The following is a 142,362-nucleotide window of genomic DNA, read 5'->3' as shown; positions in this document are numbered from 1 at the left end:
TTTGCCCTTAAACACGACGGGGCTTGTTGTTAGTTTGCCTGTTTCATCCTATGAGATGCGCTTATTAGCTTGGTTGGGTCTTTTTTTTTTTTTTTATCTTTTAGCTTAGCCCTTTGCTTGGTGTGTGATTATGAATTGGCTTAGCATGGAGTGGCTTGTTTTGTTGTTTTTTTTTTTTGCGTTATGCTCATTATGCGTGGAGTCTTGCAATGGAGCGTGCTGTGGCCTGGTATTGCATAATTTAGTTTATTATATAGATTGTACCTGTTAGCTTGGATTGAATGCATTGGCTTTGCGTCTTTCATTTTATTTTTTTTTACTTGGCCTCCTACTTGACATGTTATAGTCAGTTGATTCCAAACCGATTACTTGCGAATAGCATGCCGTGATTCGATGGCCTATACTTTCTTTCTCTTGTTAAGAAACACCTTGTCACATGCGCAGGTCCCTGTATTAATCTCATCATGGCTCCCGAGGTGTGTAGTTTAGTTGATCACCATTTCGTGCTTGAGGATGGTCTTAAGAAGGATTTTAGAGGCAATTATGAAACTTCCAGAGACGTCAGTCTTGAGCAGATTTCAAGGCTACTGATTGAGAGAGGGGATTATCCGGCTGTTCCCATAAACTTTGAGTATCCCTGTGGTTTAGTTACGGGATGGCCACAATGGGTTGACTATGAAGTAGGAGATGAGGCTGCGAGAATCAGACTTTCAGAAGCTGCTGTTCTTTCTTCCGTATTCATCTCTGCCCGTTGTGATATCAACAGGGATGTAGAGTCTCTCCGTCATGTAGTTCGAAGGTGGAATCCTCATACGCATACCTTTGTTTGCGAGTGGGGAGAGTTTACCCCTACCTTGGAGGATGTCTTGAACATTATGAGGCTTCCCATTACTGGTTCCGTCAACCCTCTTGGCTTTGATTTTGACTCAGAGAAGTTGCAAGTTCTTATAGAAGGGGCTTCCAGTATTAAAGGAAGTAAGCGCCGTTTCTCGAATTGGGTGAAGCATTTTTGGGGTGTTACCGAAAATGGGGTATTTGTCCCAGGTAAAGGCTTTGATTCTGGCTGCCGTCTGGAAGCGATGCTATCCCTGTGGCTGACGAAGTTTGTCTTTATTGAGTTCTCTTATGAGTATGTTGAAGAGCGCTTATTTCCCTTGGCAATTGCAATAGCATCCGGCAGTAGGTTTCCTCTGGGACCAATGTTCCTTGGTCACGTTTATCGTATGCTTGACCATATTGTTGCTGACGAATTGGAGAGCGTTGGTCGGTGTGGAGTCACTACATTGGTTTCTACCACCTTTCTGCAGGTATTCATCTGGGAACGGTTTAAAGGATTAAAGATGGAGCCTCTGACCATGAGTCTTTCTTTGGAATTGTATAATAATGACAAGGAAGGCAGCAAGCGAGCACAGACTGAGTATTTGCCGCCGGTACTTCCTCTGCTGTGCCGTTGGTTCAAAAGGAGACAAGACAAGATTGTGTTTGCTCCGAGCATGTTAGATAACGTGAATAATTTCATCTGGCAGCCCTATCTCCAGCCTTCTGAGTTTGAGACTTTTTCGTTTTCTGGTAAAGAAGAGCAGTGTACTACAGCTCTAGGTCGGGTTGAACTGTACATGACTGTTTGCCCAAACTTCATTCCGTCCATCAGTGAGGATAAGGAAGACTTGGATATCTTCCCTGTTGTTTATTCTCCTGACAGAGTGATGCGGCAACTTGGCTGCCTTCAAGACATTCCCTCACCTCCACCTCGCTCTCTTAACTCTAAGATCACAAGCTTTTCTCATATGGAGCGCAGATGCGTACTTGACTTTTCTGGCAGAATTGCGGACTTCCCATCTCAGCTGCCAGGGAATGCCTCGAATGCTAACGCCTCCCCTGCTTATAGTTGTTATTGGAGGGGAGTGTTGTGCCGGTTCAGGCTTTTTGTGGAAGCCGGTGGTCCTCAGCTACAGTTGGGACCTATTACCAGCAGCAGATTGGCTAGCCCCAAGGCCGTACTGACTTATGCCAAAAAGCATAACCTTACGTATACCGAAGTGTACAGTGATGGCACCAGAAAGGTTGTCGGCTATTTGAAGGGCTTTGAAGCTAAGAGGGTAAAGGGAGAGGGAAAGAAGTGCGATAAGAAAATAGGTGATAAAGGTGATGCAAGGGAGCATGACACTCAGAAGCCTGTTCGGCGTTTCAAGCCCAAGGTGGATTTTGACAAGTTTATGCATACGACCCAACACGGAGTCAAACTGATGATCCCCCCAAGCATACCGCTTCAAAAGAACAAGGAGGTCAAGAAGAAAAGGTCTTCAACACCCCGAGCAGGTGGTACTTCCCAAACAAAGCAAGCGAATGCTACCAATTTCGAAGTGAAGAAAAGGGTGAAGAGGGAGGTCAGTGCAGATTTTGATGTCCCTCTTCGTCGAAGCAACCGTGTGAAATCCAAGAGTTCTCCTTTGCCTCGTGGTCCTCCAGCTTATCTTGAGTTATCTGATTCTGATCATGGAGGGGGTTCTCAAGGGGGTCCAGCTGATTCTTCTAAAGAGGATCATGCTACTCCTTCAAAAGGGGCTTCTGATCATCCGCCTGAAGTGCTTCCCATGGTTAGCCAAGATGGTGACAACCAGGTTGTTTCTTTTTCTTCCTTTCCCCTCTTTTTTTTTTTTGACAACTTCTCCCTTATTATTATTATTATATATATATATATAGATATATATATATATTTTTTTGGAGCTAAAATTGCTTCTTTTCTGTAGGTTATCGAAGATGGAGGCATGAGTGACGGTGATAAGGCCGTCACAGATGATGGCACGAGCGATGGTGACAAGATGACCGAAGATGAAGGCATGAGTGATGGTGACAAGGTGGCCGAAGATGAAGGCATGAGTGATGATGACAAGATGACCGAAGATGAAGGCATGAGTGATGGTGACAAGGTGGCCGAAGATGAAGGCACGAGTGATAAGCAAGTGCGCAACATCCCCCTTTTGCTCATCTATCGCTCCCCTCCTCTTTTTTTTATTGCCAAGACTGTCTTCTCTCTTCTCTTTTTTTTTTTTTTTTGATGATGTTGCTTTCCCGCAGGCTTTGGAAAACGACAGTGTGAGCAATGATAATCAGGTATGTCCCAGTTATTTCTTTTCCTCTTTATTGTATTTGTCACACGCATGGAGATTCTTTGGCTCACAAAGTACATTCTTCTTAGGTTGATGCAGGATTTGAGCCTTTGCAACATATTCCGGGTGAGAGCGAGGATAATGATCAGGTAGCTCGTTTACTTAAAACTGAAAGCTTGGATTGAAATTTTTTTTTTTTTTGCCTTTCGCCTGCCTGCTGCCACTTTCATGCATGTTCATTGAATCTTTGGCTTAAGATAATAGTATGAAAGAGTAGATAAATGTGTAATGCAGACATGGAGATTGGATGATTAAATGAGTTTATGTGCGTGTATCCGTATTGTAGTATGAGTGTATTTACTGAAAAAAGGGTATTTAAAAGGAATGAAATACTCGGTGATTCCAAATCGCCATGTATTTTGCTATTGTAAAAGTATCGTGTTTGTTTGCTAGATTATTCATGAAATAAGGAGATTATGCAGTCACATAATTAACAGTGGTAAAACTAAATGAAACATAATATACGAGTTGATAACGTGTGTATTAGTTATATGAAGTGTGTGTCATGTAGTGCAGTAAGCATGACTTTTATGTTAAGAATGATGATAAAATGCCTGCAGCTTTTGTGTGGAAAATGACATAAGAGTGATGAGAAGAGTAGGAGAAAAGTATAATTTAAAGATCAGAGAAGTTATTTGCTGCCAGCAACAGCAGTAAGAGTAGTATTCACGAGAAAGTAAAAGTGTGGTATGAAGAGTCATGAGTATTAAATAAATTTGCAAGTAGGATGAGTAAGTTTTTTAGGTAGAACACTGCATAAGTAATAAAATAGAACAGAAAGAGAGCAAAATTGGAATGAGATGCACCTTTTGCTATGATTCTGATTATTTGCTTGTAGTGACAGGTCGGGAGATCACTTATGGTAGGTTTTTTTTTATAATCATGCAGCATGATACTGAAGCGTTTATGTTCTTTTTTTTTTTTTTTTTCAGTCGCTGTAGTTAGTAATGATACTGCTTTGATACTGCTGCTGTTACATGAGTTTTGCCCCTTTGATGATGTGAAATGTGAAAGGCGTGTAATATTTTGCAGAATCAGATATTTTTCTTTTCTTACGACTTCCCCCCCCCTTTTTTTTTTTTAGGAGCAGGGGCATCCTTCAGAAGTTGATAAGAGTACTGACGGGGTTGGTCATGACACGGCGGTACACGCCTTAGTTGAGTCTGATAAGCACATTCCAGGGATTGATAAGGTGACTGTTATCCACGCTCAAAGCCTTGGCCCAAGCTTGCCTGCCAAAGGGTCAACTAGTGAGTGGGCGACCCATATGGACAATTTCATGGTTCGATTTGCTTCTAAAGAGGAGTCCGCTTTAAGCATGGCTGATGTTACACCAGTGTTGAGCGGAGACATCGCTGTTTTTGCTGGTATGCAAATTCCTTCAGAGTTGGTGAGCCCCTTGACTAGATTTGCTGAGAGATATAGCGGTGGAGACATCTTTAGTTTGATTGATCGAGATTACACTTCAAGGAAGAAGTGTGAGTTGATTAAGGAACTTGGCATGATGTTGTTCAGCATGGAAGTTTGCCAGATAAAAGATGGAGAAGTATTCCTCATTTGGAGAGACACCTGTCGTGATTTCGTGGGGGCAGGTCTTAACATTGGCTTCCTGTTAGATTCCTTAAAACAAGGTGCAAAGAATTTCTTTGGTTACATGATGAGGTCTGAAGGATCAGAGAACCAGTATGTTAAAGTTCAAGGCCTGCAGGAGATGGTTTCGCAAACCAAGAAGGAGCTTGCACGTCTTGAGGGAGAGTTGCGTAAGGCTCAAGATGATCTGAGTTCCAGTCTGCGTGACATTTCTGTTCCTGCCATGGAGTGCGTACTAGAATCTTCTTGGAAGGATGGCAGTTGCTTTTCTTATTATTTGTATTAGGATCTGGGTTTATGCTGTTTGTGAAATATGAACGCAACTTTTGCTTTTAGTCGAGCGTTCGAGTATGAAGCTCACTTAGTAGGACTAAACTTTTGCAGCATGTATGGATGCTTATCCTTATTTATCGTCTTGGTTTGCATGTTCTTCGCTTGTTACCCTCTTTTTTTTTTTGAGAAGGTTGGAGCTAAATGAGTAGCACTTCGTTTACTGCCGGAATCGCCTTACTGCTGGGATTCCAGGCTAGCGTTGACCCCTCCTTTCTTTTAGGCTCATGCTAGCCCCCTTGTATAGATTCACGAAGCCTTCAATTAGAGTATCTTAGTTTTGGCAAACAAGGTAAGGCAATATATTTGGAAACACCCCTTCATTTCTCATTGCAAGCTTCTTAATACAAATTTAGGCATCATCGCCATGGTGACGTGCCTTACAAAAGCTTCTACCAAAACAGAAGATGTGCCTTGCAAGTGATTACAGAGGTTGATAGAGGCATATATATATTTTTTTTTTGAAAGGAAACTAGACTATAAGATAGAGACCTTCGTGTATTAAGGTCTAGCAGTAGTAAGGCTTGAGCCATTTGCCATTGATAGGATCGGTCAGCCTACCGCTGTTGGTATGAATGAGGCGATAATAACCGCTGCTGTGAGACTCCTTAACGACAAATGGTCCTTCCCACTGAGCTGCAAATTTAGAAGGGCCAGGCATCTGTCTTCTTACCCAGTCAACGGTTCTAAGAACTAAGTCTCCTTCTTTGAAGCTTCTCTCCTTGACTGTTCTATTGTAAGCTTTAGTCACCCTTTGTCGATATGCTTCTGCCCTTGCTTCTGCTTGTCTTCGCCTTTCATCTGCAGCTTCAAGGTCCATTGTTCTCCACTTAGTACAGGACTCATCATCCCACTCCAGATCATTAACAGCTAACACTCTAGCCGTCGGGATCATGAGCTCCACTGGTAAGACTGCCTCGGATCCATAGACTAGAGAATATGGGGAAAACCCAGTAGCACTCCTAGGTGAAGTACGATAAGCCCATAAGGCATCCGGTAGATGAGTGCTCCATCCTCCCTTGTATTCATGTACCATCTTACTTAGGATCCTGACGAGCGTCTTGTTTGTAGCTTCAGCTTGGCCGTTTCCTTGAGGATAATAAGGTGTTGACCTTCTGTGCTTGATTCCATATCCCTTGAGTGTCTTGCCTACTTCTTGATTGACAAAGGGTGTTCCATTGTCAGACACAATTTTGTAAGGAATACCAAATCTGCAAACAATGTTCTCCCTTATGAAGTTCGAAATAGCAGCTCCCGTGGCCTTACGAAGTGGAACTGCCTCTACCCACTTGGTGAAAGACTCAGTTGCTGTGAGAATCCATATGAAGCCCCCAGAAGGTGGGTGAATGGTTCCTACTAAGTCCAACCACCAAGTGTGAAATGGCCAAGGTGTTTTCATGTCTTGTAACAATGTTGAGGGCTTGTGACTCAAGTTTCCATGTGCTTGGCATGTGTGACACTTCTTGACCGTGTTATAGGCATCCTCACGCATGTTGGGCCAGTAATATCCCAAGTCTAATAGCTGCCGGTAAAGTTTCTTTCTTCCTTGATGCTCCCCACATTCCCCAGCATGTACTTCTTGTAGAACCTGTTGATATTCAGTAGCTCCGAGGCATCTTAATGGCTCACCATTGAATCCTTTTCTATACAGCATGCTTCCATCCACAAAATACCTTTTCACCGTCTTCTTGACCTTGTATGCGTGCTTACGGTCTTCCGGCAGCGTTTCACTTATGAGGTATTCCAAGTATGGTGACCTCCAGTCTTCAGTAATTGCTGCTGTGAATCCTTCCTGCTCTGACAAAGTTGGGGAGCACTTAGAACATGAGAGTTGCGTATCTGCTGCTTGTTTCTTCATGTTTGGCCAATAATAACCCCTACGTTGCAGTCTCCGGTATAAGCTGACCACCTGCTCAACCCCACAAATGGCCTCATGTACTTCTTGCAATCTCCTTCGAGCTTCTTCTTCATCTACACAGCGGGCTAAAACTCCTCCAGGAAGACGCTTGTATAATTCCCCAAATATCAGACTATAATCTCCCAGCGTTCTGAGTCTATCTTCTTTGTCCAACTGAGCCATCTCGTCCTTGACACATTCCCGCCAGTCTTTCTCACTTGACGGGCTTGAGAAAATCATAGCTTCTACACATGGCTTGTTATTTTGGATTACAGTGATGTTGGGTTGCTCCCTTGTGAATGAAAGCTTGGAACCAAGGGTAGCCAAAGCGTCTGCATATCTGTTAGTGCTGCCGGGAATGTGCTCCAGAGTTATCTGCTCAAACTTCTTGATTAACTTTTCTGCCAAAGTTCTATAGGGTGCCAAGGTTACTTCTTTCACCGCAAAATCTCCCTTTAATTGGCTGATGACTAGGTTTGAATCCCCGATCACTCTGATTTTCTTGACCTTCAATTCATGTGCAGTTGCAAGCCCAGCAATAAAAGCTTCATATTCTGCCACATTATTAGTGCAGGAGAAGTTTAGCTTGAACGAAAGGGGTTTAGCATGCCCCTTAGGGTCCACGAGTACAACTCCAGCTCCTCCTCCATTAGCCGTGGCTGACCCGTCGAAGTGAAGGGTCCAAGGCTCCTCTTCTTCAACTACAACTGTCATCCCAGGCAACTCTCCAAGTATGTCCTGAGAAACATCAAATCCTTCTTCTTCTGGAAAGAGGGTGATCATGTCGATCACGGCCTGCCCCTTAATAGCCCTCGGTGTCGTACATACAATGTCGAACTCAGACAACTGGAGTAGCCATCTTGCTAACCTCCCTGACAGCACTGGTTTCGTCAGCAAATATCTGACCAAATCAGTCTTCACCATTAGTTGAAGCTTGTGGGCCAAAAAATAGTGACGTAACCTTTGTGCTGTATAGACAAGTTCTAAACAAAGTCTTTCTGCTTTAGGGTAGCGTGTTTCAGCCCCTCTCAAAAGCTTGCTCACATTGTAAATGGGAAATTCTTCCCCGGCTTCACTGTCTTGTGCTAATAATGCCCCCACTGCTGCATTGGTGGAGGCCAAATACAATTTTAAGGGGATGCCTGGAATTGGCGCTCTCATGGTTGGGAGCTTGGTGATAAGCTGTTGAACCTTCAAGTAAGCCTCCTTGCATTCAGCGTCCCACATAAATTTGTTCCCCTTTTTCAACAGAGGTGTGAACGCTTGGATTACAGCAGCTAAACCAGGTATGAAGCGTCTTATGTAAGACAATCTTCCCAAGAAACTCTTCAATTCCTTCTGACTTGAGGGTGGTGAATGAGATGCAATGGCCCGGATCTTGCTGGGATCAACATCAATGCCTCTACTATGCACCACAAAACCGAGAAATTTCGCCGAAGACACCCCAAATCCACATTTTTTTGGGTTCATTTTCAGCTTATATTCCCTGCACCTTTGTAGTACCTTTCTCAAGGTACCCCAATGCTCACTCCTAGTCTTAGATTTCACCACCAGATCATCGACGTAATCCTCCACCTCTTTTCCCATCATGTCATGGAACACTGCCGTCATTGCCCTTTGATAGGTAGCACCAGCGTTCTTCAAGCCAAATGGCATGACAGTCTAGTAAAAATTTCCATATGGTGTACGAAAAGCCGTCTTTTCGGCATCTCTGGTGGCCATTTTAATTTGGTTATAGTCGCTGAAACCATCCATGAATGATAGCATCCCATGGCCTGAGGTTGAATCTATGAGGACATCCATGTTTGGCAACGGGAATTCATCTTTTGGACATGCTTTATTCAAATCCCTGAAGTCAACACAAACTCGTATCTGACCATTCTTTTTCTTCACTGGAACAATATTTGCCAACCAAGTAGGGTGCTTAATTGGCCTGATGAAACCAGAGGCTAAGAGTTTCTCAACTTCTTGCTTGATTTGTTGCTCATCATCGGGATGGTAATTTCTTCTTGATTGCACTACTGGTTTCGCTCCTAGTTGCACATTCAAAGTGTGACACACCAGATTCGGGTCTAATCCCGGCATCTCCTCATAACTCCAAGCAAAGACATCCTTATATTCTCTTAATAAAGAGATGAGGCAACCTCTTTCTTCAGGTGACAGATAGGTGGAGATGGAGATATTTTTTTGAACAGTGGGATCATCGCTCAGGTTGACTTCTTCCATTTCTTCTGTCACAGCAGCACTTCCGTCCTGCATATACTTTGGTGCTGGCATTGCTTTTTGAAGGGGAAATCTTTCAGGTACCACGGAAGCCCCTTTTGCCTCTTGAACTAGATCACACTCCATGGCACCTGCTGATTTGGGGCCCTCCCATAATGAACGGTTAGGCCCCGCATCCCGTCATAAGCGATATATTGTGCGGCCACCCGGCAGCACCACCCGAGAGCATTGAGGCTGCTGTGCTTGAGCATAGACACTTTGTTGCCTCACCATCATTGCGAGCTCATCGTTGCTGAGATCCTGAATATCAAGCCATGAGGGTAAAGGAGTGCCTGTGGCCCTGGATGGATTGCCTCCTTCTCCGTCAGTGAATTCATCATAGAATTGTGCCTCGGCGTGATGACTTTCTGACTGGTGGAACGATACTTGATTTCCTGGCAACCTGACAGGTTTAAGTCCAATCCTCCCCTTAACACACTGGTGGTAGGTGGAAGGCACGAGCTTATGCTTGTTCAACCAAGGGCGTCCCAGCAGCGCATGGTAACTAGTGTCAGCATCGACAACATAGAATTTGGTAAGGGACTGAATTGGTCCAACCTTGAGGTTTAGTAGTATGTATCCTACAGCTTGCTCACTTCCATTTGCGAATCCAGTAATTGCCATATTTGCCTTCACAATTTTAGTCAGGGAAACTCCGGCGGCATTGAGCACTTGAAGAGATATAATGTTCAAGGAAGATCCCGTGTCTACCAAGGCTCTCCTTACGAATACACCATTGACTTGTGCTTCCAAATAGAGTGGCCCATAAGAAACCTCCATATCTTTATCGGTAAACACAATGGCATTGTCTCCTTCCAGTAAGCTCCTGCCCCTTTGTGTCTCAGTCCCAGCAGCAAAACATTGAGGGCCAAATGTCTCGGATACGTCCATCAGAGCTTCAGCAGCAGCTTGCCTGGCTTGGGGCCCATACTCCAGCTGATCAAAGAGTGACTTGAACTTGGGGTTTTGCTGAAGAACCTGTGCAGCAGTAGGCTTGGTACATTGCATCACGTCAGCTTCTACAACGTCCTCTTCTACTTCAGTAACATGATAGGCCCGATCCATTGTGCTCATAAAAGCCTGACCATCGTTAGTTCCCCTTCGGCCTTCCACAGGGCTGCATTCATCATAAGAGAACCATGGATTGTCATAGCCATATGCCTTGAAATACTGCTTCCAAGAAGCTTGGTCAATGGGGCCTAGATATTTGCTCAATGTCCAAGACCCATTATCGTGATGCACGGCATCGTCTCCTACGCTAGTGATAACAGAGCATGTCCCTTTTCCATGCCGTTTTGGCAACAGATCATCATCAATAGCTTGCTTCTTTGACGGGAGCTCTAGAGTACCTTCATCAATCTTTGCATGAAGGATCCTTCGCAAGGTTTGACAGGCGGGGGTAGGATGTCCCACTATTTGGTGATAACGGCAGTAACGCGGATTCTTCTTGTCTTCCCTAGTGGGGGGCTTTTCTCGCTGCACAGGCTTGATTACTCCGTCAGCAAACAATGTATCAAGAATAGCATGAAGTTCCTCATCAGTACAAGGGACTGCCGGGACTGTTCCGGACCGTTCCTTCCTCTTCAAGTATCTTTCATCTACCATTAGAGCTTGATGTGCATCCCTCTGAGTCGTATCTTTTTTGTCTCTCCAACTCCTCTGATTTGAGGTGGTCTTAACAGACATGCTCGTCTTTCTCACTGCTTCAATCAACCTGGAAAATTGAGTAATGCCGATATTTTCCAAATAGACCCTGTATTCAGGCAGGATATTGCTGATGCAGATCTCCACCAATGATTCTTCATCTTTTTCATCATAGCAATCCAAAGCTAAATCACGAAAGTGACGAACAAAATCCACCAGGTTTTCTCCGGCCCTTTGACGAGTGTTGTTTAGTTGTGCAATGGTCACCCTTTCCTCATATTGGAAGTATTTTCTACAGAACTTGCCCGCCATTTCGTCCCAGTTTCTAACAGAACCAGGAGCCAGGGTGGTGTACCAAGTATATGCACGATCAGTGAGGGTTTTGGAGAATTCTCTCAGCCTGAGATTGTGATTGCTAGCATGAGGGCCAAGAGCGTCGATAAATCGACTAATATGCTCTTTTGGGCTGCCTTTTCTCCCATCGAAAAGAGTAAAAGTGGGTGTTTCATAATTTTTTGGGTAAGACAAATGCATTATGCTTGAAGGATAAGGAGGTTGAGGAGCATACTTCCAATCTTCAGAGCCGCAACGCAATTCTTTTTCTAGCATGGCAACAACATCGTCTTGGGTGACAAAAGAAGGTGCCTTTTGATTGTCTGATGCTCTTGCCGCAGAGTCCTCATGGGAAACCTTCCGTGGTTGCTCTTCATCATTTGGTTGCTTTGTTGCTGAGATTGTGTCGACCAATTGTTTCATAGTGTCGACCATCTCCTTTTGAGCCCTACCGAAGGCGCTGAGAATGTGTGCCAAGCCTGCAGGAGTGATTTCCTCCTCCTCTTGCCTCTCTTCCTGATCTTGTTGCTCTTCATGCCTGGAAATAGAATCAACGTGCTCTTCTTCCTCTTGGGAAGGAATGCTGCTGTTATTCTTCTTTCTTCGCGGTGGAGCCATTTCACAGGTCACAGCCTAGTCCCCAGTGAAGTCGCCAAAAATGTGAGGGTGATTTTGTGACTTTGACTTTTGCAGCAAGACCCTCCTAGTTGTGCGAGACTAGGCCCAAAGTCGTTCAATGGTTGTCCCAAGAACAACTTCGTTGTGACCTATAAAGCGTAACAGCAGCTATTTGGCTTGACGATAACGGCAGCTACTTAGCTTGATGATAACAGCGGCTACTTAGCTTGATGATTACAGCAGCTACTTAGCTTGATTTAAACTTGAGTTTATAGGAACAGGACTCATAGGCAAGAAAGGTGTGGGAGCTGGGGGCATGAGAGTTTAGCAGAGAGAGAGAGAGTTCCGGCAACAACATCATTCTGGGTTTCGGGTTAAAGCTATTTGAATGTTGGTGGCTAGATTATCAGAGATGAAGCTTGATCTCTTGCTTGTATTTCTGGGCTGTTGTGGCTTGGTTTTCTACGGCAACAAACCCGCCCTTTATAGCGGCGATCGAGAGGAAGGGTTTGCACCAAGGACCAGAGGCTGTGAAAGGGTATTCTTGATTTTGGTGGGATCATTCTAAGGCCTTCAGTTCTTGTTTTCCCTATGAAATCAAAAGAGTGAAAACCTGCTTTGGTCATGTGGGTAAAGACCGGTGGTGCAGGTACAGGGTGGCGATGGAAATCCCAGATTTCACGCTGCCGTGATTTCTGAGAGGCCATAATCCCTTGATTTGTGGTATTGTAAACTGTGATCGCAAATGCCTAAGTATTATCGGAAATTGGGGCAGGATTTTGGAAGATGAGAATTGGTGAGCTTTTGTATAGACTTGGAGTTCTTACCCGAAAAGGATGGAGCTGTAATCCCAGCAGCAATTTAATGGAACCATATTCCTAATCTGGAGAAGGCGACTCCGATCCTCTTTTGGGCCACGGGTCCTAATGTAGTGGATTTTGGGTAAGACTCCTAGTGGGCTCTAAGTCTTGTTGGGCTTGCTTTCATCTCTCTACTAGCCCACGTTAAGATATTGGCCCTCGAAGCGTGAATTTTGGTTCCCAAGTCCAAAATTACCGGTGGGCCTTATCGTATCGATGGGCCTCGCATGATCCGTTACCTTCCACACCATATCCCGCCGTATGAGCCCCAAACGTAGCTTGGGCCTACGTGTATCGCGTGATAAATAAGCATGTTGGTCGATTTAGAAATCCTTGTCGATCGTTTGAATGTTTAGGCATCTCGTATCGCTTGTTGAATAAAGAATTCTTTTACCGAAGAATGGGCTTGCTTGAAGATCCAATGAGGTTGATGACTCGTTCCTTTTGCCTGTCACTTAGTCAAATTCGAACTTGTGGAAATTTGGGTATCAACAGTAATCATTACATTTTAGGTTGTAACTATTGCATGTTTAAATCCCTAATTTCTAGAGCTCTACGCCTTTAGTTCATGTTTTGGTAGCCCTAGTAAGGTACTAACTCATGAATTAGAGAGTTCATATTTGTCCTAACCGAAAATGTGAATACCCTTAAGGAAATTCGGCTTAGTGGCCTTGACCGGTATTAAGTACGGGATTTGGTTCTCATGAAGATATGTTTGTTTACTTGAAATGTGTTCGTTGCATTGAAATTGCTAGAGAGTGATTCCTAGCACCCAAAATCTATCTCTCTTTTATTTTTCTTCATTTTTAATTGTTGTTAATTTAGTTTTTGACGTAGTCTTTTAGATGAATTAACCTCACAATTTTGAATGACAATTTCTACCTCATTCAAAATTGTCATTCCGATCCTAATTTTTCGTCATTCCTCTTCTCTCTGTAGGGATAAAATAGGCCCATATCAATCGTACCTTTTAAGTATCGAAGGATTGTCTTTACACCAATCCAATGGTGGCGTGTTGGCACAAAACTATGTCGAGCTAACAAGTTCACTGCGAATGAGATGTTTGGTCTTGTGCATTGAGCTAAGTATAATAATGCGCCTATTGCACTTAAATAGGGCACTTCCGCCTTTAATAACTCTTCATCCTCATCCCTTGGATGAAATGGATCTTTTCCGAGCTCAAGACTACAGCCAATCATGGGAGTACTCACATGTTTTGTTTTATCTTCATTAAAGAGTCTTAGAATTTTTTGAATATATGCAGACTGATTGATCAAAATTCCATCATCACGGTGCTCGAGTTCTAACCCAAGACAAAACCTTATTTTCCTAAGATCTTTCATCTCAAATTCGGATTTCAAATACTTAGCAGTTTCCTTTAACTCATCTAGAGTTCCAATTAAGTTCATGTCATCTACATAAACTGCCACGATTGCAAATTCAAAACTTGTTCTTTTAATGAACACGCATGGGCATATTTCATTGTTAATATATCCCTTCCCAATCAAGTAGTCACTTAGATGGTTATACCACATCTGTCCGGATTGTTTTAATCCGTATAGTGAGCGTTTTAGTCTTATTGAAAAAGCGCTCCGTGGTTTAGAACCACTTGATTTGGGTAATTGAAGTCCATATGGAACCTTCATATATATCTCTGAATCTTGATCCCCAGAGAGATATGCTGTAACCACATCCATATGTTTCTTGTCAAATTTTTCAAAAACTACCAAACTGACAAGGTAGCGAAATGTTATAATGTTCATTATGGGAGAATATATCTCCTCGTAGTCGATTCCAGGGCGTTGTGAGAAACCTTGCACCACAAGGCGGGCTTTATATCTAACCACCTCATTTTTCTCATTATGCTTTCTAACAAAGACCCATTTATGACCAACAGGTTTTACACTTTGGGGTGTCTGCGTTATAAGCCCAAATACCTGTCACTTTGCTAGTGAATCTAATTCATAACTTGATTCCTTTCTCAAAAGATATGTGAAGATTGGAATTGCATATGAGAAATGTGGTATAACCGTATAAGCAATTGCGCCACTCAATACGAACCTGCCAAGGCACCAAATCAAGGGACCGGAAAAAAATTAATTAGAACTAGCGAGGAGTCAAACTCTAGCCATATATGCTTCCAATGCCTTACCCAAACTAGCTCGATAGCATTAATAACAACCATTACCTCCACTGCTACTGAACTAGAAATGTTATGATTAGAAGCGAAGACACCAAACAGTTCTCCTCTATCTATATATAATCACTAAAAACAGCTCCATAACCACAAGGGCCTGAATCTTGCAAGCACCATTAATATTTATTTTGAACTCCGAAACAAGTAGACTTGAAGATCAAGAACAGTGATATTCATGTAGCTAGCCAGAAGCAATGCGACTTGCAATTTTTAGTTAAATTTTCTTAACAAGGACATGTCACATGTTTGGTTGGAAAAAATAATGTAGTCAAAGTACATTTTAGAGATGAGTGGTTCTAGTTAGACCTCCAAATTTGCTATTTGGACCTCACATACTTAGTACACCTCTAATTTACTTTTTAGAATACTTGAAAAGCTAAGTATACCTCCTTATTTTTACCAAAACGCCCTTGAACATGAGATATAAGAATTTGTTACTCTATTTTTTTTTATCTCTCTTCAACCACGAGAATAAGAATGAATCAAAATCACATTATATTGCTCTCTTATGAGTAAGTCTCTCCTCCACAAAAATTAATCAGAGGGTTGGTTCTCAATCTTCATATGTTGTTGGAATCTCTTTGAATTTGCTAAAAGAATGATTTCAAGTGTTTTTGGGTTAGAACATAGAGTAATAACTATATCATAATATTCAATTAATTTAGTTTAAAAAAATTCCAAATCAGATTATTTTGAATTAATTTTTGTATTAAATGATGGGCCATGTATAGAAATTATTATTTTTTCTTAATTATTTTAGGTAAATTGTAAAACTACATAGGCAATATAAGGAAATTTTGAAGAAAAAAAAATAATTAATTGAATGTTATATTTGATTGGAGGAGTTAAGAAGAGTATTTATTTTTTTTTTTTTTTCATTTTTCTTTCTTTGTCCTTATTTGTCTTTTCATATAACTTGACAAAGTCTATTAATAATTAAAAAAAATTGGAGGTCCAAGTATCAAATTTGGAGGTCCAACTAGAAATACCCTTTAGAGATTTCTCAAAAAAAAAAAAAAGGAAGAAGTAAATTTTAGAGAAAACAAAATTGGTAACTATAGCAGTGTCCCTACTCCCTTCTGAACATAATTAGATAATTTTGTTTCACCCTAGTTTAAGACATGATAATGAGTTTTATCTAATAGAAAGAATAACCATAGAAATTCGTCATCTAATGAAAGTTTTGAGGAACTCTATGATTTTGAATATTTGACATGCAAATAATTGATGAAAAGTCATGGAATCAATGTTGCTATAAATTAATGAAGCATGTGAAGTGTGGGATCCCATATTTAAGTCATTACCTTTCGATCAAGACCATTGAGTCTGTGGTACGAAAGGGCCCCTCTTTTTCTCATTTTCTAATGAGAAACTAAATCAGTACTGGGAAAGGTAGCATGTGTTGCTGCTCTCTTTCTCTGAATGTAGAATCGACTCTGACTCCCTAATATTATTTGAACTTTCACATGCTAATTTGATATGTCAGTGAACATAGAATTTTCACATGCTAATATTATTTGAACTTTTTTTGAACGTATAATCTGAATCTGACTCCCTAATATTATTTGAACGTGGTTCAGTGAACATAGATTTGCCATAGTAAAGTAGTAAATAGCTTAATTGCAAATCCTGTAGGGCCAACTTATATATGTTTTTAAACTAAGCAGTTTGATCAGTTAGTTTTTTTTTTTTTTTTTTTTTTTTAAGGTTTTCATAAATCAATTACTACTGAAGTCACTTACTTTGAGGTTTTTGTTGAAGGAATATCGATTTAGTGTGCCTTATCAAACTAGGAGTAGCAATAAGAGAGAAGGTTCTAGATTTCTCAATCCTACACGGATTGGTATTCCTTGTAACATTAGAACTAGTACTTTGTAATCCCTATATATAGGGCTCCTATTCTCAATAATATGATTACAATTCTCTGTACAATTCTCTCTCGAATCTCTTTTACTTAAACACGTTATCAGCACGAGCCCTAACCATGAGAATAAAATCCAAATCAGAAAATCCTTCAAAACCACCGCTGCCACCTTCAAGCCTTATTGCCGCAACTCCTAGCCCACGCTAGCCTCCCCTGCGCGCTTGCCCCTGCAGCACCTACGCACCCCTGCGCACGCACATCTGCTTCCCCTACAGCACCGACGCATACCCACTGCATCCTTTTTCCGTTCCTGTGCACATCCGTCGGCTTGAAAGCCCCGAAACATCTAGATAGGAACCTCAGATCAAAATCTTTTCCTCATCAAAGTTGTTCACCTCTGTCTCTTCTATCTGACCTCCAAATTTTAGCCCAATTGGAGTTGTTTTGTGCTCTGTGCACCAATCGAAGTGGAAGCTGTTCAGAAGAGAATCTGTTCCGAATTTCAACAAGTATTTACATTAAAGTTCCCGCATTCTGAATTTAATTCCTCCTCCTTTTCTCGGGAACTTGAAAACCTCCCTTCTTCTACATCCCACATTTCTTATAACGTGGGTTCGATTCTTGAAAAGCGAAATCGTGGGGATTCACGCAATTAACGAACTAAGAGCGTTCGTAAGACTTCGGACAAAGAGCGTCCGCAAGCATCGATTAACGACCTTATAAACATCATTGTTTCGGTCTAATCCAATTATTCTTGGAAATCTATTTCTTGGTAGCATAGCTCGGAAATCTTCATATTTAGTTGTCGTGGAAGCATTGTCTCCGAAACTAACTTGTTCTTGTTTCATCTCTCAAGTTTTCAAACACGAACAAGCTCGATTTTGTTCCATTGGATTATGCAGGCAAAAGATATTTATACTGGGCCATTGACATTGCGACCCATCTTACTGCCCAAGATTTATTGCATACAATCTAAGAGCTTTGTCTTATACAAACAGCTCTAAACCCTCAAACTGAGAAAGATAATTCCAAGGCACTTGCCTTCATGAAACGTCACATGGATAGTGACTTCCAGTTTGAGTTCATAAATGAGGATAGCGCTATAAAACTTTGGCAAGCGCTTTGCGAACAATATGGCAATGTTCGTGACTCCATCCTTCTGAATACAGAAGCAGAATGGAACGATCTTCGCTTCTCTGGATTTGACACTGTCATGCAATTTTATTCGGAAGCTCTCAGCATCAAAGCAATGATGCGTCCTTGTGAAAAAACAATCACAGAAGACCAATTGATTGAGAAAACCCTCAATACCTTTCCCGTCTATGCTATGAGGTCCTCTGACTTATTTCGGACTCATGTAAATGCAAGACGAATCACAAGTTTCCAACAACTTATTGAAGCTATGGCCACTGCTGAAAGACATGGCAATGAACTTGTGAAAAGAGAAATTGATAGGCTTCAAGATAGCCATCAAGAGCATCGTACTATGGCTAGAGAAAGTCGCCATCGACGTCATGATCCATACGATCGAAATGCTCAAGAAGGTAATCGCTCAAGGCGACAATCACACGACCGTAGGAGGCATGATTTTGAGGGACGTAGGGTTGGAAACCATGGAGCCAATGTTGGCCATGGTCACCACTTTCCAACGCCACCAGTCCTAGGGACTATGCATATTGCACAAATGTGCCTCAATCAAGGGAGAATCCTCTTTATGGTGTCTATTTCTGATATGGAACGTCTGATCAATGGACCTGAATTTGCAATGTACCTATGAAGGTAGCCACATCATGGTGATCAAGACATCGAGTTCACAAAGACTTTAAATCTGGCGATGAAGACAAAATGCCGCAGATTTTTATTTCTAGAATAGTCTTTATTATTTCCAAGAATTATGTAATGGCAATTATGCCTTAGTCAATAAATGACAATTTGTATTAACTCTTTCTTATGTGGCGCATCCAATGAAATATGATGTCTAGGAAAGTAATTGAGAATAGTGGTACTTAAGAGGGCATCGCTCCACCGACATCCCTCTCTACTTCCCTGGTCATATTTGATTGGAGTTACCAACCGGATAGAGCGACTATGATTTGTCTAAATTTGATTTTTATTTTAGATTAGATAACTGGTCACGAAACTTTGATGTAATCATTGGCTATTATTAATAAAGTATCAGTTTATTTTATCTCATGTCGTTGACATATTTTTTAAACTTTATTACTTCAAAGATATAAGAGCCAATGATTTTCATGTGGAAACACATTGTGAGAATGGACAAGAGTTCCTTTACATCACCTCTAATGACTACGGACATAAACGAGTATTAGAGAAACTTATGTGTCGCTCTAGTGGGTTGTATGCAACCACTATTCGAGTTATTGAATCTAACCATGCATGTTATGAGAGATGATTTATGGGATTCTGACACATATAGGCTTTGGCACGACCGTTTGCCCATCATTCGTTCTGCAAAGCCTGCTCTTTAGCAAAATTAGGATCGAGACCTTCCTATGCAAAGGAAACCAAAGAAAATATACCATTCTTGCAAAGAATCCAAGTTGATATTTGTGGACCTATTCAACCACCATGCGGACCATTTAGATATTTTATGGTGTTGGTTGATGCATCGACACGCTGATCACATGTCATGCTATTGTCCACAAGGAACGCTGCATTTGCTAAACTCCTAGCACAAATACTTAAGTTAAGGGTGATAGGAGCATTTTAATGTGATATTTTAATAGTTAATTCCTCACATTTTGCTTAGTTAATTCCTTAACTGAATCGATTTTTAATTCAATTTCTATTTTTAGGTACATTGGAGTAGATGAAGGTGAAATGAGCGTTAGGTCCATAATTACCTGGAAATGATGGAGAAAAATGGAAATGTACTAAAAGATCAATTTTACACATATTCCTACTCCGGCTAGGAGAAACCAAGCCAAGCAAAGAAGAAGGAGCGGCCGCCTGACCAAATGAACTTCAAATGAGCTGAAACCTTCCAGATCCATTCTAGACACCCAAAGGATCATTTCTTATGAAGAGTGCCAGAGCAAAATATGAGTGGAAGGCCTTCAAACAATCAGCCCAATTTTCTACAGAAGCAAAACCGGAAAACTGGACCTGTAAGAGGTCCAGCAGCATTTCCGGCCCAACCACATGGTAATAAATTCTGAAATTTTACCACAGTAATTTACACTCATGGTGGATAATTTCATATGAAGAAGTCGAAGGCATATAATGAAGTCTTGTTGGAGAAATAATTGAAGGAATAAAGGGGCAGAAACTGACTTGAAAACAGCTCAACACCACATATTCATGTTTCCCACCCACATGAAGAAAGCATTTCTTTTTCCTTGGATACATTTTTCTACTCTAAAAGATCATCATCACTTCCACATTTCTTCACCTTCATGCTTTGCTTTCATCATTACCTCATCTTTTACATATTTTACAAACCACTCTCATACTCCACTTTCATTATTTTTCTTCATCTCATCATTTCACTCTTCTTTTTCCTCCCTATTTAAACACCTTCTCCTCTCACTCTCAATCACCAATTTCTGAATCCATAACACATTCCTTCATCCATTCCATCTTCTTTGTCTCTCCATTTCCTTTCCATTTTCCTTTCCATCCTCTAGTCATCTCCACGAGTTCAAGCAAGGCCAAAGGAAGAAGAAGAGAAGCCGTGAGCATCACCATCCATATCCATCCTTGAAGCTTGCTTTCGAGATTCAAGAGCCCACAACGTTTATCATCCATCTCATCTCCATCTCACAGTGTAATCCGATTCTCCTTTGTAACCTTTGCTTTGATTTCGTTGGTTTTGTTCTAGTTGACATATGTGTTTGAATGAATATTAATTTATGGAATTTTATGATTAATTGAGAATTTTCAGATTCATATATTGTGATTTGAGAGTTGCTTATGTGAGTTTGTTTAATTAAATTTGCGTTATAGATAACTTTTGTATTTTAATCTTATGTGGTTGCAAACACGTAGGGTTTTGATATGAATGGTGCTAGGTTTAAGAACATAAAATCGACTTTTCATTTTGTGTAAACTTGAATCAAAGTAGTAAAGGTTTTGTGCAAAGACCGAATTTAATTAAAGAGGATTGCAATTAGGTGGACTTTTCCATACTAAGTTGTACACTTGAGTTGATAGCCTTTTTATGTGTTTCATGCGTTGAACATGTCATGATTGACTAGCTTTCTAGGGCTTGATTACATGTTTGATAGGATTAGTCTATGTGCTTTCACTTAGATTAATTAGCATTGAAAAGTAAAATATGGGAAATCGTTTGCTTTCGAATGTTTCACATGATCAACTCCTTTCACATGAATTAGAAGAACAATGTAGGGTTAATTCGAATTCAATGATAAACTTGGGTTTAATCTTTGTTTCTTATGTTTCATTCTTGTACATGTGTTTTTATATTTTCTTTATTTTATTTATTTTAATTTTCAATTCTATAATTCTTAAAACCCCCCCCCCCCTTATTTTTGTTCACTTGTATATATTTATTCTTTATTTTATTTCTGTAAATAATACTTTTCTTTATTTGTTACACAATTACAGGTGTACCCTCAATCCCCGGAATAGAAGGTTTATATTCTGAAATTTTATGATTGAATAAAGAATTTCGATTCTTATGTTGTGATTCCAAAGTTGCTTATGTGTGATTGTTCGATTGAATTTGCTTTATAGATATCTTTTGTATTTTAATCTTATGTGGTTCGAAACACTTAGGGTTTTGATATGAATGGTGCTAGATTTAAGAACATGATTCAACTTTTTGTGTTATGAACTTAAATCAAAAGTAGTAAAGGTTTTGGACAAAAATCGAATTCAATTGAAGAGGATTGCAATTAGGTGAACTTATTCATACTAAGTTGTACACTTGAGTTGATAACCTTTTTATGTGTTTCATGCGTTGAACATGTCATGATTGACTAGCTTTCTAGGGCTTGATTACATGTTTGATAGGATTAGTCTATGTGCTTTCACTTAGATTAATTAGCATTGAAAAGTAAAATATGGGAAATCGTTTGCTTTCGAATGTTTCACATGATCAACTCCTTTCACATGACTTAGAAGAACAATGTAGGGTTAATTCGAATTCAATGATAAACTTGGGTTTAATCTTTGTTTCTTATGTTTCATTCTTGTACATGTGTTTTTATATTTTCTTTATTTTATGTATTTTAATTTTCAATTCTATAATTCTTAAACCCCCCCCCCCCCCTTATTTTTGTTCACTTGTATATATTTATTCTTTATTTTATTTCTGTAAATAATACTTTTCTTTATTTGTTACACAATTACAGGTGTACCCTCAATCCCCGGAATAGAACGATCCCTACTTACTTATATTACTAACGACATTTCAGGGTTAAATTGCGCGCTTCCCAAAAGCGACATCAATTTTTGGCGCCGTTGCCGGGGATTGAAAAATCACTTGCTAAATTGTGTCATTTATTGTATATATTTGTTGTATATAAATTGTTTAAAACTTCGTTTAAATTAACTAGGATGTTATTTATATTATTGAACACGAATTTTAATTGTAGGTTGTAAATTGAGAGGAATAGGTGAAGTCTCTTTTGTTAATATTGGTCTAAACCCCTTATTGATACATAGCTCAGGCCCCTTAAGGTTGAGGGCGGCCTTTATTAACACTTGTTGAACTGTCTTCACACTTATGACCTTTCTCATCTTAGTAAGAAAGCCTATGTGAAATGGTGTCTAGGAAGGGGACAACGTTCATGACGGGTTTTTGAATCCAGAAGTGCTTGCAAATGGGCATAAACCACAATGTGGGAGTAGCTCATGCCAAAATGGATTTTTCCTCTCGTGTTCGCCCTCCCCCACCTGGCCATTTCAGTAAGGTTGCCCAAACGATTTGAAAGGGAGTTTGTGTCTAGGCGACTATACTTGGGCCGCACGTTCACTTGATTTACCGCTTGGAATTTGATTCGATATCAATAATGTTTATAATAAAAGAAATACTTGTGAATACTCCATACGTGTAAATTATTTTGTTGTTTCACACTTTAAACTTGTAAAAATACTTTTCACGTTTTATACTCACTTGTGTACTTAACTTGTGTCTTATGTACAATATACTTGTTAATTATACTTGTAGTTTGTAATTAATAGTTATACTTGTTTTTATTTTGTATTTCTTTGTTAATTATAGTTACTAACTTTATTTAATGTAGGTATCGTCTGGCTGCAAGACGTAAAATACAAGCGCTACTTGGGAGGCAACCCAATTCAGAATATAATCAGATTTGCTTTCTCTTTCCCTATTTCTTTTTATTTTTCATTTTTTTTTTCTCTATTGTTTTTATTTTAGGATTTGTTTTCGTAAATGTCTTCTATCTATGCTTACTTATTTCATTGCATGCTTTTAATTGATTACATTGAAGATAATGCAATATTTAAGTGTGGGGGAAGAGATTTATATTTTTGTCTTTCATTTTGAGTCCAATATATATTTATATTTGTCTTTTATTTTTGAGTCCTTTATATAAAAAAATAAATAAATAATAATAATAATAATAAAAACTGCATTCATTCAGTCTTATTAAATTCAGCTATTTACAAAAAAAAAAAAAAAAAATTAAAAAAAAAAAATAATAATAATAATAATAATACTCTATACTAAGCCATGTCTGCATCTCTGTAGGAGTTGAGGCTGAGCTCAAGGGAAATGTGAGAGCCACCGCCATAACCGCTACCTCCCTCGGAAGTAGTCTTCATGTTGCCAAAGATGTCCTCACCATGCATGGGGAATAGTGGAAGGGTTTCGATCTCCTGGTGATATTCTCCTCGTTGCTCCATGATTGATCCATCAGCGCCATAGCCGACACGTGACCCAAAATTTAGATCAATGGATCTGTCAGTACTAGTAGAACCAGTGGAACCAAAGTTTAGATCAATGGACCTACCATCATCAGTAGAACTAGTGGATCCAAAATTGAGATCGAGAGATCCACCAACCCGAACGTTCCGAAATTCCCTCAACTTCTGCCTCTCACGAGCCTTGAGGTTCTGGAACCAAAAGAAGACGTTCTTGCCCTCAATCTGCCCATATTGTTGCAGATAAAGGCAGATCTCTTGAATCTGCTCTGGAGTTGGGGATCTAAGCACCTTGTCATAGTAAAGCTCCTGGAGGATTCTTAGTTGATCTGGTGTGGGAGTCCACCGGTTATTGGTCGGCCTGATAGGCGTGTTCGCACTACTCCCGGCTGCTTGGATGCTTCCTCCCTCCTCGGTTGGTTGCTGGGTTTGTAACTCCATTAGTTGCAGAGTTCGTGGTTCCATGTTGATGAAGAAAGGATTTGAGTTTCGAAAGAAAGGCTGAAGGGTTGAGAGAGAAAGGCTGGAACTCGGAAGAATTTTCTTTCGGAGTGAACAGTCGCTCCCTCAGAATGCACCTATTTATAGAACGAGTGAGCAGATCTCCACCGTTGGATGGACGATCTCTGAGATTAAATCTACGCGTTGGATTAAAGTCACCCGAAAACACGGAAAAGCTGTTGGCGCGTGGAAGACACGTGGGGGAACCAAACGAATCTCGAGGAGCTGTGACAGACAAGCTACAGCCGAAAGCAGGTTTAATTGCCGTGAATCAAGGAAAAGAAAGGACGCGTGGGGGAATCAAACTAATCTCGAGGAGCTGTGACAGACAAGCTATAGCCGAAAGCATGCCATAAATCCAGGAAAAGAAAGGAATATTTACACGTGGGGGAGTTTCTTGGGCCGTGAACTGTCATAACTCTTCTCCTTCCCGGAGAAGCTTTGTTAAAACCGTGTGCTTGTTGAGATTTCTACCCTATTTTGTGCTTTACATATACATCCTTTTTTGTCTCCTCCAGATTTTACTAAGGTTTGTCTAAACGTGCAGTTTCAAATTCCTTCTACTTCCTCATGGCTCGAACCAAGGTTACCCCTCGCAGGGGCGTCAATCAACGCCGTGTTCTCTCTTTGGAAGAAGAAGGTCGTCAAGCGGCCACTAGAGTTGGGCTTACTGGTCCAGGGGACCATCATCCTATCCGTGAGCGTACCCGCAGTCCCCCTCCTCTGCCTCATCGCTCTCCCAGACTGCATCCCGGAGAGTCTTCTTCCTCACCAGCTGCTAGTGCTCCTCGACCTGTGGCCAGCCTGGAAAGCTTGTCGGATTCGATTGATGATTTGCGCTCCTCTCTCCGTGATGGTATTATGGTGACAGATTGGAGAGTCACATGCATGATCGATTACATCTCTGAGATGAACTTCTCTTTGATCCGCTGTCACACTGCAATAAACAAGCTTGCTCAGGAAGTCAATAACTTGCAGAGTTATCCTCCTGGGTTTCCTCGCAAGGACGCTACTGCATCACACCATGAGCCGGAGGCTGAAACCAGCAAGAGGGCTGCCACTCGCCCGCATACCGCTCCTCCAAAGGAGTAAATGGAGGTACAAGTCTAGGCTGAAAGACTTTAAACATTAAGCGCTGCATGGGAGGCAACCCATTTCAACTGTAGCTGTGGAGGAGACATCAAACGCAGATTTGCTTTCTTGAACTCTTCCTTCTATTTTATTTTCATGAATTTTAAGTTGTTTTAAGTTTCGTTGTGTTAACTTTCTCTTCTATGCTTGATTTATGTTTTGCATGATTTATATTTGTTTATACATTGAGGACAATGCATGAATTAAGTATGGGGGAAGGATTATTGCTTTATTGTGTTTTTAGTAGTTAGTATTTAAAAAAAAAAAAATGAAAAATAGTTGATGTTGGATTGTGTTTTTAATTGATGTTGTGATACACTAAGGTATATTGGATTAAACATAGTCTTGAAAAAGGGTAGCTGTTTCAGTCCCATTGCACATCGAGACTCCCTGTTCCCGTACCTAAGTGTTGAAATTAAATTAATTTAAAAAAAAAAATGTTGGTTTTAGAGTGTTTTTGTTTGTTTGAGTTTTAGGATGCCCCTAACGTCTAGGATGAACATGTCTCTGAATTCATGGCAGAAGGTTTTCACAATCGAAAAAGGACTTAATTGAATTCTGTGGTTAATCGACATTGTGATGCTTGTATGAAGATTTGAGATAGGATTGTAACTTGGTTCATTAAGCATGCTAGGATTAAGTCTGATTCATTTGACCCTAAGTGAGTTGTTGAGCTAAAATACTTTCTTTTCGAGTGCTTATTGATAATTTTAGAATTTCGTGGCTGTATTTGCAAAACCTCATCATTCTTTGGAAATCCAATGATCATGTGCCATAGATTTTAATGGACTAGAGAGTACTAGAACTCGGCTGTTGTGACTGTCAAAACTTGTATGCCATAATATGCACTGATCCTGGATAGGATAGAAGGCATTAGGGTAACCACCAAAGCCAAACAAGCATGTGTCCCCAATTGTGCCCGTCGTGGGACTCCTTAGAATGAACCCCTTTGAGCCTACGTTGAAAACCTTTGTTTCATCACCCTCACTACCCTACCATGAGCTTAGTACAGGATATCTCTACCCTTGTCTTAAGGACTTAGTAGAGCATGACATAGTATGTAGGGGTGACGATGAAAGACAAGTGTGGGGTGGGGAAAATCCAAGAAAAAAAAAAAAAAAAAAAATTTGCCTTGAAAAAAAAAAAAAAAAAGAAAGAAAGAAAAGCGGCAAAAGAGAAGAAAAATTGAAAAGAAAACTCTTGGGAAATTGTTGAAGTGTGGTTTTGGACTTTCAAATTTGTAGAAGGCTCAAAGTTGAAAATTATGCCTTTGTCCATTCCCATGTTGGTTAGAGTGAAGGTTTGGCCCAAAACAATGATATTTGGTCTACAAAAATGATGACATAAGGTGGTCCTTATATGCTCTGCTAGGTCCTTAGGATTTTTTGTATCCTTAATCTTCATTTCGAAAACCCTAGCTTAGCCCCATTACAACCTGTTTTAAGTGCTGACTTGATCCTTGAGATGGGCAGTCTTTGGTTAGTGGAGTCAGTTACACAGTCGAGCTTATGGTTTAGGTCCATTTGTGCACTTAGTCATTTCATGTGGTCTTTAAAAATTCTTCACAAAATGTGTTTATTGATGAAATATGCAAGCTGTTTGTTGCCTTACAATTTGTTCTCTTGCATATACTTGAGTGTGAAGCTTTTAAGCATAGCCATTTCTGAGAGAAAAATCGAGAGTATGCCCTGTAAGTTTGGATTGGACTTGTTCGAAACATGCTATCATTCACTGTATAACTTAAGTTCTCCATATCTTGCTTAGTCATATGAATGTCACAGGTTTATTAACCTTGGAATTATCTTTGTGATTTTGATTAAGTGTTTAACGTGAAAGCCATGAGTTTGGAGTCTCTGAGACAACAGTTAGGAGCAATAGAGTCATTTACTTGCTTTTTGTCAAGTCTTTGTTCTGTTTTGGATTTTTTTTGTTTTGTTTTGCTAAGGGACTAGCAAAAGCTAAGTGTGGGGGAATTTGATAGGAGCATTTTAATGTGATATTTTAATAGTTAATTCCTCACATTTTGCTTAGTTAATTCCTTAACTGAATCGATTTTTAATTCAATTTCTATTTTTAGGTACATTGGAGTAGATGAAGGTGAAATGAGCGTTAGGTCCATAATTACCTGGAAATGATGGAGAAAAATGGAAATGTACTAAAAGATCAATTTTACACATATTCCTACTCCGGCTAGGAGAAACCAAGCCAAGCAAAGAAGAAGGAGCGGCCGCCTGACCAAATGAACTTCAAATGAGTTGAAACCTTCCAGATCCATTCTAGACACCCAAAGGATCATTTCTTATGAAGAGTGCCAGAGCAAAATATGAGTGGAAGGCCTTCAAACAATCAGCCCAATTTTCTACAGAAGCAAAACCGGAAAACTGGACCTGTAAGAGGTCCAGCAGCATTTCCGACCCAACCACATGGCAATAAATTCTGAAATTTTACCACAGTAATCTACACTCATGGTGGATAATTTCATATGAAGAAGTCGAAGGCATATAATGAAGTCTTGTTGGAGAAATAATTGAAGGAATAAAGGGACAGAAACTGACTTGAAAACAGCTCAACACCACATATTCATGTTTCCCACCCACATGAAGAAAGCATTTCTTTTTCCTTGGATACATTTTTCTACTCTAAAAGATCATCATCACTTCCACATTTCTTCACCTTCATGCTTTGCTTTCATCATTACCTCATCTTTTACATATTTTACAAACCACTCTCATACTCCACTTTCATTATTTTTCTTCATCTCATCATTTCACTATTCTTTTTCCTCCCTATTTAAACACCTTCTCCTCTCACTCTCAATCACCAATTTCTGAATCCATAAGACATTCTTTCATCCATTCCATCTCCTTGTCTCTCCATTTCCTTTCCATTTTCCTTTCCATCCTCTAGTCATCTCCACGAGTTCAAGCAAGGCCAAAGGAAGAAGAAGAGAAGCCGTGAGCATCATCATCCATCCTCCACCTTGAAGCTTGCTTTCGAGATTCAAGAATCCATAACGTTTCATCCTTCATCCCCATCTCCATCTCACGGTGTAATTCAACCTCTTTCTTTGTAATCTTGCTTAGTTTCGTGATAATTGTTTTTAGTTGACATTTATGTTTGAACATGGTTTATATTCTGAAATTTTATGATTGAATAAAGAATTTCGATTCTTATGTTGTGATTCCAAAGTTGCTTATGTGTGATTGTTCGATTGAATTTGCTTTATAGATATCTTTTGTATTTTAATCTTATGTGGTTCGAAACACTTAGGGTTTTGATATGAATGGTGCTAGATTTAAGAACATGATTCAACTTTTTGTGTTATGAACTTAAATCAAAAGTAGTAAAGGTTTTGGACAAAAATCGAATTCAATTGAAGATGATTGCAATTAGGTGAACTTATTCATACTAAGTTGTACACTTGAGTTGATAGCCTTTTTATGTGTTTCATGCGTTGAACATGTCATGATTGACTAGCTTTCTAGGGCTTGATTACATGTTTGATAGGATTAGTCTATGTGCTTTCACTTAGATTAATTAGCATTGAAAAGTAAAATATGGGAAATCGTTTGCTTTCGAATGTTTCACATGATCAACTCCTTTCACATGATCAACTCCTTTCACATGACTTAGAAGAACAATGTAGGGTTAATTCGAATTCAATGATAAACTTGGGTTTAATCTTTGTTTCTTATGTTTCATTCTTGTACATGTGTTTTTATATTTTCTTTATTTTATTTATTTTAATTTTCAATTCTATAATTCTTAAACCCCCCCCTCCCCCCCTTATTTTTGTTCACTTGTATATATTTATTCTTTATTTTATTTCTGTAAATAATACTTTTCTTTATTTGTTACACAATTACAAGTGTACCCTCAATCCCCGGAATAGAACGATCCCTACTTACTTATATTACTAACGACATTTCAGGGTTAAATTGCGCGCTTCCCAAAAGCGACATCAAATGGCTCACCACCCTGATCATCATATTAAGTCTATAAGATTAGACAATGCTGGGGAGTTTACATCAAAACCTTTTGATGATTATTACATGTCCATTGGGATAGACGTTGAACATCCAGTTTCTCATGTTCACACCCAAAATGGTCTCGCAGAAACCGCCTTTAAACGACTACAAATGGTCGCTAGGGCATTGGTAATGCGCACCAATCTCCCTATTTCTGCATGGGGCTATGCAATATTGCATGCAGCTGTGCTTATTCGTCTGAGGCCCACTGCCACTCAACCCTTTTCTGAGTCCCAGATGGTGACTGGGTATGAGCCTAATGTCTCACACTTACACATATTTGGGTGTGCAGTTTATGTGCCAATTGCGCCTCCACAGCGCACCAAAATGGGTCCTCAGCGACGATTAGGCGTTTACGTTGGATATGATTCTCCAACGATTATCCGCTACATAGAACCCTTGACAGGCGATCTCTTTACCGCTAGATTTGAGGATTGTCACTTCGATGAGACAATCTTCACGTCGTTAGGGGGAGATAAGAACATCAATGTTCAACAGGAACGACAGGAATTGTCGTGGTCTGTCCCCACTCTGTCTCATCTTGATCCCCGAACCGCACAGTCCGAAATTGAAGTGCGGAGAATTCTCGATCTTCAGAAGGTAGCAGAATCGATGCCTGATGCATTTTCTGATATCACTAAAGTGACGAGATCACACATACCTGCTGCAAACGTGCCTGCAAGGATTGATGTCCCTAAAACTAGAGGACATGATGCCAACTCAAGAGTATTTGAGCATGGCGCCAACGTCCCCTCTCACAGTGATGGTGAAGTTGTGGCTAGGTCCATGGCTCCTGCTATGAAGCGCGGAAGGCCCATAGGTTCAATGGATTCTCGCACAAGAAAGAATCGAGTTTGGCACAAAATAATCCATTAATCATCGATATAAATAATCCATCTCATGAGAATATTCCGGATTATGGTTATGTCCAAGAGACATCATTGGGGGACGCTCCAATGTCAGAACCAATTCCAGAGAATAGAGAGATTTCCATAAATTACACTAGCGTACATGAGATGATGGATAAAAAATTCTATGGCGATTGATGATGCATTTGCATATCATATTGCAAAAGGAATTATAGAATATAATGATATCGAACCTCGCTCTGTTGAAGAATGTCAACGAAGAGCAGATTGGCCTAAATGGAAAGATGCGATCCAGGTTGAATTGGATTCACTAACAAAGAGACAGGTATTTGGGCCTGTAACGCAGACACCCCTAAATGTAAAGCCTATTGGCCATAAATGGGTCTTTGTTAGAAAGCGTAATGAGAAAAATGAGGTGGTAAGATATAAAGCCCGCCTTGTGGCGCAAGGTTTCTCACAACACCCTGGAATCGACTACGAGGAGACATATTCTCCCGTAATGGACGTTATAACGTTCCGCTACCTTGTCAAGTTTGGTAGTTTCCGAAAAACTTGACATGCAGTTTATGGATGTGGTTACAGCATATCTCTATGGGGATCTAGATTTAGAGATATATATGAAGGTTCCAGATGGACTTCAATTACCCAAATCAAGTGGCTCTAAACCATGGAGTGCGTTTTCAATAAGATTAAAACGCTCACTATATGGATTAAAACAATCCGGACGGATGTGGTATAACCGTCTAAGTGACTACTTGATTAAGAAGGGATATATTAACAATGAAATATGCCCATGCGTGTTCATTAAGAGAACAAGTTCCAGATTTGCAATCGTAGCAGTCTATGTCGATGACATGAACCTAATTGGAACTCTAGATGAGTTGAAGCAAATTGCTAAATACTTGAAATCCGAATTTGAGATAAAAGATCTTGGGAAAACACAGTTTTGTCTCGGTTTAGAACTCGTGCACCGTAGTGATGGGATTTTGATCCATCAGTCTGCATATACTCAGAAAATTCTAAGGCGCTTTCATGAAGATAAAGCAAAGCCTGTAAGTACTCCCATGATTGGTCGTAGTCTCGAGCCAGGAAAAGATCCGCTTCATCCAAAGGATGAGGACAAAGAACCATTAGAGGCCGAAGTACCCTATTTGAGTGCAATAGGCGCATTATTGTACTTAGCTAAATGCACAAGACCATACATCTCATTCGCAGTGAACTTGTTAGCTCGACATAGCTCTGCGCCAATACGCCGCCATTGGATTGGTGTAAAGACAATCTTTCGATACTTAAGAGGTACGATTGATATGAGCCTATTTTATCCCCACAGAGAGAAGAGGAAAGACGGAAGAATGGGATTGGACCCCATTAGGCATGGAGCCACCGTCCACCATGACAAAGTGGCCGGCCATATTGCCGCCAGCGCCGCCAGCGCCGCCACCACCACCAAGGGTGGCTGGCCTCACCCTATTCCCCTCCATCAAAACGACAATGATGTTTTGATGAGTTTTTACTGATGCAGGGTACCTCTCTGACCCTCACAAAGGTCGCTCTCAAATAGGTTATGTCTTTACCATGGGAAGCACTGCGATATCTTGGAGGTCTACGAAACAGACCCTTGTTGCTACTTCCTCGAATCATGCAGAGATTATTGCTCTACATGAAGCCGTTCGTGAATGTATATGGCTAAGGTCTGTAATTAGACAAATTCAAGGAAGTTGTGGTTTGAAGTCTACCACAGATGAACCTACATGCATTTATGAGGATAATGTAGCTTGTATTGAACAAATGAAGTTAGATTTCATCAAGGGCGACAACACCAAGCATATATCGCCTAAGTTCTTTTATAATCAGTGAAGTGAATCAAATCCGATCAGAGGATAATGTAGCAGACTTATTCACTAAGTCGTTACCTAAATTCACCTTCGAGAAACATGTGAAGAGCATCGGATTGAGAAAGTTATCTGAACTCCCACGATTGTAGCAATCAGGGGGAAATATCGACATCAGGGGGAGTTATGATGTCTACATGTTCGATCTTGAAGAGTGAATGACGTGTTTTGATCTTTTTGTCTTTCGACCAGGGTTATTTTTATCCCACAGGGTTTTTGTTACCTGGCAAGGTTTTTAACGAGGCAACGGATGAAGCGTCACCACAAAGTTTGAGCGGCACAAGAGGGAGTGTTAAAGGAATATCGATTTAGTGTGGCTTATCAAACTAAGAGTAGCAATAGGAGAGAAGGTTCTAGATTTCCCAATCCTACACGGATTGGTATTTCTTGTAAAATTAGAACTAGTACTTTGTAATCCCTATATATAGGGCTTCTATTCTCAATAATATGATTACAATTCTCTCTACAATTCTCTCTCGAATCTCTTTTACTTAAACAGTTTTAATAATATATCAGATATTATTATAATGTCTGATGGAATGTGCAGAACGTTTTGCACGCAATGACATATGGTTTCTATTTTACGTGCTACAATGTTTGGATGCAAAACCGTACGTTTGAAATATACATTAATGTGGAGGAATTGGCACATGGTGCACAATGCTTACATTCAAGAAAGTTTTGGTCCCAAATAACTGGATCAGTTTCAGATTTTGTGTATAAGAAACCAAATAAATGCAATCATTCAAAAAAATTGGGGGGAATATTCGAACTCAGGATCTAATTTTACCTTGTGGAAAGCAAACCTCATTCTTTGGTGGAAGAAAAAGAAAAGTTAACAAAACATAAAGTTCATTTTGTTTGTTTGTTTTTTTTTCTTTTTTTTTTCCACCAAACAAAAAAAAAATCAAACTCAAACTCAAACTCAATTCCCTAATCCGTGAACAAAATGAAATCTAACATAGTTAATCTAATTCCAAACCATCAGAAACAGTTCATACTCAAGTCTCTAATTCAAATGCTCCGCACTAGAGACTTGAGTATGACTATCATTGGAGGTCATCTTTACTATACTTGAGTGTGAATTGAACCAAAGTTACTGAAGATTTTGTATATTTTGTAACTAGTATTGGGTTGACCTTTCCGTTATTACTCTATTATGGATACGAGGAACTAGCCTCTCTTTTTTATTACCCTTTTAGTCGGTTGAGATTGCATCATAATTAATTATGCATGAAAGAGACGAACATTCATCAATTAAACAGAATCATCATTCATCAAGCAATCCGAAACGGCTCAAACATCGAAAACACAGGATCGGAAGCTAACAAAGAAAAACATAAACACAGACGACCCATTACAATCACCATCGTCGTCGTTAAATCAGCCTAGTTAATTAAGCAAGCTAACTATGAGATATTTCCATTGGTACGTAACTACATATACGTATACATGAGAATTATGAAAATGATGTTTGATTAGCTTTACAGGAGACTGATTGTTTAAAGTAATTGGTGTTGAAGACCTTGTCATGAGAATTATGTGGATGCAAATCACATGAAGGCAAGCAATGTAAATTCTAACACAGCAATTGTGGGAAACAGGAATAAGATTGGTGAGGGTTGACAACAAGTGCAAGAAATTTTTCCTTCCTACGCTCTTAAATTATGCGGAAAGGAAAGATAGGGCATTGTGGAGGAGTAAAATTTTGGAATGGGTTCCTAACTTCCTAATCAAGAAATGGAAAATAATGGGTTCCTAATTAAAGAAATGGGCCGGAGGAGAAGCAGGCCCGACCAATTTGGGAGATTCCTTGAGGTGGAATCCCCATGAGGCAGATATGGGTGTGGTGATATCATGTTCTAGTCAGGAAAAAAGCAAAAAGAGATGCGGCCCAATCTATTTGGGGAATACTGAGAAGGTCAAATCTTCTCAAGGTGGATTTGGATAAGGCGGAACCTGTTAGTGAAATTAGTCACATCGGCCTAATCCGTAGCAAGCGAGAAGTACTCTCCAATGCTGTTTTGAGAGCGGATTGACGGATCCACTAACGCATGCCTTGTGACTTTGCACACCACTCTGCGCACTAATCGAGATATCTGCTCAAGCTCACTTAAAAATATTTGGTAAGGTTAACATTTGGAGGAAGTAGTCAATCTCATCTACACTTACAATTAAAACAACACACACACACCCCCCACCCCCCACACTGATCCAAATTTTGAGGATGTGTAGGCAACTTCTTGACCGTGAAGTTTTTCACTCTCATTCCAGTCAAGAAAGCAGAAGAGAAGATCTTCTACAGAATTTTTTCGCACCAACATGTTTGTTAGGCCTAAAACTTTCTAAGAGATTATAAGAGTCCTTTAGATCCATTGCGATGTGCACATCCTTAGAACCATTCTCTTCTATTTGAATTGAGAGTCTGTTCAGTCCGTCTGGCCTTGATTTGGTTTGCTTGTGTTTGTGAAATTCCACATCCAACTAGCTCTTATTTTTGTTAGGCCTGTACTTAGATGATTGTCTTTAGTCGGTCTAGTACGTAAGTATGATGAGAAGTACTACATTATAGTAAATGATTCTTTATAGCATGACCAGTTAGCTAACTGTCTAATGTAGATGGTATAGTTCTCTCCTTTTTTTTGGGAGAGAAGTCTCACCTTTCTAAGTTTGAATCCTCATTCTTTTTATAACACTATAATCTCACAGCAAGATAATCACCACAGTAGCATCTGAAATGAGGATGCATGTAAGCAATCCTTACTCAAAAGAACTATCTGGAATTCTTCCCCACAAGAGGAGACAACTCGTGCAAGAAACTAGTTTTGTTGTCATATGTCAGCTCTAGACTTCACCCAAACCACACATTTTAATGTACACGAGACAGCTCCTTTAAATAGCACATATGATCTATTGTAGTAGTAGCCAGTAGGGCTGGACACGGGACGGGTCCAACAATAATTTCATTGGGCCCTGGACCGGCCCGTTTTTCATTCAGCCCGGACCCGGCCTGCTTTGACACAAACAGGGACCGGGCCGTTTCATTTCGGGCCTAGCTTGCGGGCTTTCGGGCCCAAAAACTTGTATATTACCATTTCTATATCTACTTGTCTATAGATCCAGATTTCATTCATTATCAACCTGGTGAAGATTTGAATCAAAACACAATATCAAGATCCAAATTTCAAGCTACAAATTCGAATATCCAGAATACATAATATCCAAATTCAAGTACTCATCAAGAACAATTAAAGCTACAATTGAAATACAAAGTGTCCAATCAGAGCATCAAGCACTCTCGGGTTTGATTCTACTGGCGCTGTCGACGATGGTATAATAGCATTCCCATCAGTGGCCATGCTATAACCAAAACAGGGAGGTGAATCAGAACATATTTTACCATTGCACACATATAAGAAAGAGATTTAAGTGAACAAATGAAAAAAGAGAAAGAGAAAGAAACTGAACAAATCGCTAACTAACCTGCCCAGTCCTAAAACAGAAACCCACAAATACTAAGCTATGAAACCGAAACCCACAAATTTCTGAAACAATATGCTAACTGAAGGCTGAGACTGAAGGTTCAACTTAAGTTTGGGAACGGAAGGTTCAGATCAAGTATGCTAACTGAAGGTTGAGATCGAGTTTGGGAAGTGGGAACTGAAAGTTTGAGATCGAGTTTGGGAACTGAAGGAGTGAAGCCGTGAAGGTTCAAATCGAGTATGAATTGAAGGAGTAAAGCTGTGAAGGTTCAGATCGAGTTTGGGAACTGAAGGAGTGAAGCCGTGAAGGTTCAGATCGAGTATGAAGGTTCGAGTATGAAGGTTCATATCGAGTTTGAGAACTGACTCAATTGAGACTGATTAGGTTGCAGGTGAAGACTGTGAAGTGAAGTGAAGAGAGAGAGAGAGAGAGAGAGAGGTCTTGGCGTCGGCGGACATGGCCAAAGCGGCCGGAAGAGGTGCTCTCCAGTATGAACGTTCAGATCGGGTTTGTGAAGGAGGGTTAGGAGGCGGCCTCTCTTTGACTCTCTCAAATCGGGTTTGGGGGAAGAAATGAGGCTGAGGATGTTGTTTAGGTTTAGGTTTTTCAGTGGGGAATTCAGTGTGCCTGATCCTATGATAAGTATTTTGAGGCCTTATATTGACCAATAAAACATTGACATGTGTCTCTTTTTACCTAATACGGGCCTGACGGGCTTTTTCATCTTTGAAAGTCAAGGCCCGGCCCGAACCGTTTTGCTGAAGAAAAAAATAAGGCCCGGCCTGAACGAGTCAGGCTTTGACGGGCCGGTCCGGATTTGGGAGTTTTCGAGCTTAAACGCCCAGCCCTAGTAGCCAGGTCTTCATCAATATATTGTTGTATAACAAACAGTGGCAGCCAGGTCAATATAGCCCATGACCTGGGTCAAAAACATACCAGCGTCAATTTTGTCAGTGGAAAGCTGAAAAAATATTTTTTGCTGAGATGGTGACCCATCCCACTCTCAGGGGGAGACCAGTTCACATGCATGTTCATTTTCATCGACCCATTGGAAACAGAAAGCCAACACATGCATTTATTTAAGCTATTAAACCCCAAGTCAAGACTGTGGGTGCATGAGATTAGATATCAAAATGCTTGTTTGGGGCTGTAGTTAAGCCCTTAGCCTACAGCCATTATCATTTTCTTGTTCAACACCAGTGTCATCATCTTCAACTCTCTGCTGTGTCATCATCTTCCATGGAAACTAAATCTTGTGAGCAGCTTAATATCTTGTTCTTTCCATACATGGCTCAAGGCCACATTATACCCCTCACACATATAGCCAAATTATTTTCTTCTCGTGGTGTGAAATCGACCATAATAACCACTCCGCTTAATGCACCATTCATTACCAAAGCAACCAAAAGAAGCAAAAGTACTATGGCATTTGATCAGAAAATTGAACTTGTTCTCATCAAGTTCCCATATGCTGAAGTTGGGTTGCATGAGGAATGCGAGAGGGTTGATTTGATCACAACACCAGAGATGGAAGGAAAATTCTTCACAGCCACCCATTTGCTTGAACCACAGCTCGATCAGATTTTGGACCAACATCGACCTCATTGCCTTGTTGCTGATTTTTTCTTTCCTTGGGCTACAGATGTTGCTGCCAAGTTTGGAATTCCAAGGCTATATTTTCATGCAACCGGATTGTTCCCTTTGTGTGCTACATTGAGTGTGATGATACATCAACCTCACAAGAATTTGTTATCTGAAACAGAATCGATTGTTCTTCCTGGTCTCCCAGATGAGATCAAGATGACAGGAAACCAAATAGCGGATATTTTTAAGCTATATGATGAAGCAGAACTTAGCAAGTTCTGGAAAGCGGCCTTAGAGTGTGAGAAAAGAAGCTACGGGGTCATTACTAACAGCTTCTACGAACTTGAACCAGATTATGCTAATCATTATAGGAAGGTGCATGAGAGGAAGACATGGCATATTGGCCCGATTTCCCTATTCGACAAGGCAGCAGAAGATATGACCGCTGCTGAGCAACACCAGTGCTTGAAATGGCTTGATTCTAAGAAACCCAATTCGGTTGCATATGTATGTTTCGGAAGCATGATCAACTTTGCTGATTGTCAGCTCCTAGAATTGCAGCAGGCCTTGAGGCTTCTGGACAGGACTTCATCTGGGTTGTGAAGAAACAAAAGAAAGAGATAGAAGAGTGGTTGCCTGAAGGAGTTGAGAAGAGAATGCAAGGTAAGGGACTGATTATAAGATATTGGGCTCCACGTGTTGATTCTTGAGCATAAAGCAGTTGGAGCTTTTCTCTCTCATTGTGGGTGGAACTCAATCCTTGAAGGAGTTTCTGCTGGGATACCGATGATCACCTAGCCGATGTTTGCTGATCACTTTTACACTGATAAGTTGGTGACGCAGATACTTCGTGTTGGGGTTGGTGTTGGTGCTGAAAAATGGGTTTCATTTGTGGATGAAAGTTTGAAAAGTGAGGCCAGTGTGAAGAGGGAGGCCATAGAAAAGGCTGTGACAAGACTCATGGAGGGTGATGACGCAGAGGAAATGAGAAACATAGTTAAAGCGATTGGAGAAGAGATGGCAAGCAGGGCTGTTGAAGAAGGTGGTTCATCTTTCTCTGATTTAACTTCTCTAATTGAAGAGTTAAAGACCCTTAATGGATCTTGATTTTTCTTCAGGACTAAATAGCGAGAAAAAAACGTTGCCCCAAGTTTTTAAATTGTTGTTTGGCAATTATCCTAGTGTTGGTTTATTGAAAAATAAGATATAGTTTCTCCAACAACAAGAAACAGCGTTGTGATTTAACAACTGCTGCAATGGTTATGATTATAAACAAATTGGTACAAAATTGTAAAACACTTTGCACAAATTTCATTTAGAAAAATTTTATGGTACCAATACATCAAATACATTTCGTTAAATATAGAGGTAAACTAATTTGATATAAAAGTGAAGTAGTCACAAACTAGCGTACGTACTTCATGATTTGATGTTATGGACCTTCTGAATGCCCGCCAAACTATTAAAGGAGTTATCTTTGGAGAATTGAAGTCATGTCAAATAACAATTACAATTTCACATTTACTCAACTACGACTTGTGAAAATCTATTCTAGAGAATGACCATTAAGCCTCATGACAATTTTCTTTAGAACTAGTACGTGAAAGATTTGCTTCGGTTTAGGCGCTCTTCAATGCGTGGGGAGATAATCTACTTGGATCTGTAATTCGTCAATGATAGCAGTAGCTAACAACATTTGCTTGCAGAGATCGAGTAGTTGTACTCTTTGGTACTGGTCTTTAACTCTTTATAATGCATGTTTAATTGTTTGAGACATGTTTTAACAATTTCTATCAAAAGTTCCACCGTCATTATTTAGTTAAAATTTTCTTATCAAGGACGTGTCACATGTTCGGTTAGAAAAAATAAGGTCAAATCAAAATTTCAAAAATAAAAAAATTGATAACTATACTATTGTCTAGCGTGATAGAAGGCCATGCGCCTTAAATATAGTCCTAATATACTAGTTTATGTAATTCTAAAATATTTATTCTAGAGAAAAAATTGCTAAATTATGTTGTCAAATAATTTGCTAAGGTTAATGAATAAGAAAGTGTCAGAGCACATGATTAATCAAAATTTTGAAAAGTAATAATTGGTTGACTAAACTCATACTTTTAGACGATGATCATTAGGGCTTGAATTCAAGTACCGGTAGGACATGCAGCAGGTGGAAAAACTTAACCCTAATACATATTCACTTAAATTTTCTTTTGGCGATCGATTAGAGAAATTGGGAATTAAACAAGCTCTTAACGCAAGTACATGCTTTTTTCATGTCGGGAGTATTATCGACTCCATATTTCTCGGTGAGTTTTTATAATATTCTTGGTGATTTGGAATTAGAAATTTAAACTTCTCTCTCTCTCTCTCTCTCTCTCTCTTCAGTAACACCAAAGAGCGATCTACACATCACTACGCGACAAAAAACCGACGCCGCACGTGCCAGCAGCATTATGGCGCTACAAGACAACGTCGTCCTTTCACGCGCCTTGCTTAGCGCGTCTCTCTCCACCGAACGCCATGACGTTCTCCCTTGGGCCGAGCTGGCAACCAGCAACCGTGGGTCAGTTTTTGGGTCAGGAATTTGACGTTAAAAGTGACCTGGGTCACCTTTATGTCAATTCTTGACCGGCTTCTTTTTTGTGGGTGGAAGCAGAAAATGGTTTGGGCTTGGCACCTCCAAGAAAAAGGCAAGGCATCATACAAGATCGCAAACACAGGAGAAGAAGAACAGTCGAAGGTAGATTTTGAGACAGAGCTAGATCTCGACGAAGCTCCAGGTCGTCGCTTAGGTATGTTCTAACTCCTTTGATGTATATATTCCTTAGAATTCTTAGCTAGATCATGGTTGAGTATTGTACCAACTATATATCCCTTACTCCACTGTAGTGATCGAGTTAGAGTCTGCTGATACTGAATATGGAGATGGATAGAATTAGCGGTTTACCAAATGATGTGACAGAAAAGATTTTGTCATGTTTGCCGCTAAGGGAGGCAGTGAGGACAAGTGTTTTATCCAGCAAGTGGAGGTACAAATCAGCCATGCTTCAAGATCTAGAATTTGATGATTCTTCCTGGGGGAGAAGCCAAAATCGAGAGTTTGATGATGATGATTATCTAGAGTTTGTGAACATGATTGATCATGTACTCTTAGTTCATATTGTCCCCATACGCAAGTTCAAGCTATGCTGTACTATGGATGTGGTAGCCGCTAGAGATATTGATCGATGGATTACTCATCTATCAAGAAACTCTATCAAAGAGTTGATAATTATGCTTTGGGAAGACCATGGATACAACATTCCATTCTCTGTGTTTTCATGTCAAGGTCTTGTTCACTTGGAGTTACTCAAGTGTTTGCTCAAACCTCCGTCAACATTCAAAGGGTTCAAGAGCTTGAAGAGTCTTCAACTCCACGCTGTTGACGTGACCCAAGATGTGTTTGAAAATTTGATTCGTTGCAGTCCTCTGCTTGAGAGATTAACATTGCGACATTGTGATGATGTCACCGATCTCAATATTGATGCACCAAATCTCCAATATTTGCACGTTTTAGGTGCTTTCGATGTCGTTAACCTTGAGAGTGCCTTAAGTATTACTGAGGCTGAAATTTATATGACCATCCATGATGACCAAATATGGCTTCCTGACAGTTGGATTCCTGCTTGCGGTTCTAGCAATTTGCTCAAGATCTTTGATCACCTACCTCATATTCGAAGGCTTGAAATTAAGTGGCGCTTTTTAAAGGTAATGTGATTGCAAATTTTTAACTTGATCTTCAACATTGTCATTTGAATCTAGCCATATTTATTGAATTTTTTGTGTTCTTCTTCAGTATTTGTCTCTGGGCTCTTTGCCAGAAAAGCTCAATAAACCATGTCAATATCTGAATGCTCTTTCTATAGACATAAGCTTCGACGATCCGGATGCAATTCCAACTGCTCTATGCCTTCTGAGAAGCTCCCCTGCTCTACAAGAGCTAGAAATTGTGGTGAGTTGATTCTGCTGTCTTTAAATTTTGTACCAACTTTACTTTAAAATATATAATTAGTTTCGAAAATATGCAATTAGTTTAGACAGCTATTTGCCAAAACTTCCAGTTTTAATGCTATAGACCTCTTGTAGATGGATCGGAGAAAGAAACTCGAAAGGAGACACACTGTTGTCGAAGAAGTGAAGTCTTCTTGTTTGGATGTGAGCTACAATTGCACACTTTCTCAACTGCGACTCGTGAAAATAACTGGGATCTCTGGTGTTAAAGCTGAACTAGATTTCATCAGATTTCTCCTTTTAAGTTCACCTCTTCTTGAGAGAATGACTATCACGCCTCCTCGATTTCCTGAGCCTGCTACTGTGGATGGTTTTCCAAAACTAGTAAAAGAGCTACTTCAGTTTAAACGTGAATCAAAGCATGCAGAGATTATTCTTCTGGACCCATAATTCATCAATGAATTGAAGCAGCTAAGAGGTTCTAGACTTCTTGTAGAAATGAATTTGGCTTGGAGTTGTCCCTTTTGGTACAAGTCCAAAGTATATCAAGAATTCGACTGTCATTATTAGTTGAATTTGCTTACGGAATTATGTATCAGGTTACATTTTCTGTCAAGAGTAATGAAAGGTCCGAACCTAGTAAGAAAAGTTTGGGTGTAGTAGGAGTCTCTTTAATGTAATAACAATGTCGGTTTCATCATCAGAAACCCTTCTCGCTTCTCAGCTATGCTTTCAGTTGCTGTGTATATTTGACTTGCAAATAATTGATGAGAAAGTCATCGACCAAATGCAGAGCACCTCTATAGCTTGTTCAGCCAAGGTACCAATGCACTTTCCATATATGCATTCTCCTTAGAGCTGACCACGACGACTCCATTACTCAATTAATGGAGTACTAGAAAATATTTTTCGTATATGACATGTGAAATTTGGCAGCTGCTAGTCAATTAGTTTTGGTAATAGAAAGAACATCTGTAACTATTTCCATACTATTTCGATCGAGCTCTAGATTCCCAATACACTTGAACACGAGAGGGTCGGAATGGGTTTTTCTTTGTCACCTGGGCTTATGTTCATCGACGATTCAAAAACCAATGACAAATTTCATTTGGACTCTGTCTCTTTTTTGCCTTCCTTTTTTTAAGCCCAAAAGGCCAGGGCAGGAAAACAGCTTACTAGGAAATAAAAGGACGAGCGCACTTAGGTATAAGCAAAGAAAAGCCGCAGCACCCTACAGTACGAAGTTACAAACACAGGAGAACAAGAACAGTCCAAGAGTAAAGTAAGACTCCCGGACATAACTAGATCTAGACGAAGCTCTGCCAAGAGATCCGGGTCATCATCACTTAGGTATGTTCTAATTCCTTTGATATATATCAAGCAATATATTCGGAATAATTCCTAGCTACATCATGTTCGAGTGCTTTCCCAAATATATATCCGTTCCTCTGCAGTGATCAAGTTGGAGTGTGCTGCCAAGGGACTGAAAATGGAGTTTGATAGAATTACCAGTTTACCAGATGATGTTACAGAAAACATTTTGGCACGTTTGCCGCTTAAGGAGGCAGTAAGGACAAGTATTTTATCCAGAAAGTGGAGGTACAAATCAGAAAGGCTTCAAGATCTAGTGTTTGATGATCAGTGTGTCTCGACTCAAAGTCATCCAACCTGCAGCTTTGTCAATATCGTTGATCATGTACTCTTAGTCCACACTGGCCCCATACGCAAGTTCAAGCTTTCTCGCAAAGAGACGCTAGCCACTAGAGACATGGACAGATGGATATTGCATCTATCGAGAAACCCTGTCATCAAAGAGATGATAATTGATTTTTGGATAGGGAATCCCTACAACATTCCATCATGTTTGTTTTTTTGTCAAGATATTGCTTATTTGGAATTATTCAGGTGTTTGCTAAACCCTCCTCCGTCTACATGCAAAGGCTTCAGGAGTTTGAAGACCCTTTGTCTTCTGAATGTTACCATGGCCCAAGATGTGTTTGAGAACTTGATTGGTTGCAGCCCTCTACTTGAGATATTGGCGTTGATAAGTTGTGATGGTTTCACCAATCTCAAGATTGATGCACCGAAGCTCCGGTTGATTGACATAATAGGGGTCTTTGTAGAGTTTGAGTTTGTAGATTCCTCAAATCTTGTGGATGCTTCCTTTGATTTGCAGGTTGTTGTTGATCAAAGAGGGAATTGTAGTAATTCTGGGAATTTGCTCAGGTTTTTTGATCACCAGCTGCCTCATATTCGAAGTCTCACAATAAAGAGCAACTTTCTTAAAGTAATGGTTTTGAATGGAAAGTTTCATAAGTTATTTTGTGATCATTGACATTGCCATAGGAATTTGACCATTTTCATTGATATGTTGTTAATTTGCTGCTTACATTCTGCTGCAGTACTTGTCTATTGGTGCCTTGCCATTGAAGCTCCCTAAACCATGCCAATATCTCAATTTTCTTTCTTTAGACATGAACTTCGACAAGCTGGATGAAATTTCAACCGTCTTATGCCTTCTGGGAAGCTCCCCTACTCTACAAGAATTACAAATTTTGGTTAGTTTTTTTCTGCTGAGTTAAAAATTTCTGCTTTTTTTTTTTTTAAATAGTTTTGACAACTATTTTGTCAAAACTTCCAGATTTTGATGCTATAGAGCTCTTGTAGGTGGACCCTGAAAAGGATCACGCTGCTGTGGGAGAAGTGGAATCTTGTTTATATGACAACTACAACTGTGCATACACTCAACTGCGGCTTGTGAAAATTACCAAAATCTCTTGTGTACAAGCTCAACTAGATTTCATCAAATTTCTACTTCTAAGTTCACCTGTACTTGAGAGAATGACTGTTCAACCTGCTTCTCTCGATGGTTTTTCAAAGCTAGTAAAAGATTTACTTCTGTTTAAGCGTGATTCAAGGCGTGCAGAGATAATGCTTTTGGACCCATAATTCATCACTGAGAGTTGAGGTAGCTGAGAGCCTGAGAGGACTTTCTAGCAGGAATGAATGTGGGCTTGGAGTACAGTTCGCTACTAGTCTTTATATAGGATGTGTATATGTCTGTTTGCTGAGACAAGTTTTCATATTTTCCATTTAAATTTCCAGAGTTCAAGTGTGAAGTTTGCTTGTCAATTGTTCTGCATGTTAAGTACATTTTCAGCCGATATGCAAGTTCCGAACAGAATTCATCTAAAGAAGAACTTCTATGGGTTTGAATCTTTGACATACAAATAATTGATGACAAGTAATTGAATAAAGGATGCATGTGAAGTATGGGATCACATCTTTGATTCATGTCTGATAATTAGAGGCAAACGCCTCCACATGCAGGAGCTACAGATGCAGCACCATGAATGGTGTGTGCCACATTAATAGCACCTCCTTGCTTGGTAAGTTCATGGCTAAGACCTATAATATAGCTCAGTAGTGTGAGAGGAATTTTCGACCAGTAAAAAGGAGGCAAGATACAGTTTTGGGGCTGCAGTTGCGATCAAATTGATTGGAAATCTCCAGCTTAATTCAGAGATGGATACAAGAAAGGAAAGAAAATCATTAGGTGAAAGCCAAATTGAATTACAATTAAACATGGAGATTTAGTACTCGGATTCGAAGCAATAGATTAAGAAGGGCCAGCAATATTAAAGGCGTGCTTGGTAGGCTGGTAGCACCTGTCGATCTTCATCATCTTCTAAACTCCTGTAACTGCTCTGGTTTGAGTTGGTGAGTTAGGGTGCAAAGAGCTGAAGAAGTTGGATAGAATTAGCAATTCGCCAGATGATGTCACGGAAAATATTGTATCACGTTTGCCGCTTGGGGAGGCAACAAGAACTGTCTTGTCCAGCAAGTGGAGGTACAAATTGGCTATGCTTCAAGATCTAGTGTTTGATGATAAGTGTCTCTAGACTCAAAGCCGTACAACATCTGTGAACGCTGTTGATCATGTACTTTTACTTCATATTGGCCCCCTACGCAAGTTCCAGCTTTATTATAAGTGCCAACACCAAGTCATGATATTGATCGATGGGTGACTCATCTATCAAGAAATTCTATCAAACGGTTCATACTATATCTGCGGGCATCGAGTCGTTAGAACATGCCATCATGTTTGTTCTCTTGCCAAGATATGGTTTGTTTAGAGTTACATAGGTAGGTGTTTGCTAAGCCCTCCGTCCATATTCTGAGGCTTCAGGACTTGGAAATACCTAACCATTTGTTGTTGAAAATTTGATTTCTTGTAGTCCTCTGCTTAAGAGATTAACAGTGCGACATTGTGATGGTTTCACCAATCTCAAGGTTGATGCACTTTGTTACTTTGTCTCAAGTTGTGGTTGAAAATTTGATTTCTTGTAGTCCCTGCAGCAGAGGTCAAGTAGGTAAGACATTGGAACAAATTTTCACAAACTCATTTGTTAGCATGGTTAATCTAAATTTTCTTTTTCAAATCTTATAAATGCACATGCCTGAAAAGGAAGACAGTCTTAAAATTTCAATGCTTGCAATTGAAAACATTTATAGTGCAAATAGCTAAGCCTCGAAAACAAAATTATTTGATAGATAGATGCAAATAACAGTTTACATAATACAAAAAACTTTCGGATCAAATAATAATAATAATAATACAAAAAACTCATTTTACACTAAAATAATCACTCTTCAAGCATTGAACAAATGCGTCTCTGGAAATTTCTATTTTCTCCTCCATGGTCATAGTAGCTGCAGCGCAACACATAAACATTTCCAACCTGAAAGGATGTACAATTTTTAGTCAGTAACTTTAATTTGAGAACAAAGGAATCTCTGACAAAGTAACTCTTAATGTAAGCAAAAAAAGGAAGAGCAATCATTGGAAATGGGAAAGAAAAATCAAAGAAAGAAAATAAGAAAAGGAGACGTAAAGAAAGAACACCAAGAACTGCTCTAAGAGGCAAGCATTTCAAACACAGGAAAGTATTGTGAAAAACATGTATCTATAGCACATTCTCCGATTGAAGCAATAGATGTCTACAAAGTTTCCCGAGGCATTGATTGACTAGTAACATATGTGGTAATGTGGATAGATCTGTCATGAAATATCATCGCACACGCCAGTTGAAAGACATTCCTGACCACGATTATTGTTTGGAGGAAGGACGGGAGGGGAAGGGACTGGGTTAAAGGTGGAGGCGCCCAAGAGCAAACCTTTCATTGAATACTTTCAAGAAGAATGACCCAAATCTGGGAAATCATCTCAGATTCTGATGGGATATGCCTTCTAATCCAGCTAGTTATACAGAAATGAATCAAATAGCTAGCTAGGAATTCAGAATCTAGAACTAGTTCCAATTCCACAACCACATCCAAGAAATTCCAGTACTCAAAATTAGATCAAAAGGGTATTAGTATTACAAAAGAATCATATTCACTTCAAATTTAAAGATACAGCATCAAGTTTGATACGCTAATATGAACAGTGAAATAGGAACAATAGGATCAAATTAAGCTTGTAGTCAATCTAACCCCCAGGTCTAACAGAAACCGCAAAACAAGTAATCAAGTAAGGTCTCGGTGCAGCCAAAGCAGCAAGAACAACTGCATATATCCACGTACTAGCCAAGAAAGAAGTGAAGCCGAGACTCGCAAGGTCAGTCCTCTTACTTCAAGAGATTGACCAGAAAAGAAATGTTGCAGACAATAACAATTCAAGACTAGTAGATGGCCGGGGAAGATGATATCAGGATCCCCATCAATGAATCATTCTTGTCCACTCTTCTCCCGAGGAGCCATAATTTGTGCATACTGTGAACTAGTAAATAACTGACTACAATACACAAAGGAAGAAGAAGTTCTTAAGCATCGTGAAACATTAGGATTTCCACTGTGACTAGACGAGCAATGTACCCTTGCATACATTAGGTTTGTATTTGAAATCAAGCTATTAATGACCATAAACACAGCAATGGCTATACAATATAAACGAGCTACTGAGACTGGATAGAGAAGAGTGTGTTGATCCATATATCCCTGTTTTTTGGTCTGAAATACTATATATAATTCGACTTCTCACGAGCAAAGGACTAACTTGCTGATTTATCTATACTAAGGTTTCGTATTGGACACCGTGGACTTCTCAATACAAAGAACAAAATATCATTACCTACGGAACCATCTTACTAATCATATCCACTATCAAATTCAATCACAGAGATATACAATATCATCAAGACAATCCATATTTCTGGGATGCAACTCATCACAAGCTTGGTGTGTATGATTCTCCAAAAACCCAAACCCAAAATGAGGCATTTGCAGCTAACCCAGTTGTAGAAATCACAGAAACCATAATTCAAATGAAAGAAACATAAGCCAGTAGTCAATGAAATCAAATTACATAACAAAACCATAAACACAGATGAAACCTAACCATGGATCGATCAAACATATATGTACTCTATTCTTTTCAGAAATAATAAAAAAAAAACCCTAGAGGAACCCCTCTCTCTAGAACCCCCGTTGGCTGCGCAGATGCCTGTTCGGCTGCTCTCCGGAGTCGGCGACGGCCTTGGCCTAGCCGGCGCACGTTGGGGGTGGCCGGACGGGTAGTTTAGTTCGGTGAGTGCTTCCGACTCGGAGGTTGAGATTGGGTGGGTGTTCTACCGCCTCTCTCCCGGTTGCAGGTGGTGGATGCGTCGTGGCAATGGGATGGGCTTGGAGTGGGCACAAGTCCTTGCAGGGGCGGAGGCGACGTCTGGTGGTGGTGGTCTGCGGTCGGCCGGCTGGGTTTTGAATGTTTGGTTTGGTTGGCTGACGGCGGTGATTGGACGTTGGTTTCAACTTAGGCAGAGGCGGGTGGTGTGGATCTGGTTTCGCGGTCACTCCCCGTTGGTCGGGCGGCGATGGGTCGTGTTGCAGGTTCGACGCCACTGGTTGGGAGGCGGAGGTGGAGGTGCGGCGAGGCAGTCTGCGGCTTGGGCCGAGAGGGTTGGGTACGGCCCACCTTCTAGTCTGACCTTCTGGGATTTGGGCTGAAGCTTAGGTTGGGGTTCTTTTTGGGCCCTGCCTTGTGTTTTTAAGTTACTTTACTTTTGTCTTCTCTTTGTTATGGGAACCCTAGGTTTGTATTACTCTCTAATTTTGTTAGGGAACTACGCACTTTCGTGCCTCTAGCAAATCCTCTAGAGTAGTAACGACGGAGGATTCTCGAGCCAAGGGCAAAGGGAAGCTTTTGGTTCCCGGGTCTCCTTGCCTAGTACTTGAAATTGAGTCTTTTACTATCTGTTTCTTAGTTCTCTCTAGTTGTACACCAATTGAGGTCTCTAGGCGACTAGGTTTACTTTTCAATGAGAGGCTTTGTAGTGAGGATTTGATCTCTTGTATGTAGGCTCATTAAGTGCGCGCATGTGTTAACAGTGAAGGTACTTGTCTTTTGCTTGGCGACTTGTGCCATATAGATCTTAGGTATGAGACAGCATCTGATGTATGTGCCTTCTGGCCTTTAGTTAATAAAGCTATCATTTTATCAAAAAAAAAATGGATCGATCAAACATACACGTGATACACGTGACTATGTGAGGATGGGTAGCCCAATCAAAATTTAAAAAATTTTAAATGTGTTTCCTGTTGTAGTATACATGAATCATATTGTAGTATATATGAGTCATAGTATAAATGTCTATATCATGTATAAATAGGCACTTGAGTTTATAGATAAGGTACTTGAGTGTATAATATAGGTATAGAGACTTGTGTGACAAGCTTTATGCCAAAGGGCAACAAGCATGACAATTATCATCATCACAGCTACCATGTTGAGCTGCAGCTGTAAATCAAGTTGATACCAAGCTTGAGATTATCTTTGAGCTTTCACACTTGTAATGTATTCCTATAAATACCCTCTTGTATGAGATGAATAAACACACTTGAATCTCCATTCTCTCTGCAACATTACTCTCTCTCTCTCTCTGTTAATTTATGCTTGTCCTTAAACACGTTATCAGCACGAGATTGCTCTAGATTTAGAATCGAAATTGACAAGAGTAGAGGAAGTTCATCAAGCAATCGAAGTCATTTTTCCAAACCTACAAAAAGCCTCCAAACCCTAGCTCATATCAAAGCCCTTGATCCAAGAAGCCCAGAACCGGCCTCAGAATCACCGGAACCGGTCGGAAACCACCTGAACCGGCCGCCGGAAGTTTTTGAACCGCTGCCGAAGGCCTGCCGAGATCTGCCGAAGCCCTGCGCAGAAGCTGCCGAGTGCTGCCGAGACCTGTCGACAACACCTACCGAGAAGCTGCCGAGCGCATCTACCGAGTGCTGCCGAGACCTGCCGAGAGGACCTGCCGAGACGCTGCCAAGCACCTGCCGAGACACCTGCCGACAGCCTGCGCAGAAGCTGCCGAGCAGCTGCCGACACATCTGTTGACAGATCTGCCGACAACTTTCCGGCGACTTTCCGGGCACTTTTCCGACAACTTTCCGGCGACTTTCGGGACATTTTTCCGGCGACTTTTCGGACAATTTTCTCGACTTTTTCCAGCGACTTTTCAGTCACCTCCGACAACCTTTTCCGGACAAATTTTCCGGCGACACTATTTAAAGGTATTTCTTATTAAAAGTTCCTGTTTTTGAGTTTGTATTCCTTTTCTCTTCTTTTCAGGGACTTGTAATCAAAAGGCAGAATTATAGAAATTCACGCTAAACGAACTAAGAGCGTTCGTAATCAATGAACTAAGAGTGTTCATTATATTCGGACTAAGAGCGTCCGCAAACATCATTGTTTTGGTCTAATCCAAATATTCTTGGAAATTGATTTCTTGGTAGCATAGCTTGGAAATCTTATTATTTTAGTTTTCGTGGAAGTTTAAACTCCGAAACTAATATATCTTCTCTTCTTATTTTTCAGGATGTCGAATGAACCTAGACTCGACTTTCCAATACTTGACTCAACAGGTTCGGAATACCATGGCTGGGTAACCGACGTTGAAAACCATCTCACTGCGAGAGGGATATTGCCCATAATCCAGGCACCTGACCAGGGCCTAGTGTTCCAACGAACACCCACAAAGCATGCTCAAGCAATCATCTTGATGCGACGCCACATGGATAAATCTCTCAGATTAGAGTACATGTCGATCAAGGATGCAAGAGATCTATGGGTAGCGCTAGAAGAGCGCTTTGGAAATATCCAAGATTCCCTCCTGCCTGACTTGAAGGTTCAGTGGAACAACATATGCTTCTCCGACTTCAAGTCTGTTGCTGAATACAACTCTGAAGCTCTTCGCCTCAAAGCCATGTTGAGATTCTGTGGAAAACCTCTCACAGAAGAAGAACTAATTGAGAAGACTCTCTCCACCATCCCCGTCGCAGCAATTGTGATATCAAAGCAATATCTCACTGAAGTCAATGCTGGACGAATTACGAGGTTCAATGAGCTCATCAATATCATGTCGGTATCTGAAAAGCACGACAACATCCTCGTAAAGAATTATCATTCAAGGCCTATTGGAACCAAGAGCGTTCGCGAGGCAAATTATAATGCACCCAAAAGAGGGCGCAAGGAGCGGTACCCTAATAATAGGGGACAAGAAGGACGAATGGGTCCATATAACCGCCCCAATAAAGAAGGAAACCGCAACTTTAGCGCGGACACACGTGGTGGTAACTACACACGTGGTAGCAACTCCACACGTGGTGGCAACTTCACACGTGGGAGAGGTGGATACGGTAGCAACATGGGCCGAGGATATGGTAGCACCATAGGCCGGGGAGGTAACAATTTGGGCCGTGGAGGTCGCACCATGAGACGTGGTAGTAGCAGCAACCCTCCTAGGGAATATCCACAACGTGGACAACCTACACCTCAAATGAAGGAAGGCAACCACAATGACAGGTGTCATCGGTGTGGATCAATTGAGCATTGGTTCAAGCAATGCCATAAGTACCCAACTAGCTGCAAGCTACAAGGAGTATAAGCAATTGAGAGAGCAAGAAACCAAACTTGCTGAAGATGAAGATATCAATCTTGCTGAAGATGAAGATGGTGAAGATATTACTCTCACCACTGAGGACTTCAAAGCTGCAAATGAAGAGCACGAGGATGTCGCAGACTTTGATTAGAATAGTCCTTTCTATTTTCCAATAAAATGGCAAATGTGCCTTAGTCAAATGACAATTGTATTAACTCTTTCTCATGTGGCGCATCAAATGAAGTATGATGTCTAGGAAAGTAATTGAGATCGGGGTACTTAAGCGAGCCTCGCTCCACCAACATCTCTCTCTACTTTCCTGGTCATATTTCATTGGAGTTACCAAACGGATTGAGTAAAACTACAATTTGTCTAAGTTTGATTTTATTATGGAATAGACTTTGGAATCCTTGATGTAATCATTGGCTATTTTCCTTATTAATAAAGTGTCGCATTATTATTCAATGTAATGGACATGTGTTAAATTCCGAACTTTATTATTTGAAAGATATAAAGAGCCAATGGTTTTCATGTGGAAACACATTGTGAGAATGGACAAAGATTCCTTTGCATAACCTCTAATGACTACGGACATAAACGAGTATTAGAGAAACTTATGTGTTGCTCTAGTGGGTTGCATGCAACCACTATTCGAATCATTGAATCAAACCATGTCATAAGAGATGACTTATGGGATTCTGACACGTATAGGCTTTGGCAAAACCGTTTGGGATATCCAGGTCGTGATATGATGTTTCGTATATTAAAAACTTCACGGACATCAATTCCTCAAAACGAAAAGAAGTACGAACCAAAGATTGGTCCAAAGAGTTACTTCGTTTTGCAAAGCTTGCTCTTTAGCAAAGATAGGATCGAGACCATCCTATGCAAAGGACACTAAATAAAATATACCATTCTTGCAAAGAATCCAAGGTGATATTTGTGGACCTATTCAACCAACTTGCGGACGTTTAAATATCTCATGATGTTGGTTGACACGCAAACACACTGATCACGTGTTGTGCTATTATCCACTCGTAAAAGCTACGTATGCTATACTCTTAGCACAAATCATATGACAACGGGCTCACCCCCCGTCATCCTTAGGTCAATTGGGTTTGCCTATGCTAGAGAGTTTACATCGAAGACTTTCGATGGTTATTGCAAAGGGACTAATGTTGGACATCACATTCCCATATACACGCCCAAAAGGTCCGCGGACATAACTACGATGGTAGTTCGGACATTGGTGATGCGCACCAATATCCTTATATCCGCTTGCGGTGATGCAATATCGCATACAACTATGCTAAATTTCTCTACGACCTACCGCCACTCAATGTATATATGCGTTACAGCTAGTGACTGGGTACAAATATTTTGTACTTACGCACATTCGAGTGAGCCATTTATGTGCCAATCGCGCTGCCACAACGCCTATGGTAGGTCCTTACAAATAAGTGAGCAACTTAGTTGGATTTGAGACTCCAACAATCGTCCGCCACTTAATGCCCTTGCAAAGGCGATCTCTTTCCCGTTTGATTTACGGATGTCACTTTGATGAGACAGTCTTCCCATCGTTAGGGGGAGATAAGAACAAGAATGTTCAGCAGGAACGACAGGAATTGTCGTGGTCTGTCCCCACTATGTCTCATCTCGATCCCTATTAAAGTGACGAGATCACACACATTTGCTGCAAAAATGCCTGCAAGGAAGGACGTCCCTACAAAAGGACGTAGCGCCACCCTACACAGAGGTAGGCAAGGCGCCAACGCCATAGAAAGTGGCACTCTGGTGTTACAGGCCATGGCCCCAGCTAAGATGCATGGGAAGCCCGTGGATTCGAAGGATACTTTGGCATAATCCTTGGATCATCGACACTCAACATCCGTCTTATGAGTATCTTCTGAATTATGGTTATCGTTGGGGGACGCCTCAACGTCAGAACCTATTTATGAGAATATAGAGCTCTATGAAAATTACACTAGTGTACATAAGATGTGGAATAGAAACTCCATCATAATTGATGATGTAGTTGCGCATTTTGATGCGCATGAGTTTGTTGAGACCGATGATATCGAACCACGCTCCGTTGAAGTATAAATACCAACGTAGAGAAATTTGGCCTAAATGGAAAGATGCGATCCAAGTTAAGGTGGATTCTCTAACGAAGAGGAAGGTCTTTGAGCCAGTGATGCCAACACCTCCTTACATAAAACCTATTAACTAATGGGTCTTCGTTAGAAAGCGTGTTGAAAAAAAGAGATGGCAATCTCGCTTTATGGCGCAATGCTTCTCACAAAAACGCCCTGGAATTGACTACGAAGAGACATATTCTCTCGTAATGGATGTCATTGCACTCCACTACCCTGTCAGTTTGGTAGTTTCCAAATAACTAAACATGCAGCTTATAAATGTGGTCACTACGTATCTCTATGAGGATCTAGATACGGAATATACATGAAAGTTAATAGTGAACTTTATTTACCCAAATCAAGTGGCTCTAGACCACGGAGCGCGTTTGCAATAAAGTTGAAACGCTCACTAAAGTGACTACTTGATTGGGAAGGGATATGCCTGCGCATTTCCATAAACAAGTTTCGGATTCTATCGTGGTTTTCATGTTGGACATGATCTTCATTAGAAGCCCTTAAAGAGTTAAGGGAAACCGCTGAACACTTGAAATCCGAGTTTGAGATGAAGGATTTTTGGGGGGACACAATTATGCCTCAGTTTGGAACTTGAGCACCGTGTTAATAGATGCTTAGGCATTTTGACAAAGGTCAAGCCTTTAAGCACCCCATAATCATTCGTAGTCTTGATCCTGAAAAGGATCCTCTCCGTCTGAAGGATGATCAGATGAAGATGTGCTAGAGGCAGAAGTGTGAATAAGCGCATTATTGTACTTAGCTCAATACACAAGACTGGACATCTCGTTTTGACATAAACTTGTTAGCTAAAGGTATAGCTCTGCGCCAACGCAACGCCATTGGATTGGTGTAAAAGATATGTTTCGGTACTTGAGATGTACGATCGATATGGGCTTATTCTATCCCTACAAAGAAATGATGGATTCGGACACATCACACATCAGAAACGCCGCCAAACGCTGGCCTGCGTTTTCTATCTCTACCCCAAAACGACATAAGTGTTTTGGAAGGTTTTGCTGATATTTGGGTATCTCTTGACCCATACAAAGGTCTTCCCAGACTGGTGAAGTGTTCACCATGGGTAAGACCGCGATGTCTTGAAGGTCTACAGAATAGACCTTAGTCACTATATCTTCGAACAATGCAGAGATTATTGCTCTTCACTAGGGGTGGCTTCGGTTCCGACCCAAAACCGAAAACCGAACCGAAAGTCATATCGGTGCGGTTTATTTATTTTTAGAAGGTGGCGCCGAAAACCGAACCGAACCGAACGGTTCGGGTCGGTTCGGCCCAGTTTCGGTTTTTTTTTTTTAATTTTTTTTTGTTTTTTTTTTTACTTTTTATTTTTTTTTACTTTTTTACTTTTTACGTTTTTGTTTTAATCAAATATACTTCATACTTCTTTGGTATTGTAACCCGAGAAGTTTTTGTTTCTTCAAACCTGTAATAAAAATTTATCACAATGTGTTTACAAGTTTACTAATGCATGCTTTGTACTTCAATAGACAATAATCTATAATTCTATACTCCATATAATTCAATTCATATAATCTAATAGTCCATCAAGTTCTAGCATCAAGTCATCAACATGTGAAATGGTCAAAAAATATAGAGTCCAAAGTTTATAACAGTCCATAATTACATCAACGCTAAGTCACTAACCTCACAAATTAAAAATGTGTAAGTTCACTAAAATATTAAACATCACAAAAAGAATGAACCAACATCTACATATGAAGGAGAGCAAATGAGCAATAGCATGATCTCAAGCTCGGAAAGATGAAGTCTTCGACTTTGGAGGTAACATTCCGCTCCGACTACTCCCCACTGCAGCTCCACATGGCATCTTAAACATCTCTACATTAACATAAGAGAATAATAAAAAGTACAACATTAGAATTAAAATACATACAATCATATATAACATAAATATTACAACTTCATTTAACCCAAAAAACTTTAACTAAGAAAATAGAAACTATTACCTCTTTCCGCTTCTTCACACAACTCCATCTCCTCAACAGTAGGCATATGATGTAGATACACATTTTCACTCCTAAGCCAATTTTGTGTACATATCAATGCCTCCACCATTCTAGGACTTAGGGAGCTACGGTATGGATCAATAATCCTCCCACTCGTGCTAAAGGAAGATTCCGAAGCTATGGTCGACACCGGAATAGCTAGAATATCCCTTGCAATGCGTGCCAATATAGGATATTTACAAACTCCATTCACCCTCCACCAATTCAACAAGTCAAAGCCTTCACCATCTCCTTCAATAGGATCTCCAAGATATCTATCCACATCGTTGCTTACGATCCCGGCTTTCTTTGCTCTTCTCTTTTGCTCATTCTCTTTCAATCTCTTTTCTAACTCCGTTAGACCCTTACTTGAACTAGATATCCCCTCACTTGATACTTGAGAACTAACAACCTCACCAACACCACTTTCCCTTCCCTCTTCCTCATACACCTTGTAAAGGTCATACAAGAGATCCTTCACAGTCTTTGTGTTAGCTTCCACATTTTCATCCGTATCCCCATCATCAAGAATCTCAAAATAGTCAACAACTTTCTCAAGTTTATGACGTGGATCAAGAACAATAGCAATGAATAGATAATTATTCAACTTATCAAAGCTACCCCAATACTTGATAAACTTGTCTTGCATAGGTGATGCAATCTCAGACAAACATGGGTTCTTTTGTTCTTGCAAGAGACCAAAAATAGAGAGTATATCACCAAAAGTACTATGAACGGTAGGAGAATTAGAACAACATACCTTCAAAGTGATTTCATAAAATGGTCTCAAAAAATCCACAAATTGCTCCCCATATTGCCAATCAACACTAGCCGGTGGCCCTTCTTTTGGCTTTTCACCTTTGGCACCTTCAAGCCATGCACAAAAATTACCCGCATCTTCTTCCACCATTCTATCAAAAGCCTTTTGGAATTTCAAAGCCCGTTCCAACATTAAGAATGTGGAATTCCACCTAGTAGGGACATCCAAAATCACAAGCCCTTTACACTCTAGTTTCACCCTTTCAACACATTTCTTAAAAAAATCAAGCCTTTGTGGGGAGGATCTAAGATACCTCACCGCATTCCGAATGGCACCAATGAATATCTTCATCACACTCAACCCATCATTCACAATCAAGTTAAGAATATGGGCGACACACCTCATTTGCAAATTCTTCCCTTCTTGCAAAAGTGCATTAGGGACACCCCAATCACCTATCCTCCTACTCAACTCCTTCAATGCAACATCATTTGACGAAGCATTATCAACGGTGACTGTGAGAATCTTCTCTATACCCCATTCCAACAAACAATCCTCCAATAGCTTAGCTATAGCCTCTCCCTTATGACTAGGAATCACACAAAAATTTAAAATTCTCTTATGCAACACCCAATTATCATCAATAAAATGTGCAGTGAGGACCATATAATTAATGTTTTGAATAGAAGTCCAAGTATCGGTTGTAAGAGACAACCTATATCTACTCAATTGATCCATCAATTTTTCCTTTTCCCCCAAATAAAGCTTAAGGACATCCTTTGCTATTGTCTTACGGGAAGGAACTCTCCAATAAGGAAGAGCTCTACCCATAAAACGCCTAAACCCCTCTCCCTCCACATGAGCAAATGGTAGCTCATCTAATATAATGTACTCCACACATAACATAGATAACTCTTCTTGAGTGCATTCTACAGTACACAACTCAGTAGTTGGTTTTTTAAAAGAGAAAATCTTTTGCTTTTTAGCCTTCATCATCTCAATATTAGGGGGATACTTTGGACACTTGTCCATATGATTATTAAAGGAGGTTGTAGCATTCTTCCTAGGATCGGCATAGTAAATTTTTCCACAATAATTGCATTTACCCTTAATCCTACCATCCACCATATCCCTCTCAAAATGATTCCAAATATCTGGCCTTTCTTTCCGTTTCAACGCGTCAAGGATGCTTTCCACACTTCCATCATCTTCAGGCTCGGTTGCTTGACTTCCTTGAACTTCCGGAGTTGCAGTAGAAGTAACTTCATGGGGAGGTATTGGTGTTGTAGATTCACCAACACTAATGTTGATCTGCAAAAAAAAACAGAAAGTGCAATAAGAAACAAAAAACAGAAACTGCAATAACAAAAAAAAAATATTACTTATGAAACCTTTCTCCAATTACTTATGTAAGCAAAAACAGAAACTGCATCTACATATGAAACCTTTCTCCAATTACTTATGTAAGCAAAATCAGAAACTGCATCTACAGAAACAAAAACAGAAACTGCATCTAAGCAAAAATAGTCAAACAAAATCAACCACTAATCCAAGTCCTCCAATTACTTATGAAACCTTTCATAGCCAAACAAAATAATAAGAAGCCCCCATCAACATACTGATTAAATTTAATTTTTTTGTTAAAAGCATAGATGTGGGACATACTAATTTGGAAAATCATGTAATAAGATGACAACAAAATAACCAGCTTCCCTAATCTACCAGGATGATATTTGCAATCATTCAAATTCATTATATTGACTCTGTGCTTTACACCAAAAGAAAAAACATAAATATTCACGAGAAAAGTCTGGTTCCTAAGGTACAGATGATCAGGTATATCAGATCATTAAGCACAAAAACCATATAACAATTTCATCTACATAGATAGCCAAGTAGCCCTGCAGTTTATCTCAATACAGTAGACTATTATGAAAGAACAGCCCAGCCCAAACCATATCAATGACTATCATAAAATTTACATTCTATTTCGTCTGTCAGACTAGTTTGATGGGCATTCCCCTGATACTAGAAAAATTTGATTCGGAGTTAACCGAGGTTCATATCATTGAGTAGTTTGCCAAATTAACATATTCATGTCAATGAAAAACAGAAAAGAATCAGCCAAATTAACATATTCATGTCAATGCTACCTGAGATGATGAAGATGGCAATTTCTTCGGGGCTGAGGCAGAAATTGTACCACATGACTGAGATTTCTCCAATTTCCTCTTCATTTTCAGCAATCTGAAGATCGATGCACAGACATCAAAAAGCCCAGATCGATGCTTAGAGACTGAAGTGAAATTAACGCACAACAAAGAAGGGAATTAGTAATATTCTTACCGGAGAGACCTTCGACTTCCGGCGAAGTAGCGAGGACGACCACCGAGGTTATGCAAATGTGACACAGGTCAGAGAGAGAGGTCGTTCACGCCAAGACTGGGGACTGAGGTCGAAGCGTGATCTGAGACTGAGACAGAGAGAGAGAGAGGGAGAGGTCGAGACTCGTACTGGAGCGAAGCCGCTGAGGCGAGAATCGAAGAGACCTTCGATTTCTGGCGAATCGTGATCTGAGACTGAGAGAGAGAGAGAGACAGGAGTCGATACTCGATTACTCGATACTATCGAAGTCTGTAGGGGAAGTGAGGGACTGAGGGCTGTGAGGCGGAAATGCGGAATGAGTTTTAGACTTTTAGGTTTTTAGGGTTTACAAAACGACATCGTTTAGGTTTTTAGGGTTTCCGACTTTGGGTATATACAAAACGACGTCGTTTCGGTTATTCGGTGCGGTTTCGGTTCGGTTTCGGCCGGGCTGAAACCGAAAACCGAATCGACCAGATTCGGTGCGGTGCGGTTTTTCGCTTTTCGGTGCGGTTTTTTTCGGTGCGGTTTGTTTCGGCTTCTGTTCGGGTATCGGTGCGGTTTTTTTCGGTTTTCGGTTTCGCGAGCCCACCCCTACTCTTCACGAAGTAGTTCTTGAATGTATATGGACTGGATCCATGGTTACGCATGTTCGAATAGTTGTGGTTTGAAGTCTACCACAGATGAGCCTACAAGCATTTAAGATAATGCTGCTTGTTTTGAAACAAATGAAGCAAGGCTGCATCAAAAGCGACAACATCAAGCATAAAATCAGCAACAACAGACTCTCCTCAAAGATCAATCAGAGGGGGAGATGTCTACATATATGGTCTCGAAACGTGAAGGGTGTGTTGTGCTCTTTTTCCCTTTCGACCGAGGTTATTTTTGTCCCACAGAGTTTTTATTACTCGGCAAGGTTTTTAATGAGGCAACGAGAGAAGCACCACGTTTGGGAGACACAAGGAGGAGTATCTAAATCAGGGGGAGTATCCAGAAACATACTCCACACTCAACGCGCGTTGTGCTCTTTTTCTCCTTCGACCAAGGTTGTTTTTTCCCAAAGGGTTTTATTACTTGGCAAGGTTTTTAACGAGGCAATTTCGAAGCGCACGGCCTAGACAATGCTATTAAACATGAAATATCCAAGGGGGAGTGTTGTAGTATACATGAATCATATTGTAGTATATATGAGTCATAGTATAAATGTCTATATCATGTATAAATAGGCACTTGAGTGTATAGATAAGGTACTTGAGTGTATAATATAGGTATAGAGACTTGTGTGACAAGCTTTATGCCAAAGGGCAACAAGCATGGCAATTATCATCATCACAACTACCATGTTGAGCTGCAGCTGTAAATCAAGTTGATACCAAGCTTGAGATTATCTTTGAGCTTTCACACTTGTAATGTATTCCTATAAATACCCTCTTGTATGAGATGAATAAACACACTTGAATCTCCATTCTCTCAGTCTCTCTCTCTCTCTGTTAATTTATGCTTGTCCTTAAACATTTCCGAATTTATCATTATTTATTAAAATGAAAATATCTATTTTACATGTTTACTGATTGAGCAGCCCTACCAGTCTCGTGGTACGTTAATCTCTCACAAACACTGCCTATCAAAATAATTCCAAACACAGATATCCAATTAAAGTAAAATCATTCCTGGAGTATCTCTTTTTTTTTTCTTTTTCTTTTTTTTCTTTTTCTTTCCTAAGCCCAAAAAGCCGGGGCAGGAAAGGAATAAAACTATAAAAGGACGAGCACCTTATCGTATGCTTTAGGTAAAGCAAAGAAAAGCCAAAGCATCACTCAATACAAACTACAAACTACTCAAAGTTACATTCCCAAAAAAAAAAAAAAACTACTCAAAGTTACAAAAACAGGAGGACAAAGAACACTCAAAAGTAAAGTAAGAGTCCGAAGCTCTGCCAAGATCCGGGTCATCATCAGTTAGGTATGTTCTAATTCCTTTGATATCAAGCAATATATTCAGAATAATTCCTAGCTAGATCATGTTTGACTGTTCTCCCAAATATATGTTCCTTCCTCCGTTGCAGTGATCGAGTTAGGGTGTGCTGGTACTGAAAATGGAGTTGGATAGAATTAGCAGTTTACCAGATGATGTTACAGAAAAGATTTTGGCACGTTTGCCGCTTAAGGAGGCAGTAAGGACAAGTATTTTATCCAGAAAGTGGAGGCACAAATCGGACATGCTTCAAGACCTTGTGTTTACTGATACCTGTGTCTCGACTAAAAGTCATCCAACCTTCAGCTTTGTGAATATTGTTGATCATGTACTCCTACTCCATAAAGGTCCCATACGCAAGTTCAAGCTTTCTTTCACAGGTAAGCTAACCACTGGGGATATAGATCGATGGATTTTTCACCTATCCAGAAACCCTGTCATCAAAGAGATGACACTTTACAATTTTGAAGGGGACTTCTACAACATTCCGTCATGTTTGTTTTCTTTTCAAGATATCATTCGTTTAGAGTTATTCAATTGTTTGCTAAACAACTCTTCTTCCACATTCAAAGGCTTTGGCAGCTTGAAGAGTCTTGATCTTTGGTTTGTTACTTTGTCCCAAGATGTGTTTGACAACTTGATTGGTTGCAGTCCTCTGCTTGAGATATTGAAATTGCAAATATGTGAGGGTTTCATCAATCTCAAAATTGATGCACCGAAGCTCCGGTTTATTTGCATAGAAGGGGACTTCGAAGATTTTAACCTCGTGGGTTCCTCAAATCTTGTGGATGCTTCCTTTGATTTGCAGGTCATTGTTGATCAAAGAGGGAATTGTAATAGTTTTGGGAATTTGCTCAAGTTTTTTGATCACCAGCTGCCTCAAATTCGAAGGCTCACAATAAAGAGAAACTTTCTAAAAGTAATGGTTTTGACTGGGAAGTTTCATAAGTTATTTAGTGATCATTGACATTGCCATAGGAATTTGACCATATGCATTGATATGTTGTTAATTTGCTGCTTACATTCTGCTGCAGTACTTGTCTATTGGTGCCTTGCCAGAGAAGCTCCCTAAACCATGCCAATATCTCAATTTTCTTTCTTTAGACATGAACTTTGACAATCCGGATGAAATTTCAACTGTATTATGTCTTCTGAGAAGCTCTCCTGCTCTACAAGAACTGAAAATTTTGGTTAGTTTTTTTCTGCCGGGTTAACAATTTCTACCATAAAATATTTTAATTAGTTTTGACAGCTATTTTGTCAAAACTTCCAGATTTTGATGCTACAGAGCTCTTGTAGGTGGACCCTGAAAAGGATCACGCTGCTGTGGGAGAAGTGGAATCTTGTTTATATGACAACTACAACTGTGCATACACTCAACTGCGGCTTGTGGAAATAACCAAGATCTCTGGTGTAAAAGCTCAACTAGATTTCATCGAATCTCTGCTTCTAAGTTCACCTGTGCTTGAGAGAATGACTGTTCAACCTGCTTCTGTCGATGGTTCTTTTAAGCTAGTAAAAGATTTACTTCTGTTTAAGCGTGATTCAAAGCGTGCAGAGATAATGGTTTTGGACCCATAATTCATGATTCATGAAGGAGAGTTGCACCAGCTGAGAGGACCTTCTTGAAGAAATGAATGTAGGCTTGGAGTTGTACAGTTTGCTATTAGTCTTTATGTATGATGTATGTCTGTTTGTTAAGAAAAGTTAGCATGTTTTCCATCCAAATTTCCACAGTCTAAGCGTGAAATTTGCTTATCAATTGTTGTGCATGATAAGTACATTTTCTTTCCATATGCAAGTTCTGAACAGAATTCATCTTTCTATGAGTTTGAATCTATAACATACAAATAATTGTTGACAAGCAATTGAAGAAATGATGCATGAGAAGTATGGTATCATATCTTTGATTCATATCTAATAATTAAAAGCAAACGCCTCCGTATGCAGGAGCTGCAGACGCAGCACCAAGAACTTGTTTAGTCTAGTCCAGGTCGAACTCAGTTTGGGCCAAAAACCGAGCAGGCTCGACCCTGCTTTCTCAAAAGATAATCACTCCAATTCATGGCCAAGACCTATAATATAGCTCAGTAGCAATTATTCTTGTAATTAAGAGAAATTTTCGACCAGTAGAAAAGGGAGCCAAGAACTATGTGGTTCCGATCAAATTGAATGAAAATCTCCAACTGAAATCAGAGATGGATACAAGAAAGGAAACAAGATCATTGGGGATTTCAATTACAATTAAACACGGAGATTTAGTACTCGGATTCGAAGTAATACAAAAAGAAGAACCAGCAATATTAAAGACGTGCTTGGTATATATCCGTCACTCTATCATCTTCTAAACTCTTGTAATTGTTCTGGTTTGAGTTAGTGAGTTAGGGTGCAAATGTTGGATAGAATTAGCAATTTGCCAGATGATGTCACAGAAAATATTGTATCACGTTTGCCGCTTAGGGAGGCAACAAGAACAAGTGTCTTGTCCAGCAAGTGGAGGTACAAATCGGCTATGCTACAAGATCTAGCGTTTGATGATTAGTGTCTCTCAACTCAAAGCCGAACAAGTGAACAACCTTTGTGAACGTTGTTGATCATGTACTCCTACTTCATATTGGCCCCCTACGCAAGTTCATGCTTTATTGTATAAATCCTCCAGTACCAACACCATGTCATGATATTGATCGATGGGTGGCTCATCTATACAGAAACTCTATCAAACAGTTAATACTTTATCCATGGACATCGAAGTATTATAACATGCCATCATGTTTGTTCTCCTGCCAAGATTTGGTTTGTTTAGAGTTATATATGTGTTTGCTAAGCCCTCCGTCCACATTCAGAGGCTTCAGGAATTTGAAGTACCTAACCATTTTCTATGTTAATTTGTCTCAAGTTGCGGTTGAAAATTTGATTTCTTGTAGTCCTCTGCTTAAGAGAATAACAGCGCGACACCAATCTAAAGATCGATGCACCAAATCTCGAGTATATTAACATTTTAGGTGCTTTTAAAGATGTTGACCTTGTAAATACCTCAAATGTTGCTTATGCTTCAATTGATTTGGACATCAAGGTGGACCAAATACGAGGTCCGGGTAGTTCTAGCAATTTGGTCAAGGTTTTAAATCACCTGCCTCGTATTCGAAGGCTCACTATTAAGAGGTACTTTTTGAAGGTAATCGATTTTCTGGTTTCCTACGTTTCATGATCTTTCACATCACCATTGGAATTTGACCATATACACTAAGCCTATTGTTTTCTGCATCCCTTCTACTACAGTATTTGTCTATTGGTGCCTTGCCGGAGAAGCTTTCTAACCCATGTCAATATCTGAGTGTTCTTTCTTTGGACATCAGCTTCAATGATGGGAATGAAATTTCAACTGCTCTACGACTTCTTCTAAGCTCCCCTGCTCTACAAAAACTAGAAATTTTTGTGAGTTGCTTATTCTGCTGAGTTGAAAACTTCAACCAAACTTTACCGTATATATAACATCTTTGTTCAGTGAACTGTTTATCAATACTTCAAGACTTGATGCTATAGACTTTGCGTAGGCCCGCTGAAAGATTAACGGAGCTGTCGTTGGAGAATCGAAGTCATGTTTAGAGGACAACTACAGTTTCACATCTGCTCAACTGCGACTTGTGGAAATAACCAACATCTCTGGTGTAAAAGCTGAAGTAGATATCATCAAATTTCTACTTTTAAGTTCACCTGTTCTTGAGAGAATGACCATTAAGCCTTCTGCCAATTGCTCTTCACAACTAGTGAAAGAAGTGCTCCGGTTTAGGCGTTCGTCAAGGCTTGCGGAAATAATCTATTTGGATCCGAAGCTCGTCGATGATGGCAACAACTAACAGCGCTTGCGTGCAGAGATGAATATGAGGCTTGAAGTTGTACTCTTTGGTACTATAGTCTTTATAATGCATGTTTAATTGTTTTGAGACATGTTTTGACAATTTCTATTAAAATTTCCACCATCATTATTATTTAGTTAAATTTTTTTTTTTGGCTAAAGTCAATGGCTAAGAAATGCAAAAAGCCGGCCGTTACCTCTGAAATTTATTGAAGTAAAAAGAAAAATTACAATAAGAGGGGAAATCAGAGAACCAAAAGCTCCCAAACAAAAAATCGAAATAAGATAAGAATAGAAAAACTAAACTATTGAAAAGAAACTTTGACATACCCAAACGGTTACTTTGAAAATGTTTACATATGAAAAAGAAAGCTAAGTCCCACCAAATCAGTTCACTAGAAGTCAAACCATACTTCGTCACTGCATCTACAACTTGATTAGTCCCAAAACATATGTGAAGATTGGAATTGCATATGAGAAATGTGATATAAGCAATTGCCCCACTCAATACGAACCTGCCAAGGCACCAAATCAAGAGACCAGAAAAAAATTAATTAGAACTAGCGAGGAGTCAAACTAACTCTAGCCATATATGCTTCCAATGCCTTACCCAAACTAGCTCGATAGGGTTAATAACAACCATTACCTCCACCGCTACTGAACTAGAAATGTTATGATTAGAAGCAAAGACACCTAACAGTTCTCCTCTATCTATATAATCACTGAAAATGGCTCCATAACCACAACGACCTGAATCTTGCTTCTAAGCACCATTAATATTTATTTTGAACTCTGAAACAAGTAAACTTGAAGATCAAGAACAGAGATATTCATGTAGCCAGAAGCAATGCGACTTGCAATTATTTAGTTAAATTTTCTTAACAAGGACATGTCACATGTTTGGTTGGAAAAAACAATGTAGTCAAAGTAAATTTTAGAGATTAAAAAAAAAAAAAAAAAGTAAATTTTAGAGAAAACAAAATTGGTTTCTATGGCAGCGTCCCTACGTACTCCCTTCTGAACATAATTAGATAATTTCGTTTCACCCGAGTTTAAGACATGATAATGAATTTTGTCTAATAAAAAGAATAACCATAGAAATTCATCATCTAATGAGAGTTTTGAGAACCCTATGATTTTGAATATTTGACATGCAAATAATTGATGAAAAGTCATGGAATCAATGTTGCTATAAATTAATGAAGCATGTGAAGTGTGGGATCCCAGATTTAAGTCATTACCTTTCGATCAAGACCATTGAGTCTGTGGTACGAAAGGGCTCCTCTTTTTCTCATTTTCTAATGAGAAACTAAATCAGTACTGGGAAAGGTAGCATCTTATGCTGCTCTCTTTCTCTGTATAATCCCTCTCTGACTCCCTAATATTATTTGAACTTCCACATGCTAATTTGATATGTCAGTGAACATAGAAATGTCAGTGAACATAGAATTTTCACATGCTAATATTATTTGAACTTTTTCTGAACGTATAATCCCTCTGAATCTGACTCCCTAGACCCTAATATTATTTGAACATGGTTCAGTGAACATAGATTTGCCATAGTGAAGTAGCAAACATTGTTTAAGTGCAAATCCTGTAGGGCCAACTTATATATGTTTTTAAACTAAGCAGTTTGATCAGTTAGCGTTTTTTTCTTTTACACCGTGTTCTTTGATGGTTTTCATAAATCAATTACTACAGAAGTCATTACTTTGAGGTTTTCATAATATATCAGATATTATTATAATGTCTGATGGAATGTGCTTAACGTTTTGCACGCGATGACATATGGTTTCTATTTTACGTGCTACAATGTTTGGATCCCCAAAACAGTACGTTTGAAATAAACATTAATGTGGAGGAACTGGCACATGGTGCACAATGCTTACATTCAAGAAAGTTTTGGTCCCAAATAACTGGATCAATTTCAGATTTTGTGTATAAAAAACCAAATAAATGCAATCATTCAAAAAAAAAAATTGAGGGGAATATTCGAACTCAGGATCTAATTTTACATTGTGGAAACCAAACCTCATTGAGCATTATTGGCCTTCTAGAGGGTCGTTCCTGTCTGGTTTTGGGTCGGAGGGGATGGCGATTTGGAGCAGTTGTGGATTGACGGTGTTGACAATAGGGTGGTGATGGTGTTGGGTTTTCTTTAGTCCCAGGTTTGAATGTCCGACAATCCTTTTGGTCGGGTTTAGGTCACAACGAGTGTTGGCTTGGTCGATCAAAAGCTGGTCAGGAGGACTCTGGTTGGTGAGTTAGTGTTGACACAAGTGAGTTGTCTAGTTTCAGAGTTCTTATTGGCTGGATGAGATGTGAGATATCAAGGATTCACTGTTCCTGCGCTTGTTGTCTTTGCCATATAGTTGTAGTGCAAGTTTGGAGTCAGTCATTATAGAGTTCTAGTGTGAAGTCTAGTGGCCATTAGATGTTATCTAAAACTCGTTGTAAGCAGTTCATTATTAATGAAGTTCTTATTTGATAAAAAAAAAAACACAAAAAAAAAAAAATCAAACTCAAACTCAATTCTCTAATCCGTGAACAAAATGAAATCTAACATAGTTAATTTAATTCCAGACCATCAGAAACAGTTCATACTCAAGTCTCTAATCCAAATGCTCTGCATTAGAGAGTATCATTGGAGATAATCTTTACTATACTTGAATGCGAATTGAACCAAAGAAGTATTGGGTTGACCTTTTCGTTATTACTCTATGGGTGCGAGGAACTAGCTAGGCTCTTCTCTTTTTTATTTCCCTTTTAGTCGGTTGAGATTGCATCATAGTTAATCAATCATGAACGAGACGAACAGTCAACAGTCATCGAACAGAATCATCATTCATCAAGCAATCCGAAACGGTTCAAACATCGAAAACACAGGATCGGAAGCCAACAAAGAAAAACAAAAACACAGACGACCCATTACAATCACCATCGTCGTCGTCAAATCTGCAGCCTAGTTAATTAAGCAAGCTAACTATGAGCCATTTCCATTGGTACGTAACTAGTAACTACATATACGTATACATGAGAATTATGAAAATGATGTTTGATTAGCTTTACAAGAGACTGATTGTTTAAAGTAATTGGTGCTGAAGACCTTGTCATGAGAATTATGTACGTGGATGCGAATTGAATCACGTGAAGGCAAGCAATGTAAATTCTAACACAGCAATTGGGGGAAACAGGAATAAGATTGGTGAGGGTTGACAACGAGTGCAAGAAATTTTTCCTTCCTACGCTCTTAAATTCATGCGGAAAGGAAAGATAGGGCATTGTGGAGGCGTAAAATTTTGGAATAGGTTCCTAACTTCCTAATCAAGAAATGGAAAATAATGGGTTCCTAATTAAAGAAATGAGCTGAAGGAGAAGCAGCCAGGCACGGACACAGGGGTGTGCTAAGGTATGCTGCAGCACACCCCAAGATTTTGGGGACAAAAAAATTAATATATGTATGCTAAGTCTGTAAGTCATAGCACCCTTTAAAAAAAAAAAGTCTTCCTATATAATTAATGTATAGCAGACAACTTTCTCCCTTTCTCTATCCTCTCTGTCCTCTCGTCCTCACCTCCTTTTCTGAGTTTTCTCCCTTTCTCTGTTCGGCGTTTCTCAAGCTCAGCCTCAGACTCTCACCTCTCTCTACCAAGTCACTCTTATCTCCTCTCCTCAATAATCTGCTCTCATAAGTCTCATCTCAGGTATTACACTTTAACTTCCCTTCTATGATGAAATTTTTTGACGAAATTATAATGTAATTTAGGTTAGAATTTGGGTATTTCTAGATTTCTTGATGTAAGCAATCAAATCTATTGATTTGTAGAAAAATATATTGAATTTGTATTATTAATACCCAATTGCTCATGATAGTGGCAATTTCTTTATTGTGTTGATTGTTTGAGAGTTGAGTTGATTATGCTTTTGATTAGGTGTTTTTTAGCTTTTGAGTAAGTTAAATTTGTTTTCCCTTGTGGTGGGGAGGGATGTGGTGGCCTGGTGGGGTGCCCGGGTGTGGTCCTTGTATATTTGAGTTTGACTTAAGATTGGTTGTTTTCATGTTTTCTTTTTTCTAAGTTTTGTTTTTAATGACAGATCAACCTCAAAATCCTAAGCCACGAAAATTTCAAAATAAAGTAAATTCATATTTTCTGAAAAATGATGTTGTTATGGGTGATATTCCAAGTTCGGTTGTGGAAGAACCTTCTTGTTCTGTACGAGTTGAGTCTCATGAAATTGATGTTAATCACATTGAACGTGATCCGGGAAAACGCCCTGCAATCTCGTCATATCCTATTAATGAGCGTGATGAAGTTCGAAGAAAATATATACTTTATGGTCCTTATCAACCAAAATTAGAAGAGTATCCAACGCATCTTTGTGGAGATCAAGATCGCAGATTTAATGGGAAGTGGTTTGAAAAATATCCTTGGCTTGAGTACTCTGATGAGAATGCATCTTGTGGATCATATTTTGACAAGTGTAATGCAATTGAGATATTCCATCAAAACAAAGTAAACTCTGCCAAATTTTTGAGAATAATTTTTCTTACCAGCATAAGGTAAATTTAGCACACCTCAAATTTCATTCCTGGTTCCGTGCCTGGAAGCAGCCCGGACCAATTTGGGAGATTCCTCCAGGTGGAAACCCCACGAGGCAGATATGGGTGTGGTGAAATCATGTTCTAGTCAGGAAACAGGCCAAAAGTGATGCAGCCCAATCTATTTGGGGAACCCTGAGAAGGTCAAATCTCCTCGAGGTAGATTTGGATAATGCGGAACCTGTTAGTGAATTAGTCACCTTAGCCTAATCCTTAGCAAGCGGGAAGTACTCTCCAATGCTGTCCTAAGAGTGGGTTGATGGATCCACTAACGCATGCCTTGCGGACTTTGCACGCCACTCTGCGCACTAATCGAGATATCTGCTCAAGCTCACTTATAAATATTTGGTAAGGTTAACATTCGGAGGAAGTAGTCAATATCATCTACACTCACGACAAATTAAACCCTCACTGACTTAAGAACCAGAGTATTTTTTATTGGAACTCCCCCCCCCCCCCCCCCCCCACTGACTTGCCAACACCGATCCAAATTTTGAGGATGTGTAGACAACTTCTCGACTGCAAAATTTTTCACTCTCATTCCAGTCAAGAAAGCAGATGATGAGATCTTCTACCAAACTTTTTCGCACCAACATGTTTGTTAGGCCTAAAACTTTCTAAGAGATTATAATAGTCATTTAGATCCTTTGCGATGTGCACATCCTTAGAACCATTCTCTTCTATTTGAGAGTCTGTTCAGTCTATCTGGCTTTGATTTGGTTTGCTTGTGTTTGTGAAATTCCACATCCAGCTCTTATTGTTGTTAGGCCTGTACTTACATGATTGTCTTTAATCGGTCTAGTACGTAAGTATGAGAAGTACTACATTATAGTAAATGATTCTATATAGCATGACCAGTTAGCTAACTGTTTAATGTAGATGGTATAGTTCTCTCCCTTTTTGAAGTCTCACCTCTCTAAGTTTGAATCCTCGTTCTTTTTATAAAACTATAATCTCACAGCAAGATAATCACCTCAGTAGCATCAGCAATGAGGATGCATCTAAGCAATCCTTACTCAAAAGAACTATCTGGAATTCTTCCCCACAAAAGGAGACAACTCGTGCAAGAAACCAGTTTTGTTGTCATGTCAGCTCCAGACACCACACATTTCAATTGTACATGAGACGTACAGCTCCTTTAAATAGCACATATGATCTATTGTAGTGGTAGCTAGCTCTTCATTGTATAACACACAGTGGCAGCCAGGTAATAATAGCCATGACCTGGGTCAAAAAGATACCAGCGTCAATTTTGTCGGTGGAAAGCTGAAAATATGTTTTTTGCTGAGATGGTGACCCATCCCGCTCCCAGGGGGAGACCAGTTCACATGCATGTTCATTTTCATCGACCCATTGGAAACAGAAAGCCAACACATACATTAATTTAAGCTATTGAACCCCAAGTCAAGACTGTGGGTGCATGAGATTAGAGATCAAAATGCTTGTTAATATATATTGGGGCTGTAGTTAAGCCTTTAGCCTACAGCCATTTATCATTTTCTTGTTCAACACCAGTGTCATCATCTTCAACTCTCTGCTGTGTCTACCACTCCATGGAAACTAAATCTTGTGAGCAGCTTAATATCTTGTTCTTTCCATACATGGCTCAAGGCCACATTATACCCCTCACACATATAGCAAAATTATTTTCTTCTCGTGGTGTGAAATCGACCATAATAACCACTCCGCTCAATGCACCATTCATTACCAAAGCAACCCAAAGAAGCAAAATTACTTTGGCATTTGATCAGAAAATTGAACTTGTTCACATCAAGTTCCCATCTGCTGAAGTTGGATTGCCTGAGGAATGCGAGAGGGCTGATTTGATCACAACACCAGAGATGGAAGGAAAATTCTTCACAGCCACCCGTTTGCTTGAACCACAGCTCGATCAGATTTTGGACCAACATCGACCTCATTGCCTTGTTGCTGATTTTTTCTTTCCTTGGGCTACAGATGTTGCTACCAAGTTTGGAATTCCAAGGCTATATTTTCATGCAACCGGATTGTTCCCTTTGTGTGCTACATTGAGTGTGATGATACATCAACCTCACAAGAAATTGTTATCTGAAACAAAATCTATTGTTATTCCTGGTCTCCCAGATGTGATCAAGATGACAGGAAACCAAATCGCGGATTTTTTAAAGCTAGATGATGAAGCAGAACTTAGCAGGTTCTGGAAAGCGGCCTTAGAGTGTGAGAAAAGGAGCTATGGGGTCATTATTAACAGCTTCTACGAACTTGAACCAGATTATGCTGATCATTACAGGAAGGTGTATGGGAGGAAGACATGGCATATTGGCCCGGTTTCCCTATTTGACAAGGCAGCAGAAGATATGGCCGCTGTTGAGCAACACCAGTGCTTGAAATGGCTTGATTCTAAGAAACCCAATTCGGTTGTATATGTATGTTTCGGAAGCATGATCAACTTTGCTGATTGTCAGCTCCTAGAAATTGCAGCAGGCCTTGAGGCTTCTAGACATGACTTCATCTGGGTTGTGAAGAAACAAAAGAAAGAGATAGAAGAGTGGTTGCCTGAAGGATTTGAGAAGAGAATGCAAGGTAAGGGACTGATTATAAGAGATTGGGCTCCCCAAGTGCTGATTCTTGAGCATAAGGCAGTTGGAGTTTTTCTCTCTCATTGTGGGTGGAACTCAATCCTTGAAGGAGTCTCTGCTGGGATACCGATGATCACCTGGCCGGTGTTTGCTGATCAGTTTTACACTGAGAAGTTGGTGACGCAGATACTTCGTGTTGGGGTTGGTGTTGGTGCTGAAAAATGGGTTTCATTTGTGGATGCAAGTTTGAAGAGTGAGGCCAGTGTGAAAAGGGAGGCCATAGAGAAGGCTGTGACAAGAATCATGGACGGTGATGACGCAGAGGAAATGAGAAACAGAGTTAAAGCGCTTGGAGAGATGGCAAGCAGGGCTGTTGAAGAAGGTGGTTCATCTTTCTCGGATTTAACTTCTCTAATTGAAGAGTTGAGGACCCTTAATGGATTTTGATGTTCCTTCAAGTCCAAATGGCGAGAAAGAAACGTTGCCCCCAGTAATCCTTTGCTGCCCACTGCAACTAAATCATCACCTCCCCAAGTTTTTAAATTGTTGTTTGGCAATTATCTTAGTGTTGGTTTATTCAAAAATAAGATATGGTTTCTCCAACCACAAGAACCAGCATTGTGATTCAACAGCTACTGCAATGGTTATAATTATAAACAAATTGGTACAATATTGTAAAACACTTTACACAAATTTCATTTAGAAAATTTTTTTGCTACCAACACATCAAATACACTTTGTTAAATATAGAGGTAAACTAATTTGATACAAACGTGAAGTAGTCACAAACTAGTATACTAATTCATGAAGTCAGTCTACATATCAAATTTTATGGTACTTCATGAATTGATGTTAGGGACCTTCTGTAGGCCTGCCAAACGATTAACGGAGCTGTCTTTGGAGAAGTGAAGTCGTGTTTAGATGACAATCACAATTTCACATTTACTCGACTGCGAGTTGTGAAAATAACCAAGATCTTTGGTGTAAAAGCTGAATTAGATATCATCAAATTTCTACTTCTAAGTTCACCTGTTCTTGAGAGAATGACCATTAAGCCTTGAGCCTTCTGTCAATTGCTCTTCAAAACTAGTGAAAGAGTTGCTCCGGTTTAGGCGATCGTCAAGGCTTGGATCCGAAATTCGTTGATGATAGCAACAGCTAACAACACTTGCGATCATCAACAGCTAACAACACTTGCGTGCAGAGATGAATATGAGGCTTGGAGTTGTACTTTTTGGTACCAATCTTTATAATGCATGTTTAATTTTTTGAGACATGTTTTGACATTTAGATGATTTTTTTTTTTGGCTAAAGTCAAAAGGCTAAGAGAGGTAAAAAGCCACTACCTCTGAAATTCTTTGAAGTAAAAAAGAAAATTACAATAAGAGGGGGAACCAAAGAATCAAAAGCTGCCAAACAAAAAATCGAAACAAGATAAGAATTGAGAAACCAAATTATTGAAAACGAAACTTTGACATACCCAAATGGTCACTATGAAAATGTTTACGGATGAAAAAAGGAGCTAAGTCCCACCAAATCGGTTCACTAGAAGTCAAATCATACTTCGCCAATGCATCTACAACTTGATTAATTTCAAATGTAGTATAAGCAATTGCCCCACTCAATGCGAAGCTGTCAAGGCACAAAATCAAGCACATATATTTTCTTTTTTAGAACTAGCGAAGAGTCAAAATCTAGCCATATATGCTTCCAATGCATTACCCAAACTAGCTCAATAGCGTTAATAACAGCCATTACCTCCGCCGCTACTGAACTAGCTAGGAATATTAAGATTAGAAGCAAACACACCAAGGAGTTGTCCTCTATCTATAATCATAAAAAACAGCTTCATAACCACAACGGCCTGAATATTCTTCCAAGCACCGTTAATATTTATGTTAACCCAGCCACCCCAAAAAAGAAGGGTGTCGATTAACCTCAACTATATATTTATGGAACACAACGCGGTTTGCATTGAACTCCGAAACAAGTAGACTTGAAGATCAAGAACAGAGTTATTCAAGAAGCAATGTGACTTGCAATTATCTATACTATTATTAAGAGAAGAGGCTTTGTTAGCCAAAATTGAAAATTTTGACAGATTTAACCCTGATAGATTAAAAAACTTTGACAATAAATTAAATCACAAGGGTAAATAGGACAATTATAAAATAGATTTTATTAAGAAAATTGAAAAAAAATTATCCCACAACCTCCACTTTTCTCTCCCACTATTTTCTCTCTGCAATAACTACCCATTCAATCTATTTTCTTTTGCAGATAACTTTTTTTTTTTTTACAATTAAAATTTTTCTTACACATGCAGAGCATGTGATTGCAGACTAGTTTAGTTGAAATTTTCTTAACAAGGACGTGTCACATGTTCGGTTGGAAAAAATATAGTAGTCAAAGCAAATTTTATTAAAAAAAAAAGAAGAAGTAAATTTTAGAGAAAAGAAAATTGGTAACTATAGCAGTGTCCCTTCTGAACATACTCAGATCATTTTGTTTCACCCGAGCTTAAGACATGATCATGAGTTTTATCTAATAAAAAGAATAACCACAGAAATCCATCATCTAATGAAAGTTTTGAAGATCTCTATGATTTTGAATTTTTTTCTTTTTTTGAGAATCTCTATGATTTTGAATATTTGACATGCAAATAATTGATGAAAAGTCATGGAATCAATATTGCTATAAATTAATGAAGCACGTGGAGCATGGGATGATTGGGATCCCATATTGAAGTCATTACCTTTCAAAACCATTGACTTGTAGTATGAAAAGGGCTCCTCTTTTCTCATTTTCAAATGAGAAACTAAATTAGTACTGGGAAAGGTAGCATCTGTATCTGCTCTCTTTCTCAGAATGTATAATCCCTCTGAATCTGACTCCCTAATATTATTTGAATTTTCACATGCTAATTAGAAATGTCATTATGGGTTTAGTGAACATAGATTTGCTAAAGTAAAGTAGTAAGCATTGTTTAAGTGCAAATCCTGTAGCACCAAGTTATGATTGATTTCGGGTTTATACTAAGCAGTTTGATCAGTTAGTTTTTTTTTTCTTTTTTCTTTTACACCATGTCCTTTGAAAGTTTTCGTATAACAATTACTACAAAAGTCAATTACTTTGAGGTTTTAATGATATCAGATATTATTATAATGTCTGATGGAATGGGCTTAACGTTTTGCACGCGATGACATATGGTTTCTATTTTACATGCTACAATGTTTGGATCGAAAACAGTTTGAACATAAACATTCAAAATGTGTAAAAACTGGCACATGGTGCACTATGCTTACATTCTATATAGTTTTGGTCCCAAATAACTGGATGAATTTCAGATTTTGTGTATTAGAAATCAAATAAATGCAATCAAGAAATTTGAGGGAAAGATTCAAACTCAAGGTCGTATTCTACTTGGTTTCCTCATTCTTCTGTGGAAGAAAAAGAAAAGTAAGACAAAATATAAGAGACTCGTAGAAACAAAAACAAAAAAAGAGCTAGACTCATTTTGTTTTTTTGATTCTACCAAACTCATTTTGTCTCTAATCCGTAAATAAAGTGAAACCTAACAGCTAGTTTAATTCAATATAGTTGATACTCAAGTCTCTAGTCTGAAACACTCCGCATTAGAGGCTTGAGTATGACTATCCTCAGAGATCATCTTTATTAGACACAAATCACACAATATTCTTGTTATGTGAAGGCCAATTGAACCAACTTTACTAAAGAATTTGTATTTTCCTCAACTAGTATTGGGTTGACCTTTTCGTTATTACTCACTCTATGGGTGCGAGAAAATAGCCTCTCTTCTTTTTTATTGCCCTTTTAGTCGGTTGAGATAATCATGAACGAGACGAACAGTAAACCCAGTCATCAAACAGAATCTTCATTCATCAAGCAATCCGAAACGGTTCAAACATCGAAAACACAGGATCGGAAGCCAACAAAGAAAAAGATAAACACAGACGACCCACTACAATCACCATCGTCGTCGTCAAATCAGCCTAGCTAATTAAGCAAGCTAACTATGAGCCATTGCCATTGGTACAAAACTACATATGCGTATACATGATATGATACAGATCGATATAGAAATGTCAAATGTGTATGGAGATTTCTCCTCCAAAAAAAAAAGGTGTGTGGAGATATCAAAAAACAGAACGCTTTCCGGGACGATCAGCAAGCTTGAGGGTCTTGTCAATGAGCTTGCGAGCCTTTTTGCTCCGAATCTCGACCTTGACGCTGGAGCTCTTGTCCATCTTTATGTAGGGTTTCTTCGATTTCTTCTTCAGAGCTCGTACCTTCGACTTGATCGACTCCACCAAGCTCTCCAACTGGTTCGTCATCTAAGATTGATTGTACTCGAAGCGAGAGAGAGAGAGAGAGAGAGAGAGAGATGGAGGGTACTCTGCTCTCACTCCGGGGCTTATAAAGAATTTAGTGACGTGAGGGTTGAGAAATGGGATTGTCGTTGCAGATAATTACTGGGTTGCCACCAGATGTGTACCGTACGAGTCCTCCATTTTGGAATTTTGAGGCCAACAATGTGTGAAAGGCATTTAAAAGTTAGGTTCAAATAATTCATTTTGTAAATTCTGGATGATAAAGGAAATCATGTAATGGTCAACAAAAAATTTAAATGTTACTTCTGCAGGAGAGATATGTAACAGTTATAATATTATTGGACATATACATATTCAGCGTAATATGGTTTTATACAAGTCATACTTTATTGTTATGAATTTATGGTCTAGTCAATTAAAAACTATTTCAAAACATTTTTTTTTCCATGATTTAATTAGTAAATATATTCATACTAATTATTTTATACAATACATGCATCACATTATATTGATTTAATTTGGTCTACTCAACTGTTTATCGATCAAAAATGCAACATAACAAGGGAATTGTTACGTCAATTATATCATTTCTTATTTCTGATAATTGTTCATTGTTTTAATGTACATTTAAAAAAAATTCTGACTCAGTGATTTTGAGAACAATCTTTTAGTGATCTTACTTGAGAATGATTAGATGAAAAAAAAAACAAAAAAAATTCTTGATGATGCATTTGTCAACATATACGCCACGATTATTATTTCTTGAAGGTAAGCAAAATGCCAAAGTGGGTACAAAAAAAGTTGAAAATGAAAATGTTGCCAAAAAGATGATACACAGTGGCTGCTACGTTATTAGTCAAGCAACTAGGGCTAGTTTAGTACTTTAGTTTATGAAATGTCTGCAATGCGCTGACTTTGTAGCGCTGCGAATGACGCAGCGACTGCACTTAATGTGGCACGCTTTCCGTTGCAACAGTTGGTCAGTGGCTGCCGCACAAAGTCGTTGGAGAAAAATATTTTAACTACGAAGTAAAAAAGTATTCACACTTCCTTAAATTTACCGTTTATGGTAACTGTTAAAATTGCTACCATTTAAGCTAGGTACACATGCCTACATATATAATGGACAAAGTTTGTTTTATTTTTTTATATTTTCCTTAACCCAAGTATAGGTGAAGTGGTGAACACTACTTTTCTTTACCTTTCAAACTGATAGTACTAGATAGTATTCACTTTCAGAAATAATGTATTATTTCGGCCAAGACTAATTCACGTATAAATTGCTCAATCAATCAGCAAAAATTATTTTACAAAAGATAGGCTAGAAAATGATTAATTTTGACTCTAAAACTGCACTACTAATGAAAAAAAAAAGAGCGAATGTTGGTGGATGAATGTTAAGACTACCAACATTCCTCAAGTCTTGAGAGGGTAATGACTCACTAAAAATTGGGATTATGAGTTCAATCCAATATCTTAACTACAACCTTAAACGATTCAAAAGAATTACAAACACAAGCATCTAGCGCTCATAACAGAATAGATGGTGCAAATGTTGCACGGCTGGAGGTTTTTACCATTCAACAAAATTTAGTTGTGACTAATTTTCAAAGAAGCTAGTAAAACATGGGATCGAGTTTCTTTGTTGCCTGAAATTTTCATGAATGCAATCGAGAAAACGATTGAAACTGCGAAAAGACCCATACTTTGACTTGTAATCAGATGCATCAACCTGCACGGCATTTGTTCCTGAAGAGAACAAAAACTGCTAGACTTTGCGGACTACAAATTCATTTGAACAAACCACTGGTTGTCTCAAGTAGCTTCTGAAGTTTGACATTTTGAATGACTCTTGGCCAAAATTTTTGACTTGGAGAAGCGAGAACCCTAATTTCTCATCAACAGAATGACAATGACAACCAGAAAGACAAAATGCCTGACTTCATGGCTTACATGTATCGTACACATAGTTAAAGTGGTCAAAATTGTTAGAGATATCGACGTATAAAGTAACGAATTCGTTAGATTATGCTCTATAATTCCCATTAGATTTTTGCAGCATGATTCTCGAGGAAGGAATTACACTACATAAGGGTCAAGGTCAGATGCTTGCTCACTTCAGCTTCATGTTTATTTCATTACGTGGGGAATTCATGCAAGAGAGAGAGGAGGAGTTGATGTAAAGGATGATTGGAAGGCTGCTTACATGTAAAATCTAATATTTGTTCCACTCAGTTCTCATGAATTTCCATGTCAAGTTTTTAGCTATACTGTATCTGATGTATTCTGTAAGATTCTCCATGATTCCATGAATACACAGAAGTTTTTGTAGGCTTTATGAGTGAAGTGTCTATCTACACTTTCCGAACTTAACAACTAGTTGGTAAGTTGGTAAAACTAAAAGAACTCAAAATATAATACAGTTATACAAGAGTTCCATTAGGTCTAAAGGGTAGCCATGTCAATCAGGTTCCCAGCAGACAGAAAATGTATAGCCAGGTGAAAAATTGAAGACATACTACTAGATCGATGTCATTTCTGTTAAATATTGATGATTCTCAACATCCTCCTTTCAACAAGAGAAACTAGAAACTATTCTCACAATTTGACCCAGTCTCTTCTACTAAGATTCAGTTTCCTAAGCGCAATAGATGCAACAAAGAAGAATATCAATATCAATACTGAAAATGCAATTCTCTTGAAAAGACAGAGTATGTATCATTATCTTTACCAACAAAAAAGTATGCACAATATCTCATAAATTGCATTAGAAGCAGTTTTGGTTGACAGAACTCAATAACATGGTGTTTCTACAGTAGAGAGCTCCTATCCTCGTGCTAAAATTAACCTTCAAATGATCAACAAGAAAACACTATGAAACAAGCAATCATCTACATTTGGCCTAAAGTAAGCGGCACAACAAAACTCGATGTAGTTCAGTCCTTGAAAGAAAGAAAAAAAGACTTCCCGTGAGGGAGAGTTTAGGAACCACACTTTTCTTGAGAATCAGACCATAACATCAGAGTTGCCAGAAGAGCCACTGTAGCAGTTTCTACCCGGAGTCGATGTGGGCCAAGTCCAACAGAGATTGACCCAGCTTTTATCAATTCATACACCTCTTTCTCCGTGAAGTCTGAAGCAAGAACACACCAAAATAAATCCGCAACGATGAACTTTCATATGTATCTCAGAATTGAACAATGCAAATGTATATCTTATATGGTATATTAATTAGGCAAAAGAGACAGGCAAGCAATATTGTGAATGATAAGCATCAAAACCTACTGGCAGCGAACACACAAAATTGTATATTTAGACCACAAGCACATTTTCCAACTTTAGTTACATTCCTTAACCAAACAAAGGAATACTACTCTAACCTGGGACACACACTAAGCTCCTTAAGACGACTTGTTCCAAAGAGATGGGGAAGGACACAGATTTACTCATTCAATGACCAACTACTTGACTATCTTTCTGAGGAACACATTACACAAATATAGTACAATATATTGATTTATTAGTATATTTAAGAGGAAATACCAAATTGATAATAATAACTGACACCATTCACAAAGACCAACTTATGTGCTAGCCATAGTGCCATCCTTGGTTAGAGAGGAATTCTCTTCTGTAGAAGCCAAGGAGTGAGCCTCTTACAAGAACAGTATAGTGTCCTGTGCCGTAAGGACCTAGTAGAATTTGGAAGTGTGTTTATTTGTTTGTCAAAGAACAAATAAACACAAAGATGAAACAAGTTACAGTTCCTGAGGCACTGTTTACACTTGTAGCAGTCTATTAGTCGAGGTATTCTGGCTCTTGTACTTTTGTTTTTCGGTTTTGACAGTTAATAAATCTTGATTAAAAATACAAATTAAATGTGTTACAGGCATGGTTACCTAGTCTCTTTCTCTAGTTGCCAAATGTTAAACTGATTCTATTCTTTCAAGTATGGTTCATCAATGAAAACCCTTCCAAAAACACCAATTTGTTAACTTAGTTTTTCCAGCAAACTGAAATAGGCCTAATCAATTTCACATCAATCCCCAACCCTAAGTCCTCAAATTTAGGGATACAAATGCAGGATTTGCAGCTCTCAAGAATCACAAACAAATTCGTAGAGTGACCGTCTTCTGGCTGCTAATTTGCATTTATGTTCCTGGGCATGAACAAAAGTAGATGAATGGAAAAATAACTACAAGATGCATACTTACCGCCTTCTGGTCCAACCACAATCAGCCCACTGGTCTCCCTTCTTGACGAAGTTAATGCAGTAACAAGAGGAGTAGCTTCTGCAACCGCCAAAAAAGATAGCTTGGACTGTGCAACCTAAGAAATAAAATTATATAAGTAATTAACAAGGGAAAGATAAGAAGAGTTGTGATCAACAACACACCTGTCATCAATCAAAACAGAATATAAAAGAGCTGATTATTAAAATGGAACTACAACCCTCTGGTACAAGAAAATAGCACATAAAATCATAAAAATTAATTTTAATTACAAGAATGAGAATCGGCTAGCTTTTGAGGTATACAGCAGAACAGCCCAATATTCAAATTTTAGTAGAGTTATTTAGGTAAACTGTACAACAACCCAAAATTCAAAAATTTCTGGAGTTAAGATAGTTGTCCAATTTAAAAGTAAAACAAAATGGGAAGAAAGAACTCACAAGGGGCAAAAGACGATCAATTTTCATTGGGGGATTCAATACAACCCAAAATTCAAAAATTTCTGGAGTTAAGATAGTTGTCCAATTTAAAAGTAAAACAAAATGGGAAGAAAGAACTCACAAGGGGCAAAAGACGATCAATTTTCATTGGGGGATTCAATACCATTTCATGGAGCCGTTGACCTGTCACAGTAGCCATGGGAACAAAATGAGATGGCTAATGAGTGAAAATATATAAATCCAGACAGGATAAAAGTTTAAGTTCCAAATAGCTTTCAATTTTAATAGCTGAAAGAAACAACTTCAACAGAACATAAGCCGTTCAATGCATTTTGAGAATATCACTGAGTTCAATCTTTACATTGTTTAGCAGCTGCCATATTGACTCTCTGCAACCTATCCAGCCTATTTTCCGAGATAGTAGGAGAACGTTCTGTCAGCAGAGGAGTTACACTACTAGCCCCAAGCTCCTAAGACAGCAAAAACATAATCGAAACTATTAGCAACAATGGCAGTGATGATGCACTACCCCAAAACATAATCTTTCAACTACAAAACATACCGTGCATTTCTCAACAAGCCAATCAGCTCGACCGCCCTTTAAAGTACCTAGAAACAGGAGCAGCATTGCAGCATTTTAAACATGAGACACCCCTAAAAGCCTTAAACTACTCTACAGAAAAACGGCACAAAGAACTAACCAAAAGCTGCAAACACATGCCACTGCGTGCTCTGTGGAAGAACCAACTTTGGATCTTCCAACGCCACGAAATCAAGCCCGGACCGGTCCACCGTTTGTATTACTCCTTCTACCAAACCTCCTTTCCCATTAAACAGCTCTACCCTTGCACACATTTATCCACACCACCACTAAATCCACAATTACAACACAGAAAATAAAGAATCCTGATTTCCTTATACAAAATTGAAGCTTGTAATTTCAGAATCATCATAAAGATTGAAAATTGACCGCAATCCAATTCAAATTTGATAGAAGGTACCTATCATTGGCGCGTAATCTCAAGACTTTAGTCATGTGCCAGAACTCATCATCTTGAACACGAACTAGGCCTCCCTGTAATATCATTGAAGTAAGAAACAGTAACCTAAAATTTACAGTGACGAAGTAACAAAGTGAGAGAGAGAGCGAGATGGAGTGCCTTGGAAGAAGGGAGGCGTTCGGAGAAGAAGCGAGGGAGGCCACCGCGGGACTGGTTGGAGTAATCTGAAGAAGAAGAAGAGAATGCTCGAAAGGTTGGGAGGCACCTCGCGAAACGAGGTCGTATTGGTGCTAGGCTCTGCATTTTCCCACCCAAAATCTCAAGAGTCCCCTACTCCCCTGGATTTGGTTTTCTTTTACTTTTCGACTGTGATTTTGGTCCGACAGAAACGGCGGGTGCTTCAGTGCTTGATGGGTTGCTCGTAAACGACAATCGTACGACGGCCAATGACATAATAAGAGAAAAATTTTCAAACAGTACCTGAACGAAGATACACTCTTAACTTCAGTACCCGACTATGCAAAACTATCACTTTGGTACCTCAAGTTTGAAGCCCGACCTAAGAATGGTACACGCCGTCCATGACGGTGTTAACTAGCTGATCACGTGGCCTATTTTGAGGGGTAATTCAGTCCAACTCTTTTTTTTTAACTTAATTAAAAAAAAATTATAAGACCAATTTTTTTTTACACCAACAACACCGTTCCATTACACAGAGAGAGAGAGAGAGAGAGCAAAAGGGAATGGCTACCACATCCATATCTCTATCCCCATAATTTTTCCCCCAATTCTCAAACCAAACCATTGCCAATTTCTCAGAACCTAAAAACCAAATTCTTTGCGTTTGCCCTCACAAACCAATTTTTCTACCAAAAAAACCTTAACTTTCAACAATCCACATGAGAATATCAACCAAAGAAGCACCCCAATTTGGAGAACCTATGCAACCGTAGTTGAATCTGTGGCTTCAGAAGCAAACCCAATCGAGACTGCACAGGAGATAGTGGTCACCACTAGTGATGATGGAATTACTTGCAGAAGAGCATCTTTCTTCCACAACAGAGTCGAACAATGGAGTTATAGAGTGGGACAGTTATCTCACAAGCTCCGGCGACTACCTCCTCAAGTAGGGTTTCAGCGTGGCTGTACCGCCGACCGTTGATTAGGATTTTGATCATGGTGAGGTAGGTGGAGTGGTCGGGATCCGATTGGGCTTTCAGGGCCTCGTCGACATCGGGTGGACCGAATCTGGGTTTGAGTTTCTGGACCCATGTTTCGAATTGCTTCTCCAGTGGGGTTCGGGTTTTGAATGAGTTCGGAGGGTTTTGGGTGGAAGGGGAGGAGGAGGAGGAGGATATGAGGCTATGATAGAGTGACGGGAGGGTGAACGAAAATAAGGGGTCGGGGATTACGTGGCGGGAGGAGAGAATTGGGTGTTGAAGAGAGAGGATATTGGGGCATCTGAGAGTAGCGGTGAGAACGCGACGCAACATCGTCGGCATTGTCTGAGAGGGAGAGATGAACAGTGAGGGGGAGAGAGATCAAGCTGCTATGTATAAGAAATAGAGAGAGAGAGAGAGGGAAAAAATATATATATAAAAAAGGTCTGGGTTAAGATGGAGTGACCCAATTACCCCTCATGGTTTGTCACGTGGCTCGAGACTTAACGCCATTATGGACGGTGTGTACCATTCTTGGGTCGGGCTTCAAACTTGAGGTTCCAAAGTGATAGTTTTGCATAGTCGGATACTGAAGTTAAGAGTGGGCCTTAGTTCGGGTACTGTTTGAAAAATTTTCTCACATAAAAAAGATGTACAGTTGTGAAATTTTTTACCTTTCTTTTCTTGATGATGATTTTTTTTTTTTTTTGAATAATAGATGATATGTTTTTCACTAACAACAAAATGATAATTAGCACTAAATTTCAGGGAGTTTAAAATAGTGGTAATGAACACATTTGCAATACTTGGGAAGAGAATAGGCTAGAAAATTAAACTATCCTCAAACAAGACAATGCAACATTACACATTTGCAATACTTTAAAAAATGTTTTGCGTTATTGGTTAAGATTCTCAAACTCGATTTTAGATCCTAGGTCCGCCACTGAATTAAACAGATTTTGTCACGATAACCCAGTTCATTGTGTTTTGAATTCAGCAACTTTTGTTCCTTAATTGGTTGTGTTGGATACCTTCAAACTGAGTGTTGTACTCGGGGGTTCTGTTTGTAATTTTCTTTCTCTATCGGGGAAAAATGAATAAACAAAGTGTTCTGGTTTCATAGCTCAAGCTGAAGGATTGACGCGGTGATCCGTCCTCCTAGTGATGCAAAGAATGTTCCTTCCACCATTTTCTGTAGTGGATTGGTGGCAACATAAGGCTGTGATGTTCCCTCCACCTATGCGAAAATGCTAACATTTTTTTTTTTTTTTGAATAAATGGCTGGTGCGGCAACCCTCAAGCCTTGATTAATGAAACTTTGAACACAAGGGAGGGGGACATTAAACCTAAACATTTGATTACAATAAGCATTTAGAGTACGTCCTAAAATGATATCAGGAGTCTCTACAAAATACAAGTATTCAAACAAGCATCAATTAGCAAAGAGTGCCCGACTGACTGCTCTATTTGCTTTGACATAGCGGTGACATACCAGAAAGATAACTCGATTACAACGAAACATAATTACCAAAATCACAGCTTTCCTACTATGTTGCATCCGGAAAAATAATCCGACGACACTGAGTTTCATCCTGCCACTAAGAGATTGCGACCACTTAATCATAGAGCGTCGCCTCACTAGGCCAGATAAGGCACTTAGAGTGCATGCACATGCATATAGCCCGATTAGCCTTGCAAGATACCAGCAGAGACTTATTACATGCCAAAGGCGAGATAAAACTAACCAATTATTAAAAATAAAACTACCAACATAAATTAAAATATCAGCTCAGGCTGGGCCCAAAAAGAGAGCCCAAGCCTCTATCAAGGAAACATAGGAGACTCCAACAGCCAACCAAGCCTAGCACAAACCCCCCGCCGCCGACGGACCACCAGTTGACAACCACGCCAGTTCACACCACCACGACCACAACAAATCATAACCAGATCGCGCTCTAACCTGCTCAGATCGGAACCCTCCCCAGATCGGATCCATGAACCCAACCCGGATTGCGTCACCAACTATCCCAGATAGAACACCACCGAGATGAGATCCAACAGCTGCCAATCCGAACCACGCCATGCCACCACGACACTACCCAGCAGCCTCCACACTCGCAGAACCAACCCACTCCGCCGACCAGGCCATAAAGGATTAAGCCAAAATCTGACAACCGCCTTGATCTCCTCATTCCTCACCTCACCACCCGCCACCGCAAACCCCCCATCTGAATGAACTGACGTCGACTGAAGGCGAGGTTCACTCTAGACCCAAACAGGCTCAACAAAAGCCCGTCCGACGATGGCGAAAAAGCTCGCCGCCGGACAGGACATACACTCGCTTCTCTCTCTCTATGTTGGATAAGTTTTTACTGATAAATGCTAACATTTTTACAAAGATAGAAAATGAGAGCTAGATGGCATGAACTTCCAATATTATTGAGATGTTTCAAAAACAAATTAAATCTTCCAACACATGCAAGCCTTTCAAGTACAAGCTTTTGCTAAATCAAGAAGTCTTTATTGAATACAAATGTAACGGATAAAGTAGCTAACAAGGATTGGACTTCTCAATTCGTACAAGTTCCTTGGCCACATGGATCATATCTAGCCTTACTTCACTTTCGTCTTGAGCGCATAACAATGCTAGTGCTAGGAAATCATGCAACTGCTACTGTAGTGCATGCTCATCATCTCCTTCTAACTCCTCAAGTATTTTAGGATCCCAATCGTCTGAAACTGGTCAACAGATCGAAGCATGTAATTTCACATATTGCACAAGGGTCTCCAGTTCTCTTGCTTGATTTCCTTGCAGAGCGTATTGTCCCGTAAAAAAACAAGTAAAATGACACCAAAGCTATAAACATCAGTCTTTTCTGTAATGCAACCATACAGATGGTCAATGTACCCAACTTCTCCAACCATACGATCTTCGACATGTGATTGCTCAGGAGGAATGGTTATGGAAAGTGAGAAGTCACATAATTTGGGGGCAAAGTCATGGTCCAAGAAAATACATATGGGATTTAGGTTTCTATGAATGATAGGTCTGGTGAAGGCTGTACGGAGATATGTGATTGCATTTGCAACCTGCTTTGCAATACATAGTCTCGTTTTCCATGGGAGGTGTTTGGCTCCAAAAACCAGTCTGGTTGCAAACAGTCTCTTTTGAGTGTGCGCGGGCGTGCCAGCACCGTGGGGTGCAGTCGTCGGGGAGTCCCTTGACCTGACTTCTTCTCAAATGCTGTGGACGAGGAGAGCACCAATCTTGTCACCAGGTTCTTCCTTATGCCTTTCGGAAAAGGACTTCTTGCCTTACGGATAAGGGCTTGTGTTGTGGTCTCTTGCGTCACCGAGTCGATACTTAGTATTGTAGACTAAGCAGAGCAATCACCGGGAAGTAGGAGAAAGCACGGGTTTTGCTAAAGCGTGACTTTAGCTTCGCTGGGTTGCGAGGGCGATACCCTTGCTTCGCTGGTTTTCAACTAGGTTGAAGGTAGGTTGCTCTAGAGAGACTTTGATAATCTGTGCAATTAGTTAATTGAAGAGTTGTGTCTATTGTGTCCTTGAAACCTGGCATTTATACCTTAAGGATTATTGATTGAAGTTTCCTATTCAATCTCCGCTACTTGATTCCAATAAGGGCTCGTTTTCCTTATGGATCTCGGAATGGGTGAAGCTGTAACCCAAACCCAAGCAGACTTAATTTTGGGCCGCAGGTATCGGCCCGCTACGCTACACCCCCTAAAGGGATCTTGCCAAAAATACTTTTGGGCTCAAACAGGAGGGACTCATCATTATCCCCATAACCTCGTCCTTTAGAGTAACCTCCTTTAGAGTTGAGAACGTTTGGTGCATATTCAGCCACCAAGGCTGGTACAGGACAGTCTAAGCAGCAGCCCAATAGTTTCTGTTTGGCTCCAGTTTTGTCGTGTCTGGTCGACAGTCTCTTTTCTTGCGCTGGCGTGCCAGCACCGTCGGGGGTGTCCCTTGACCTAACTTCTTTCAAGCGATCGTAGACGAGGAGAGCACCAACCTCGTCGTGGGGTCTTTTGTGCCTCGCTGTGGAGGACTTTTCTTCAGTTTTTCTTCAACAATCGATACTCAACGTTGCAGGTCGAGCAGAGCAAACATCACCAGGATCGAAGTAGGAAGAACGTGCTAAAGCGTGACTCTAGCTTGGATGGTTTGCGAGGGCGTTACCCTTGCTTGGCTGGTTTCGTAACCGTTATGGTCGCGGTACTACAGTCGGCTCCCGAGGAGACTGGGACTGAAGCACGTTGACGGAGGGTTAGGTGGCACTAACAGTCGGCTCCCGAGGAGTCTGGGACTGGAGTGTGGTCACCTGTAAGAGGAAGAGAGTTGGTTGCTCCGGAGAGACTTGGATAATTGTAGAGATTAATTGAGTGATTGGCCGTCCTTCTCTTCTTCGTCGTAGCCTCCATATATAGGCTACTCTGTGAGTTCCTAGTCCTCAGAAAAGTGTAGAGTATTCTATTCTGGACCATGTGCGTCTGACCTGTAAACGCATTAACTTTGGCATCTTGGCAGCTCCCACTGTTAATTGTTAATTGATCTGGATATACTTAAAATAGGAGTAAAGCTGACTCCTCATTGGATGCGAGCTGTTGGGATAGGGTATTTAAACCTATCTCCGCGAGCACGTCCTATTAATGGCGCACTAATATGGTCATGATGCTATATTCCTGTTCCTCTACAAAAGTGACTAGATCCCATCGCACGCCTAGTCCTTTATTCCACCGCGAGCTAAGTTTGCCAAACCCTCCGATCCCCACGTGGTCAAGGAATATCATGATTACCTCAACGCGGTATCTTGATCATGGGCTCTTATTGGACCTTCGCGGGAGTGTCCAACTGGCTTTCCACGGGACTGAAGGCCAGACCTTCGATTTGGGCCGCTTAATTCGGCCCATGATGCTTGTCCTTCCTGGACCCAGCCCAAAGATACTTTTGGGCTCAAACAGTTTCAAAACATTCTTGTGAGCCCTCATCTGTATTGATATTATAATGTGAATAGCCTCATCATGCATCTTGCTATAAAAAGTTTTCTTTCCCATCATCTTAATGATTATCAATCGGTTGTCTAGAAAACCCCTTAAATAACCCATCATCTATATGGCAAGAACGATGGAAGTTGTTGGTTGCCCTGATGAGTTCATCAGCAGGGTAATTGCTAATGGGATTAGATTTTTCATCACAAGAGGCAATCAGATCCTCTAATAAGATGCTTCCATTATGCAAGAAATGTCCATTAACATCTTCCTCTTCTTTTTTCAAACATGGAAGCAACGAGTGCCTGACACAAATATACAAATAAAACACAAAGGCATGATTATATAATTTGCATAGCTCTATTATTTTTCTTTTTATTTACAAATTGAAAGATCAGAATAACAAAATTAAGAGTCATGTTTCCTGTTATAGAAGATTCCTTGTCCAACAACTCCATTCATCATGATTGCTTTCACTAATTACAAACCATTCGATCACTTCTGGCTCTGTCAAAATTGGGTTTGATGAAAATGTGGCATAACATATACTTAAAAGCAATGATGCATTAATTTGATTAACATGCTTGCTCGGATTTAAACTCTATCAGCGCCAAGAAATTGAAATAATTAAACGGCAGTATCTCAAACCGTGTAACTAATTAGATGATGAGACATTTGACTATTTAAGAGACTCATGCATAGTCACTCCCACCCTTTACCCGCACTTGGTTGAAGTGTTGAACTATCTTATATCTTAAATAGTAATCTGCTCATTACAAAGAAAATGCATGGCATGCAGTTACGAGTCACAGCGACTGACCTGTGAAAGAAGATGATTAACTTCATATATCATATCACATTTCTTTTTGGAGTTATATAAACAGTACCTGTTAGTCTGTTACTATCTTGCAATCATAAATTTTGAAGCCACTTCGGATCCAGAACATAACAACAACTTAAGATGTGAAATCCTATTTCTTTTCGGTCGTCTGAAATTTTCTTTAAAATGAGTGTGATTATGTACCACGTACACAAAGTAAGGTTGTTCATTTGTTAATTAACAAGCTACGTTTGCTTTTAACTGTAAGGGGAAACATGATGGAGACTATTCGATTAATTGGATGCATATATGTATCCCCTTGAGTTTGATGAAAATTGCCACATCTATGATAACAATAAAAGTGTTGGTAGGAAAAGTATACCTATAAGGTAAAAAACTTCAAGCAGCATATGTACTTTGTTTTATTAAAATTCCAAGCATGTATGTAACATACAAAGTAGAGATTTTCCAAATTATTCACTACCAACATAGAAGTGTATCTAAGTTTCATTAAGATCCTAAAGTACAAAGAAGATGACAGCTTGATCGATGGCATTAATATTCCACAATTACTGAAACTGCAAACTATTGTTGTTGCTGGGAGGTATGGTAGATTTCTCAATTTGTACAAGTTCTTTGGCCACATCGATCATATCTGGCCTTACTTCACTTTCATCCCGAGTGCACAACAATGCCAGTGCTAGAAAATTAATCATGCAATTTCTTCTTTTGTCCCTCATCATCTCCGCCCAACTCCTCAAGTCCCAGTACAAGCATGTAATTTCACATATCAAATAATTGGATCAATGCCGGGGTCTCCAAAGTTTCTTTTCTTTTTTTTTTTTTTTTTTTTTTTTTTTTTTTTTTTATCAATTAAATAGAGGATTAGGCGATATTAGTTCCTCTGCGACAGCCGATATGGGGTGACTGGCACCCACCCACAATCTCGAAAGAAAGGGGGCCATCGCAACCGGGAACCCACCGCCCATCCCTCTATTTTATTTTATTAAAAAAGGAAAAGAAAACACAAGAGGAGAGAGGGGGACAAGAACCAAAACCTCTCTGAAAACAAAATGAAATAAAGTACTCAAAGTGAGCACTGAGCTAAAATAGTTACGAACTAATTAATAGAGCAATCATGCAGCAGAAACCACCGTTGCATGAAATCAATCAAGCACTTCAGAATTAGCTAATACGGAAATTCGGTAACCCTTGCAGATTGTGAACAAAGGCAACTGATGCACAAGGAGGGCAAGAGTCCCACCAATAATGCCCCTCATGATCCACCCCATAGTTAGCTAAGCAATCAGCCACTTGATTCCCTTCTCGATAAATATGTGAAAACTGAATCTGCATAGAGGAGAGAATGGTACAACAATTGACCCAATCAACACTTAGACGCCAAGGGACTGAGTAATTTTTATTGGCAAGAAAGTGAATTGCTACCGCTGAATCACACTCAATCCAGAGAGAAGTCCACCATTTTCCTGATGCTATTGAAACTGCATGAATAATGGCTTGAAGCTCTGCTTCTAGGGCAGTAGCAATACCCAAGGAACCAGCAAAACAACCCATACAATTACCCAAGTGATCACGAAAAATACCTCCATAGCCCGCGAGTCCAGGCGTCCCACGAGCAGCACCATCTGTATTAACCTTTAATTGAAAAGCACAAGGAGCATGCCAATTTACCTCACGAATTTGATGTGATCTTGAGGCTCTACCGCTGATTCTAAGAGCACTGAAAATACAAAGCTCATCTACTGAGTTACGCATAATTCCTAAACCCCAAGAATCAACCTCTCGAATTTGCTGCTTGATAGAGCGAATCAAATAATCAGTAGTTAAGCGACGCTCATCAAAACGGATAGAATTTCTAGCCTCCCAAAGAGAGTAGAAGCCAACTCCCATCATTCCCCACCATAGCAATTGCAATTGAGTACCAAAACCATGTTGCAGTGGGTAAGAGAAGAAATCATATATATCCAGGAAATGAATACTGACTTTAAACCAAGATAAAACTGCAGACCATACCTTCATAGAGAAAGAGCACTCAAAAAAAAGGTGGTGGGCAGTCTCAGCAGATGCATGACAGAGAGAGCACATAGAAGCAAAAGAAAAGCCTCGCTGAAGTAAGAGATCATCTGTTAAAAGCTTACCATGAAGAAATTTCCATAGAGTAACAGAGTTTCGAGGACGAAAGCATTGACGCCAAACCCATCTATCCCAAAGAACAATTGCCTGTTTACTCCTCTTGAACTCATAGGCTATAGATAAAGATAAACTCCCATCAGAAGAATCCAACCACACCAGCTTATCCTCCATGTCTGAATAAGGAAGTCTAACAGCTGAAATTTCTGACCAAAGTGCAGAAAGATCAGCAATCAAATTTGTAGAGCAATACCAAGAGCCATCTCTGATGAAATCAGAAACTTTGGCACATAATAATTTGCCAAGCGGATGCACAATACCCAATCTATCAACAACTGAACCATTAAGCCAATTACCATGCCAAAAATCAATTGATCGACCATTGCCCACTAACCATTTAGAGTTGTAGAAAATATCCATAAACAAGGGTCTCATGCCAGGCCAAATAGATGATTTTTTATAGTAAGAACATGGCTGACCTGAACGTTGAAGAAACCGAGCAGAAAAAAAAGCAGCCGTTGGTGTAGACTTAGTTAAGAAATCCCAAAATTTTTTTAGGAGGAAAGCCTTATTAAGAGCCATAATATTACGAACTCCAAGACCACCCTCCTTCAATGGAGCACAACACTTTTTCCAAGAGACTGGATAATAGGCTCTAGAAGACACATTGCCGGTCCAAATAAAATTCCTCATCCAATTTCGAACTTGTTGCAATACAGTCCTTGGCCAAGCATAAATTGTGAAACTATGGGAAAGCATACTAACCACCACAGAATTGACCAGAGTTACCCGTCCTGCCATGGAAAGAGAATGCCCTCTCCAATTAGACATAACATTACGAATTCGATCAGCCAAGACTTGGAAGTAAATTCGCTTTGGACGGCCAACAAAAATTGGCACACCAAGGTACATGAAAGGCAATTTACCCACTGAAACACCCAACCAAGAATATATTAGAGTACGACGATGAAGAGCTGACTTCCCCAAATAAACATGAGACTTGGTTTTGTTCACCAATTGACCCGAGTTGAGTCCGTACTCCTCAAAGAAAGCCATAAGATTTAGTAGGCTTCTTTTATCTCCCTTACAAAAAACCATTATATCATCAGCAAATAAAACATGAGAAGGGACTTTCACAGCACGAGGAGAGGATATAACTTGGACATGCCCCATATCAGCCAGACGCAAGATACCACGGCTAAGAACCTCTTCAGCAAGGCAAAAAAGAAGAGGAGACAGTGGATCACCTTGTCGAACTCCACGGCTACAACTAAAAAATCCCACTGGAGAGCCATTAAATAATATAGAGAGCCGAGCTGATGCCAATATAGAACTAATCCATTCAACAAAAGTTGCATGAAAACCAAAAGCATTAAGAACCCTTCGAAGGAAGTCCCAATTCAGAGTATCAAATGCCTTTGCTACATCAAACTTAATGGCAACATTCCCGCCACGACATTTATTATCCAACAAGTTAACACACTCAGAAGTCAGAAAAATGCAATCAGAGATTTGTCTTCCTTTCAAAAAACCAAATTGATTCGGCAATATAATCCTGGAAGCAATAGGAGCAAGACGGTCTGCCAGTATGCGAGTAATAATTTTAAAAGAAAAATTAGCCATAGCAATGGGCCGAAATTGAGTGATAACATCAGCTTCTTGAACCTTGGGAATAAGCACCACAAAGCTGGAATTTAGATTAGGCAGTATATAACCTGACTGAAAGAAAGATCTAACAGCACGGACCACATCCAACCCAACTACATCCCAACAAGCCTGAAAAAAGTGACCAGAATAACCATCCGGACCTGGGGCACTATCAGCATTCATGGAAAATACAACATTTTTGACATCTTCAGCAGAAGGAATAGCAAGTAAAGAGCCATTTTCTGAATCTGAAACCATTGAAGGAATAATATTTTCAACCAAACCTGTATCAGCAATATTTCCATCATCTGAAAAGGCACTTGTAAAATGCTGAACAACATGATCACGCAAAATATTAACATCATCCACCAAGTCATTCCCAATGCGAAGAGAAGTGATAGAGGAGCGTGCTCTTCGAATTTTTGCCAGAGTATGAAAATAGCCAGTATTTCTGTCACCTTCCCTAACCCATCTCACCCTTGCCTTCTCCGCCCAAAATTTTTCCTGAACCAATAAAGCATTTGATAAAGCATCCTGGGCTAAAAGCTCCTCAACATGACGCACATCAGTAAACCCATCAAGAGATATGGCTAGTTGAATTTTTTCAAGGGCAGCGCGTGCACTATCCACAGCAGTATGAACATTACCGAAGACATTAAGATTCCACTCCTTCAGAATAGGTTTTAAAAGCTTAAGCTTCCTTTGTAGAATAAACATAGGACAACCACATACCTCAAAGGATTGCCATGCTACTTGAACAATTTTAAGAAAATCTGAGTGCCCCAACCAAAGCTTCTGAAAACGGAATGGAATTGGACCTTGTGCAATGTATTTGGTGAATGAAATCAAGAGAGGATTATGATCAGAAGAGTGTCGAACCAAAGTGGAACAACTAGTCATCGGCCAATAGTCTAACCATGGAATAGAACAAAAGCACCTGTCCAACAACATTTCAATATGTGAGCCAACTCCTCGACCATTTGTCCATGTAAACGGTGACCCTTTAAGATCAATTTGTGTCAAATGACACACATCCACCATATGCTGAAAGTCATCACAAGAAACACGAGTAGGTAGTCTACCACCCGTCTTTTCATGGGCTCCTAAAATCGCATTGAAATCACCAACTAACAGCAAAGGACCCGAGAAGCTTGTCTTTATTTGCTCAATTGCAGACCATAAAGGACGACGTGCCACACTAGTTGTTGCCGCATAGACAAATATCAGACCATGAGCAATACCACCAACAGAAAATTGCACAAACATATGTTGACTAGAAGAAGATATCATAGTAGGAGAGGATATGTTTGTTGAATGAAAAACCCAAATATTAGGAAATAACTGACCTCTATCATTGACACCGACCAATTGCATACCAATAGATCTCCAAAAAGAATCAGGAACACGTGTCAAAGATGTCATTGGTTCCGATAAACAAAGGAAATCAGGGGAGTGCTTTCTAATCAAACTACGAAGAGCAGTTCTTGTAGGAGCATTAGCTAATCCCCGAATATTCCAAAAAATAATCTTCATAAATTAAGCTTATGAGGAGGACCCCTATTTCTTGCGGGGTAACGATCCACAGTGCCCTCTTCTGGATGCTTTTCCTCTCTTTGCTGTTTGCGGAGTCTCTTTTTCTGCCCTTTAGAAAGAACAAGGGTCATATTCTTAAGGCCTGTATCACCCCCCATCATAGAATTCACTGCTTGCATTTCAAATTGCCCCCTAGGCGGGGTTCCATCAATACCAGTTGTGCACTGGTCTTCCTCAGTTAAGTCATGGCCACTAGTTTTCCCTTTTGTCAACTCACCTGCTGCATTTTCCAGAGAAAAATGCTCCTCAAGAACTTGTTCAGTCGTTTCCGAGGAGCTCAAGTCATCCTTCCTTGCATTAGCAACTTCAATAGTTGCTTCCAATGGCTCCTCTATTACTCGCTGGGCAATAGTCTCCATTTCACCCAAAGCCGCCTCTTCAATAACGGTTTGTGCAAACTGAGCAATTTCTACCAATTCCCTTTCAGAAGATTGGACCCTAGGAGAGTCGTCATCAACTGTCAGAGTTGGAGCAGCATGTTGATCCTTTGTAACAATTTCATTAGTCATATTTGGTGGAGAAGCATAGACCATCTGCATATCATGCCTAATATCAGAAATGACCACATTACGCTTTACCCTGTACTCTTGACGCACTACAGTAGTCAAAGGCTGAGAAGGCTTCTCACGCTGTTTCTTGTTCCTTTGTTCCTTGTCGTTTAGTTGCTTACAATGATCAGCAGTATGGCCAACCAAACCACAATGGGTGCACAAATTTTCATAGACCACTTCAATGGGAAAACAATGATTTTCACGCTCGATCATCAACGAAGATGGTAATTCCCTGGCAAGATCCACATCTACTAAAACTCTGGCATAATAGCCAAACTCACGCTCCTTCGTAGCCCGGTCTAATTGCAATGGAGTACCCACTCCATGAGCAATCTCCATTAGATGTTGAGGATGCCAATAGTCTTGGCTCAAACCATAAAATCTGACCCAAAGTTGAGCATGGGTCTGTGGGAGAACGTCTCCCGGCACAAAATCTGGCTTCCATTGAGCCAATCTGAAAATACCAGTAGCAAGGGTGCATGTACCCCCTCCCCAAACTCTTCGCAAATCATCCTCTGTTGCAAAGTGAATGTCGAAGTATCCTTTCCCCAGCGGAACAAGACGCCATGGAGCTGAGGGCTTCCACAGAGTGTTAAGCATACCCTTGAGATCAGCAGTCTTCAAAGGTGCAGAGCCTTTACGGAGTAGTAGACGACCAAGGAGGTTGGTTTTGAAACTTTTCAATTGCTCCTGATAAAGAGCCTCATTGATCTTAATGTATGTTTTATCTCCGCGAACAATCGGTGCAGGTAGTTGGCTAAGAGACACCGATGATTCAATTGAATCTGAAACAATTGATGCGAAAGTTTTCGCCTTGGGCGGAGGAGGAGCTGTGGGCGGAGGAGTAGTCGAGTCAAGGAACCCCATGAACGCCCATGGGCAGATAGCTTGAGCACCGGAACTGGACGCCGACATGGGGGAATTCTGTTCAGATTGTAATTGAAAACAATGGCTTCTATATCTTTGTCATCTCGCTAATACCAACTATGGGTTTTCTGCTATGGGTTTAGATCGATCTGAAGATTGGGTTTTCTCAGGTGGAGCCAATCTCATTCGGTGGATAAGCCAAAATGTATAGAAAGAAGGATGAGGGTCTCCAAAGTTTCTTTTCCAGTCAAGAGTACAACTAAAAGCACGCTGAAGCTGTAAACATCAGTTTTTTTTTTTTTTTGGCCAGACCTCTGATAGGAAGGATCAAGCTACCCAAGTGTGCCTCTAACAACATCATCCTCATGCGATTGTTTGGGAGGAATGGTTAGGAGGAACCGTGGAGATACTCAAGTGTGATAAACCAGGAGGAATGGTTATAGAGAATGAGAAGATTCTCAGATTCAGAACACAGTCATTGTCAACAAAACTACAAATAGGTCTTAGATGCTTATGAATGATGCGCCTGGGAAAGGCTGTATGGAGAAATGTAAGAGCATTTGCAAGCTGATTTGCAATATGCAATATATCCAGCTTCCCATTGGCTGCTGATTCTTGTATCAATAATGATCCAATTTCAATGAACCCCACTTTGGATTAACAAGGAATAAGGTACTCAGATTTGATGAAGTTGATTGGGACTTAGGAGGTACACATCATTTGTAATCTTTAAACTACAGGAATTCTGTAGATATATAAGCAGAAAACATTTGCAGAATAATGAATGCAGAACTTAAAAATGGCATGAAGTAGTCCTCTCCTCTCTGCCAAGAAAGAAGAGATTGACAAGGGATGAATATACTTTAGTTCATTAGGATTAGTTTCCATAAAACCAATTATGTCTTATATCATTTACAAACAATTACAAAAACAGAAGCAGAGAGCTTATAATAAATATCTAAGAGCTTCTATACTAGAAAGTAAAGCTGTTGTTAAATCAAATATCTTTTGTTGGTAAAAAATGAAATAGGTAAAGCTAGCGAGGAGGAAAGGTAGACTTCTCAATTCGTACAAGTTCCTTGGCCACATCGATCATATCTGGCCTTGCTTCACTTTTGTCTTGAGTGCATAACAATGCCAGTGATAGGAACTCAAGCAACTGCTTTCGTTGTGCTTGCTCATCTTCTCCTCCTAAACCCTCGAGTATTTTAGGGTCAACAATCATCTGAAACTGATCATCACAAGCATGTAATTTTACATATGACACAAGGGACTCCCACTTTTCTGCAGCTTGATTTTGTTTCGAAGCATTTTGTCCAGTCAAGAAAACAAGTAAAATGACACCAAAGCTATAAACATCAGTCTGCTCTGTAATGCAACCAGACTTCCTATATGCAGGGTCAAGGTACCCAAATGTCCCTTTCACAAGATCTTCAACATGTGATTGCTCAGGAGGAATGGTTATGGAGTCAGAGAAGTCAGAGATTTTGGGAACAAACTCATCGTCCAAAAAAATACAGCTGTGTTTTAGGTTCCTACACAAGATCTTCAACATGTGATTGCTCAGGAGGAATGGTTATGGAGTCAGAGAAGTCAGAGATTTTGGGAACAAACTCATCGTCCAAAAAAATACAGCTGTGTTTTAGGTTCCTATGAATGATGGGTCTGGGGAAGGCTGTATGAAGATATGTAATAGCATTAGCAAGCTGCTTTGCAACACGCAATCTAGTTTTCCAGTTTAAGGAGTCATTAACCCCCAAACCTCCTACAGCATTGAGAACTCCTTTGCCTGCATGTTCAAGCACTAAAGCTGGTATGGGGAACTCTAAGCAGCAGCCCAACAATTTCAAAACATTCTTATGAGTGCTCATCTGCATTGATATTATAATGTCACGAATGACCTCATTCTTGGCTTGGTCGAAATTGCAGTAGGAGTCATCCCTCCGCCCTTCCTTCTTAATGATAACTCATCGGTTGTCTAAAAATCCGGTGAATATATTGTATAATGCATTCTCTAGTACAAGGCAAGAAGAATGAAAGTTATTGGTTGCCCTGATGAGTTCATCAGCTGAGTAGTGCCGAATAGGATTAGTTAATTTTCCATCACTAGAGGCAATGAGATCTTCTAATAAGATGCTTCCATTAAGCAAATATGATCCATTGGCATCTTTTTCCTTCTTTGTTAAACATGGAAGCAACGAGTACCTGACACAAGTACATAAGTAAAAACACAATGGCTTGATAATATACATAACTTGAACACCTCATTTTTCTTTTAATCCTGTTACAAACTGAGTGATTACAACAAGAAATTAATCAGAGTGTGCTATGAGATCCATTCATGGATTTCTTTCACTAGTCACACAAAGCATTCACTTTTGGCTCTGTCAAAATCGCCGAGTTTGATGAAACTTTAGTATAAGATATAGTCAAAAGCAATGATGCATTAATATCATTAACTTGCTAGCTTGGTTTTATACAATATCAGCGCCAAGAAATTGAAAAGAAAACAGGATGAATATCTCAAATTAAGTCAGAAGTTAAAGGAACCTAGCCACATATCTTGCAAAGAATAAAACCTTTAACTTACAAGACTTTAGATGGCATTGTTTCAGTTCTGCTGTGCTATATCACCCAGGCTTCTTTGGTTTGGATTTCAATGATTCCTCCATTAAATCCTCTACAGATTTCTTTCACCAGCTTCATTTTCTTTTGACGATGACTAGAGTTTTGTACGGTCAACGATGAGATCACACGTGCCGTGTTCTGATTGGCAAGAATAGCATGTAGTGGGTAAGTGGGAAACCAGAAATATATATCAAGTCAAATTTGAGAAGATGCTTGGCAGCTGCAAGTCCTTGAATAACAAGGAAATTAAAAATCAATTGCCATGCCATCCACAGCCGTTGACCCGTGAAAGAAGATGAATAAATTCAGATCTCACATTTCTTTATCTGAATGGCAGTAAAGTTAGAAATTTTGAAAAATTGTAAGAGATGTATATGCTAAATTTAGAGTGATAAACAGTACCTGTTACCATCTTGCATGCAATCATAAATTTTGAAAGCAATATTACAACAACTTAAGATGTGAAATCCTATTTTCTTTGGTCTGGTGAAAATCTTTTATAAATTAACACAAAGTTTCTTTAGGCATAAACCTTCAATATCATGTAATTACGAAGTAGTGACGCAGTCGGAAGTAACCCTAGGTTTACAAGCAATAAACTTAAAATAAGAATTCTGGAGTCCACCAAAGATAAATGAGAAAACTCTCAATTTTGATTGATAATATGATAAAAGATAGGTTCTACAGCCGTTTAAGGTTGCTTATATATGGGAAAAGAAACCCTAGGGCGACTAACAATGAAACCCTAAAGCTCACGGGTAAAAACAAAACAAATTCAAAACAAACTAGAAAACCGAAAATTCTGAAAAATAGTAAATTGCAGTTTTGAGTCCCTAAAATACCCCGAAAGCCCGAAAAAGCCCACACGTCATGGCATAGCAACGAGTTTTGTCCCTGGCGTTGTTCCCTTTCTAAAAAGCTATAGCAATCGCGATTCGGACACTGAATGCCAAAGTTGCAGCAAACCGGGTTTTCCTCATTTTCCACAATCGAGCTGTTCTTCAATTCAGACCGCCATTCGTTCTACATCAATCTCCTCCACCTCCGAAGAACTCGACCCCGAGTTCTCTTCAGGATAAAGAACCTCATCTTCACGAAACTCATGCAGATCAACAATATTAAAGGTGTTAGAAATGCCCATGGAATCAGGAAGTGCAACAACATAAGCATTGTCGTTGATCTTCCGCAGCACCTTAAAAGGACCATATTTTCTTGGCTTCAACTTGTTGTAGGTACCAACAGGAAATCTCTCCTTCCTCAGAAACACCATCACATCATCGCCCTCTTGGAACACTTTAACTCTTCGATGCTTGTCAACTACAGCTTTATACTTGGCATTCGTTTCTTCCAACTTGGTCTTGACTTCTTCTCTAACAGACTGCACATCTATGCCCTCAGCAGCAACACTAACACCAGGAACTTTAGGAAGCTTCACTAAATCAACCACATGTCGATGAACAGCGTATAAACTAGTGAGAATGGTGACTTCCCTGTGGCACTATGCACATCACTGTTATAAGCAAACTCCACCTGTGGCAAGGCATAATCCCATTGTTTGGGCCTATCTCCACAAACACTCCTGACCATGTTGCCCAAAGTTCTGTTAGTAACCTCTGTTTGCCCATCAGTTTGAGGATGAGCTGTGCTGCTACGGTTCAAAGCTGTTCCAAACATCCTCCACAATGTAATCCAGAAGTGACTAAGGAACTTCGTGTCTCTATCAGAAGTAATTAATGGACTTGGGCACTCCATGCAAACGAACCGCCTCCCTGAAAAACTGTTTGGCTATATTGGAAGCATCAGCAGTCTTCTTACAAGCTATAAAGTGCGCCATCTTGGAGAACCTGTCAACTACCACAAACACAGAATCCACACCCCTTTGGGTACGGGGTAATCCCAACACAAAGTTCATAGCAAGATCCTGCCAAATATCTTCAGGAAGTAAAGGTAAATAAAGACCAATATTTTGGGACTGGCCCTTAGAAACTTGGCAGGTGTAGCACTTCCTCACAATAGCTCCTACATCCTTCTTCAGCTGTGGCCAAAAATATCTCTCCTCAAGGCTAGCAATAGTTTTGTCTCGGCCCAAGTGTCCACTCAAACCCCCTCCATGTAAATCTCTAATCAGTTTCTCCCTCAATGATGAACTAGGAATACATAGCCGATTGCCCTTGAATAAATAACCATCATTCACATAGAAATCTACAACTGCATGATTGCTACTGCACTTGGCCCAAGAGAACAAAACACTCTAGCACAAGATAATTAGGAGACAACTCGTGCTCTCTCACCCAAGTACAATAGACAAAGCTTGTTGCTACATTGCAGACCAAGCACAATCACATATTGAACTGCATATGTGACATCTCTCTTAACAATCACATGCTCTGTATTAAAAAGCGCGCCTTATGCGCGCCTTAAGGCCTGAAAGGCGCAATTTTCTAATTCTACTGCGTCTGTTTTGATCGCAAGGCTCAAAGGCTTAAAAAGCGTACGCCCAAGGCGCAGAAGGTGTGAAAGGCGCAGAAGGTGTGAAAGGCAAGGCAAAGGCCTACTCCTTAGAGAAGAAGAGAGAGAGAGAGAAAAAAAAAAAAGGAAGAAGGCCATGACTTACATGCTTCTTCTTTCTAGCACCATATTCAGAATTCCATTGTGCGTGTTGATCAGACTCGTGAGGTTTAGAGAATTGGAAAGAAAAGGTCTTAATCTATAGCTAGTGTTATTAGTTGAATAGGACTCTATCATATCCTAACAAATGACGGATTTTAATATATCACCAATCCTTGTTACAATCAAATACTTTGTTCTAAAACAGAATTATTCAAGTTAATTGGTTGCAGGTGAAAAATCATTTAACCATTGTGATTGAAGATATTGAATCATTCAAAGATCACCTAATGCTTAAGCTAAGTTGCAAGGATTTTGTTTTAGGATGACTGCCCAGATACTGAAAAACAATCTATAATATTGATGTTCTAGTATAGTTATATATATTTTTTCTTTATTATGCAAGGCTTACGCCTTACGCGTCGTCACAAGGCTCTCCCGAAAACGCCTCGGATTGCGCCTCAGCGTTTTAAAACATTCACATGTGATCTTATTGTATGATAGCAGCTAGGAGTATTTATGTGTTCTCTTATGTAATGATTCAATTACTTCAATCAAGCCATTCCATATATATATATATATATATATATATATATATATATCGCAATACATAATTAAGTTTTCCATGGTATAAATTTATTAGCCCCAAAACTACAATGTAGTTAACAACACAGCCATGTGTGCATATTCATGCTCTACAGCTGGTATGGAGAACTCCCCTTTGGATCAATAATGTCCCAATTTCAACGAATCCCACTTTTGATTGAAACAAATAACGAGGACTCAGATTTGATGAAGCTGATCGGGACTTGGGAGGTACTAATCTTTTGTAATCTTTAAACTAAATGAGTTCTAAAGATATAAACGTACATTTTCAGAATATTGAATGCACAAGTACTTAAGATAGTATGTAGTCCTTTCTGACAAGAAAGAAGAGATTGACAAAGGACGTACGTATATAGAGTAGTTAACTAGGATTAAATCCATAATACCAACAATGTCTTATGTCATTTACAAAGCATTACAAAATAGAAGAAGGTGAGAGCTTCTAAACTATAAAGTAAGGTTGTTGCTAAATATATCAAATATCTTTTGATCGATCATAACAAATGAAATACATAAAGCTAGCAAGGAGGCCAGATAGACTTCTCAATTCGCATGAGTTCTTTGGCCACATCAATCATATCTGGCCTCAGTTCACTTTCATCTCGAGTGCATAACCATGCTAGTGCTAGGAAATCATGCAACTGAAGTTGTGTTGGCTCATTACCTCCCCCTAACTCCTCGAGTATTTTAGGATCAACAATTGTTTGAATCTGGCCGTCACAAGCATGCAATTTCACAGATTTTATAAGGTCGTCATGTCCTGCCAAAAGTTTCCGTCCCACCAAGAAGCCAAGTAAAATCACACCAAAGCTATAAACATCAAATTTTTCTGAAATGTAACCAGAATCAAGAAACTCAGGGCTAAGGTACCACATTGTCCCTTTTATCACAACTTCTTGAACATGGGATTTCTCAGGAGGAATGGTTATGGAGTATGAGAAGTCACATAATTTGGGAACAAAGTCATCATCCAAGAAAATACAATGGGGCCTCAGATGCCTGTGAATGATAGGTCTTGGAAAGGCTGTATGTAGATATGTAACTGCACTAGCCAGCTGCTTTGCAATACGTAGTCTAGTTTTCCATGGTAGAGATTCATTAGACTGGAAACCTCCTTCGTCGTTAAGAACACAGCCTTGCGTTGCATACTCATGCACCAGAGCTGGTATAGGGAACTCTAAACAGCAGCCCAACAATTTCAAAACATTCTTGTGAGTGCTCATCTGCATTGAAATTATAATATCACGAATAGCCTCCTCCCTCACCCTCTTGAAATTCCTATAGGGCCCATCCCTCCCCCCTCTCTTCTTAATGATGATTAATCGGTTGTCTAGAAAACCTTTATAATAGAATGAACACTCCGGTATAATGCCAGAAGGATCAAAGTTATTGGTTGCCCTGATGAGTTCTTGAGCAGAGTAATGGCGAATAGTATTAGATTTCCCATCACAAGAAGCAATAAGATCCTGTTTACACCCGGTTTATCGACCTTCATTTCATCAAGTCATAACCATTGAAGGGAGAATCAAGATAATGATTAACGAATTTCTCATTATTAATGTGTTGTTATCTTGAGGATATGTTAATAGGAAGAAGGCATCATAGCAAAAGAATGTTTTATTATATCTTCTGATTAAGGTCGAGATAAATATCAAGGAAGTCAAGGTCATGCACGTACTGGTGCTCATGGATTAGTTTTACTAATCCAACTTGGCAATTGTTAGTTTCCAAGACCTTCACGTGGTACAACATGTTAGGACTTATCAAATTAGGAGTTTGCATGCAAGATTAGCATTTTAGTGCATGAGGGACTGTAATAGAAGAATGAAACCAAAGTATGTGGGCTTTTGAACCAACTTCAATTATAGTTAGATAAGGACTTTAACAAGAAGAAGATTACTACCCCGTGAAGAAACTAGTACGTGGCCGATATTCATCACATGAAGATAGAGTTTTAATTGTCAAAGAAGTTCCAGAGATGAGCACAAGAATTGGATTCGTGAAAGGCTTCTACAACTACAAGCAAGTCCACCTTTATATAAAGAAGCAATCGACATATCAACACACACACATCTCCAGCCAAAACTCCATCATGGGTTTCCTTTTATTTTTCTTAGCTCCAGATTAGTTTCATTCTCTTTTCAATTCTTAGTTGTTAGCTCTACTAGTTCGAGTCAATTTCCTTTGTTTTTCTTGTAATCTAGTATTGCTATTTCAATAATTTCCTTTGTTACTTTTTGATAATAGTTGATAGTTTTATTCTTCAAGCCATTTATTATTTTCTTTTTCCGCTCTTTACTTTATCGCTATTTACTTTCCTGCGATTTACTTTATTGCTCTTTACCTTTCTGCACTTAATCTAGAGTTTATTTTCTTGCTCTTTTACTATTGTGTTTATTTCTTGCACTAGGAGTAGTTTTAACGCAATTAATTGTTCGGTTACCAATCACTATTTGCGACTCGTCCATTGAACAACCCAAAAGTCCTTGATCCAAAGGCATCGAACCCTTAGCCGAGATTGTTCCTTCCTCGGCTTTCAGTCGCTCGACGAAGTCAGAACACGCGCACTACATCTTCTACATCTACAATTGCACACTTGGCCTTCTGGCCGTGTGCTGGCACGCCCCGCAATCTACTCATCAAGAAGGACATTTGTTCCTTGATCTCTCGGCTTTCTGGCCGAGGTGATTTTTAGAGGCAACATCTTTTGCTAACTTGTAGTATTCCACATTCACTTTTCTAGAAGTCGTGCACACTAAGAACTTGCATATCCAAACGGCAAGAAAATAAGATCAATAAGATCCTCTAATAATTTGCTTCCATTATCCAAGAATGATCTATCAGCATCTTCTCCCTCCTTTCTCAAACATGGAAGCAATGAGTTCCTGACACAAATATGTAAGTAAATGTAAAACACCGAAACATGGACACAAGGAAGGAATTTTTCTAAATGTCATTCTCAAAGGCATATGACAAAATAACTTGAATACCTCATTTTCCTTATAATTTTTAGTTCTCATGAAGTCTAAAGAGATCTATATATTACAGACTTTCAAATCTGTACTAACTAACAACTTAACACCAACAAAAAAAAAAAACCGGAGTACGTTTTCATCTTCCAGCTATGGGAAGTAATGGAAAATATATGTGGGCACAATGAAATGAAGGAACACAAACATCTAAAATAAGGTCTAAATTAAACTCAAAGAACATCATGCAACAAATAAAACCATAACTTACAAGACATTGGATGGCATTTTCCTGCAGTGTTCTGAGACTTTGATTCAGATCCAAGAATAAGCAGTGATATGTGGATTTCTCTACTCCAGAGTTCTTTGCAAGCAGTACATTACTTCGTCACTTTCATGTTCTTCCGAGGATGAGCATAGTTTTGTAGCTCATTGATGAGCTCGGACCTGTGCTGAGAATCAGATTCAAATTGCTCCTACTCAACAGTAAACTATAGATTTCTCCGCTGTATCCAAGTTAGATTGCATGTGTGTAAGCAGAAGCGCAGAAGTTGACTTGGTGAAAGAGCAAAATTTTCAAGTTCATTGGTGTGCGTTGAAAGGGCAACATTGATCTAGATCACATGCACCCACATATTAGTCAACTTAAGATTGTCACAAACAATGAGAAGAAAACGAACATGCCTCGAAATTAGGCTCCAAACTAAACAAAACCAAAAGAATGCAAAGCAGCAAATTGAGCTCTAAGTTAGCAAATAAGTCTAGCTTCCACAGTATTGATTAGACCTACTGATTACATGTCCAGATTCCCTTTACCCCTTTTCGTGATCAAACACAATCAAAATGGACATCTGAATCACCTCTACTATATTTCATACAACAAATTCACAATACAAGGATCTCGGTTCATTGAGGCATTATCACAAACACCTACCATGCAGAAAAGGAAAAAAAAAAAAATAGACCCTCAGAATCAATCATTTACTTCATCAGATTGACCTCCCAAATGTAACGGATAAAGTGGCTAACAAGGATTGATAGACTTCTCAATTCGTACAAGTTGTTTGGCCACATCGATCATATCTGGCCTTCGTTCACTTTCGTCTTGAGTGCATAACAATGCCAGTGCTAGGAAATCATGCAACTGCTGCTGTTGTGCTTGCTCATCTTCTCCTTTTATCTCCTCAAGTATTTTAGGATCCACAATAGTCAGAAACTGGTCATCAGAAGCATGTAATCTCACATATGACACAAGTTTGAGATTTCGTTGATAAACTTCTCGTCCACTCAAGAAAACAAGTAAAATGACGCCAAAGCCATATACATCAGTCTTTTCTGTAATGCGACCAGAACTCAAATACTCGGGGTCAAAGTACGCAAATGTCCCAAGCACAACATCTTCGACATGCGATTGCTCAGGAGGAATGGTTATGGCAAGTGAGAAGTCAGAGATTTTGGGAACATAGTCATCGTCCAACAAAATACATGTGGGCCTTAGGTGTCTATGAATGATGGGTCTGGGGAAGGCTGTATGGAGATATGTTATTGCATTTGCAAGCTGCTTCGCAATACATAGTCTAGTTTTCCATGGGAGGGACTCATAATCCCCATAACCTCCTGTAGGATTGAGAACTCCTTTTGCTGCATATTCGTGCACCAGAGCCGGTACAGGGAACTCTAAGCAGCAGCCCAACAGTTTCAAAACATTCTTATGAGTGCTCATCTGCGTTGATATTATAATGTCACGAATAGCCATATCTCTCCAGACCTCATAAGGAATTGAAAATTCGATCCGCTTAATCATAACCAATCGGTTGTCTAGAAAACCCTTATATGAACATGACCATGGATCATCATCTATACGGCAAGAAGGATGGAAGTTGTTGGTTGCCCTGACAAGTTCATCAGCAGAGTAATGGCGAATGGGATTAGATTTTCCATCACAAGAAGCAATCAGATCCTCTAATAATTTGCTTCCATTATCCAAAGCATATTTTTCCTCCATTCTCAAACATGGAAGCAAAGAGTACCTGACACATATATACAAGTAAAACACAAAGGCATGATTATATAATTTGAATAGCTTGTACAAACTGAAACTTCACAACAACAAAATCAAGAGTCATGTTTCCTGTTATAGAAGATTCCTTTGTCCTACAACTCCATTCAGGATTTCTATCACTAATTTCAAACCATATATTCAAAATTTGGTATAACAAAACCAATTAAATTCGATTAACTTGATTGCTTGGTTTTAAACACCATGAGAGACAACAAATTAGAAAATTAAACAGCAATATTTCAAATCAGGTCAGAAATTAAAGGAAGCTACATATATACAAATAACAAAACCGAAACTTACAGGAGTTTAGATAGGCATCGTTTCAGTGCTTCTGCTCTGTTATGTCACTCTGTCTTCTTTGAATTGGTTTCAAATTGTACAAGTAAGGACTAATTCAACGATTCCTCCACCAAGTCCTCTGCAGTTTGGCTCACAGATCAGCCTCCATAATATGTAGGAAGACAAATTAACAACAGCACCAAGAATTGGGCATCAAAATAATTGATTCAACATGCAAGAATATCCCATATGAAGCAATAAACAGTGATCAAAAGTCCAAAACCATACCATACCAGATTTTCTGATTTTGGATAATATTATCTTTCACTTCCTCCTCTGCAGAAAACCAATGACTTTAGATTCGTATTCAGAATTCCAGACTGCACCAAGTAATCAATAATTTGCTGATTTTCTCCACCAACTGATAGATCATACAGTTTTATTTTTATTTATTTATTTATTTATTATTATTATTATTTGTGAGTTTCTATTTATTTTGAGGACGAATAAACTTTACATAGTTTTGACAAGGTCAAGGTGGACCACTGCTCTTATTATTTTGGGTCATGCATGTAGCACAATTGAGAAGATGCTAGGCAGCTTCAAGTCCTTCCAAGCAGGACAAAGTAGTTACTTTCTCATTACCAAGAAACTACAAGGCAATTGTAGTTTGAAAAATGCCGTGACAGAAGTGAGCAGGGGGACAATGCCGTGAAAGATGAATAAGTTCAGATATAAGATTTGTTTACTAATTGGATTCAGAATCACAGAGGGTGCCGCTTGCCACCTTCATCTTCTGGTCCTCATTTTCTACCAATCTTTGAAAAACCATTAGTAATAGTATGTTCATGACATATCATATTCCGGAACTTCATGAAGACTTAGAAAGTGAACAGTTTGAAAAACTCCAGAGTGTGATGGTAATTGTCCAAGACTAGTCTACAGAGCAACATGTTGACTTACATTGACGATGGCAAAGGACAGAAGCTAAGAGCTTAAACCCCTGGATTTTCTAATTAGACTCTTAATTACAAACAAGTGCAGCTGTTCAATCAGTATCTAGTTTGATAACAAATGTAACAAACTAGTGTTGAATCCCAAAGTATAAAGAAGGTGAGAGCTTGATGACATGAATGTGTTGGTTTTATTGTTTTTCCTTTTGTATTTAAAGATTCAAAACTTTTATTATTAATATTATTTTAAATAATATCAAAAGTTATCTGTTTTGGTTTTCCAAGAGTCATGTTCCTTTGAACAGGCATGAAGAGTTTATATAAGCTTGAACTCTTCAGACAAGGGAGATACGCAGAACAACTCTCTTCTTTCCCCTATTCTTCATCTTCTTCCATTATCAAAACTTCCTTCTGTACCAATTCATATTCTCCACTCTTGGGTAATCGATAAAAGCTTGGCATCCCGTCTACCGTGAACGTGCGAAGCGGATTAGACAACCTGTGAGGTATAAAGGTTGTATCTTGGAGTTTGTAGACGACCGCCAACACCTGCACGAGGGGAGGCGTCTACGGCTTTAGAATGTTACAAAATTGAAATATTGGTTAACAGTTCTTGGTTTTATTTCTGCCATTGAGGGGGATGATCAAAACAAAGCATCCTCTTCTTGGTTAACTCCGGAAGATATAGAATATCATTGTCATAATAGAATTTTAAGTGCTTTGTCTGACCACCTTTATGATGTGTATCACTCTACAACATCCACAGCCAAAGAACTTTGGGATGCATTAGAAGCCGAATATGGGATTGTAGATGCTGGAGTTGATAGGTTTACGGTCTCTAACTTTAATAGTTATAAGATGGTTGAAAACAAATCTGTAGATAGCCAAATCCATGAGTATCAAGAGCTTTTAAGGGGAATAGAAAAGAAAGGAACCAAGTTTAGTGAAGACTTCAAAGTGTCTTGCCTTATAGATAAATTGCCTCCTTCATGGGATGAACATGCCAAGACTCTTAGGCATAAACAAGGAGAGTTTACCCTTCGTCAAGCCATGAATAACCTTAGAGTTGAAGAAAAACAAAGGGTAGACCAAAAGGAAAAACCTGAGAAAACATCCATTGTGAACTTAGTTGTGGGAAACAAAAACCATAATTATAACAAGACTAAATTCCACAACAGAAATCGAAGAAGCAATTTTCAGCCTAGGGGGATAAACTTTAAGAACAATAGAGCCAACCATAACAAACAGTTCCAGAAATCTAAGGATCAAGGGAGAGAAAAGATATCTTGCTTTGTTTGTGGGAGGACCAACCATGTAGCAAGGAATTGCTTCTACAAAAGGACTGAGGAGAACAAGTCTCAAGCAAATCAGAGTGGTCCAAAAGCTCAAGTGAATATGATAATGGAGCAAGAGTCCTCTCAACCATTATTCAAGTATGATCCTTCTGTCAATTTTACTTATGAAAGTAAAACTTGGTGGTTTGATTCTGGAACTAACATACATGTTTGTCTTGACCGTGATTCTTTTAAAACCTACCAGAAATCAAGTGGAGGACGTGTAACTGGTTTCAACATTAACTCGGTCGCACAAGTTTATGGAATTGGAGATGTAGACTTGAAGATGACATCTGGAAAAGTCTTAAGCTTAAAGAATGTGCGACATATACCTACAGCTTATAAAAATTTAGTTAGTGGTTCTGCCTTAGTGGAACAAGGTTATAGAGTTCTATTAGAATCGAATAAGGTTGTAATAACCAAAAGTAATGTGTTTATTGGTAAAGGTTTTGTTTGTGAAGGATTATTTAAGTTAAATTTATCTCAAGATATTGTTACTTCTCAAGTTCTGAATGTTGAAACTAAAAATGTTTGTCATGGAAGATTGGGACACATAAACTTAATTAAAATTAAGAAGATGATGGATTTGAATCTAGTTCCCAAATCAACCTTAAATCTAGAACACAAATGTGAAATTTGTGTGCAAGCTAAGCAACCCAAGAAACCTTTTAAGTCTGTTGTTAGAACAACACAAGTCCTAGAGCTTATACATAGTGACGTTTGTGATTCAAATAGGCCACCTACTAGAGCTGGAAATAAATATTTTGTGACCTTTATTGATGATTGCTCTAAGTTTTGTTATGTCTATTTGATTAAAACAAAGGATGAAGTATTTAGTAAATTCAAAATTTATAAGACTGAAGTAGAGAATCAATTAGAAAAGAAGATTAAACGTTTAAGGTCTGATAGAGGTGGTGAATATACTTCGAATGATCTAAGTGAATTTTGTGAAGAGCACGGAATAATACATGAGGTAACACCACCCTATTCTCCACAATCTAATGGAGTTGCCGAAAGGAAAAACCGAACATTATTAGATATGGTGAATGCAATGCTTTTGAGTTCTGGTCTACCTAAAAACTTGTGGGGGGAAGCATTACTAACAGCTTGTTTTATATTAAATAGAGTCATTGTTAAAAACAACAATGAAACCCCGTATGAAGTTTGCAAGAAGAGAACTCCAAATCTTCAAATCTTGAAAGTGTGGGGGTGTTTAGCGAAGGTTACAATTCCTGATCCTAAAAGAAAGAAAATTGGACCCAAAACTGTAGATACCGTACTCTTAGGCTATGCTCACCATAGTAGTGCTAATAGATTTTTAGTGATAAATTCTGAGGTTAGTGAAATTTCCAATAACACTATAATTGAATGTAGGGATGCAACTTACTTTGAAGATATTTTTCCTTTCAAGTCTAGAATCCCAAATAAAATAGTAGATAGAGTCATTACTAATATTGATAAAGCTTCTGCTAGTACAAGTAATCCCATAAGTGAAGAATCAGAACCCTTAGAAGAACTTAGAAGAACTAAAAGAATGAGGAAAGAAAAGAATTTTGGAGATGATTTTGTAGTATTTCACATTGAAGGTGATCCAACTACATACAAAGAAGCTATGGCTTCTGCAGATGCTCCATTCTGGAAAGAAGCAATACAGAGTGAGATTGAGTCTATTTTACAAAATCACACTTGGGAATTAACCAACTTACCTCCTGGAACTAGACCGATTGGTTGCAAATGGGTTTTTAGGAAAAAGCTGAAACCTGATGGTAGCATAGATAAATATAAGGCTAGACTAGTAGCCAAAGGTTTCACACAAAAGAAAGGTATAGATTATTTTGATACATACTCACCTGTGTCTAGTATCACTACCATTAGAATTCTCATAGCTTTAGCATCCATACATAATTTAGTAATTCACCAAATGGATGTAAAAACTGCGTTCTTGAACGGAGATTTAGATGAGGAAATATATATGGAACAACCTGAGGGATTTATTGTTAAAGGTCAAAAACATAAAGTCTGCAAATTAATAAGTCCCTTTATGGTCTTAAACAAGCTCCAAAACAATGGCATGAAAAGTTTGACAAAGTCATTTTAGATTATGATTTTAAAATCAATGAACATGATAAATGTGTCTACTATAAAGAATGTGATGGAGAGTGTGTAATATTATGTTTGTATGTTGATGACATTCTGTTGTTTGGAACAAGTCTAGAAATTGTGGAAAATGTGAAAATCTACTTATCAAAGAAATTTGATATGAAAGATTTAGGTGAAGCTAACATAATCCTTGGAATGAAATTAGAGAAAACTTCTTTAGGCTTTACTTTAAATCAGGCTAGTGCAATTGAAAAGATGCTAAAGAAATTTAATTATTATACTTGCAAGTCTGTTTCAACATCTTATGATCCTAACTTAGTTTTAAAGAAAAATATGGGAGAACCTGTGTCTCAACTAAAATACTCACAAATGATTGGATCTTTGATGTACATAGCAAATAAGACCAGACCTGATATATCTTTTGCTATTGGTAGATTAAGTAGATATACTCATAACCCAAGTAAGGATCATTGGATTGCTTTAGAAAGAGTCTTTAAGTATCTGAGAGGTACTTTAAATTTTTCTATTTGCTATAAAAGATTTCCTTGTGTAGTAGAAGGGTATACTGATGCCAATTGGATCTCAGATAGCTCGGATGTAAAATCCACTTCAGGATATGTTTTTCTATTAGGAGGAGCTGCCATATCTTGGGGATCCAAGAAACAAACTATAATTACTAGAAGTACCATGCAATCTGAACTTGTAGCACTTGATATTGCATGTACTGAGGCTGAATGGATAAAAGATTTCCTACTTGAGATACCCTTGATTAGAAAGCCTATTCCAGCCATTTCTATCCATTGTGACAACAAGGCTGTGATAGAGTTAGTCAAGCAAACACATTCTAATAAAAAAATGAATAGACATATATATGTTAGGTACAAATCTGTAAGAAGTCTATTAAACAAAGAAGTTGTATCTTTAGACTTCGTAAAATCAGAAAAGAACATTGCTGATCAGTTGACCAAAGGTCTATCTAGGAGTGTAGTCCTAGATTTGTTGAGGGGGATGGGTTTAAGCCTATAAGGAAGTCACCTAGGGAAGCAACCCAACCTCTGTGATTGGAGATCCCATGAAGGAGGTTCAATGGGTAGAAACAATCCATATTGCGTGACTTAAATTTCCAGTACAAAAAGATAAAAGGAGAGGAAAAAAAAAAAAAAAAAACTCTCCTGCTCATCCCTATGACATTAGTACTGTTGACATGTGAAATTAAGGAAAGGTTATACCTTGAATGAGCTTCAAGGCGGGCATACTCCCGCGGGGTACAAGTCACATGTACTCTTGGAGAACTCACCTAAGTGAGAGTAGTTGTGAGGCCGCAACTATGAGAGATGGGCTGCTCTCTATTAACTCTCATGATAATCAAGATAAAGCGCATGGCCATAAATAGCGCTAACCCGCGCCAAGTGTATGTATCGATGTCATGTGTGTGACAATGTATAGTTCGACTAAAAGGGGTCTAGTTCAAGACATTTATAGTTCACTATGACTCCTTCAAATGAAAGTTGTTTACACTAAGTGTAGGTTCAAGTCCGGAAGACACCTACACCTATTACATGGTATAAAGTTGCCCAAGAAATTCCTTCTATTAATCTGCCCATATCTTGAAGTTTTTTACAGTTTTGAATCTTGTGGGGGATTGTTGGTTTTATTGTTTTTCCTTTTGTATTTAAAGATTCAAAACTTTTATTATTAATATTATTTTAAATAATATCAAAAGTTATCTGTTTTGGTTTTCCAAGAGTCATGTTCCTTTGAACAGGCATGAAGAGTTTATATAAGCTTGAACTCTTCAGACAAGGGAGATACGCAGAACAACTCTCTTCTTTCCCCTATTCTTCATCTTCTTCCATTATCAAAACTTCCTTCTGTACCAATTCATATTCTCCACTCTTGGGTAATCGATAAAAGCTTGGCATCCCGTCTACCGTGAACGTGCGAAGCGGATTAGACAACCTGTGAGGTATAAAGGTTGTATCTTGGAGTTTGCAGACGACCGCCAACACCTGCACGAGGGGAGGCGTCTACGGCTTTAGGACAGCGACTGCCGTGCCTCTTTTGTTCTCACAGGCCAGATTTCTCTAACCATTTTCCTTCCTCTTATTTATGATTGTGATTATATGATTGAGTTCTCTGTTTGATTGATTTGATTTAGTAGACTTAGTACTGCAATTTTGTAACAGAATGTTCTGATATTGCTATATTAGTTATATTACTACTCCATCTTGAAAGACAGTTAATTCTGAACTACTCTTTTTATGTGATCTGAATATATAGCTCATTATTTCTCTTTTTATCTTCTACAAACTGGAAGATTACAACAACTCAAGAGTCATGTTTCCTGCTCCATTCAGGATTTCTTGAGATTTCTTTCACTAATTACAAACCATTCACTTGTCCCTCTATCAAAATCGCTGAGTTTGATGACAATTTGGCATTAACATATAGTTAAAAGCAACGATGCATTACTTTGATTAACTTGCTTGCTTGGTTTTAAACACTATAAGCGACAATAGATTGAAAAATTAAACAGCTAGCAATATCTCAAATCAGATCAGAAATTAAAGGAAGCTACATATATACAAGAACAAAAACCGTAACTGAACAAGAGTTTAGATAGCATCATTTCAGTGCTTCTGCTGTGTTATGTCACTCTGTCTTCTTTGAATTGGTTTCCAATTGCACAAGTGAAGACTATTTCAATGATTCCTTCACCTACTTCTCTGCATATTTCTTACTCTGTCCATTTCATTTTCTTCTGAGGATGAGTAGGGTTTGGCAGCTTACTGATAAGGTATACGGTGAGATCACACGTGCCCTGTTCTGATTGGTAGGAATAACATGTTGTGGGAGACCATAAATACCAAGTCAAAGTTGAGAAGTTGCTTGGCAGCTGCAAGCCCTTGAATAGTAATCTGCTCATTACAAAGAAAATGCATGGCAGTTATTAAGACCTGTGAAAGAAGATGTATAACGTCAGATATCATATCACATTGCTTTTTGGAGTTATAAACAGTTCCTATTATACCATCTTACTAACATAGATTCTGAAGCCACTTGGGATCCTGAACATTACAACATGGGAGATTTGAAATCCTAATTCTTTTGGTCCAATGAAATTTTCTTAGAAATTAGTGTCTGCAGGCGTAGAACTGCAAGTGCATGTAATTTACAAAGTAAGATCGAGCTCTTAAACTAAAAACGGACTTCTCCTCTCCTCTCACCTCTTCAGGATCCATAGTGTTCTAAATCTGATCAAGACAAGCATGAATTTTCTCAGAGATTTTAATTAGCCCCACCTTCTAGCATCTGCATTTCCCACCAATCTCAGAGTCCCCTGGACTTTATTTGTTGGGATCCCTCCTTAATTGGAGGAGATAAAGAAAGTGGAAGACAAGGCATGCAGGAGACATGCAGGAGACAAGGGAAAAGAAGAAAAGGAAAAAGCATGCAAGGGAAAAGAAGAAAAGGAGAAAGCATGCAACCGGCTTTGAAGAGAGAGCTGGAGAGAGAGTGTGATTCCTTTTTTCCCCTTTTCTTATTAAAGGAACTGAAGAGAGAGAGAGCTGCAGAGCTTTGCTTTCTTTGTATATAATCCCCACATCGGCAACAAACAAAGGTGAGAGAGGGTAGAGAGCCCAAACTCCAGAGAGAGAGATCAGTAGCCACTCCAAGGGTCTTCAAGATGTAGAAGATAGGGGGAGTGTGTTCAAGGGCGTGTATAGCTCTTGGGGTAGAGTAATCTTCTAGGATTGAGAAAGGGTGTACAAGGGGTATCCGATTGGATACAAGGCTCGGGTTGGGTATAAACACGAGTGCTCAAGTTGTGTATAAACTTGAGCGGTGTAATCTTGTACTTGTGTAATTCTCTCATTAGTGAAGATGAAAACTCTCTGAGGACGTAGGCAAGAAAATTGGCCGAACCTCGTTAAAACTTGTTGTCTTCTTGGCTTGCTTATTTCTTATTTCCATCTCTACTAGTAGTACTTGCGTGACAGGGGGATTTATTTCCTAACATTATTTTCTTGCTTTCCAATGTTTATAAATTACCCAAGCATAAATAATATATGTAATGACATGTTTATTTCTAATACTACACAAAAAACAGATAATTACAAAAGGGTAATGCTCACATACTACTATACTCTGTCAATTAATCTCCATCATCTCTCGAGCAACAATGAGTTCAACTGCACAATCAGCAGTGTCTGAAGGCGTCGACATCTCCTCTTCAATTGTGAAGTTATATTTCTGTCCGATGGCTCGTAGAAGCTGGAATACTTCAAACATAGTAGGCCTCTCCTTGGAAGTAGGCACCACACAGTTGCATGCAACTTTAAGGAACTGGAAAACCTCCTCATCCACACCCTTTCCAATCAAGGATTTGTCAATCGCATCTGTCAGTTGAGATTTGCTTGACAGCTGCAAGATCCATTCCACCAAGTTTCCTTTGAAATCTTCTGGAGCTTTAGAAATATGGGTAGCTCTTTCACCAGTAACCAACTCAAGAAGAACAGTTCCAAAGCTGTAAACATCCCCCTTCGGAGTGGCCACTAAAGTTCTTGTATACTCGGGAGCCACATAACCCAGATCTCCGAACTCCCCATTCACAAAAGTACTCAAATGTGTATCAATTGGATTCATGAGCCTAGCTAGGCCAAAATCAGAAATCTTCGGCTCAAAATCTGCATCCAGTAACATGCATTTGGAGCTTATGTTTCGGTGGATAATTCGAGGATTACAGTTATGATGAAGCCACGCTAATCCTCTGGCTGCTCCTATCCCAATTTTCAGCCTTGTAGGCCAGTCCATAATCTTGGCACCATCAGCTTCCACAGGATGTAGCTGGTCATGGAGGGTACCATGAGGCATGTACTTATACACCAAAAGCCTTTCCTTCTTTGCCACACAAAAACCCAAAAGGGGAACCAAGTTACGGTGTTCTACACCACCCAGAGTAGACATTTCAGACAGAAACTCTTTCTCAGAGTATTGAGATTCCTGCAGCCTCTTGACCATAAGTGAGGTGCCATCATCAAGCACTGCCTTGTAAACAGTTCCCGTTCTTCCTGAGCCAATGATATTGTCTTTGCTGAAATTGTTGGTAGCCTTCATGAGATCACTCAGTCTCATTTTAGAAACTGACTTCTTGAACATGGAAACCTTGATTCCTTTAGTTCCCTTCAAACTCCTTGCCCATTTGTTGCCTTCAGGGTCCTCTTCCTTCTTCCTTACAGACACTCTACGCATGAAGAAGAACAAACCAATAATCACAACTAATGCTGCAAAAGTTGCACCCCCAACACCTGCTGCCACGATAACTACACTGTTGGACTTCTTTGCAGCTGCCTGGCAATCTTCCAAAGGACCACCACAAAGTCCAGGATTGTTTGCATAGCTGTCAGCTCCGATTGTACTATCCTTAACGTTGAAGGTGGGGACTGGCCCAGACAGTTGATTGTTGGCCACGCTAAATGTTTTAAGCCTACCGAGCTGACCAAGTTCTGCAGGAATCTGACCCGTTAACTTGTTGTTGTCAAGCTTAAGGACATTCAGATAAGTACAATTGGAGATATTCCTGGGAATTGGCCCTGAGAAGCTGTTGGATGAGAGCTCAAGCGACGTAATGAAAGGGATTAAACGACCAATATCATCAGGAATAGCTCCACTGAGGTTGTTGCTCGAAAGATCCAAGCCTGTTAAGCTTGTACAATTCGCTACACCACGAGGAAAGTGGCCTTTGAGTCCCAAATCCGCAAGCTTGATGTTTAAAACTTTGCTCTCATCAGGGTGCCAACACTCGATTCCCAGGAAGTTACAGATGAATCCTTCGGTGGCATTGTCAAAATCCCATGAAGAGGTTAACATGTCTAAAGGGTCCTCCAATGCTGCTTTTATACTTCTCAAGCAGTTTATATCACTCTCAACACCATGGCTGAACCTACAACTAAGCAATAACAAGAGCACAAAAATGCCAAGACCTCGCCCACTCAACATACGCATTAAGAAAGCCATCCCAATCACCTAAGTGTGCTACTCAGCGATGACAGAGCTCAAGATATTGAACCTAGCAACTCCAGCATCAGTTAACACTGAAACCTGAGATAGTTCACTAGCACAAACACAGGAGCATCAAAAAGGCCGAAGAAGGGTTCTTGAATCAACAGCGAAGCTTCCCTCTTTCCACAAAGACGAAGACTTCAAGGGTCAACAACGAAGTCATTCCATCAGAAAAGGCTTGGTGGGTTTGATATGAAATAGAGGAAAGTAGAGGCATAACGGGTCAAACAAGGCCGGCCATTTTTGTCAAGCTTAGCGACGACTTGGACTCACTGCTATTGGCTCTTTAGAGTGCTTAAAGTTACAACCAGTTGAGAGGTGTTGGATTTTGATAGATGTCGATGTGAGAAACGGGGGGTGGTGCTTTGCTATGTTGCTTCTAATTAAACGACAATCTTGTTTAAGTAAAATAGATTCGAGAGAGAATTGTAGAGAGAGTTGTGTATTATTATTGAGAATAGGAGCCCTATATATAGGGATTACAAAGTGCTAGTTCTAATGTTACAAGGAATACCAATCCGTGTAGGATTGGGAAATCTAGAACTTTCTCTCCTATTGCTACTCCTAGTTTGATAAGGCACACTAAATCGATATTCCTTCAACACTCCCCCTTGTGCCGCTTCAAACTTGGTGGTGACGCTTCATCCGTTGCCTCGTTAAAAACCTTGCCAGGTAACAAAAACCCTGTGGGATAAAAATAACCCTGGTCGAAGGACAAAAAGAGCACAACACGTCCTTCACTCTTCGAGATCGAACATGTAGACATCATAACTCCCCCTGATGTCGATATCTCCCCCTAATTGCTACAATCGTGGGAGTTCGGATAACTTTCTCAATCCGATGCTCTTCACATGTTTCTCGAAGGTGGATTTAGGTAACGACTTAGTGAATAAGTCCGCTATATTATCATCTGATCGGATTTGATTCACTTCAATCTTTAGAAGTGATTGTTGTTGCTGATTATAAAAGAACTTAGGCGATATATGCTTGGTGTTGTCGCCCTTGATGAAACCTAACTTCATTTGTTCAATACAAGCTGCATTATCCTCATAAATGCATGTAGGTTCATCTGTGGTAGACTTCAAACCACAACTTCCTTGAATATGTCTAATTACAGACCTTAGCCATATACATTCACGAACGGCTTCATGTAGAGCAATAATCTCTGCATGATTCGAGGAAGTAGCAACAAGGGTCTGTTTCGTAGACCTCCAAGATATCGCAGTGCTTCCCATGGTAAAGACATAACCTGTTTGGGAGCGACCTTTGTGAGGGTCAGAGAGGTACCCTGCATCAGCAAATCCCATCAAAACATCATTGTCGTTTTGATGGAGGGGAATGGGGTGAGGCCGGCCACCCTTGGTGTTGGTGGCGGCGTTGGCGGCAATATGGCCGGCCACTTTGTCATGGTGGACGGTGGCTCCATGCCTAATGGGGTCCGATCCCATTCTTCCGTCATTCCTCTTCTCTCTGTAGGGATAAAATAGGCCCATATCAATCGTACCTCCTAGGTATCGAAAGATTGTCTTTACACCAATCCAATGGCGGCGTGTTGGCGCAGAGCTATGTCGAGCTAACAAGTTCACTGCGAATGAGATATCCGGTCTTGTGCATTGAGCTAAGTACAATAATGCGCCTATTGCACTTAAATAGGGCACTTCGGCCTCTAATGGTTCTTCGTCCTCATCCTTTGGACGAAACGGATCTTTTTCGGGCTCAAGACTACGACCAATCATGGGAGTACTCACAGGCTTTGCTTTATCTTCATTAAAGCGCCTTAGGATTTTCTGAGTATATGCAGACTGATGGATCAAAATCCCATCACTACGGTGCTCGAGTTCTAAACCGAGACAAAACCGTGTTTTCCCAAGATCTTTCATCTCAAATTCGGATTTCAAGTATTTAGCAGTTTCCTTTAACTCATCTAGAGTTCCAATTAGGTTCATGTCATCGACATAAACTGCTACGATTGCAAATCCGGAACTTGTTCTCTTAATGAACACGCATGGGCATATTTCATTGTTAATATATCCCTTCCCAATCAAGTAGTCACTTAGACGGTTATACCACATCCGTCCGGATTGTTTTAATCCATATAGTGAGCGTTTTAATCTTATTGAAAACGCGCTCCGTGGTTTAGAGCCACTTGATTTGGGTAATTGAAGTCCATCTGGAACCTTCATATATATCTCTGAATCTAGATCCCCATAGAGATATGCTATAACCACATCCATAAGCTGCATGTCAAGTTTTTCGGAAACTACCAAACTGACAAGGTAGCGGAACGTTATAACGTCCATTACGGGAGAATATGTCTCCTCGTAGTCGATTCCAGGGCGTTGTGAGAAACCTTGCGCCACAAGGCGGGCTTTATATCTTACCATCTCATTTTTCTCATTACGCTTTCTAACAAAAACCCATTTATGGCCAACAGACTTTACATTTGGGGGTGTCTGCGTTACATGCCCAAATACCTGTCTCTTTGTTAGTGAATCCAATTCAACCTGGATCGCATCTTTCCATTTAGGCCAATCTGCTCTTCGTTGACATTCTTCAACAGAGCGAGGTTCGATATCATCATATTCTATAATTCCTTTTGCAATATGATATGCAAATGCATCATCAATCGCCATAGAATTACTATCCATCATCTCATGTACACTAGTGTAATTTATGGAGATCTCTCTATTATCTGGAGTTGGTTCTGACATTGGAGCGTCCCCCAATGATGTCTCTTGGACATAACCATAATCCGGAATATTCTCATGAGATGGATTATTCACATCGATGATTAATGGATTATTTTGTGCCAAACTCGCTTTCTTTCTTGGGCGAGAATCCATCGAACCTATGGGCCTCCTGCGCTTCCTGGCAGGAGCCATGGGCCTAGCCAAAACGTCACCATCACTGTGAGAGGGGACGTTGGCGCCATGCTCATATACTCTTGAGTTGGCGTCATGTCCTCTAGTTTTAGGGACATCAATCCTTGCAGGCACGTTTGCAGCAGGTATGTGTGATCTCGTCACTTTAGCGATATCAGAAAACGCATCAGGCATCGATTCTGCTACGTTCTGAAGATCGAGAATTCTCCGCACTTCAATTTCGGATTGTGCGGTTCGGGGATCAAGATGAGACAGAGTGGGGACAGACCACGACAATTCCTGTCGTTCCTGTTGAAAATTGATGTTCTTATCTCCCCCTAACGACGGGAAGACTGTCTCATCGAAGTGACAATCCGCGAATCTAGCGGTAAAGAGATCGCCTGTCAAGGGTTCTATGTAGCGGATAATCGTTGGAGAATCATATCCAACATAAATGCCTAATCGTCTTTGAGGACCCATTTTGGTGCGCTGTGGTGGCGCAATTGGCACATAAACTGCACACCCAAATATGCGTAAGTGTGAGACATTAGGCTCATACCCAGTTACCATCTGGGACGCAGAAAAGGGTTGAGTGGCAGTGGGCCTCAGACGAATAAGCACAGCTGCATGCAATATTGCATAGCCCCAAGCAGAAATAGGGAGATTGGTGGGCATTACCAATGCCCTAGCGACCATTTGTAGTCGTTTAATGGCGGCTTCTGCGAGACCATTTTGGGTGTGAACATGAGGAACAGGATGTTCAACATCAATCCCAATGGACATGCAATAATCATCAAAAGTCTTTGATGTAAACTCTCCAGCATTGTCTAATCTTATAGACTTAATATGATGATCAGGGTGGTGAGCCCTTAACTTAATTATTTGTGCTAGGAGTTTAGCAAATGCAGCGTTCCTTGTGGACAATAGCATGACATGTGACCAGCGTGTCGATGCATCAACCAATACCATAAAATATCGAAATGGTCCGCATGATGGTTGAATAGGTCCACAAATATCACCTTGGATTCTTTGCAAGAATGGTATATTTTCTTTGGTGTCCTTTGCATAGGATGGTCTCGATCCTAACTTTGCTAAAGAGTAGGCTTTGCAGAACGAATGATGGGCTTTAGAAACAACCAATGAGGATTTTGGTTGAGCCACAAAATCACAAGTGACTTTAGAAGTAAAAGTTGGAGACAAATGAGCCTTGGTGGCGTCAATGCCACCCTGAGGCCGCAGGGGGAAGGCGGCGCCGGCCAAGGATGGCCGGATTTGGGGGTGAACGGCTCCGTGAGGCGCAGGGGCTCCTTCGGTGTCCAAAAACCGAGTTTTACTTCTTTTCGTTCTGAAAAAGGGATGTCCGTGTGAAGTCTTTAATATACGGATCATCATGTCTCGACCTGGGTGTCCCAAACGGTCGTGCCAAAGCCTATATGTGTCGGAATCCCATAAATCATCTCTCATGACATGGTTGGATTCAATTACTCAAATAGTGGTTGCATACAACCCACTAGAGCGACACATAAGTTTCTCTAAGACTCGTTTATGTCCGTAGTCATTAGAGGTGATGCAAAGGAACTCTTGTCCATTCTCATATGAAAACCATTGGTACTTACATCTTTTAAGTAATAAAGTTCGAAAAATATGTTCATGACATGAGATAAAATAAATCGATACTTTATTAATAATAGCCAATGATTACATCAAAGTTTCTTGACCAAAATCTAATCCAACATAAAAATCAAACCGTAGACAAATCGTAGTCACTCAATCCGTTCGGTAATTTCAATTTAGTTGTGACCAGGTAAGGTAAGGCGAGATTTTGGTGGAGCGTTGCTCACTTTTAAAACCGTTCTCTCAGATCAAACCTTGCCTAGACATCACAAGTACTCTTGAGTACGCCTAGTGAGAAAGAGTTAATACAAAAAACCATTTTATTGATTTAAGGCATAGTCGCCATTACATAATTCTTGGGAAAAATAAAAGACTATAAATAAAAATCTGCGGCATTTTGTCTTCATCTCCAGATTTAAAGTCTTTGTGAACTCGAAGTCTTGATCACCATGATGCGACTACCTTCGTAGGTACATTGCAAATTCAGGTCCATTGATCAGATGTTCCATATCAGAAATAGACACCATAAAGAGGATTCTCCCTTGATTGAGGCGCATTGGCGCAATATGCATAGTCCCTAGGACTGGTGGCGTTGGAAAGTGGTGCCCATGGCCAACGTTGGCTCCATGGTTTCCAACCCTATGTCCCTCAAAATCACGCCTCCTACGGTCGTGGGATTGTCGCCTTGAGCGATTACCTTCTTGAGCATTTCGATCGTATGGATCATGACGTCGATGGCGACTTTCTCTAGCCATAGGACGATGCTCTTGATGGCTCTCTTGAAGCCTATCAAATTCTCTTTTCACAAGTTCATTGCCATGTCTTTCAGCAGTGGCCATAGCTTCAATAAGCTGTTGGAAACTTGTGATCCGTCTTGCATTTACATGAGTCCGGAATAAGTCAGAGGACCTCATAGCACAGGCGGGGAAGGTATTGAGGGTTTTCTCAATCAACTGGTCTTCTGTGATCATCTTTCCACAGAGACTGATTATACGCATTTATATGTGTGTAATTGTATCTAAAACACTAGAAATAAGCTAATCCTCATGTCAATTAATATGTAATTAATCCATTTTTATTTATTTTGCAGAAAATAAGCGGAGTTGCGGAAATCATGGAAAAATGACGCGAAAATAGTGCAATTCGAAGTTTTTATCAAAAGGACGAAATTACAGAAATCTTAATTTAGCAATTAAGTTTAATTGATTACATATGCAATTAAGCTTAATTGGTTAATTAAGCTGTAGCAGCACCGCAGCATGCAAGGAAAGATGGGCTAATGCTTAATTATCCTCTTGACACATGGCAGAAGTGATGCCATGCTTAATTGACCATCATCACCCTTCCTTCACGTGCGTGGACAGCAATTAAACTTAATTGCTTCAGCCATTTAAATGCTGCCACGTGGCAGTCTCATCTTTTCCTCCTCTCACACGAACAGTCGCCCTAGGCTATATATATTCTTCTCCTCTCAGCAGCGCCGAACAACACATTTTGAGTAGCCTTGGGAGGGCTGCTGCCCTTCCACTCCTCCCCTTTCATTTTTCTTATTTTGTTTAGTTTTCTTTTGGGTATTTGGAGGATTTCTCACTCAAGCTTCAAAGAATCATCATCAAGAGTACCACACCTTAATTTGGGTAGTTGGGTGAAGAAATTGCTTGATTCATACTAGCTCATAGCTAGAAGTGGCCAAGCTAATTCTCCCCTCTCTTCCTTATTATCTATTTCATAATTTTTATATATTTTTGTTGATGGATTCTTGTATGGATAGTGAGTAGTTCAATTTTGGGAGTTAGGGTTGTGAATCCCTAACTCATCTTGTATAAATATTGATGCTTTAATTTTAATAAATGCAATTTCCATTGTGTATGCTTTAAATCCGAATTTATTGGTCCTTAGAAGCATGTTTCTAGGCATTGTCACCCTTTGAAATTATGTTGTGGGCAATTGTGATGAGTAGATTGATAAATTGACAACTTATTAGTCTTGTGGCATCTAGGATTTAAGTGTGGTGACCATTAGCTAGCTTAATTGTAGCTAAGCTTGCTTGGGTCTCTATTATCTTGCTCTCTAGGCCTCTAATTTTAGATATTGCGGCCTTAACCGGCGTAATGCCCAAATTAGAGAGTTGATTGTGGCCTTAACCGGCATAATCAATACACCGAAAGGATAATTGGTTTAGTAGCCTTAACCGGTACTAGATACGGGACTCGACACATATAGGAAATGCATGCATTTGTAAAATTGGCATTGATATTTGCAAGATAGTTAGTGTGAATCATCCAACACTCCCATGTTCCCATTAATTTGAAAACCCAAATTTAATTTTCTAGGTCGTTAATTAGTTGTTTAGTTTACTTTTCGGTTGCGTTTAGTTTAATTAATTCACAATTCAAAACTTCCTACCATTTTCGACTCATTTGTTTATATCCACCACTAGGCTCTTAGTTTTGATTAGGCTTTGGTGAAAACCAAAGCCGAGCATTGCTAAGGCTTGGTGCCTTAGATTAGCCTTTTTATTCACTTTATTTTTATTTTGTTTGCTTAGTGACTTTAGTTCCGACCACCCAAGGATTGTGGGTTAGCCACTAATCCCCGTGGTACGATAAACTTTGGGCTCAATACTTCCCTATCTTGACAACGATACGTACGCTTGCGTAAATGTGTATCCAAGTCAGAGACGCATCATTACTCTGATGCGGAGGGCTTCCGAATAAAATAGCATGACCGTGTCAAATTCAGAGAAGCGAAGATCTTTCCATTCTGCTTCTGTATTCGGAAGTATGGAGTCACGAACATTGCCATATCGTTCGCGAAGCGCATGCCAAAGCTTTATGGCGCTATCCTCATTTATGAACTCAAACTGTAGGTCACTATCCATGTGACGTTTTATGAAGGCAAGTGCCTTAGAATTATTTTTCTCAGTTTGAGGGTCTGGAGCTGTTTCTATAGAACAAAGCTCTTGGATAGTATGCAATAAATCACGGGCAATAAGGTGGATCTCGACATCAATGATCCAAATTAAGTACCTTTTGCCTGCATAATCCAATGGAACAAAATCGAGTTTGTTCATGTTTGACATCCAGAAAGATGAAACAAGAACAAGTTAGTTTCAGAGTCAATGCTTCCACGAAAACTAATATAAATAAGATTTCCGAGCTATGCTACCAAGAAATCGATTTCCAAGAATAATTGGATTAGACCGAAACAATGATGTTGGTATGGTCGTAAATCGATGCTTACGGACGCTCTTAGTCCGAAGTCTTACGAACGCTCTTAGTTCGTTAATTGCGTGAATCCCCACGATTCCGCTTTTCAAGAATCGAACCCACGTTATAAGAAAAGTGGGATGTAGAAGAAGGGGGGTTTTCAAGTCCCCGAGAAAAGAAGAAATATTTAAATTTCGAATTATAGGAACTTCAAAACTTACTCTTTTGAATACTTACTTGTATTTGGATCACGCGCGTGTTGATGCAGGCGTGAAGGATTGCAGGTGTGCTATTGATCCTGGGTCGGGATTGCATATGTTGCTTCAATCCTAAGCTTAGGATTGAAGTGGATGTTCGATCCTAACCTGGGATTGTAACTTGTTTACAATCCTGGTCGTGGCTAATGGCTCGGCTATGCTAGGCTTGTGCACTAATGGGATGGGGCCGAGAGTGTGGCCGGTAGGTTGCGTTGCTGGCCGACGGGGCTACAAAGGTAGCTAGGATGCAGACGCTGTAGGGGCAGCAGGGTACACAAGCAGCAGGGGTTGCGGTGATGCTGCAGGGGCAGCGATGCAGAGCTGCAGGCGCGTGGGCGTGTGGGCAAGCAGCAGCGTGCGCAGGGACGCGGGGACGCTGCAAAGGCAGCAGGCGGGTAGCAGCAGCGTGCGCAGGGGCGCGGGGACGCTGCAAAGGCAGCAGACGGGCAGCAGGGGCAGCGGAGGCGCGCAGGGCAGCAGCAGCGAGCGAGGCTAGCGTGGGCTAGGAGCTTGCGACAGATTTTTTTTTTTGGGGAGAAGAATTTCTTTTTGGGTTTTAGCTTTTGTGGTTTAGGGCTCGTGCTGATAACGTGTTTAAGTAAAATAGATTCGAGAGAGAATTGTAGAGAGAGTTGTGTATTATTATTGAGAATAGGAGCCCTATATATAGGGATTACAAAGTGCTAGTTCTAATGTTACAAGGAATATCAATCCGTGTAGGATTGAGAAATCTAGAACCTTCTCTCCTATTGCTACTCCTAGTTTGATAAGGCACACTAAATCGATATTCCTTCAACAATGATGACAGAGCTCAAGATATTGAACCTAGCAACTCCAGCATCAGTTAACACTGAAACCTGAGATAGTTCACTAGCACAAACACAGGAGCATCAAAAAGGCCGAAGAAGGGTTCTTGAATCAACAGCGAAGCTTCCCTCATTCCACAAAAACGAAGACTTCAAGGGTCAACAACGAAGTCATTCCATCAGAAAAGGCTTGGTGGGTTTGATATGAAATAGAGGAAAGTAGAGGCATAACGGGTCAAACAAGGCCGGCCATTTTTGTCAAGCTTAGCGACGACTTGGACTCACTGCTATTGGCTCTTTAGAGTGCTTAAAGTTACAACCAGTTGAGAGGTGTTGGATTTTGATAGATGTCGATGTGAGAAACGGGGGGTGGTGCTTTGCTATGTTGCTTCTAATTAAACGACAATCTTACTTTTTAGATTGAATTTTTTTTTTTTTTTCAAAGTATTAATTATCTAGTTCTTGAATAGTTGAATGTATAGATATATCTCATGTATTTCAAAAAACTTTCACAAGATTGAATACAAAACTTAATTTGATCGAAATTGACAAATAACCAATAATGTTCTTAAAGAGGAGTAGGTTCACAAAGTAGAATAAAACTTGAAGCCCTTATGTCATTTACAAAGGATTAATTACAAGATAGAAGAAGATGAGAGCTTTCTGACATGCATGAAATATTTAGATATAGACATCTTTCAAAAACAGGTCTAAATCAAACAGGCCAGTAAATAGTAGATATAGACAACTGACAAAAACATGCAGTTAACCAGAAATCAGGTCTAAATTAAACTCTAAGAACGTTATGAACTGAATAAAACCATAACTTAGAAGACATTGAATGGCATTTTTCCACAGTCGATCTTCTCACAATTTTGATTCAGATCCAAGAAAAAATACTAGTTACTGGATTTGTCCACAGCAGTGCAGAGTTCTTGTGCAAGCGTGCAGCAGATTACTTGGTCAGTTTTATTTTTCTTTTGACGATGAGGAAAGTTAGACTCTTTGCAAGGTTAACAATGAGATTATACGTGCCCTGCTCTAGTTGGTAAAGACGATGAACTCATAAGTGGCAATGTTTTTTTTTATTTTGGCCCATGACAAGATTGAGAACTTGCATGGCAGCTGCAAGTCCTTCAGTAGCAAGAAAATTAGTAGTTTTCTCATTACCAAGAAAATGCAAGGCAGCTGCTGGTCAGAGCTTTTTGACCTATGTGACAGAAGTAAGCATGAGGACAAAGCAGTGAAGGATTAATCTGAATACCTTTCAGGGTTTCAAATCTCAAAGAAAAAGTTTAACCAAATGTGCTTTAGTATATGGCAGGGTAAAATTGTTTGGCTACTAATTCCTCTAATTTCAGTCACAAATCATCAATAATGGTTTCAAGAAACTCAGGTTTTGATGAAGTTGGTTGGGACTTGGGAGGTACTTATCAACGGTAATCTTTAAAACTACATGAGTTCTATAGAAAGTCTGTTATGGAAATTATTTCATGTGTTTCCAAAAAGAGTTGCCGAAGATAGAATACAAAACTTTAGACAATATGTGAATTTGTTTTTTTCAACTGGAAGTAGTCATCTATCCCAATCAGAAATAGTTTTATAGTTTCAAACTTTCAATCACCTTAGCACCTCTTGGATTTTTGGATCCACAGCTGTCTGAAAAGGACTATCACAAGTTTTTGATCTCCCACACATTAGGAATGAAAGCTGAATCATATAGTGCAGATGAGCAACCAAGTTTCAAATAACAAACAAGTGCAGCTGTCAAATTCTAGTTTGATAACAAATGTAACAAACAAGTGCACTTGAATGTTGAATCCCAAAGTACAAAGAAATGAGAGACAGAGTTAATTCTGAACTTCAAATCAATGTTGTTGCTAGCCACTCGAGATAAAATTCTCAATTTGTACGAGTTCTTTGGCCACATCGATCATATCTGGCCTTTCTTCACTTTTATCTTGAGTGCATAACAATGCCAGTGCTACGAAATCATGCAATTGCTGGTGTGCTGGCTCAGCTCCCCCTACCTCCATAGATATTTTAGGATCCATAATGGTTTGAACTTGGCCACCAGAAGCATGTGATTTCACATATGGAATTATGTGCTCATATTCTCCTGCCTGATTTCTTAACATGGCTTGCTGTCCTGTTATAAATACAAGTAATACAATACCAAAAGTATACACATCAGTTTTTTCTGAAATGCGGTGATTAGCCGAGTAGGTAGGGTCAAGATACCCAGGTGTATATATCAAATAATCAGTATAAACATGTGATTGCATAGGTGGAATGGTTATGGAAGTTGCGAAGTTGCAGATTTTAGGAACATAGTCATTGTCTAAAAAAAAGCAGTTGGGTTTTAAATCCCTGAGAATAATGGGCCTGGGAAATGCAGTATGTAAATATGTAATTGCATTTGCAAGCTGCTTTGCAATACTCAATCTAGTTTTCCATGGTAGGGACTCATTATTCCCATAACCTCCTTCAAAGTTGAGAACTCCCTTCGCTGCATATTCATAGACCAGAGCTGGTATAGGGAACTCTAAGCAACATCCCAAGAGTTTCAAAACATTTTTGTGGGTGCTCATCTGTATTGAAATGACAATGTCTCGAATTGCTATAGACCTAGTTTGCTCTGGAGCAAGCCAGTGCACAGTGTAGTACTTTTTAATGATAACTGACCGGTTGTCAAGAAAACCCTGGAACATTTTGTATGATGAATCTTGTTGCATCACGCCAGAAGGATCAAAATTGTTGGTTGCCCTCATGAGTTCATCAGCAGAGTAATTTCGAATGTGTTTGAGGACAAGCATAAATTGACAGGAATATAGAGAGAGTAATAATTCAGAGAGGATGGAGATTCATGTGTGTTTATTCATCTCATACAAGAGGGTATTTATAGGAATACATTACAAGTGTGAAAGCTCAAAGATAATCTCAAGCTTGGTATCAACTTGATTTACAGCTGCAGCTCAATCATGGTAGCTGTGATGATGATAATTGTCATGCTTGTTGCCCTTTGGCATAAAGCTTGTCACACAAGTCTCTATACCTATATTATACACTCAAGTACCTTATCTATACACTCAAGTGCCTATTTATACATGATATAGACATTTATACTATGACTCATATATACTACAATATGATTCATGTATACTACAACACTCCCCCTTGGATATTTCATGTTTAATAGTATTGTCTAGGCCGTGCGCTTCGAAATTGCCTCGTTAAAAACCTTGCCAAGTAATAAAACCCTGTGGGAAAAAACAACCTTGGTCGAAGGAGAAAAAGAGCACAACGCGCGTTGAGTGTGGAGTATGTTTCTGGATACTCCCCCTGATTTAGATACTCCTCCTTGTGTCTCCCAAACGTGGTGTTTCTCTCGTTGCCTCATTAAAAACCTTGCCGAGTAATAAAAACCCTATGGGACAAAAATAACCTCGGTCGAAAGGGAAAAAAAGAGCACAACACACTCTTCACGTTTCGAGACAATATATGTAGACATCTCCCCCTCTGTTTGATCTTTTAGGAGAGTCTGTTGTTGCTGATTTTATGCTTGATGTTGTCGCTTTTGATGCAGCCTTGCTTCATTTGTTTCAAAACAAGCAGCATTATCTTAAATGCTTGTAGGCTCATCTGTGGTAGACTTCAAACCACAACTGTTCGAACATGCGTAACTATGGATCCAGTCTATATACATTCACGAACTACTTCGTGAAGAGCAATAATCTCTGCATTGTTCGAGGATATAGCGACTAAGGTCTATTCTGTAGACCTTCAAGGTATCGCGGTCTTACCCATGGTGAACACTTTACCAGTCTGGGAAGGCCTTTGTATGGGTCAACAGATACCAAATATCAGCAAAACCTTCCAAAACACTTCTGTCGTTTTGGGGTAGGAATAGAAAACGCAGGCCAGCGTTTGGCGGCGTTTCTGGTGTGTGATGGGTCTGATTCCATCATTTCTTTGTAGGGATAGAATAAGCCCATATCGATCGTACATCTCAAGTTATCGAAAGATATCTTTTTATACCAATCTAATGGCATTGCGTTGGCGCAGAGCTATACCTTTAGCTAACAAGTTTATGGCAAAGTGAGATGTCCAGTCTTGTGCATTGAGCTAAGTACAATAATGCGCTTTATTGTACTTGAGTAAGGCACTTCAGCCTCTCTAGCACATCTTCGTCCGATCATCCATTCAGACGAAGAGGATCCTTTTCAGGATCAAGACTACGAATGATCATGGGGTGCTTGAAGGCTTGACCTTGTCAAAATGCCTAAGCATCTATCAACACGGTGCTTAAGTTCAAAAACCGAGGCTTAATCGTGTTTCCCCAAAAATCCTTCATCTCAAACTCGGATTTCAAGTGTTCAATGGTTTCCCTTAACTCTTTAAGGGCTTCTAATGAAGATCATGTTTAACATGAAAACCGTGATAGAATCCGAAACTTGTTATGGAAACGCAAGGGCATATCCCTTCCCAATCAAGTAGTCACTTTAGTGAGCGTTTCAATTCTATTGCAAACGCGCTCCGTGGTCTAGAGCCACTTGATTTGGGTAAATAAAGTTTCACTATGAACTTTCATGTATATTCCGTATCTAGATCCCCATAGAGATACGTAGTGACCATATTTATAAGCTGCATGTTCAGTTATTTGGAAACTACCAAACTGACAGGGTAGTGGATGTAATGTCATCCATTACGTGAGAATATGTCTCATCGTAGTCAATTCCAGGGCGTTTTGTGAGAAGCCTTGCGCCATAAGGCGAGATTGCCATCTCGTTTTCTCAACACGCTTTCTAACGAAGACCCATTTAATCAATAGGTTTTATGTAAGGAGGTGTTGGCATCATTGGCTCAAAGACCTTCCTCTTCGTTTAATCTGGATCGCATCTTTCCATTTAGGCTAAATTTCTCTACGTTGGTATTCATGCTTCAACGGAGCGTGGTTCGATATCATCAATCTCAACAAACTCATGCGCATCAAAATGCGCATCTACATCATCAATTATGATGGAGTTTCTATTCCACGTCTCATGTACACTAGTGTAATTTTCATAGAGCTCTATATTCTCAGGAATAGGTTCTGACGTTGAGGCGTCCCCCAACGATAACCATAATCCAGAAGATACTCATGAGACGGATGTTGAGTGTCGATGATCTAAGGATGCCAAAATATCCTTCGAATCCACGGGCTTCCCACGCATCCTAGCTGGGACCATGGCCTGTAACGCCAGAATGCCACTTTCTATGGCGTTGGCGCCTTGCCTACCTCTGTGTAGGGTGGCGCTACGTCCTCTTATAGGGACGTCATTCCTTGCAGGCATTTTTGCAGCAAATGTGTGTGATCTCGTCACTTTAATAGGGATCGAGATGAGACATAGTGGGGACAGACTACGACATTTCCTGTCGTTCCTGCTGAACAGTTTGTGTTCTTATCTCCCCCTAACGACGGGAAGACTGTCTCATCAAAGTGACATCCGTAAATCAAACGGTAAGGAGATCGCCTTGCAAGGGCATTAAGTGGCGGACGATTGTTGGAGTCTCAATTCCAACTAAGTTGCTCACTTGTTTTTAAGGACCTACCATAGGCGCTGTGGCGGCGCAATTGGCACATAAATGGCTCACATTGGCACATAAATGACTCACTCGAATGTGCGTAAGTACAAAATATTTGTACCCAGTCACTAGCTGTAACGCAGGGATACATTGAGTGGGGGTGGGTCATAGAGGAATTAGCATAGTTGTATGCGATATTGCATCACCCCAAGCGGATATAAAGAGATTGGTGCGCATCGCCAATGTCTGAACTACCATCGTAGTTATTTCCACGAGACCATTTAGGTGTGTATATGGGAATGTGATGTCCAACATCACTCCCTTTGCAATAACCATCGAAAATCTTCGATGTATACTCACTAGCATAGTCAAAATCCAAATGACTAAATAGGATGATCCGGGGAGTGAGCCCGTTGTCATATTATATGTGCTATGAGTATAGCATAAGCAGCTTTTATAGATGGACAATGGCACAACACGTGATTAGTGTGTTTGCGTGTCAACCAACATCATGAGATATTTAAACGTCCGCAAGTTGGTTGAATAGGTTCACAAATATCACCTTGAATTCTTTGCAAGAATGGCATATTTTCTTTAGTGTCCTTTGCATAGGATGGTCTCAATCCTATTTTTGCTAAAATAGCAAGCTTTGCAAAACGAATGATATCTTTTAGAAGTAACTCTTTGGACCAATCTTTGGTTCGTACTTCTTTTCGTTGTGAAGAATGGATGTCCGTGTGAAGTCTTTAATATACGGAGCATCATATCACAACCTGGATATCTCAAACGTTCTTGCCAAAGCCTATATGTGTTAGAATCCCATAAGTCATCTCTTATGACATGGTTTGATTCAATGACTTGAATAGTGGTTGCATGCAACCCACTAGAGCGACACATAAGTTTCTCTAATACTCGTTTTATGTCCGTAGTCATTAGAGGTGATGCAAAGGAACTCTTGTCCATTCTCACAATGTGTTTTCACATGAAAACTATTGGCTCTTTATATAAAGTTCGGAATTTAACACATGTCCATGACATTGAATAATAATGCGACACTTTATTAATAAGGAAAATAGCCAATGATTACATCAAAGTTTTCCAAAGTCTATTCCATAATAAAATCAAACTTTAGACAAATTGTAGTTACTCAATCCGTTTGGTAACTCCAATGAAATATGACCAGGAAAGTAGAGAGATGTTGGTGGAGCGAGGCTCGCTTAAGTACCCCGATCTCAATTACTTTCCTAGACATCATACTACATTGGATGCGCCACATGAGAAAAAGTTTTAATACAATTGTCATTTGACTAAGGCACATTTGCCATTCTTGGAAAATAGAAAGGACTATTCTAATCAAAGTCTGCGGCATCCTCGTGCTCTTTATCTGCAGCTTTGAAGTCCTCAGTGGTGAGAGTGATATCTTCACCATCTTCATCTTCAGCAAGATTGATATCTTTACCTTCAGCAAGATTTATATCTTCATCTTCAGCAAGATTGGTTTCTTGCTCTCTCAATTGCCTATACTCCTTGTAGCTTGCAGCTAGTTGGGTACTTGCATGGCATTGCTTGAACCAATGCTCAATTGATCCACATCGATGACACATGTCATTGTGGTTATATCCCTCCATTTGAGGTGCAGGTTGTGCACGTTGTGGATATTGCCTAGGAGGGTTGTTGTTACCACCATGTCTCATGGTGCGACCTCCACGGCCCATGGTGCTACCTCGACGGCCCATGGTGTTGCCATATCCACCTCTCCTACGTGTGGAATTGCCACCACGTGTGTCCGCTCTAAAGTTGCGGTTTCCTTCTTTATTGGGGCGGTTATATAGACCCATATGTCCTTCATGTCCCCTGTTATTAGGGTACCGCTCCTTGCGCCCTCTTTTGGGTGCATTATAATTCGCCTCACGAACGCTCTTGGTTTCAATGGGCCTTGAATTATAATTCTTTACGAGGATGTTGTCGTGCTTTTCAGCTACCGACATAATATTGATGATCTCATTAAACCTCGTAATTCGTCCAGCATTGACTTCAGTGCGATATTGCTTTGATATCACAAGTGCTGCGACGGGGAAGGTGGAGAGAGTTTTCTCAATTAGTTCTTCTTCTGTGAGAGGTTTTTCACAGAACCTCAACATAGCTTTGAGGCGAAGAGCTTCTGAATTGTATTCAGCAACATACTTGAAGTTGGAGAAGCGTATATTGTTCCACTGAACCTTCAAGTCAGGGAGGAGGGAATCTTGGATATTGCCAAAGCGCTCTTCTAGCGCTACCCATAGATCTCTTGCATCCTTGATCGACATGTACTCTAATCTGAGAGATTTATCCATGTGGCGTCGCATCAAGATGATTGCTTGAGCATGCTTTGTGGGTGTTCGTTGGAACACTAGGCCCTGATCAGGTGCCTGGATTATGGGCAATATCCCTCTCGCAGTGAGATGGTTCTCAACGTCGGTTACCCAGCCATGGTATTCCGAGCCTGTTGAGTCAAGCATTGGGAAGTCGAGTCTAGGTTCATTCGACATCCTGAAAAATAGGAAGAGAAGATATAATAGTTTCGGAGTCTATACTTCCACGAAAACTAAAATAATAAGATTTCCGAGCTATGCTACCAAGAAATCAATTTCCAAGAATATTTGGATTTAGACCAAACAATGATGTTTGCGGACGCTCTTAGTCCGAATATTATGAACACTCTTAGTTCATTGATTTACGAACACTCTTAGTCCATTTAGCGTGAATCCCCACGATTCCGCTTTTAGTCCATAAATTAATACTTGCGGACGCTCTTAGTCCGAATATTATGAACACTCTTAGTTCATAGATTATGAACGCTCTTAGTTCGTTTAGCGTGAATCCCCACGATTCCGCTTTTAGTTCAAAAATCGATGCTTGCGGACGCTCTTAGTCCGAATATTATGAACACTCTTAGTTCATATATTACGAACGCTCTTAGTTCGTTTAGCGTGAATTTCTATAATTCCGCCTTTTGATTACAAGTCCCTGAAAAGAAGAGAAAAGGAATACAAACTCAAAAATAGGAACTTTTAATAAGAAATACCTTGAAATAGTGTCGCCGGAAAATTTGTCCGGAAAAGGTTGTCGGAGGTGACTTAAAAGTCGCTGGAAAAAGTCAAGAAAATTGTCCGAAAAGTCGCCGGAAAAGTGCCCGGAAAATCGCCGGAAAAGTGTCCGAAAAGTCGCCGGAAAAGTGTCCCGAAAGTCGCCGGAATGTTGTCGAAAAAGTGCCCGGAAAGTCACCGGAAAAGTGTCCCGAAAAGTCGCCGGAAAGTTGTCAGAAAAGTGCCCGACATATCTGTCGACAGATGTGTCGACAGCTGCTCGGCAGCAGCTCGGCAGGTGTCTCGGCAACTGCTGCGCAGCTGCTAGGCAGGGGCTCGGCAGGTCTTCGGCAGCAGCTCGGCAGATCCTTTCGGCAGCTCTCGGCAGGTGCTGTCGACAGCTTCTGCACAGCTGCTCGGCAGGTCTCGGCAGATGCGCTCGGCAGCTTCTCGGCAGGTCTCGGCAGGACTCGCTCGGCAGCTTCTCGGCAGATCTCGGCAGGACTCGGCAGGGCTCGGCAGGACTTCGACAGCGGTTCAATTTTTCCGGTGGCCGGTTCAAGCTGTTTCCGGCCGGTTCTGGCAGTTCTGAAACCGGTTCTGGGCTTCTTGGATCAAGGGCTTTGATATGTGGTAGGATTTGGAGGTTTTTTGTATGGTTGGAAAAATGACTTCGATTGCTTGATGAACTTCCTCTTCTTGTCAATTTTCGATTCTAAATCTAGAGCAATTTCGTGCTGATAACGTGTTTGAGGACAAGCATAAATTGACAGGAATATAGAGAGAGTAATAATTCAGAGAGGATGGAGATTCATGTGTGTTTATTCATCTCATACAAGAGGGTATTTATAGGAATACATTACAAGTGTGAAAGCTCAAAGATAATCTCAAGCTTGGTATCAACTTGATTTACAGCTGCAGCTCAATCATGGTAGCTGTGATGATGATAATTGCCATGCTTGTTGCCCTTTGGCATAAAGCTTGTCACACAAGTCTCTATACCTATATTATACACTCAAGTACCTTATCTATACACTCAAGTGCCTATTTATACATGATATAGACATTTATACTATGACTCATATATACTACAATATGATTCATGTATACTACAACAGAATGGGATTAGATTTTCCATTGCAAGAAGCAATGAGATCCTCTAATAATATGCTTCCATTTTCCAAGAATGACGACCTATGAGTATCTATTTCCTCCTTTCTCAAACATGATAGCAATGAGACCCTGATATAATTGTATAGGTCAAAAGTAAACACAAACCCAGAAATGAAAATGAAATGATGCAATAAAAATGATCATTCTCACTTCTTAATTCACACGACATAAATAGCTATCCTATATTAATTCCCTGAATACCGCATTTTGTTTTCAGTTAATCATAGTAATTCAAATAGATACAGACATGTAGTAAAGTTTTCATATCATCAAAAACTCTCAAAAGTAGAAATGGTAAAAAGAGAGTTTTCTTTCTCTCCTTTCCCTGATTCCCGCTTGCATTAGAAGATTTCTTTCCTTAACTACAAATCTTGAACCTTTTGAAAATTTTGATTTAGCCTCGGTCAAAATCCTTGAAAATTTTCCATTACATATATTGTTGAAAAGCAATAATACAGTAACTTGCTTGCTTGATTTTAAACCCTATTAGAACCAGAAAACAAAAGGATTTAAAGGAACCGGAATATCTCAATCAATCCGACTCTATAACTTACAAAAATTTGGATGACATTGTTTCAGTATTCTTTCCTGCGCAGCACCCTGCAGACCCCTCGGAAATGGGTTTAGATTGCTCCAATTAAACTGTAAACTGTTGATTTCTCGGCCTTGTCCACCACCGATTGCATCAGCCAGCAGAAGTTTGCTTCCTCAGTTTCCTGTTATATTTCAGATGACTTGCATTTGATACAAGAAGGAGCAGATTTGTGAATTTATTGATGTGCTTTGAAAGGTGTGCAATGACCGAGATCATATGAACTCGAAACGACGTCAACTGTTTTGACTTTTTAAGTCTCACAAACATTGAGCACAATATAAACGAACTTGCCTCGAAATCGAGCTCCTAATTAGTGAAGTAAAAACCAAAACGATGCAAAGTAGCAAACTCTCTTCTAGGTCTCGCAGTCACACACTTAATTTGTGCTGTTTTTTCTTTTATTTTTTTATATTCAATTCAATAAAGAATTACGTGTTATTAGTTCCTCCAAGTCCAAGGCAAATGATGTACGGAACTAGTTTCACCCTCAACCCCAAAAGGAATGAAAATTCTTCTATGATCTAAAAGATGGAAAAACTGAAGGCTACAGATTACATGCCGAATTCCCTTCTCCCCTTTCCATGATCAAGCACTATCGAAATGGACATGTGAATATGTGATTCTATTCTATTATTTTTCATAAAACAGAATTCACAATACAAGGAGATTGGTTCATTGAGGCATTATCACAAACACCTACCATACCTTAAAAAAACACCCCTCATAATTAATCAACTGCTTCACCACCACCACCTTAAAACGCACCTCCTTACTCATAAGTTGTAATACTTTCAGGAGCCAAACGTGCCTCAAACACAAACCTTTTAGTGCACAACCATTGGACCGATAAATGTAATGGATAAAGCTAGCTAGGATGGCAAGATAGATTTCTCAATTCGTACGAGTTCTTTTGCCACATCGATCATATCTGGCCTTGCTTCACTTTCTAGTTGGGTACATGACAATGCCAGTGATAAGAAATCATGCAACTGCTGTTGTGCTCGCTCATGACCTTCCCCCAACTCCTCAAGGATTTTAGGATCCACAATTGTCTGAATTTGGCCCTCACATGCTAATTGTAACTTCAAATATGGAATGAAGTCCTCATATTCAAAGTATCCTCTCTGATTTTCTTTGAAGGGTTTTCGCCCCGTCAAGAAAACAAGTAAAATAACACCAAAGCTATAAACATCAGTTTTTTCTGAAATGTATGCAGACTTGACATACACAGGATCAAGATACCCTACTGTGCCTTTCACGATATCTTTGACATGTGATTGCTTAGGAGGAATCGTTATGGAGTATGAGAAGTCACATAATTTGGGAACAAAGTCCTCATCCAAGAGAATACAATCAGGCCTTAGATCCCTATGAATGATGGGTCTAGGGAAGGCTGTATGGAGATAAGTAATAGCACTAGCAACCTGCTTTGCGATTCGTATTCTAGTTTTCCATGGCAGAGCTTCATCATCCCCCAAACCTCCTTTCTTGTTAAGAACTCCTAGTGTTGCATATTCATGCACCAAAACTGGTAATGGGAACTCTAAGCAGCAGCCCAACAATTTCAAAACATTCTTATGAGTGCTCATCTGCACTGAAATTACGATGTTACGAATAGCTTCGTCCCTAGCTTCATCTGCTGCCTCCATGGTCTTAATTATAACCAATCGGTTGCCCAGAGAACCCCTAAATGCATGTGGACGACACTCTTGTATAAGGCAAGACGGATGGAAGTTATTGGTTGCCCTGATGAGTTCATCAGCAGAGAAATGGCGTATTGGATTGGATTTGCCATCACAAGAAGCAATGAGATCCTCTAATAATTTGCTTCCATTATCCAAGAATGATCTATTAGCATATTTTCCCTCCTTTTTCAAACATGGAAGCAAAGAGTACCTGACAAATATATAAGCAAAACTTAAACACCTACAAGGAAAATAGAATGTTCCCAGTTCTTATTTCTTAAAGGTATATGAAAGTATAACTTGAATACCTCATTTTCCTTTTAATTTTTGCTTTTTCATGAAATCAGAAGAGATCTAAATATTGTAAACTACCATAATCATTGCAAACTGCAAAATTAACAACTAAGTGAACAAACAATCAGAGTTTTCATTTTCCAGCTAGGAGCCAATAATGGACAATATATGTCCGCAGCATGAAAAACGAACAGAGTCACACAAACACGAAATATCTAAATTAAAGTCTAAATTAAACTCAAAGCATGTAATGTAATGTAATGAATCAAGCCGTAACTTACAAGACATTGGATGGCATCTTCCTGCAATCTTCTCAGAATTTGATTCAGATCTGTGAATTTATCTACTGCATAGTTCTTTGCAAACAGCAAATCACTTCACCAGCTTCATGTTCTATTGAGGATGAGCAAAGTTTTGTAACTCATTGAATGGGATCGCACCTGCCTTGAGAATCAAATTCAGATTTCTCCGCCGTATCCAAGCTAGATTGCATGTGTGTAAGCAGAAGCGCAGAAGTTGACTCTAACCATGTAATATGGACAAGAGAAGAAGCAAAACTTTGAGGTTTATTTGTCTGCGTTGAAAGGTCAACAATGACTGTGATCACATGATGCACCCACATATTAGACAACTGTTTCACTTGAAAATGTCATGAATGAGCAAATTATAAACAAACTTGCTTCAACTCCAACTTAGACAAAACCAAAAGAAAGCAAAAATCGATTTCCATATTAGAAAATTCAATCTCCCACATTCGCATACATTTTGTGCAGGTTAAACCTACTGATTACATGCTTAAATTCCCTTTAACCGATCAAACAAAATCAAAATGGACATCTGAACCAATTCAACTATTTCCAAAATACAGAGTAGCTTGGTTCATCGAGGCATTATCACAAACACCTACGATACAAAAAAACAAAACAAAACCCTCCTAATCAATCATCATCTCCTTCATCACCAGATTCATCATCTTCCACAACAACACCATCACCTTCAAACCCACCTCCCAAATCACAAACTTTCAACCACACATCCTCCGAAACCGGCACAACCGACAGCCTCGGCTGCCGAAACAGAGCAAAACCCTTGAGACCCTCCTCCCCCTTCATCTCCTTCAAGTCAACCGGCCTCCTCATCTCCCCAACTGCCTTCACATCAACCGCGCCATCTCCACCTTCGCCTTCCGAATACCATTCACGCACGACCGTCACGACGCCGACTATGCGGCGGGCCTTGGCGCCGGAGTGGTAGAAGAAGCAGAGGTCATCGAGGCTCATGGACTTGAGGTACTTCTGGGCCTGCTTGTTCTTGACTCCATCCCACTTGGTGATGCCCTCATTGGCTGCTTGGTCCTCCCACGACCACTCTCCTGGCTCTGTTTTCAGAAGCCAATACTGCTTCTCTTTGCCCATGTCTGGTTTCTTCTTTCTTCTTTCTTTTGCTGTGTGTTTCTGGCTCTATGATCTTCTCTTGGAATACTGGGTTTTGTAGTGTGGGCCTGATGGGCTTTTGAGTTTTTTTTGGCGGGAATTGATGTGGATTTTGGCGCCAAAGGGAAAAAAAAAAAAGACTAACACTTAACGAAAACATTACAAATGCAAAAGTTGGAGTTACTGGTGGAATCATCAGCTAAAAGCTTCAAACAAAGGCATGAGGCTCATCCCGATAGCGAATGAGTCAATTCAGTTGATGAATCTGCAACGATGTTTTTGCTCTCTATAGATGTGAATTACTCTGAACAATTATTCAGTAAAATGAACAGATTGAGGTAGAGACTTTCAAATATAGGATTATCAATATTACTGCTTCAATTTCCTAGTCTTCAGTTAAAACTATGATAGATTAGTGGTTTCATCACCCTCTCAAATGTAACCAAAAAACATGAAAAATTCAATTTCCTAATTGATGAGTGAACTATCGGGCAATGCCCAAAAAAAATTATATTTAATTTAGGCTTAATTAATGATGACCCTAGTGTCAAATTTCAGACAGTATGGTTCATATTTGTCAAATTAACTGATTTTCTTTTCATCTCTCTGTCCACATTATATTGGTATTTTTGTTCATCTCTCTGTCCACAGAGGGTAGCTTAGGATAGATATGCTTTTATCTAGCATCGGACGCGCTCCCCATAGAAACCTGTAAATCTCCAATATGTAACCATGAATTTTAGAATCAATATAAAGATGCATGTCGAACGAGGATCTCCGAGGGTTGCATATCTTCTAACAGTTTCAGACTTCCAGCAAAAGATGTCCTTCAAATCAAGGTGTCTGCGATACAGAAGGGTAAATCCTAGGCTCCTAGCAGATAAACGAATTAGCATTTTGCACTAGAATTGATAAATTATATGTCTTCTTAGATCTATGGTCAATTTTTTTACTCTTAATATATATTTGAGGGAAATTCTAGTGTAGTGGTGGGTATCTCATACCCGCATTTACAAAAGTGAGAACAAATTTTGTTGTCAAAGTTGTAATTTGAGTCCTACTTTGTGTAATTTTAGTTCTAATAATGGTAATTACACCTCTTACGACATTTTACAAGTTTTTGAACAAATTCGTTGTCAATGTTGTAATCTTAGTTCTAATAATGGTAATTACACCTCTTACGACATTTTTACAAGCTTTTGAACAAATTTGTTGTCAATGTTGTAATTTTTGTTTAATTATATGTAAATAGTGTAAATGAATATGGTAACTTTTGTTCTCAATGTTGTAATTTTGGTTCAAATACTAGTAAATTTTTGTTCAAATAGTTGTAAATGAGGGTATCTCATACCCACCAGTACACTAGCTTGTCTCTATATTTGAATAATGAAACGGTTGAAATAAGTTGAGCTAAATAATTCCTAAAGGGAGCTAGAAGTTAGAAAAGGTCGTTTCATAACACCAAATATCACATTTCTCAATGGACCCTAACCATCTGCACGTCACTCATTAAAATAAAACATCCCTCAACAGAAGGGCACGTACATATATATAGAAGTACTCTGATCGAGTGAGCAACACCTGTCTTCTGTCTAAGTCGGGCTATTTAACGAGAAAGAAACAAGTAACAATGGGGGGATGACACAATTCCTATTATGAACCAGAACTCATAATTAAGAACAATAATTATTAACCATCTGCATGTCACTCATTGAAATAGCTAGAACATCCCTCAACAGAAGGGCATACACATATAGAAGTATTGATCGAATGAGCAACACCTATCTTCTGTCTAAATCGAGCTTTTTAAAGTGAAAGAAACAAGTAACGATGGGGGGATGACACAATTCCTATTATGAACCAGAACTCATAATTAAGGACAATATATAATTATTAACCATCTGCATGTCACTCATTTAAATATATAGAACATCCCTCAACAGAAGGGCATATGTACATATAGAAGTACTGATCGACTGAGCAACACCTATATATCTTCTGTCTAAGTCGGGCTTTTTAAAGTGAAAGAAACAAGTAACAATGGGGGGATGACACAATTCCTATTCGAACTAGAGCTCATAATTAATAACAACTGCACAGGTGCTAGAGGCTGTCCATTTATAGAATTTTTGCCCGTAACGGTACGCAGTTGAACGATTTATGGAAAGAATAATCCTGCATAAGTTGATCATTATCATCATACAGAACATACAGACGTACACGTATCGGTATAGATCGAGCTATCACCAGGCCCATGCATACGTCCCAGACCAGGCCTGTCACCGGCCATTGATATTAATGATAATTTGTGATCGACCTCAGCTCTCAACTCCTCAGCTGTACGTAATATTAGATCACTCTGATATGATGCTGTGGTAGATGTTTACGTACCTCGTTGCTGCCGTGTAAACCACAACTCGGGAATGCAATGCTGATCATACACAAGTCTGAATGCTATATAGATGCTTGGGATAATTTTCAACCAAAATGGGGTACTAGCCACATGTGGGATTGATGACTCTTCGTAATAAATGTTTGAGCCATGCATGGGACCATGCAAGCACTCCCTGCATGCCCTAGCTGTAAGGTCAAAAGAGACGCACTGATATGGAAGTGTGTGTATCAAGAGGGAATCATATCGATTTTATCGAATATATATCTAACGCGTTAGGTTATGGTTCGGAACTGCACATGAAAAAGAAGCTGTCCATAGTGGGGTAACGAGAAATTCTATTAAGGAGAGTTAAAAATTTATTCGAAATAGCTCACTTAACTTTACGTATAAAAGAATTGAATTTTTGTAGTTAAGAAACAATAAATGATAGTTATATGGTTTTTCGTATGTTGTGGCTTAAATTCATTAGAAAATTGGGATAGTTTACCAATAAATAAATAAAAAATAATAGAAAGTCATAAAATTTGGAAAAAATTAGAGAGGTCAACGAAGGCTTTATAAGTTATGTGAAACTAGAAACATCACATAACTGAATTTAGAGGCTAAAGTGAGCGGGGTCAATTGACCCTCCTCGACT

The 142,362-nt window shown here is 39.6% G+C and overlaps 12 protein-coding genes and 3 pseudogenes across 26 annotated transcripts; 5 read left to right on the top strand and 10 right to left on the bottom strand.

Annotated features, from left to right (window-relative positions):
* Window positions 1–36,781: 36,781 nt before the first annotated feature.
* LOC133737068 (UDP-glucose flavonoid 3-O-glucosyltransferase 7-like) lies at window positions 36,782–38,233 on the top strand (annotated as a pseudogene).
* Window positions 38,234–39,785: 1,552 nt separating this feature from the next.
* On the top strand, window positions 39,786–44,315 carry LOC133739795 (F-box/FBD/LRR-repeat protein At1g13570-like). Of its 6 annotated transcripts, XM_062167603.1 has the most exons (6): window positions 39,791–40,876; window positions 40,965–41,120; window positions 41,255–42,469; window positions 42,574–43,406; window positions 43,522–43,677; window positions 43,787–44,315. In XM_062167603.1, the coding sequence occupies exons 4-6, from the start codon at window positions 42,609–42,611 to the stop codon at window positions 44,066–44,068; spliced, it is 1,236 nt and encodes a 411-aa protein (XP_062023587.1). In that variant the 5' UTR covers window positions 39,791–40,876; window positions 40,965–41,120; window positions 41,255–42,469; window positions 42,574–42,608; the 3' UTR covers window positions 44,069–44,315. The 6 variants fall into 6 exon arrangements, with proteins under 6 accessions (XP_062023585.1, XP_062023584.1, XP_062023589.1 ...); XM_062167605.1 differs by having other exon boundaries at window positions 39,790–40,876; window positions 41,255–43,406; window positions 43,761–43,897; XM_062167604.1 differs by having other exon boundaries at window positions 41,035–41,120; window positions 41,255–43,406; window positions 43,787–44,312.
* A 15,917-nt stretch (window positions 44,316–60,232) lies between these two features.
* On the top strand, window positions 60,233–62,193 carry LOC133740516 (F-box/FBD/LRR-repeat protein At1g13570-like). 2 transcript variants are annotated; one of them, XM_062168473.1, is made up of 4 exons: window positions 60,233–60,320; window positions 60,424–61,251; window positions 61,367–61,522; window positions 61,632–62,193. In XM_062168473.1, the coding sequence occupies exons 2-4, from the start codon at window positions 60,454–60,456 to the stop codon at window positions 61,911–61,913; spliced, it is 1,236 nt and encodes a 411-aa protein (XP_062024457.1). In that variant the 5' UTR covers window positions 60,233–60,320; window positions 60,424–60,453; the 3' UTR covers window positions 61,914–62,193. The 2 variants fall into 2 exon arrangements, with proteins under 2 accessions (XP_062024457.1, XP_062024458.1); XM_062168474.1 differs by lacking the exon at window positions 60,233–60,320 and having other exon boundaries at window positions 60,327–61,251; window positions 61,606–61,868.
* Window positions 62,194–62,724: 531 nt separating this feature from the next.
* On the top strand, window positions 62,725–63,788 carry LOC133737064 (F-box/FBD/LRR-repeat protein At1g13570-like; annotated as a pseudogene).
* A 6,382-nt stretch (window positions 63,789–70,170) lies between these two features.
* LOC133739933 (UDP-glucose flavonoid 3-O-glucosyltransferase 7-like) lies at window positions 70,171–71,949 on the top strand. The gene has a single exon (XM_062167759.1). It carries the CDS (start codon window positions 70,342–70,344, stop codon window positions 71,791–71,793), a length of 1,452 nt encoding a protein of 483 aa, XP_062023743.1. The 5' UTR covers window positions 70,171–70,341; the 3' UTR covers window positions 71,794–71,949.
* Window positions 71,950–75,222: 3,273 nt separating this feature from the next.
* Window positions 75,223–75,746, bottom strand: LOC133740737 (uncharacterized). The gene has a single exon (XM_062168679.1). It carries the CDS (start codon window positions 75,699–75,701, stop codon window positions 75,504–75,506), a length of 198 nt encoding a protein of 65 aa, XP_062024663.1. The 5' UTR covers window positions 75,702–75,746; the 3' UTR covers window positions 75,223–75,503.
* Window positions 75,747–78,423: 2,677 nt separating this feature from the next.
* LOC133739246 (uncharacterized) lies at window positions 78,424–81,796 on the bottom strand. Of its 2 annotated transcripts, none has more exons than XM_062166991.1 (8): window positions 81,531–81,796; window positions 81,372–81,445; window positions 81,072–81,214; window positions 80,933–80,979; window positions 80,732–80,840; window positions 80,492–80,553; window positions 79,913–80,027; window positions 78,424–78,831 (listed from the first exon to the last, which is right to left on the bottom strand). In XM_062166991.1, exons 1-8 carry the CDS (start codon window positions 81,672–81,674, stop codon window positions 78,680–78,682), a joined length of 846 nt encoding a protein of 281 aa, XP_062022975.1. In that variant the 5' UTR covers window positions 81,675–81,796; the 3' UTR covers window positions 78,424–78,679. The 2 variants fall into 2 exon arrangements, with proteins under 2 accessions (XP_062022975.1, XP_062022976.1); XM_062166992.1 differs by having other exon boundaries at window positions 81,072–81,209; window positions 81,531–81,596.
* An 11,894-nt stretch (window positions 81,797–93,690) lies between these two features.
* Window positions 93,691–95,220, bottom strand: LOC133737062 (uncharacterized). Its single transcript, XM_062164688.1, has one exon. It carries the CDS (start codon window positions 95,218–95,220, stop codon window positions 93,691–93,693), a length of 1,530 nt encoding a protein of 509 aa, XP_062020672.1.
* An 802-nt stretch (window positions 95,221–96,022) lies between these two features.
* On the bottom strand, window positions 96,023–98,068 carry LOC133739505 (non-functional pseudokinase ZED1-like; annotated as a pseudogene).
* A 3,304-nt stretch (window positions 98,069–101,372) lies between these two features.
* LOC133737061 (non-functional pseudokinase ZED1-like) lies at window positions 101,373–104,008 on the bottom strand. Its single transcript, XM_062164687.1, has 3 exons — window positions 104,004–104,008; window positions 103,781–103,898; window positions 101,373–102,479 (listed from the first exon to the last, which is right to left on the bottom strand). The coding sequence occupies exons 1-3, from the start codon at window positions 104,006–104,008 to the stop codon at window positions 101,532–101,534; spliced, it is 1,071 nt and encodes a 356-aa protein (XP_062020671.1). The 3' UTR covers window positions 101,373–101,531.
* A 936-nt stretch (window positions 104,009–104,944) lies between these two features.
* LOC133736315 (non-functional pseudokinase ZRK2-like) lies at window positions 104,945–113,428 on the bottom strand. Of its 6 annotated transcripts, none has more exons than XM_062163769.1 (3): window positions 106,612–106,803; window positions 106,345–106,486; window positions 104,945–106,012 (listed from the first exon to the last, which is right to left on the bottom strand). In XM_062163769.1, exon 3 carries the CDS (start codon window positions 105,985–105,987, stop codon window positions 105,007–105,009), a length of 981 nt encoding a protein of 326 aa, XP_062019753.1. In that variant the 5' UTR covers window positions 105,988–106,012; window positions 106,345–106,486; window positions 106,612–106,803; the 3' UTR covers window positions 104,945–105,006. The 6 variants fall into 6 exon arrangements, with proteins under 6 accessions (XP_062019753.1, XP_062019751.1, XP_062019752.1 ...); XM_062163767.1 differs by having other exon boundaries at window positions 106,345–106,462; XM_062163768.1 differs by having other exon boundaries at window positions 106,617–106,803.
* A 62-nt stretch (window positions 113,429–113,490) lies between these two features.
* LOC133736314 (probably inactive leucine-rich repeat receptor-like protein kinase At5g48380) lies at window positions 113,491–117,022 on the bottom strand. Of its 3 annotated transcripts, none has more exons than XM_062163764.1 (2): window positions 114,851–117,022; window positions 113,491–113,628 (listed from the first exon to the last, which is right to left on the bottom strand). In XM_062163764.1, the coding sequence occupies exon 1, from the start codon at window positions 116,726–116,728 to the stop codon at window positions 114,863–114,865; it is 1,866 nt and encodes a 621-aa protein (XP_062019748.1). In that variant the 5' UTR covers window positions 116,729–117,022; the 3' UTR covers window positions 113,491–113,628; window positions 114,851–114,862. The 3 variants fall into 3 exon arrangements, with proteins under 3 accessions (XP_062019748.1, XP_062019746.1, XP_062019747.1); XM_062163762.1 differs by having other exon boundaries at window positions 113,526–113,667; XM_062163763.1 differs by having other exon boundaries at window positions 113,537–113,667; window positions 114,847–117,022.
* Window positions 117,023–127,213: 10,191 nt separating this feature from the next.
* Window positions 127,214–136,439, bottom strand: LOC133739265 (serine/threonine-protein kinase ZRK1-like). Its single transcript, XM_062167010.1, has 3 exons — window positions 135,878–136,439; window positions 135,273–135,392; window positions 127,214–128,319 (listed from the first exon to the last, which is right to left on the bottom strand). The coding sequence occupies exons 1-3, from the start codon at window positions 135,892–135,894 to the stop codon at window positions 127,401–127,403; spliced, it is 1,056 nt and encodes a 351-aa protein (XP_062022994.1). The 5' UTR covers window positions 135,895–136,439; the 3' UTR covers window positions 127,214–127,400.
* An 80-nt stretch (window positions 136,440–136,519) lies between these two features.
* On the bottom strand, window positions 136,520–138,316 carry LOC133739266 (serine/threonine-protein kinase ZRK1-like). The gene is made up of 2 exons (XM_062167011.1): window positions 138,179–138,316; window positions 136,520–137,814 (listed from the first exon to the last, which is right to left on the bottom strand). Exons 1-2 carry the CDS (start codon window positions 138,193–138,195, stop codon window positions 136,788–136,790), a joined length of 1,044 nt encoding a protein of 347 aa, XP_062022995.1. The 5' UTR covers window positions 138,196–138,316; the 3' UTR covers window positions 136,520–136,787.
* A 510-nt stretch (window positions 138,317–138,826) lies between these two features.
* LOC133739267 (uncharacterized) lies at window positions 138,827–140,118 on the bottom strand. Its single transcript, XM_062167012.1, has one exon. It carries the CDS (start codon window positions 139,310–139,312, stop codon window positions 138,836–138,838), a length of 477 nt encoding a protein of 158 aa, XP_062022996.1. The 5' UTR covers window positions 139,313–140,118; the 3' UTR covers window positions 138,827–138,835.
* Between the last annotated feature and the right edge of the window lie 2,244 nt (window positions 140,119–142,362).

This window comes from Rosa rugosa, chromosome 3 (genome assembly GCF_958449725.1).
Source record: "Rosa rugosa chromosome 3, drRosRugo1.1, whole genome shotgun sequence".
NCBI classification, from domain to species: Eukaryota; Viridiplantae; Streptophyta; class Magnoliopsida; order Rosales; family Rosaceae; genus Rosa; species Rosa rugosa.
This window is presented reverse-complemented; position numbering and strand designations above follow the sequence as displayed.

What these genes read in the sequence shown, in the direction of transcription:
- LOC133737061 (XM_062164687.1), bottom strand. An exon ending in TTTTCTTGCCGTTTGGATAT is followed by an intron (nt 102,480 to 103,780) that starts GCAAGTTCTTAG and finishes GGGTGTAAACAG; the next exon opens with GATCTTATTGCTTCTTGTGA.
- LOC133740737 (XM_062168679.1), bottom strand. Translation starts at nt 75,701, where the DNA reads ATGACGAACCAGTTGGAGAGCTTGGTGGAGTCGATCAAGTCGAAGGTA.
- LOC133736315 (XM_062163765.1), bottom strand. Translation starts at nt 113,339, where the DNA reads ATGATGCTATCTAAACTCTT. An exon ending in ATGATGCTATCTAAACTCTT is followed by an intron (nt 106,013 to 113,319) that starts GTTCAGTTACGG and finishes TATATGTGTCAG; the next exon opens with GTACTCTTTGCTTCCATGTT.
- LOC133737062 (XM_062164688.1), bottom strand. Translation starts at nt 95,220, where the DNA reads ATGTCGGCGTCCAGTTCCGGTGCTCAAGCTATCTGCCCATGGGCGTTC.
- LOC133739933 (XM_062167759.1), top strand. Translation starts at nt 70,342, where the DNA reads ATGGAAACTAAATCTTGTGAGCAGCTTAATATCTTGTTCTTTCCATAC.
- LOC133739267 (XM_062167012.1), bottom strand. Translation starts at nt 139,312, where the DNA reads ATGGGCAAAGAGAAGCAGTATTGGCTTCTGAAAACAGAGCCAGGAGAG.
- LOC133739246 (XM_062166991.1), bottom strand. Translation starts at nt 81,674, where the DNA reads ATGCAGAGCCTAGCACCAATACGACCTCGTTTCGCGAGGTGCCTCCCA. An exon ending in AGATTACGCGCCAATGATAG is followed by an intron (nt 81,215 to 81,371) that starts GTACCTTCTATC and finishes AATGTGTGCAAG; the next exon opens with GGTAGAGCTGTTTAATGGGA. An exon ending in TTGATCGTCTTTTGCCCCTT is followed by an intron (nt 80,028 to 80,491) that starts GTGAGTTCTTTC and finishes TTTATTTCTTAG; the next exon opens with GTTGCACAGTCCAAGCTATC.
- LOC133740516 (XM_062168473.1), top strand. Translation starts at nt 60,454, where the DNA reads ATGGAGTTGGATAGAATTAGCAGTTTACCAGATGATGTTACAGAAAAG. An exon ending in TAAAGAGAAACTTTCTAAAA is followed by an intron (nt 61,252 to 61,366) that starts GTAATGGTTTTG and finishes ATTCTGCTGCAG; the next exon opens with TACTTGTCTATTGGTGCCTT. An exon ending in TACAAGAACTGAAAATTTTG is followed by an intron (nt 61,523 to 61,631) that starts GTTAGTTTTTTT and finishes GAGCTCTTGTAG; the next exon opens with GTGGACCCTGAAAAGGATCA.
- LOC133739265 (XM_062167010.1), bottom strand. An exon ending in TGCAATGGAAAATCTAATCC is followed by an intron (nt 128,320 to 135,272) that starts CATTCTGTTGTA and finishes TGTCCTCAAACA; the next exon opens with CATTCGAAATTACTCTGCTG.
- LOC133736314 (XM_062163764.1), bottom strand. Translation starts at nt 116,728, where the DNA reads ATGGCTTTCTTAATGCGTATGTTGAGTGGGCGAGGTCTTGGCATTTTT.
- LOC133739795 (XM_062167601.1), top strand. Translation starts at nt 40,049, where the DNA reads ATGGAGATGGATAGAATTAGCGGTTTACCAAATGATGTGACAGAAAAG. An exon ending in TTAAGTGGCGCTTTTTAAAG is followed by an intron (nt 40,877 to 40,964) that starts GTAATGTGATTG and finishes GTTCTTCTTCAG; the next exon opens with TATTTGTCTCTGGGCTCTTT. An exon ending in TACAAGAGCTAGAAATTGTG is followed by an intron (nt 41,121 to 41,254) that starts GTGAGTTGATTC and finishes GACCTCTTGTAG; the next exon opens with ATGGATCGGAGAAAGAAACT.